The 144,179-nt window shown below is 41.4% G+C and overlaps 5 protein-coding genes across 6 annotated transcripts in view; 2 read left to right on the forward strand and 3 right to left on the reverse strand.

The window, feature by feature from the left end:
* Window positions 1-22,506: 22,506 nt before the first annotated feature.
* Window positions 22,507-99,240, reverse strand: si:ch73-22o12.1 (nectin-2). 2 transcript variants are annotated; one of them, XM_053326443.1, is made up of 10 exons: window positions 98,816-99,240; window positions 70,034-70,143; window positions 68,901-69,150; window positions 66,974-67,267; window positions 66,693-66,810; window positions 65,856-66,004; window positions 26,174-26,309; window positions 25,932-25,989; window positions 25,689-25,772; window positions 22,507-24,221 (listed from the first exon to the last, which is right to left on the reverse strand). In XM_053326443.1, the coding sequence occupies exons 1-10, from the start codon at window positions 98,901-98,903 to the stop codon at window positions 24,009-24,011; spliced, it is 1,500 nt and encodes a 499-aa protein (XP_053182418.1). In that variant the 5' UTR covers window positions 98,904-99,240; the 3' UTR covers window positions 22,507-24,008. The 2 variants fall into 2 exon arrangements, with proteins under 2 accessions (XP_053182418.1, XP_053182417.1); XM_053326442.1 differs by lacking the exons at window positions 22,507-24,221; window positions 25,689-25,772; window positions 25,932-25,989; window positions 26,174-26,309 and adding an exon at window positions 53,792-57,522.
* A 2,705-nt stretch (window positions 99,241-101,945) lies between these two features.
* g6fl (g6f-like) lies at window positions 101,946-113,098 on the forward strand. The gene is made up of 11 exons (XM_053326445.1): window positions 101,946-102,018; window positions 102,335-102,670; window positions 103,364-103,630; window positions 103,924-103,959; window positions 104,313-104,645; window positions 106,780-107,051; window positions 110,003-110,117; window positions 110,307-110,380; window positions 111,371-111,397; window positions 111,764-111,810; window positions 112,747-113,098. Exons 1-11 carry the CDS (start codon window positions 101,946-101,948, stop codon window positions 112,766-112,768), a joined length of 1,602 nt encoding a protein of 533 aa, XP_053182420.1. The 3' UTR covers window positions 112,769-113,098.
* A 2,866-nt stretch (window positions 113,099-115,964) lies between these two features.
* abhd16a (abhydrolase domain containing 16A, phospholipase) lies at window positions 115,965-123,609 on the forward strand. The gene is made up of 20 exons (XM_053326441.1): window positions 115,965-116,075; window positions 116,583-116,639; window positions 117,235-117,301; window positions 118,204-118,290; window positions 118,538-118,623; window positions 118,811-118,884; window positions 119,055-119,162; window positions 119,335-119,449; window positions 119,550-119,651; window positions 119,775-119,838; window positions 119,977-120,026; window positions 120,335-120,458; window positions 120,582-120,686; window positions 120,774-120,837; window positions 120,990-121,046; window positions 121,678-121,740; window positions 121,842-121,918; window positions 122,070-122,168; window positions 122,279-122,325; window positions 122,911-123,609. Exons 1-20 carry the CDS (start codon window positions 115,974-115,976, stop codon window positions 122,992-122,994), a joined length of 1,632 nt encoding a protein of 543 aa, XP_053182416.1. The 5' UTR covers window positions 115,965-115,973; the 3' UTR covers window positions 122,995-123,609.
* A 52-nt stretch (window positions 123,610-123,661) lies between these two features.
* Window positions 123,662-135,807, reverse strand: vars1 (valyl-tRNA synthetase 1). The gene is made up of 29 exons (XM_053326395.1): window positions 135,740-135,807; window positions 134,623-134,978; window positions 134,279-134,422; window positions 133,957-134,164; window positions 133,757-133,872; window positions 133,588-133,663; window positions 133,024-133,124; window positions 132,795-132,922; window positions 132,493-132,657; window positions 132,324-132,405; window positions 132,113-132,232; window positions 131,447-131,555; window positions 131,165-131,344; window positions 130,888-131,012; window positions 130,659-130,762; window positions 130,391-130,549; window positions 129,559-129,649; window positions 129,332-129,437; window positions 129,103-129,173; window positions 128,728-128,853; window positions 128,517-128,621; window positions 127,970-128,117; window positions 127,605-127,732; window positions 127,189-127,344; window positions 126,829-127,053; window positions 126,509-126,620; window positions 125,382-125,557; window positions 123,957-124,106; window positions 123,662-123,864 (listed from the first exon to the last, which is right to left on the reverse strand). Exons 2-29 carry the CDS (start codon window positions 134,974-134,976, stop codon window positions 123,796-123,798), a joined length of 3,834 nt encoding a protein of 1,277 aa, XP_053182370.1. The 5' UTR covers window positions 134,977-134,978; window positions 135,740-135,807; the 3' UTR covers window positions 123,662-123,795.
* Window positions 135,808-142,157: 6,350 nt separating this feature from the next.
* Window positions 142,158-144,179, reverse strand: part of ino80e (INO80 complex subunit E) — a 3,556-nt gene continuing 1,534 nt past the window's right edge. The window contains exons 6-8 of the mRNA XM_053326510.1: window positions 143,805-143,922; window positions 143,394-143,492; window positions 142,158-142,994 (exon numbers count right to left, since the gene is read on the reverse strand). Of these exons, the coding sequence (XP_053182485.1) occupies window positions 142,788-142,994; window positions 143,394-143,492; window positions 143,805-143,922 (424 nt within the window). The 3' untranslated portion in view covers window positions 142,158-142,787. The remainder of the gene's footprint in view (window positions 142,995-143,393; window positions 143,493-143,804; window positions 143,923-144,179) is intronic.

The raw sequence follows: 144,179 nt of genomic DNA on the forward strand, positions 1-144,179 counted from the left end.
TGATACTTGCGGTGAAAGACCGGCGAAACTAACGAGCCGCACTGCTGCCTTTTCAGCACTTGGTCTCCCTCCGCGGCTGAGTCGGCTACCGCAGTACTCCGTTTCTCTAGCCCCACCACTCCGCCAGTAGAAGAAGCCCCGCTCAAGCAAATGGATGAAGCGGGGGACAATTAGTCCCGCCCACCTTGCACGAATTGGCCAATCATAATTCGGAGCGTCTCATCGGTGATGGGATCACTAACCAATTGGTTTCATCTCAGCCTTAAAGCGGGCCAATAGAAGGCCAATTCTGCCCCTCCCGCTTTACTGCAGAATTCCGAGGCTTGCAGCCAGCAGCATCGCGAGTGTCTATGCTGAAATTTTGTGTAAATGGACGCACAAGGTTAGATTCTAGTTGTCGTGATTGTGTTTGTTCTTCATGTAATGTATTTATGTAACATAGGATAGTGGATTTGTGTGCATTATTGCATGTTATAAGCACCCTTAGATGTCTCATCGTGGGTCGTGGTGGTCCTGTCATGAGCATGTTGTGCACATCCATATGTCACTTCAGTAACGGGCCTGGGAGCAGCAGACAGATGAGACAGCACTACAGTCATAGTGTGTGTGTGTGTGTGTGTGTGTGTGTGTGTGTGAGAGAGAGAGAGTGGGGAATGCAGACAAAAGGAAAAAAAACAGGGTGTAGTGAGAATCACATATGATCCTATTGCTTCAACTCAATCATCAATGTCTCACTGGACATTAGGGGCATGGAGAGCGGCAGAAATCAGCCTGCAACCTGACTGCCTATGCATCAGCAGGTGTGCAGTTTTGACAAAGCAAAGTCAGCACTTTTAGCTGAGGTGGAGAGACTTGCACTCAGTGACAAAGGTAAAATACTGACATGGGTGCACATGTAGTAAAGTAAAGAATCTGACTTGTGCAAGACAAGACAGGAAATTCACGGGTCTATGCAGCTGCAGGTCTGCTAGACCTTTTACGAGGACAGTTTAAACATTTTTTTTTTACTTTTGGCATGTTGGCTTGAGTAACCAGACACTGAACTTGTCTGAAAAAAAAATCAAACTGCATTCTTAATGCAGGAGAAGCCTATGCCAAGGACAAGGGCAGCTTGGATAGAAAGAACAAAATATGAGGAACAGGAAATAAAACGCATAGATGGACAGATTGTGCATTTTTATGTAACGGTGCCAAAGAGAATGAGAGACAAAAGCATGAAGGAGGAACAGACAGAGGACATGCCTGAGCGAGAGGAAATAGGTCCATATGCAGCAATGAGTGGCTGTTGCAGGCCTTGAGTCACGTTTTTTCTTAGCGCTTTTCACTGAAGAGACAATGCAGCAGTAAGAGCACACACGCAAACTCACTGAGTTGCATACCCACACATATGCACATATGCACAGCAATGGCTGATTTGCAAGGGAAAGCTGAGAGTCACGCCTGTTGTCCCTGGAGCAGATTGTTGCCATGCCTCACTGGCTTCCTTGCTCTGAGCCCAGACAATGACCACGCAGCACCAAGAGACAGCAGAGCATCAGAACAGGGTTAGCACACGGTTAGAGGGCAGTCAGCTACAAATGTCTTCAAATATTCTGCTATGGTGCAGTTGATTTTGTTATTAAAGCTATCTGGAATACATTTAGGAAACAACAAATTACAGGGAAATTTAATTTGGAGTGAGTGAATCATGTTAAATGTTTTGGTAACCTTTTTGAACGACCAGATAGGTGGGATAAAGTTTCAAGTACAAAAAAAATCCCACCCATACAGCATTTACAGTGTTTACTGACATTTAGGGCTGGGCAGCATATCGATATTATACACACACATTACTGATGATTATTTATCAAAAATCTCATCTTGTGTACATTTTTTGTGTAAGCACCAAGTGATATCATCCCTAGCGATATCACAATAGTGATATTGAGGTATTTGGTCAAAGGTAGCATGATTTGATTTTGTCCACATCACCCTGCTCAACTTAAATTACTGTTTAGACCCAGGTCTGGTTTCCACAGGACAGTTTCATTATCAACTTTCTTGGCCAAGTATGTTTACGCATACAAGTAATTTGACTCCAGTTTAGTGTCTCTCAATGTATTCACACACAGCACAACACAGCAATCTTCAGGTTTACACAGTTTCTATGAATGACTGGTTAATACATTAAGATTAATGCCAGTTGGTAACCTTTTACCACTTACTATGTAAAATGTTCTCTACTCGTGCATGAAAAGCAAAGTAATATGAGTGTGTAATGTATTTATCAATCGATCAGACCCTTTTCTTTTCAGTTATTAAAACATTATCCAGGTGCGATGCACAGCAGAGAAAACACAGCTGAAACCAGAAAACAATGGTGCCTCCTTTAATTCAAAGCAGTTTGGCATTACAACTGAGTTATGAAATCTTTAAAAAATAATGTCCAAATTCACTGGAAGGTTCTTAATAGTCTGTAGGTTTCAATTTGTCTGAAAATAGTGTGTTTGGTAATGGTGTAATTAAGCCATAGAGTGGGTGTACAAAATAGCAGAAACACATTAGAATACAATAGCCTTGCAGTGAAAACAGCAAGGTGGAGTTCATAATTCTTTGAGGGTTTTCTGTAGTTTAAACAAATATCCCATTGTATAGATAGATAGATAGATAGATTGTTTATTTGTCCTTTCGGAAAATTGTTCTGTGCCGTTTTCAGTGCATCTGATACAAGTACAAAGACATTACAATAAACAAGAACACAATAGACAACCCATACACCCACCCTCCCAGGACAAAAAGACAAGTTGACAATAGGACAAAAAACCCAACTTAAATACAGTACAATACTAAAGTGCAGTTATTCAGTACTAAAGTGCAATGTGCTATTCAGTCTTAGTTGTCTTATTTAACATGGATATGCTGGTAGGTATGAATGATCTGCGGGCTCTGTTTGTCTGGAATGATGGATTGCACTGTATTGTCAAGTGTTTATATAATGTTGTCCATTTTGTTTGTTTTTGACTGTTTTGCTGTAAGTCTCAACTCATTTCTTTAATGTGTGTCCATTTAACTTTACAAAATGCCTGCACTATAGCTGTATTGAGACATGTGCACAGTGAGGATAGATAGAAATTGATCCTGAAGCCCACTGTGCTGCCTATGAGTGTGACTTTGTCACTGTGGTGCTGCTAATAAAGTTATTTCCATTCTCATTTCAACCAAAATGGCTGCCAGTAGTATCCTTTCTTAACCTTTGTCATACCTTCATGTTTCTCCCTCCCTCCTGCTCCTCCATCCCAGCCCACCCTACACCTCCTCGCCTTGCAGTACAAGAAAGGAGGGGGAGGGAAAAATCCCCAATTCTCGGTCTCCACAGCAACAGCAGTCAGATGACCTTGTCTCCGACTTGTTCTGCTGAGTCAGAAATTGAGGGATGGGTGAGGGGGATGTGGGGAGAAAAGAATAGGTTGGAGAAAGAAAGAACGAAAGAAGAAGACAGCGAGAGATGACACAGAGAGAAAGCTCTGCTTATTGTTAATTTAACTGATTTTGGCTTGTGGATGTTTATATAGACAGTGCGTCATACTAATTTACAAGAGGCAGGTTTTTGGTTTTGTTTTGAAGAATAGCCATCCACACAGGCCAAGTGAGACAGACAGCTACAAGCATGCATGATACTATGCATAGACAGTGTTTTTGGAAAGTATGACGCTAAGGTGGACTGTATGCGTCATGGCTGCAGATGAATACTGTATGTCATGAGGTTTTAATGTCATAAACCATGTGTGAACCGTTTAGGAAAATATGTGTGAGCAAGACTCAAATAGGGTGTGCGTGCAGTATGTGTCAGTGTGTCTATATATACCGCATAGCAAAAAGTCTATATAAATCCACATCCAGGCAAATTATTCAGGTGCAAGACAAAAAATATTTCATTGCAGGGTACAAAGGAGTGAGGTCTGCACTATTGTTTCAATCGGTAGGAGCTTCCTCAAGCACTTGAACATTACACCCGTATGTGACTGTGGAGCAACTCATTCTAAAATGGGCATTAATATGCTCCTGTAACAGCCTCATCTTCTCTGGATAGGCTTTTCATCAGATATTTTTTGTATTTTATCCACAAGAGCACTAGTGAAGTCAGGCTCCGGTATCTCAGTGGTGCAGGATGTGGTTGAGGTCAGGGCTCTGTGCAGGCCAGTGAAAACAAACAAGGGGAAACATGTATTTATGTCACTTTAAACAGAATAGGGTCCACCCCAAACTGTTACTACAATGGAGGTGACCAAAATATCATTATAGACTGTAGTATTAACATTTCCCTAAATTGGAGCTAAGGGTTTTAGATCAAACTGCAAGTTCACAGAAGTATATTAACAATAGTCACATACTGTACTTTTGGGCAAATAGTGTTTGTATGGGGGTGTAGGGAGTCAATTGTATGTGTATTTGCGTGTGTGTGTGTGTGTGTGTGTGTGTGAAGGTGATCCTAGCTAATCCGGTTTTATAAATGTCTGACATAATCTGTGTTCCACTCACAGTGTCCAGAACAGGGAGAAGGTAGGAAAAGAGGTAGAGACAGAGGAGAAGAGAGGTAAAGTGAGAAAAACAAGAACAAACAGAAGAGAAGACTGAGATCATAGGGGACAGTTGGGGTGAAGGAGGAGGACAGAAATGAGTCGTGAGAAGGGAGGAAACAGGATGAAAAGGGCGAAAATTAAGTAAGACATGAGTTGAAGGAGGAAAGAGCCAGGTGGGTGGTGGAAAATTCCTCTGGGATTTAGTGTGGGAACAGGACAGTCAAATAGAGTTTATTTGTAAGGGAAGGGTTGAGGAAAGACAGACAAAGACAAAAGAGGGGGATAGGCCAGAGACTGTCTACAGAAATTTGATAAGGAATGCAAAAAAACATGGAACGCATTAAAATCTGTCAGTATATTGGAATGTGCAGAGAAAATATGGAAGAAAAAAGGAAAAAAAAGTTTGAGGCTCACAAGTCAAAGCTACATTGCCCACTACACACACACACTCAGATGTCTGACTGAACCAAGATCAATTCTAGGTCTAATCTTGATATAAAAGTGCAATGCTAAATTGGTTGAGTACTCTTTTATGAGACTCAAACTCATAACCTTGGTATTTTAAAATCCTGGCAACAGACCTCAGTTTGAATGGACATTAGTCACATCTGACATTTTAACTGGTCATAGCAGAAAAGGCACAGGTGTTACTAATATCATTAATGATGACTACATGTCATTTGAGTGTCCCAGTAAGCCAGGACATCAAGACAGCATGCACAATGCAAGGGCCATGAACCTGAGACACCTAATGACACATGTCATTAATCATATTATTAATTACACCTGTTTATTCTCCTACAGGGAAAAGTCCAAATGTCTGTCATGACAAAAGAAGAAATTGAAACAGGATTGAAGATAAGAACTGAGGAAACTATAAATATAAAGGAGTCAGCAAGGATAAGTAGTTGAGGAGGGGCTGAATGACATTGAAAAACTCACAGAACTTAAAGAATACTCTCTGTACATCCAAGATTTGTGCACACATACATGAACATATCAGCCTATTCACCAATGCAGGAGTTAATCAACCAAAATGCACACATTATACTATTTGAAATAACTTCCAGTCAGCTCCTCTTGCTCTCCATCTGTTAAACTGTACATCTGGTTACAAAGCATTTTCTCCTTCTCTCTCTCTGTCCCCACTGACCCCTCCTTTCCTTTCTCTGGTAGCTGTCCTTTCAGCACCACCGCCACTGCAGCAAAATCCTGCTCCACTCTATACGTTTAACACTATAGGGTTTTATGACTGACTACATTCACATCTTTGCCATACAGTACAAAGTGCCAGATACATGCCTGTTTTAGACATCTCTGAAGACAGCAGACAAAAAAATGCTGCTAATGTGAAGTTGCTGCTTATAAAATCTGCCATTGAACTGTCTGTGTCTTTCATAAACATCCATATCACCTGATGTGGGTGGATTTAATTGTTGAGATCATCATTGCTTGCAGGTGGTTTTACTAATGCATTTCCCCCGAATATCATCAGCTGTTAATATCTTGTACTCCTGTCAGTGGTTTCAATGTAACATCATTTTATGAGCACAGAATAATGATGTAATGAAAGACCTAGGAGTACATCTAAACAGTTTCTAATGAAGTCTCTCAGTCTACAAGGCCATTAGAAACCAAACATCCATTTCCACAGGGGATTTCAGAAATAACTTTAAGGCTTCTGTTTTCACTGAGGCATTTCAGTCAGGGAATGAGCATTTGAGTAAATCCTCAAGGTTATTAGTCAAATGTTGGGTGTTCATTATTTTCAAAGAAGCTGAAATAAAATGTTTTGGAGGAGGTTTTCGTCCAATGGACTGTGTGAGGATTTTTCAATATTTGTTCACTTGCTGCCTTTTCAACACCTTATTTTCACAGTAAAATCTTCTGAACAATTAATTAAAGGCCTACCAGCATCACATGATGTCATCAAACTGTACTAACATAACTTATGTATGGTGGTATGTTCTCCTGCCATTAACAGGTGAAACATAATCAACACACAATACTAATGAGGAAAACATGGATGAAAACATCTGTATGGGTGCAAATGCAAATGCTTATTTGTTTTCTTAGAGTGTTAGACAAGAAGACAGAGCACCAGCAACCAGTTAGCTTATCTTAGCATGAACACAGGAAACAGGATGAAACTGCTAACTTGGCTCAGTATGTGGGTGACAAAATCTGCTTACAACACCTCACTAACTGAAACTCACTAACTGACAGGTTAAAAATACATAAATTGTGGTTTCCCAAGGAAGTGGAACAGCCTCACTGTGTTGACAAGATTCTTGAAAGTCACTGCATGCAACCAGAATCTAATGTGACACATAAAACCACAACACACTGCTTTTACACCTCTATTTGTGTATGAATTCAACAAATGAAATGGAATGTGTTTGGGTTGACCTTGGGCAAGACACCAAACCCCAAATTGCTGTAATTAGTTTGAGTGTGTGGACGCATGAATGAGAGGTAAAAACTGTAAAGTGCTTTAGACAAAGGCACTACATAAACAAAGCAGACAAAGCTAGCTGTGCACACTCTTATCCTAGGCTAACTGGTTGCTGGCTGTAGTTTTACAATTACTGAACAGATCATTCTTATCTATTTCTCTGAGTATTTTCCCCAAAATGCTGAACTATTGCTCTAAAAGATGAATTCTGGATCTGCTGTATTGTGACAGTTATCAAGGTGTCTTTGTAGACACAATAGCATAAATTAAACATATATGTCAAATAAACAGTCCAAATAGGCCAAACTTCAAGGTTTCATTCATCAGGCTGTCACTGTAAATAATACACTGTTCTTAATGTCTTGCTTTGTAAAATAATGGTAAAATAACATTTTAAAAATAAATAAAAATCAGTATTACAGCTACAGGAGTCGTTTAGCTGCATACACATTCGAGGTGTTTTCTAGTGAGATTTCTGTGTTTGGCTAAGTTGCTCTTCAACAAATTTTGCTCATAATGAGATGAGATTCTTGAACAAAGCACAGTCATTCATATTTAATGCTCAAATGTCAACTTGCTTTGTAAATGAGGTCACTAGCACGAGGGAAAATGGCTTTCGGGTGCTATTATTATTCAGCAGATTAGCACATGAGCATTTCACCTAAGATGGGAGCTGATGGACTGTAAAACCTCTTAAATGGTGCACTCAGATTTTAGAAGTATTTCAGAATACTCTTATGTTTTATCCATCTCCTTTAAATCCCCTCTCCCTCCCAGACAGCATGTTTGGCTAAATTTGCTCACTGTGGTGGCCATTTTGCTGACTATCTATCTGCTTTTCAGGTCTGCTGAGCTTGTAGTGTCTCACGCTTTACTTATCGTAAAGAAAAAGGTGTGCTTGGTTCAGATTATGCTGGTTTTCTGTAAGCATGGGTTAGTGTTTTCCTTTCCTAGCCTGTGAGCCTCTGCAGATTTTGCAGGCAAGCATCTTTTGTCTCTCTGATAAGTGACCTGTCATATGTGGAGAACAGCAAGCAGCAGCCCCCAACCTACTTTAACAGACAGAGCAGTCTATGTATGTGAGTGTGTCAGATATTTTTTCAGCATCGTGTGTTGGCTGAGTGTGTCTTTGTATTCGCTGCTGCATGTACATGTGAGCCGGTATTTGCGTGTAGATGTGTGTGGCAGTACAGTAAGCAGCTTCAGGAGTGATGGGAAAGATGACAGTGTCGTAGCCGAGCTGGAGCCAGGCCATTTGCTCGGCAGGGGGAACTGGCCCTTTAATACCTATCAGCCAATCACGCAGGGGATGCTGGGAGCAGACTGTCCTTGGGAACGACCTTGCAGGGGGGCCGAGGGATGGAGAGGGACGGAAGTGCACAGAGAAGGGGCAGATAAAGGAGGAGGAAAAAAGGGGTTGGTACAGAGACTGCAGGGAGTATGGAGGGTGTATGAAGCAGAGAAGGGGAGACAATTCACAGCAAGAAAGGGGTAAAAATGCAGCAACCTCTACCATAATGGTGCTTTACTATTACATGAAACAGACATGAAATAGATAAAATAAACAGATAGAACAGACACAGATAGAAGGCAGAGGAATGAGAGATATAGATAGTTGAGGACACTAAGAGGATTAAAAGTTCATCTGCGTAGTTCTGCCTCACTCCACCTCTCTGTCTCTTTCCCTCAGTGACAGACATGGACGTCATCCCCATCCAGATTAAATTGACAGCATGCCACACTCTTACATTGCATAAGAATTTCTCTGAAATGGACGAAAGAGAGTTAAGAATAGGACTAAGATTTAGAAGTAGTAATAATGTGAGCAGAAATTGCGGCTTAACCCCCGTATTTTGATTTTTAAAAATCCGTGTTTGGGGTCCCCCACACACCCCAATTATGTATGTGTAAAAACTGAAATTAAATGTTTAAAAAAAAATAAAAGTATTGAAGTGATGACCTTTCTCTTTTCAACAAACTGGGTTTGCACATTTGATGAAGATTAACCGCTATATTTGTTTTGACATTTCATGAACACACTGTTATAAAACTCCAAAGACATAAACCCTGATACTGTAGACTAACTTGGGATATGGGAGGGGTACTAACACCAGTCCAAAATGATGTCTATGAACAATTTTCATAAAATTAGGAAAAGCCATGGAGTGTCAAGGTGAGAAAAAAAAGATTGAGTGTGTTTTTGACCTGTTTGTCCTTCAGTGTTTAACTCTAGTTGATTATAAACTAGTTAATCTCGACAAAAACCTAATGATATGTTCACTTGCTGAGTGCCATGTGAGGTTTCCAGGACCTCTCCATATGTGCTGTCAGCAGAGGTGTGGCCCCACCAGATGCGTTGCCTCGTGTGTGGCCCCATTCTGTTCCAGATGATAGAGTGAGAATATGTTTGTGTGTTTGCATGTGTGGATGTGTGTGTGAGAGAGAGAGTAAGAGAGAGATGATACCAAAGAAACACAGACTGCAGCGTGTTTGAATATTTTGCTTTCCTATGTGCATCAGCATATCCGTGCATGCGCTATGTGCGTCAGTATGTGTTCCCTAGCTTTGGGACTAGTCGTATGCATGTGTGTTTGTGTGCCCCCCTCCCTTCTCTCTCTCTCTGTGTATGAGTATGTGTGTGTGTGTGTGTGTGTGTATGCGTGCCTGACTTGGGGCCTGCTTCTGTGCCCAATGACTCATTGTGATGGAGTGCTAGCCTGGTGCTATGCTAGCTTGGCAACCTCAGCAATCTTTTCATTATCGCTGCACCCAGTCACCTCAGACATGGGACCCCACCCTGTTCCAGAGCATTACAGTCTCTCTCTATTTTACCACGGAGGTGACAAACACAACACACCCACACACACACACTCACAAACACACACACACATACTGCATAACTAAAAATCAACAATGCAAGATTAAAATATGTGTTTGCATCACTAATTTCGGCAGTCATTTTGTCTTCTGAGTGCGTGCGAACTGTGTATGCATAAATTGCTTTGTGTGTCCATAGTGTGCATGTGTGTGTGCATATTTCTATGTCTCTTGTCCCCTAGGCTAGTCTGCTGGATGTGTATGTGTGCCCTTATCCCTAGCTCTGTTCTGACAGAAGGAGGCTGCTGTGTGCTCGTTACTGTAAGACTCTCGCAGACATTGTTCCCTCAGTGGGAGGAGTGGAGTGTGTGTAAGTGACTGGGTAATTGGCTCTCCACTGGCCTGCGCTTTGTACCCTATGTGTGCACTCACACATACAGTTATAGGCTGCAGCCCAAATGTAAGCTGATGGTCTGTGAGAGCTGTGTCATCTGTATGACAGGTGCTGTACATACGACATTGATTGTGACCGAAACACTCGACATTCAACAGATACAGAAGGTGCTGTATTGAATAGTAAAGGGAACACTGGCTGTCAGAGTCACCCAAGTCAAATAACCCTAGAGACTGGAGGAAGTCGCCCTGGCAACTACCAGCCCTGCTCCTTCCCATCCCCCTTTCAATTCACTCATCACATTACTCATCTGTCATGTAGGCTGCACACACACACGCACACACGCACACGCACATGCACACACACACACGCACGCACAAAGATGTTCAGTATGCAGTGACATAACATACAGTAATATAAGATACAAATCGTTAATATAAATTGAGTGAAACGGACATCTTAGAGCCAAAATTAGACTCCATGATGAAACCAATTACAAGAGAGAAAGATAGGAAAAAGTTGAATGTGATCATGCATGCAAACTTCAAACATTTCTGTACAACCTTGTTCTTTCATCTCAAGAACATTGCCAAACTACATCGCATTTTATTCCTTCCTGATGCAGCAAAGCTGTTCCATTCATCTCCTCAAGGCTGGACTACTGCAATGTACTATACCTTTCCTGGATTCCTGCCAGAAGCCTCAAGTCTGCTGCTCGGATACTAATGAGAGTGTGGTTGCAACACCAATTCACACCGGCTATCTGTCTCCTTCAGGACAGGAGAGTGTAATTCTTCTCTGACCAATGACTTTATCTATAGAAATACACGTGCCTGAAAAAAAACAACGAAACCTTCAAATCATCAAAAATCATCAAATGACCTTTTTTCACCCAATTGATCACACTCTGTAATCACCCCTTAAGCTGCATCTCAGCCTCTGAAATGTCCTTCGTCACATCTAGAATTTATTTTTAAAAACAGGGCTTAATTATTATTATTGTCATTATAGGCAGTCAAAATGACAACTGGTCAGAATGGTTCAAAGACTAGAAATGCTAATGAAAAAGCTTGAGTTGCAACTCTGCATTTCTTTCCCCTATACAGTATGTCACCCCATCTTGTGTCCTCTACAGGCTTCTGCTGCCTCTTTCACTCCTCACCTCTCCCACACTCACTCCTCCACTCTTCTTCCCTTTCCTTCTTTCTTTCGTCCTCCCTTGTGAGTGGACTCATGGTGAATCTAATTTTAGCTGTACCGCGTCAGTTGCACTCCACTTGTATTGCTCTAGATATTTGCTTCTTACATGTACATTTTCACATTGAACATCTTGAGCGGATGTGTGTGTGTGTGTGTGTGTGTGTGTGTGCCTGCCGCATGTGTGAACAGATGAGTAATGTGATGAAGAGAAAGATGAAAGGGGTGGGATTGGAAGCAGCGAATCTCCAGGGTTATTTGACTGGGGTGACCCTAATGGCTGATTGGCTAATTCCCTGTCCTCTGAGCCATCCCATGATGCTTAGAGGAAGGATAGCTCCCAAGGTTATGTATGCTAACACATGGGGGAACATGCAGCATGCAACACAAATGCACACACACACACGCACAGATGAGTGAAGCAGAACCTTATCATTGGCAAAGCCGGGGGGATTGTCACATTTCCATTTAAAGCGGTACAGACATCTTATAGCAGTAAATCACAGGTCATTCAGTTCCTCAGTAGAGCAAGGTGAGAGACAGACGGAGGACAGTGTGGCTAAACTATAAACAGATTCTCTTTGAAGCAATCCTGCTGTTTCCTCTTGAACAAAAATAGCACTGAAAGATGAAGTTGGTTGACTGACTACTCAGTTAACAGAAAATTGATTAAATAATAATGTGGCTGGAACCATTTATCAATAAAAAATGTAATTAATTGTCTGGCATACGCTTCTTTGGGTTTTAGAGTCTTGGTTGCACATTTTTATGCTTTATAGGAATTTGTGATTAATAAACCATCTTCTGATATTTTGTACATTCATCTATTATAACTGATTTTTTAAAGGATAGTGTAACATGCTGGATAATTGGAAGATTCAGCTCTTAACAAAAATAAGTGCATTAGATTACATTCTAAGCTATAGTTTAATGTTCAAATTTAAAAAAAATATGATAATCGTTAAAATTCTGTCTTGAGCTTTGAAATAATAGTTTGATCTGTGGAGCTTTCAGCAGCACCTCACAACCTTAATTTTGCTTGGTTATCATGGAGATGGGTCCGTGGTCATCACATGGCAGCTGAGACAATTGACAACAGAAGCCACCGCCATAACAACTAAGCAAACTCCCTCCACTGATGACCATGAAAGGACATTGAAAGCACTGGACAAGAAGGCAAGTAAATGTACCTTCAGTTGCATGGTCAAAGATTAGTTGATATTTTAATCTATGGAACAATTCATTCAGTTCTTAATGCCTTGCAAAAACTTTCTTCAGCCAGGCAATCCAACACTACTTGTTAGCTGCATCCAGCTGTTTAACCAACACTAATGTATTAGCCACATTATTCAGCCTGAGGACACTGGCAGTGGCAGAGGTCAATTAGGATTAAGGTCTGCCATATTACATAGACCTACAGTGGACCACTAATGTTAAAAGGTCAAACTCAATCTGCCTGACAATAGAAGTGAGGAGCACACATGAATATAATTAGGACAGATGTCTTTGTGTCCTTGTGACATCTGCTGACTGCGCGTGTAGATTTCATTCATAGATTCAAACCTCGTCAGGCTGTATTCTTGAGGATTATGGAGAACTGTGATTGTTGCTGCAGGCCTGATCAAATTGAAACCAACATCTGGACACAGTGTAGCATGCTTACAGGCAGGGACACACACATACACATAAGCACACACACACCTCATTAATTTGAGTAGCTCTAACCCACAAAATAAGTCATGACTCATTAAATTATGCCATGTTTGCTAGCACATGCTAACATTTCTTGCTACTAAATCAAGGCTTGTTTACTCTGACTGAATGATGAGTCGGGCCATTCATCACTCAGTGAAAACATCTTGATATTCAAGTGTTTCCCTGGCATCCATTTGAATGTATTGGTGTGTTTGTGGCAGTGTGTGTTTATGTGCGAAATAGCAAGGTTGCACGTGTGCCCAGAAATGTGATTTTGGATTGAATGAAATGAGGGATGATGAAAGGGAGGGAGTTTGGATGAGTACCCAAGAGGCACTCAGTCGTTCAAATGTTGTGTCATCACTGGTGATTAAAACATCTGGCACTGCAGCGGTGTGTTGGCCTTGACTAGCTGGTTTTGCCCATTTACTCAGTCAGTCACAAACACTCAAAGTCTTTGTCTCTTAGTGCAGGGGTAGTTCTACTGGAAATAGTCCTAATTAGACAAATGCTCAACTACTAGGACAATCCACATGTTTGTGTTAATCTAGTGGAATTAGTGTTTGTTTATCAACTGAACCAACAGGCAGGTGACATATTAAAGGATGAATTATGAATTATTTAATCAACACATGCAGTCAATTCTATGCACTAATAATGATGTGAATTATACAGTGCATTCAGAAAGTATTCAGACTTATTCACATTTTCACATTTTGTTACATTGCAACCTAATGCTAAAATCATTTAAATGATTTTTCCCCCATAATCTACACTCAGTACCCCAAAATGACAAAGCTAAGACAGAACTTCAGAGATGTTCAGTTGGGTTCAACTCCTGTCTGTGTAGGGTCATTGTCCTGTTGGAAGGTGAACCTTGGGCCCAGTCTGAGGTCCTGGTGTTCGCTTTAAGACTATCTTTGTACTTTGCTTTGTTCAGCTTTCCCTGACCAGTCTCTCAGGATCTGATGCCACCACTAATACTGAGATGGTATTGGGCAGGTGATGAGTTATGCCTAGTTTCTTCCAGGCATGTTCCTTAGAAATGAGGCCAAACAGTTCAGATTTTGTGTCATCAGAGGAGGGAATCTTTTTTCTCACAGTCTGAGAAACCTTAAGTTGCTTTTTTCCTTCACTGAGGAGAGGCCTCCGTCTGGACAATCTGCCATGAAGCCCAGCTTGGTGTGTTGCAAACAGGACCTCTGGATCTCAGCCAGAGTGACCATCCGGTTCATGGTCACCTCTCTTACCAAGGTCCTTCTCCCACAAGTTGTCAGTGTGGTTGAGCAGCCAGCTCTAGGAAGACTTCTAAACTTCTTCTATTTAAGAATTATGGAGGCCACTGTGCTCTTAGGAACCTTAAATGCATTTTTGTAGCCTTCCCCAGATTTGTGCCTTGAAACAATCCTGTCTCTGAGCTCTACAGGCAGTTCCTTCGCACTCAATGTTTGGTTTTTACTCTGATATGCATTGTGAGACCTTGACAGGTGTGTGCCTTTCCAAATCCTGTCCAATCAATCGAATATCTACCACATGTGGACTCAAATCAAGGTGTAGAAACATCTCAAAATGATCAAGGGAGATGGAAGGCACTGGAGCTAAATTTCAAGTGTAAAAGCAGAGGGTATGAAAACGTATGCCAATATGATATTTCAGTTTTTCCTTTTAAATAAATTGACATTTTTCTAAAATTCTGTTTTTGCTTTGCCGTTATGGTATATTGAGTGTAGATTGGTAAAGAAAAAATGAATATACATGATTTTTGTATGAGACTGCAACATAACAAAATGTGAAAAAACTAATCCTAATACTGAATGCACTGTGAGCTATGGCCCTCACAGTCACTAGGTCTCAAACCAGCCAAACGCTTATGGGAGATTTTGAACCAACAAGTTAGATTTTACTCTATAACATCATTAAAACCTCAAATGAAAGGTGAATGATGTTCATTCCTCCAGTAGCGATCCAGACATTTGAATAATCTATGCTAAGGAACACTGAGGCTTTTCTGGCAACTTCTGGTGGTTGCAACATCTTAGTAAGACACTAAGAAACTCGTCTGTTTGTCTCTCACCCAAATAATAACTATATTGTTGTTTGCTATACTATTATTATAAGAATAGTGTATACTGATTGAGGGAAACTGACCACTAAACTGAAGGTCCCAGTAAATGGGACCAGTAAATGTTGAGAAACAGAGATGAAACTGCCTTTATAACTAAATTTAACAATTAAACTGTTTTGCACTGAAGCTGAGCACATTAAGAATGTGTAACATTTACAACCAGAAATTTGATGGATTATTGTACATTATTATTATCAGCTGTAGATTTGATGGCTGAGAAAAAAAGTGAGAAATATATGAGCATTTATTAATGGCTTACCAACATTTATAACTTCATTGCTACCAAATAAAGCATTATTAAATTGGTTATTAACTATTTATAAGGTCATTAGCTACATATAAACCCTTTATAAAGGGTGCCATATATGAAAGTGGCACCTTTTTTAAAAACACTTTGATTCATACTGGATGCTATGATTCATGCTAGATCAGTCCTGCAGTGTTTATGGCGTGTGTGACAGATTTTATGGCATATGACTTAACATCATCACACAAGGATAACTTACAACCAAGAATAATGTGAAATACTAAAGGCCAGTTTTATGACACCATCATTTGCCACCGCATCCTGCTGATTGAAGCATATTTCTCTTTTGCTGTTAACAAATTCACGTGTCCTGTGAGTGACCCTCTCTCCTTTCTGCCTCGGTCTCATCCTGTCCAGGTGGAGCACCTGCTTAACAAAGTAACAAGAACATCCACATCTGTGCACACCATCCCACTGACAGCATCTGCAGTGCAGGCCTAATGGCTGTGATTGGAGGAGAGAGGAGATGCACCGCTGTTTGATTGGACAAGAGCACAGGCTCAGCATAACGTGACTGGAGTAAGAGGACTCTCATGTTGCTGGGCTTGTTGAAAATTACCACTGCTTCTGTTCACAAAAGCTTGAGAAAATAAAGAGAAAATAAAGATGAAAAAGAGAGGAGGAGGAAGAAAATAAATATATTGTGCGAGAGGTGGAAAAAAAGGAAGAGAGAGCAGGTACAGGATATTGTAGATTGGCAGAGGAGTGTGTTGAAGAATGTCTCTCTCGCTGTCACACTATCTTCTCACACACTTACATTTCAACACATAAAGAATCATGTCCTGCACGAGTCACCCACTGCTGATAAAAACTAGGCGATTACAATTGAGGATTAGTTCATTTTTGAGTAAGTGGTGAGCACAGGGAGATTTGAGCTCAGCCAGGAAGACATTTAAAGGGCATGTTGGACATCCCATCCCTTTAAATGAGAAAATGTGGAGATAGTTAAAGGGGGTCACTCAGCAGGTACGGAGGAATGATGCAACCTGAGCTGATAGCATTAAATATTAACAATCATTTTAAACCAGCTGGCATCACGACTGCCGTGGGGAAATAAATGGCAAATGTCACACACACACACACACACACACACACACACACACACACACACACACACACACACCATTGACTTACAATAGAAAATACAGTGCATTACTTTTCCCCCTCACTATATGTAGTGTATATCTATTGCAGTGCATCTCAGCATTGATACCTGGGATCAAGTGTTATTCTTTTATACTACATATTTTACTTTATATTATAATATATTTATAAAGAATTTCAGCATCCAGCACGTTTTATTTCTTTTAATTGAAAATAAATTTGATTTTAAAGCATCGCTAATTAATGTTTTAAAAGAAGACATATCACATTCTTTCTCTCTCATAAGAAATAAAATACACCATTGCTCATTTCAATATGTTCAGGGTCTAGTATGAGCAGTAGCGTAGGATGTTAATGTTAGCAAACTTTAGATAGATATTGATGTCACTGACATCACTGATTATTAACAGTATGAGTCATCTCTACTTGTGCTACTACTACACTGCATTTTGGCATTTACTATTATCTCAGTTGTTTCAGCAAGTTCTCCAAGAGACATCTTTAAGTTCACGTGACAGACGCCTTCTATCTATTCTATCTAGTAGTTGTAGTAATTAAGATGTGAGCGAAGGAGGAAATGAGGTGATGTTATTATAGAGCATCAGAAGGACGTTGAAGTTGGATGGATGGATCAACTCAACACTGCACTGCAGCAAACATGAGTCAACATTAACGCACGCTGTTCCGTCTACGGGACGGGGCGGATGTTAGGAGGTAGCCACAAGTTCTTCTGGATGTTTTAAACACCAACCCTTAAACATATATACTCATGCCGTACATCGTTGGAAAGCTTAGATTCTCCTGATTCATACGACTTATATGGTTGCTCACAGCCGTAATAGTATTAGAGATTAGCTCGGCTAGCCACTCAGCTAAGTGACAAAAGCTATAATGCTACATACCTTCAAAGTCTTCCCTTTATCCACAACGATCATCTTATGACTCAGGACTTTCTGTACAGCTCGCCAAATATCCATTCTTGTGAAATATGAAATCCGTTTCCATAAAACCGAAATACTTTCCTCAATATGTCCATGTATTTAGTCCAACACGTAACCTAATAACACAAATAACAAACCATATACGGTCCGTTTACGTCATTTCCTGACCTGTACGTCCATCTCAGAGTACACGTGACTAGATGTTTACGACCGTGAGCCTCTTCTGCTTCTGACGACACCACACACAAGCCAATCGGTGCTTAGGATTAGGCAGTACACGCAAAGTCCTTCTATTTATTTATAATTTCTTATTATAATGTCTCTGGTACACGTCTCCAAAGCCAATGAGGACATGTGACCGACAACAATGACGACATGGCTTTGATTGACAGCTGTTCTAGCCTATGGAAATATTCGGTGAAATGAAGTTGATAACCTTTTAGTCTGAGGTTTCCAACGGTGTATGACACTAAACTATTACGTTTGGCTGTCCATAAACAAACTCCAAGCATAACCGGCGTGCGCCCTGTGCGTAAAAGAGTTGAACCATATCTCATTACGCACACGGCATTTTGGTACACGGTTGGTTCTTCTTCGACTTGACATATGACATATAGCAAAATAAACAGATATATAGATAGATAGATAGATAGATAGATAGATAGATAGATATGGCCAAACAAAAACATATGGTTATATGTAATAATAATAATAATAATAATATTAATAATAATAATAATAATAATAATAATAATATTAATAATAATAATATTAATATGGCGTCAGCTTTCATTAGAGACCAAGATTTTGATTGTAGGCAAAGGGGATGTGAAGTTATAGGTGTTTGATTGCGGTTATACAGCTTTGGTAACCAAGTGTCCATTTGGAGTCTCCAAAAAGGACCTAAGGAAAACGCATGGACATACCTGTTGAAAAATAATTCTGAAAAATTCATCTTTTGGTCTTTTGACTCCAAATTTGGACTGCATGAAGCCAAGACATGTGGCTGTGGCCTCAGTGTGTCTATATCCTGCTGAGAGGTCCCTGAATGTCTGTACACATGTCATTGTAAAGGCAAACCTATGACCAAGTAAACAACCCCATCATTGTAACCTCTGCCACTCTTTGTCAGTAAGTCACAGAATCACACAGACACTTTTACAAGAATCCTGAGAGTGTTTCCTTTCCACTGCTCACAACTTGGGCATGTCGTTTAGGCTAACAGCATAAAAAACAGGGGCGTGTGTTAAGTGGTTAACCTAACCAAGTCTTTTTTGTGCCTTACACCTAACCAGACCTTAGTATCATCAAAGTATTGTTACATCATAAAACATATGCATTTCCAAAAGTTATTTGTAGCTGTACAGGAAGTCAAAGACAACATCACTGCAGATAGTGGCGTCAGATCAGAAAATGCAACCGAAATAAACATAAAGTGTAACATATTTGTTTGCTCAACCGCATCGTTAGTCTATCATTTCAAAGTTGTCTATTTAATTTTCAAAATCCTCTTTTCTTTATATTTCAGAGACATGATAATGGCAAACAAAATTTCAAGTGCGGACATCACCACCAATTATGTTCATAATTATTCTTTCATGACAGCTACACAGGCATCACACTTTCCTTACACAAATGTATTTGGATGAAAAGTTGAAAACCTTTCCTTTAATAACAAATTACATACACATTAGATAATTACATCATGTTGTAGAGAAATGCATAGTGGAGCTATGTTCACTGTGTGTCAGCGCTCAGGCCTCAGGCCACGCAGATACCAAAGTACTGTAATATTGAACGCCACTGTAGGACCATTATGTGATCAGTCTGCCCGCTGGATGACACTGTTTGTTCGGGTTGTTTGTTTCAGTCATAGTATGCTAATTGTGTGATGTTCAAATATTGAGTTTTGCAGCTGCAAGATAACTGTAACTGAACAAGAACTATAATATCACAATTGTGTCAAGATGGTTTAAAAAATATAAAAATAAAATAACAGCCTTGTGTTGTCACATTAAAGAGGGCTGTTGCTTTTTCTAATACAAAGCATGTGTGGAAAAGCATGACTGGCCAATCAGATGGTTTGGTCTCTAACTCCTACAATCCTTTGACAGATATTTATAGCCTTACTTGATTCTACTTTTAAATGTGTCACGCTGCATTGCTTATGAATACATTTTCTTAGAAATTAGATTACATGATTGTTTATTTTCGCTTGGGTTTCATGCATTTATATTTTCATAACATAGTATGTAACTAACAAATTTAAAAGCACCACTATATAAGTTTTCAAAGTGAGAGCATCAGGAGGCAAGTAACATACACATATGGACCAATCTGAGCTGTGCCAGGCTTCTCCCAGCTGTCCATTGGCCTTGCCTGCCCTCCACCTTCAGCTTCTCTTTAATCCCCAAAGCTCCTCTCTCTCTCTCTTCCTCTTTCACAGCCTGTGCCCCTTATCTACTCCAACCGCTCTATCAGTTTCTCCCTCTTTCCATTCCTCTCCAGACTCACATGCCTTTCCTACTGCGAGGGCGTCTCGACAGTGTCACTCACCATGGTGCCAGCGTTCGCGCCTCCGTCGTCCTCTTGCTCTCCTCTCATATAATGTGTCCTTCTGGCCTGGTGTTTACAGAAATAGCCCCGTTGATGGCAGAAGGGAGTGAAAAAATAAAAATAAAAGTGAGGGATGGAGAATGAACAGGTGAGGAGTTTTCAGGGGATTTTACACCTCCAGTTAGTCTCTTGAGTGGAAAGAAAAGGCCACAACTGGGTAGATACATTTTAATCCACTTAAACTGTTTGCTTACACAGTCTTTATTTTTTTCCAGCACCCACACACAAACCTACAAACACCCACATGCTGTATCCATGGGGGTTCAGTAACGTATTTATTATCTCCTCTTATAAGCTGTTAAAGGTTAAAAGGACAACTCCAATGCTGAACCAAATTTCTTTATTCTCTTTTGAAAGACTATGATCCAAGTATGTGAAACTGCTGCTTAAATATTACGGTTAGCTATAATTTAGTTTTCTTTTGAACTCTTCAAATTGATATTCAAGGTCATTCAAGGTGTCTTTAGCCTTGTCAGACTTAACCAGGCCTGTATTCATAAATGTGTGTGTGTCTTTATACTCACCAACCAAGCCAACAGCATACAGCCAAACATGCTCATCATAGTCATACACATGATGAGCCTATGGGCAGAGTTTGTCCATCAGGTGGGGTAGGTGGTGGCTCAAAGAGCAGTCAAGATCTTCATGGATGCTTGATGCATGTTTCTTTGTGTGCCTCTAACATGAGTTGGCTCACATTTGTTCTATTGGCAGTCAAGGTCACCTGTTAAATCCCTGCTCACCTACTTTACTGCAAGTCAAATCAGTCGTTTCTTCCATCCCCCATCTTTTCTGTCCACCCCGATTCTCTCAATCCCTCCTCTTCTGCCTCTATTTTTAAACAGCTTAGCAGCACTGAAGGCATGAGAGGTTTATTCTCTGCCTTCTCCTTCACTCATTACCTGGCTGCAGATTCACAAAGTCTGTTAATCCCATAATGCCCCTACTGCATGGATCACTGCAAGTTTACAGAAAAGTAACCGACTAGGGCTTGAGAACACTTTCTCTTCAAGAATTTGGTCAATTCTGGTACATTCAACTCTATTTGACCCCCAAGACATACTCTGGATTAGTTTATTGAATCTTCTTGTCTCCTGTTTGTCCACAGTATGTGCATTCCCAACATACCATAGGAACACTCCTTCAATCAATACACACAGAGCCATTAGAGAGTTACAACTCCTGCTCGATTCCCTGGTCATATTTATTGATCCAGACGTTTATATAGTAGGTAACTTAGTGTACACTGCAATGTCAGCATACAGTGGGGTACTGCAGCGCAACTAAAATGAGAAAGAATACAAATAATGATTTTCACAGAAGCCATCTTTAAGTTTAGGTAAAACACATAATGCAAGTCAGAGTTTTCCATGCCAGCTGCAGATCAACTGACCTTGGCATTAAGTCTTACATTGCAAAACATTCTGTCAGCAATAAACCCCTTACACATTCAGTACTTCCTAGAATACCCATCTACCTGTGTGACAAGAATACAGGCAGAGAAACAGACTGCAGAGTCATGTTGGGCTGCTAGTCAGACCTCACCTTCATCTGCAGTACCACAGGCTAATCTGCACCAACCCTGGCTCATTCAGGACACTGCTGCATTCTGTGCCAATTAATATGGATAAGCTGCAAGACACAAGGGATTTAAACATGTGAGTCAGTGGTGCAGGAGAGTTATGTATGTAATCTTTATATACTGCATTTACAGGGGTGGACATTTTGGTTCTTTTTGGTGCAGTCTCGAAGCTGGGAATGAATCACACTGATCTAAAAATGGTTCTCTTTTCATGGACTGTGAGTACGGGATTGCAGGATATGCAGCTTAAGATAGAAAGAGATGACTCAGACAAGAGCAGAGGAAGCAGAGAACCAAGTGCCTGCCACTGTATCAGGTGTGCAAAAGCCTCCTGCATTTTCAGCTTTTTTTCCTTTTTAAAAAAAATCTAGAGCCCTCACATGGACATCCGCTGGTATTGCAGCTGCAGTGTGCAATTTTGTGCTAAAATGCTCCCTTGTCATTTGCTAACAAATAGCACTGAGTGAAATCAATTGATATCAAATGAAAATGTATCAATACTTAAAGCAATCATTTTCTTCCTCTATAATATTTTAAATTAATATATTTTCTGCATTCAACACGAGCAAGTAAAAGTCAGGGCTGCAGCTTTGTCAGTTGTGCTAATCTCTCCTATATTTTCAGTCTATACTGCTACCACATGGTGAAAAACTGCAATTACAACTGAAGTGAAAAATAGTTGCAGCAATGAATAAGGACATGACAACTCATGATAAATCATTTAAACAGAATTTAAATGTTTTATTGAATCAGTAACTATTTAGATGACTGTTAAAATACAATCCATGAAGAATCAAATACAAATAACAAAAGGACAAAACAGATCATTCTTCTTAAAAGGCAATTTGATAAAATTGGCACTAAAAAACAAAGACAAAAAAAATTACCTTCAACTCAGTGACCCGTCTATCCTTTGACCCTGATCATGGATGGAGACATCAATATACTAGCAGGCTCTGTGTCAACCCCCGATTTGAACTCCATAAAGAACTATTTAATCCTCCACTAGAGAGATGAGTTGCAACAGATTTCATGGACATAATCCAGATTTATCCTAATCCATCTGAGCACGCTAGTAGACAAACTGAATTATAAAAAATATCAAAAAAACGTTATAGTTTTTTTAAAGTAACAGATATCCCCCCCCCCCCCCCCCCCAAAAAAAAAAGGCTGTGGCAACTCACTGTTTGAGCAAATGAGTGCCGTGTTACTATGGCTTTATGGATGGATGCAAGTAAAAAAATACAGTAAAATGGATAAAGTAAAAAATATTACAATTTAAAAAACAAAACAAAAAAGGACAGGCCTGTACATCCATGCTCAACCAGTCACTAGCTCTTTAGTTTTGTCTAAGCTGAGTGTCATTAAATTTTTACAAGGAAGCAAAGACCAGATGCTTAAGACATAAAATCAATAACTAATCAAATCAAACTGAAACATCAACACATATATAGTATTGCTCTAGCCGTCACCCCCCTCGTCCCCCACAGCCCTTTACACACCCCGATTTCGTCACGGTGTGTGAGTCTCGTCTCGGTCCTGGCAGATTAATTGCAGCTAATAGCTTCTCCATAGGGCGCCTGTTTTACACCAGCTGGGTTTGGGAACCAACAACACAGACAGATAAGACTAGACAGAGGTAACATGTAATACCCACATATTGTGCTTGTGCTAACCAAGCTGTGTCAGTGACCATAATGTGTACGACAGCTCCACAGTCAATAATGCAAGGCAGTTTAGTGTAGAGACCTCCATCTGTTACAGGCTCTTGCAATGCATTAGTGTACTTCCAAATGTGTTCTGACTTTTATGTAACATTCAGCAGTAAAAGGTATTTAAAACATTGTCTTTGTCTTATCTACAATTGATAATAATTTCATCATACTCTTTTAAAGCTGTCTGTAACAGATGTGCATACACTAAAAACATTTTGCATCTTGCTGGCTCAAGCGGATCAGCTGAATGCACAGCTGAACCTGATTACTTCAAAATAAAGAGTACTGGTAACATGATCCCATATAAATATCTTTCAGAAAAAACAACTGATTTTAAAATGGAAAGCAATCAAATGTTCACATTCACAAGTCATCACAGAGCTAAAAAAATGTCTCATTTAAGCCTGCAGAAAATGTTCATCGAGCCAATCAGACATACACACACACACATATTTACACACACAAGCACACAACCATGTCTCCTCACACCCCCTTTTACCCTCACACAAACATGGCGGGTGAGACAAAGCTGTCCCCGCGGTTGACATTGGGGCCCTGATCATAGTCCTGGGGGTCACGGTCTGTGCGCATGTAGAAAGGCGGGACCTCATTGTTTCCGGGATCATCCCAGCCAGAGGGGGCAGCAGAGTAGTAATGCTCCCTGTCCTCTTCACCGTAACCATCATCATCATCATCATGGTGGGCATCCAGGTCCTGCAAAGGTAAAATACGTCCTCCATGATTAATAATAATACATTTTGTAATAAAAAGATGCTTTACATAAATACACATATACAAAAAGAAGTTCCACACCACAACAGCAACAAAACAGTGGGAAAGATTCAGTGTTAAAAGAAGAAAACCAATGTAGTAAAAGGGAATAAAGACAAAAAAGATATAGACATAATCATGAAGTCTTTGTCTGGGTGAATCAGTATCAATCTCTGTGCCACTTTGTTTTAGTAATAAGGATTTAATGGTGCACTCCTCTAGCTTCTATCCCACATTATATTTATGTATATTAGTCTGGGTATGATTGCAAACTCATCCAGTAGTAATAATCTTAATCTCAGGGATGGAATAATAAATGGTAATATAAAATAGATCAAAGACACAATATAAATTCTCATCCATGCATTTACATGTATGAATTCATTTTGAAACAATAAAATGTACTATTATTTGAAAGAAGCCATATAATTATTTAAATTTTGATATGATACGTAATTTATATTATTATTATTATTCATGGTTTATGGAAATAATAGCACAACAATGTTAGACGTAAAATCACTTATTTTCAGCATCCACTCAAGATGTTAATCCCAAAGATCCCTTAAAGAAGCTTCAAGTTGCAAATTTAAATTTTCGATGTTTGCTTTTCAATCTAACAATATCTGAGGTCTTCATTTTTGGAACAGTATTGTATTATATTATTATAAGCTGTTGTCTGAATAATGCATCAATAATAACTAAATCATGTTTTTTGTAAAAAATAAAATAAAATACATTTTTAAAAGTTTATGGAAATGTTAGACTCTGAATCAAGATGTGTTCATTTATTCATGATATAATAAAGACTTTTAAAATGTACAATCAGGCTGGATTCTTTTTAGACTGCAAACCAATAACATGGACTTACAATCTTTTTTGCCTTCTTATTCAACTACTCGCCCTATTCTTGAAGAGCATCTAATTTCTTATTTAAACATTACCAACACTATTGTTGTTGACCCAGTGCAGCACATCTTATTTTTTAATTAAGACTTTTAGTAATGCAGTGCTTTGGTAGTGGAGTGGTTACAGTGCATGCCATGTAATCGCAGCTTTCCTGGTTCGACTCTGGCAATGGACCCTTGCTGCACATCATTCCCCTCTCTCTCCCTGTTTCCTGTCGGCCTCTATGCCATTTACTTACAAATAAAGACCACAAAAATGCCCAAAAATAAATTTTAAAAAGAAGAAGAAAAAAAAAGGGTTATCGTAATGTTTTGTATATTTATTGTAATCTATAAGGCACAAAACTAATCAATGGACTATATGTAAGGAAACTGGAAACAGCTTGGAAACAACCACTGAAGAAGGCAACAGAGCTAAAAATGTTACTGCATATCAGTGTGTGAATTTCAAACTTAAAAACACATCACTTATATACATTTAAGTTACAACACACACTCTTACCGTGACTGGCTCATCACTCTGGATATTGTAGGACTGGTTCTGCAGAGGTCTGTCCTCAGCCACTGGAGCAGAATTTGTGATCGTCTGCTGAGGACACACACGTCAATCCATATTTATCAGGAATTAATAAATACCAAATTTGATAGCTTTGCTCACAGCTATCCCTCTGGGTACAAAAGCCTGACACAATTGTCTTATTAATTATAATGTTGTTCTCACAAGCTTTTATCAACAGTGACTCACCCTGTTAGCGGAGCTGTTTGTCTTCTTAGGTGGAGGGGGCTTGTACTTGGGTGGACCACTGAAACACAAAGACACACAGCTGTCGTGTTTACTAAATTGCAAAAATATGAGACATGCTGCGTGGCATTTCATCTAATGGACCAATTTGCCAATAGCACACAGAATAAACACCAGGACATGAAAAAAATAACATTGAAGTGAACTGAGGTTATCCACACATATTTAGTCACACAGATACTCACTCTCCATTAAGCTTGTTGTTACGGTGTTTGCGGTACATGGCTATGGCTGTTCCAATGATGGCCAAGATTATTATGACCCCGATGATGGCTCCTACGATGCTGCCTGTGGTGGCACCTTTCATTGGAAGACGGGTACCTGTGAAAAGAGAAAAAATACAATAAGAAAAAATCAAAGAATGGATGTAGATTCCCAATTTAGCCAGGGGGCACAGCTAATGTAATTTAAAATACAGCTTTACTTAAATGCAGTTTTACAACAGTTTGTCCCAACCTTTCTGTCTTGTAACCTTTAAAGCTATGTCTATTTAGCCCCATATGTCAGTGTGTCATGAGTAGTTTCATCAGTGAATGTTTCATTTGCCCGATGAGATATAGGCCTAACAATCCAGTATTTCACAGGAAGAGAGCAATAATTAAAAGGAATAGTTTGACATTTTGGGAAATATACTTCTTCACTTTCTGGTGTCAAATTGATATACACAGCCAGCAGCTGGTTAGCTTAGCTTAGCATAGAGCTAGCCTGGCTCTGTCTGAAGGTAACAAAATCTGCCTCCCTGCATCTCTATCTAAAGTTCCCTAAACAACACATTACAGCTTGTGTTTTAAATGTTTACAAGAAACGATGAGCCAAACTATTTATTTCCTGGCAACTTCTCAGAGCCAAGAAACAGATATGTGAGTGATTTTGATCTTCTCTTCTCGCTCTCTGCCAGATAACATACTTCCCAAAATGCCAAACTATTTCTATAAACCTGCATTAAATTTCTTGATCCATGCTGCACTATGTTCAACAATTAGTCACTAACTCTGTCTGTTTGCTGGCTATTTTATATATTGTTATTATGGAAAATATTGATTATAGTCGCTTTAAAGAAGAAGAAGGAGGCAGCCATAGGATGCGTTGTAAGCTTCGGGCCTTCAAATGATAGAAAGTCAGATATTTGAAGTTGTAGCACTGTAAGACCCATGACTAAGGCTGGCCTAATAAGGAAAAAAGGGACTAACAGTAATGAGTATATTGGGGGGTGGGGGGAGGGGGGGGTGTTGCATGTGTGTGTGTGTGTGTGTGTTCACGTGCTGGTGAAGTACAGAAGGGAGCTTGATTAGGTCCTTCTTAGTCACATGGGTGATTAAGAAGAACCAGAAGAATCATGCAGAGGTTCCACTAATGAACCATGACCACACTGAACATGAACCATGACACACACACGCACGCACGCACACTCCGTGTGTTTACTGAAGGTGCAACCAGGCTCATTATCCGCCGGTATTCCCAGGGGATTATGCTGATGAGGGGGCGGTAAAGGGCAGAGAGGATCTGAAGCTCATTTGATGAGAACAAACTCTGGTCCTGGTAATTGGATGGGTCATGATTAAATGTTTTTAGTCCGCTAATTATATTTCTCCTCTAACAATAGACTACTTTGAATATCGCCTAAAATAATTTCCATTCTTTGGCATATACAGGTGTCTTAATGATCACCTCTTTCTCTACTCGTCATTACAACCCATGACATCATCTCTTACCTCTGACCCTACATACTGTCTTTTCTTGTCCTTTCTCTTTTATCCGTTTTATTGTGAGTCAGTTATAAAGCATTTATCTTAAACATGAATTCTCTGTCATGTTATTGTTATGATTTGGGGATTTAGTTGTACTTGACTAAATGACAAAATGAAAGACAAGAAATAAAAAAAAAGCACAGCATGCACGTTAATCTGCAGAATAACAACAATAATCGCTAAGCTTTCCGGCTCTTTAAAGATGAAATAAAAAGGTTTCCTGGTTACTGTCAAATTTTATGGACTTAAAAAAATACAAAGTTTTACATACTGTATCTGCGAGTAAGTTTCACATAGTTTTTTCCTGCAGTGCAGAAACTTATATTGCACCTATCTTGGGATCAAAACCAACATGTGGTGCCCTCATTGCATCTAAAGTAGTTTTCTGTTTCTGGAGGGGGGACACGCTGCCACGGCACTCATACGTCATTCTCAAGATTCAAATCAAACATGAATTATACATTTCCTTTGAGTACCTTCCCAATAGCATATCTGTCAGCTGAGACGCTATAATCGGATTAATAAAAAGAAATCAGCTCATCTAAATGTTTTGGATTTAAATAACAATATATGATGTAAAGGAACTGTATTTTTCTTTCAATATATTACAAATACTACGGTATACTTATCATAAAAATGCATAAAAATGAATATAACCACAGGAAAAAATCAAGTTTTATATAATATTAGAATATATAATATATTATGTAATATTAATTGTACTGTGATATAAGACAAGATATTTTCTGGGATACTGGTTGGTACAATATCTTGATATTACTAACATATTTCTCTTTGCAGAAGTTATGAAATGAAACTATTCTGTGATCTCAGTCTCTTCAATAATGATTACTAATGAATCACTTCCCAGCAACAGCAATCTCCAAAATATCAAAAAAAATAATAGTATTGAATTCTTTGGACAATAATAGATTTTGTTTGGTTAGCATCCCCCAACACTGGATTTACAGCCAAGAGGTTATTAAAGGTTTTCAGCTGTTCTGTAATAAAGTGACTAGAACACGCCGCTCTTATGCTGGAGAGGATATTCAGAATGGCGGCTGCCTGAAATGAAAACTAATTATTCATGTAACTGTCTGAATCTTAAAAAGTGTCTAACAGTGAGCTTGTAAAACATACTTTGTTTCAGCTCAGCAATAAAAAAAAGACTTTGGGTTATAAAAGAACAAGAACTTTAAAATGAACAATGATAAATAATTAGTCAGTTTTTACAAGGACAGTCATGAGGGAGTGTGGAGAACATTTTACTGCGGCATTTCAAAGTCATGACGGTGTTTAATGGGGATGAGGATTTGATTTTACGAAGACCCAATCCAACGACACGGACTGGACACAAAGTACTGGCAGACGTTCAGGCTCTATTCAATTTACCAACTGTTGCAATTATTTGGCATTAAATGCTTCATCACATAAAAATCATTTTGACGCAGTACAATCCATCTGCCACATGGTGGTGCTCTGTCTCTATAAAATCAAACCCCTGAACAGCCACAGGGCATTTTCATTCTGAACCTCAAACCTGCCTTGTCTTTTGAGTATTTTTGTGTTACTGCTTCCTCATTCCAGCACCGTGCCTGTTTATCATCACACCACCCTCCTCCATTTTGCCTCCCGGGATTTTTAAAAAAACTCTATAGAGGCCCCCCCCCTTTTGCCTGCCTTATCTTACGGTGTCATTATCCAACAAATGCCATTTCCATTCAGCAGGTTTCAGGTAGAAAGCTGTTCCTTCCACTCAGATAACCTCTGATAGAGAAGAGAGAGCTGCAGGAAAGGAGGCCAATTTTAAGTATTGAGGTGTGATGCATCTGTGTGAATGACTTGACTCGAGACCGTGCCCTCTGTGTTGGCCCTGGACACCACCCATGTCTTGCACTAATGAAATATCCCAGACTAAGACGTGTATGTGTGCGTGTGCATGTGCGTGTGTGTGTATACTGTACGTGCACTGTACATCTGCTGGGCCTGTTTAAATCCCTGCAGCTCTTTGCCAAGGACATACAATCAGACATGCACTTACCCACACATAGAGTACATTAATACCAAACACACACATGCACACACGCTCAAACACAAAAAACACACACCTACACCCACACAGCATTGTATTAAGAGGCAGATGGCATCCTGTATCGTATCCTCATCACTCAGTCTGACATATTTACACCAACATGCTGGTCTGCAGCGTGCCCCCGTGCCCTGCTGCCTTTCCTTTCCAGACCAGCACCACATGCATACAAAAAGACACATCTACATAGATATTTAAGCATCCAAGCAACAGTCAAAAACACCCAACGCTCAGTGGAGAGGAGCCCTAAGGCAGACAGCAGCTGCATCTCCAACTGAATCAAGTGGTGTTTTGCTTTACTGTGAATGGAGAAGTCGTCCACAGTTGAAACTCAGTTAAAGGTCAGCTCCCTCCCTCTGAGCAGATCAATGCAGGGGCCATCCAGTCACATACACGCCTATCTCTTCCTATATGTGAGCCCTCCTTCGTTCACACTTGCCTTCCTGGCCAGCCAGTCAACCATAGACCACCACTCTCCCAAGAGGCACCGAGGAGGAGGGAGTGAAGGGAGAGGAGATGAGGCTGGATGGTTGGCTGAAATTATCACAGACCCACTTCAGCAAGTTGAAAATACCACCAGAATCTCTGGAGCTTTTGAGATGCATGGCTGAATTCCAGCTGCACTTCTGCAGCCATCAGCACAAGTTTTTTCAGTTTTGCCTCTTCTCTTAATTTCTGTCTAAAAAATACTTACATTGGAAAAAAAAAATCAGTAGACAGTTCCTTAAAAACTAGGTGCATGACTCACTGAAGGAAAAGCTTAAACGAGGTTGGAGTGCTTTGTGAAAGAGGATTCATCGAGAGATGAGTCAAGGAGGGCAATAGGGTCCAAACAGCAGTGGTTGGGAGGGTGACATTAAGGAGAGAGGAGGTGAGAAGAGAGGAATCAAAAGAGAGGAGGAAGAGCCAAGTGAGATGAAGGCTGTGATTAACAGGCTGGCTTCAGATAAGTACAGAGGGATTTCCCAGCAGCTGCCTGCAACTGACTGATCACATGCTGAGGGGATGAAGGACAGAGCGGGAAGACAAAGATCTCACATCCCTCTCTTTTCCACTCAATCTCTTGTTCTCTCTTCCTGTGTGTTTACGGCTCTCCCCAAAGGGATTAAGGTTAACATCGCTGGCCTATTCTCAGCTCCCCGTACAGGCCTGGCTTTTGCTGCATTTATCTCTGCCTCCTCCCCTCTCCTTCTATCCATCCCTCCTTCATTCCCATCATCCCTCTTTCCTGTCATCCTGCTCCATCACCGGTGTAATTTGGGATTCGCTTGTCTGGCCTGGTAATACGACAGCACAAATCTGCAGCTTCTCCCTATGCATCTCTTATCTCCTGTGCCTAACGAGTAGAGATAAGCCTGTTTTTATTACCCTCTCTGACCTCTTCCACAAATCTGTGCAGACACACACACGGCATGTCACAGAAAGCCCACTAACAAACCTTAAACTCAGATATTTACATCCTGTAGAGTCCTGTAGATGCAGTAGAGAAAAAGGTTCAGATATAGGTGAGATTGGTCTTGGCTTAAAAGATTAGTTGGTCACTGGAAAAACAATCCTTCTCTAGTTGAGATGAAATTCATTCCTAATGGGTTAGCTTCACTTAAAAAAGAACAGTTGACCAAAATATCCAAAGCCTGAGGCGTCCTGTTGGCTCAGTGGGTTGCAGCCTTAGCCATGTGGCGGTTACGTTGTGGGATTGTCTCACTTGTGAATTGTGCCGTGTGTCATCGTTCCCTCTTTTCCTCCCTCATATCTTTTAAGTTGCTCTCAAGTATGCTTTTCAGCAAAATGAAAAATGTCTATTTAATTATATAAATCCACAACGTTTGATCACTCCACCACCATAATGTCTTTGAAGGAGCAAACATTTTTTTTAAATTTAATATTCCCTTTTAATGGCGGCAAGTTTTTCTTTGTTGTTTTTGAGATGTCAGTCGAAACTTAAAGTCTTCCCTTAAGTTTGAAATGTAACGAGACAAACCAGTTTCAGTTGAAACTCAAGCCTTTTAGTGTCTTTTACAGAGAACTAAGCTGAGAAACAGGCTACAGAGCTATCTGGCATAGAAAAAAACACAAGGCTACCCGGTCACAGCAGAAAGCCTGGAGATGAGATTAGGACAGAATGAATTGATGGCCTCTGAAAGAGATTAAGATAAAGAACAGTACATGTAATCTCATTGCTCACTAAAAGAAAAGAAAAATCCTAGCCTTTAAATTTCTGAGGTTAAATTGGTAAAATATACACCGCTATCCATCTATTGATGCATTCACTAAGGTTGAGCTGTGTTGACACCTGCATACCACCCTGGTAATACAGTAACCTAATAATCAACTGCATAGATAACTACATATAATAGAGTGAGGAAAATAAGGGAGGAAGAGGAGGAACAGAGAAAAAAAGGAGAAAGAAAGAGAAAAAAAGAGAAAAAAAGGACAAAAAGAACAAAGTAAAGCTTGTGGCCACACTGACAGGATACGTACATGAGTTGCAGGCTGGCCACACACACATCTACACCTCACGAACACACACTTAAATTATTCACAATCAATGCAAGTGCTACAGTGTTGAGTGGTGCAGCTACTTCTGACATTAATTTTATGGCAGTTGAAGACCTGCTACACCCTCTACCACAATCACCGCCACCATCACTGCCATTTACTATTCACTGCGCTCATGATGCCATTACAATTCATTTCAGCACGGAGCAAATCAGATCAAATTGATTGTGCTTGTTCGGACAACACGACTGGTTGAACAGCTCCGGGAGGACAGACTCTACCAATCTGAATCTGAATGCTGACTGAATTTTATGTATTTGTGTGTGTGTGTGTGTGTGTGTGTGTGTGTGTGTGTGTGAGAGTGAGTGAGAGCGAGCTTTTGGTTTGGGCAGATCAGTGATGCCAGTCATATCTAATCTACTGTGATTCCAGAGCTTTACCTCATGTATTTTAACCATTTTAGGATTAAATTCATGTCACCACCACTGTGACTGGGTGTACATACAGTATTGCTAGTGTGCATATGCGTTATAGGTTGAGCCAGGAAACACTTAAGTCATATCTCGTATTACAATATCCAAAATCTAAGATGGTATCTAGTCTCCCGGGCACATAATTAGCAGCAGCCAACAGCCAAATGCTGGTAAAATATGCAAGTGGCTGCTGGATTTGCTTCACTCACTAGCCAAAAAGACAACGGTAATCTATAAAGTGGCTTGTAAAATTAGAACATTCATTAGCCATTTGGCCGGTGGACAAAAAAATGAATTATGCACCATGCTAGTCTATCACAATATCGATATCATATTGATATATTGCCCAGCCCTGGTGCGAGTGTAGGCAAGTGTGTGCGTTTTGACATTATAAGAAGCTGTGTGGTATATTAAAACTCTGCATGGTGTGTGTGTGTGTGTGTGTGTGTGTGTGTGTGTGTGTGTGTGTGTGTGTGTGTGTGTGTGTGTGTGTGTGTGTGTGTGTGTGAGTGAGGCGCTGCTCTCCCTCTCCCTCTCTGGGGAGACAGTGTGTTCCCTGCCACAGTGCATCAAAGCACACTCAGTTGCCTTGGGAGAAAGCAGAAACTCTCTCTCCTTCTCTCTCTCCCTCTCTCTTTATCTCTCCCCTTCCTCCTCCTCTCTTTCTCTCTGCTCCATCATTCCCTCCCCTCCATCTCCCTCTCTCTTTCTTTCCCTCTCTGACAAGGTCGCTGTTCGGCTCTTGCTGTCTCCCTGTCAATATTTACAGTCCACTTTACACTGGCACTGAGGTGGTCGGCTGCAGCCAGCAGAGAAAGAGAACTTGCATTAGCCAAATGTAGCTGTCCACTCAGGACATGAATGATCTGGTGTACTACAAGGACTCTGTTTCTGTCTGTCTGTCTGTCTGTCTGTCTGTCTGTCTGTCTGTCTGTCTGTCTGTCTGTCTAAGTCTGTGTGTCTTTCTGTCTGTGTGTGTGTGTGTGTGTCTGTCTGTCTGTCTGTCTGTGTCTGTCTGAGTCTGTCTGTCTCTCTCAAAAAGCACAGGTCAGATTGTTCTCACATCCATGGAAGCACATTAAATTCTGAATCGATTTTAGCACTTCTAAATATCAAACACATTAAACTAATTATAAATTCCAGTACTGTATCAAAACTGAAGTGGGGATTTCAAAATGCAACATGTGTGCTGCATCTATATTTAGGGCCCGAGGACTGACCAGCACGAAGCCCTATTGTATCTGTAATTTATGTTATGTTTGTTCTAAATCCTGTAATTAGGGTTCAATAATGATTGATTATACTATATTATACTATTTTCTGTTCAGACAAATAGATTATTTCAAGGAATACATTCAAGATGCAATCTGTGATCTAAATGTAAACAACTTCAGGATTTGGACTACAGCTATCATTTAAGTTATGACAAATATACAAAATGTAGTTTAATACAAAGCCTTCAGTTAGAGCTGGATATGATATGATATCATGATATATCAAATGCACGCAAAAATGACATGAATTAACTATTTGATGTCAAGAGTAATTAACGATGTTATGCTGTTAACCATTATATCAGAGAAAACTTTTAAATAATTGATTTTGTTACTTTCTTATTATAGTTTGCTCGGAATCATTTGGAACAATCCCATAAAACAATATCACAAAATGAAATAATACTACTCAGTGGAAAGTCAATTAATCATAGGATTACATTTTCGCCCATCCCTCAAACAAATCAAAGTTGGGAGGAATGGTTTGACATTTTTAAAATACACTTATTGACTTTCTTGCCAAGAGTTACATGAGAAGACTGATAACACTGTGTGTCATGTCTGTGTGTTCAGTATGGAGTTGGAGCTGGGAGATCAGCGGCTTTGCTTAGGATAAACCCTGGAAACAGGGGCAAAGTTAGCTTGTCTCTGTCCAAAGTCTCTAAAGCTCTTTGGTTAACATCCTTGTGTTTAATTGGTACAAAAACAGACATTAAAAAAGATGTAAATTAGTAAATTAGTAGATGTAATGTGGATTATACCATGTAACTGACAAGAAATAAAAATAAACCAACAAATGTCATTTTTATGCTTGTGTTTGTGTACTGATTTAATAAACATAATAAAACATGTTAATAATTGAGATGTAGATACATGGGTAAGCAGTTTTTTGAAGTTTGGAGCCAGGTTAGGAGTTCCCTGTTACTTCCCAATGCTAAGCGAAGCACTTTCTAGATATAAAGCTCCGTACTTAATGCACAAATTTGAGATCTTTTCATTTAATTCCAAGTAAGAAAACGAATTAGATCATGTCCCAAAAAGTCTAACTATTCATGTAAGAGGGAAAATTAGAAACTAGAAAGGTTTTTCATATAACAGCAGGTGTCCTTCATGTCTATTACATGTGACACAAGAAAATGCCTGTAAACCTGAAAGTAATCAGGTAACCGCAGCAATTTCCTGAATCTTATGACTGATTATAATTTAAAATGAGGTAACTATCTGCTGTCATGGAAACGGGCTTTAAAGGTAACCTCATCACCCCGGGTTAATATTGTAACTTACAGTAAATGTTGTAATCTGAGAATATCCAGCTGCCTATTTTACCTCATGATGCCCTTAGGCCTCCCATCCATCTTGTTGCCCTGCTTTTTTCCACTCTCCTCACCACCCCGCCACCACTCTCTCCTCCACTACCAGTGTCACCGCGGCCTTGAGGCCAGGCAGGCAGGAGCAGCTGGTATGTTTACCTGCCCTCCTAACCACTGCTAACCTCTGGCTAGAAGGGACTCTCACCTCATTACCCACCACTTGGCGACACATAAAACCCCTAACTCTGCTATCCTCTAGATTTCTTCCCTACAGCCAGGATGCTACACTGTAATAGCCTCTGTGTACTGCAATTCATTCAGCAGCCTGCTGTGCAGAAATGTTAAGATAGGAGGGGGTGAAAAAAAAAGTGTAGGACTTGGCTACCGCTCCTTCCCTCCCTCTTTCTCTAAAGCGTGGAGAGTCAGTGAGTTCCTTTTCTTTCAACGCTCGCCGACTCACATGAGAGTGCTCTTCATGTCGCCCTCCTACCAAGTTCCTCACACAGACTGCCAGAGAGGAAACAACGCACAGAGGAAGAGACAGAGATGGAGAAGGAGGGGAGAGAGAGTGTACAACATATAGGAAAGAAGTAACAGAATAGAAGATTCAAGCTGGAGGGTGGAGAAGTAGAAGATATGTAGAAGGAAAAGCAATTGAAGAAAATGAGGAACCGAGATGGGTGGGTGGCACAAGAAAAGCTAAAAATGTCACATGCTGTCAGCTTGATAACAAGAAACTAATGATTTGCATGCAGAATTTGTTGGGGGTTTTTTTTAGTGTGGGATAATGATTTCCTTTCAAGCGCTGTTTATAGTGTTTGTACCTATTGTATTGTTTGACCGCAGAGTAGGCAGTCTAAAAGAGCCTCGTGGAGTCCTGAGAGTGCCATCGCTGTAATAGGGCCCATCTCTCCCTCAAACTGCCTCTCATCAGCCACTGATTAATGACACACAGAGCCATAATGGCCCTGCGTGCCCTCAACATTCATTCACTCTCCTCTTCATCCCATGCCCCTGGAGAGAAACCACAACAATATGAGCTGTCGAGACACCCAAAAACTATGCTCTCGCCGAACTCGAATTCCAATGCTCATTAAGAAAGACGTTTCCTCCATTCCCATTCAGTTATGCACTGCCAGCGGGAGCGGGTGGACTCAGAGACAATAGAACACAGAAGAGATGGGAAGGTGGAGAAGAAAGCATTCAGAGTTCAATTTATCTGTATTGGAATAAAGAATGATTTCATTAGTGTTTAAGTGTGGTTGATTGGCTGCTTGGCATAGAGTGCTGATGATTTATGCATTGGTAGAGAGGCTGCAACTTATATTCTGGCACATTTTGTAAGCACACACACTCACTACACATAAAATCTGTGCTTCTGTATATAAATCTGAGGATAAAAAAAACTATTTTGGAAACCAGACGTGTGTACCTCCTTTGATTTCTGCAACTGTTGTGAATGTGTCAGAATTCTCGAAGGTCGTCATTGTTTCTGAATGTGTGCAGCTCTGTCAATTATACATCACACTACAGTGCTGCTCTAACTCACCGGCCGGCCCCTTCAATTTACAGACACGGAGATGTCAGCATGCATGCTAGCAGGCACACACGTGTCAAGGCCTTGCACAAGCACAAAAACACAAGTGCACACAGGAATCAACATCCAAACTGACATGGTTGCTAATGCATGCACACAGATGCAAATATACACATTTATGGACACGCTTTAACCCTCACATGTCACGGATGAAAGACATAAAACTGCCATACATACATCAAACAGAATTACACCAAGTAGCCGGCGTTAAAAACCCTTGCAGCATCAATAATGAATAAATCTACATTCTCATCCTCCGCCTTGTACTGAATGCACTGAAGGCAATGCCACTGATCTCATTGTTCCAAACCAAAAATGGTTGCAGGCGCAGGTTAGTTATTGGAAATGCTCTTTTATGCACTATTCATCTGAATATGCATGCATTACCAAACTCCTCAATCTCCTCCACCTCTCATTTTTGCCTGTTAAGATCCTCCTGCCCTCCCCTCTATGTGGGGGCGTCTGTTTATCAATGCATGTTCTAGTCTGTGTGTGTTTCACAGCAGCAGTATTTATGTTCTGTATTTGAGAGTGTGTGGGGTAATCAATAATGTTTCAGTGAAGGACACTTAGGTGCAGATTGAAGCCCAAATCCAAGCCAGCATGAAAGACAACATGACAGCAAGACTTGCTGCTCAGCCTGAAGGGGCTAAGTGTGACATCTACCCTGGCTATTGTTGAGATCGCACACACACGTGCACACGCATACGTACACACACACGCCTGTGCACCCGTAAGAATGTCTTCAAATACGTTTAAAAAACATTTACACACTGCTACATCAAAGCGGGCAAACTAATGAGTTATTGACCGATGAGTCCACACACACACACACACACACACACACACACACACACACACAAGCTTTTGCTCATAGTATTGCAACCATTCCATGAATAACGGACGTGACCAGCGTCCTTGTCACAACTGAGCAGTTGTGTGCTATAATGTGTGTGTACACACATGCACGTCTGCCTGTGTGTGTGTGTCTTGTGTGTGCGTGCATGGCAGCGCTGGGTTGACTGTGTGTACACAAGTCATTATTAGAGGTTTAGTGTGTGCTCACCAGTCAGTCAGGCTCCAGTCAGAGGAGTCAGCTTAAGGGCTCATAGCAGCTCCCTGAGGAGACACTGAATACCATCAGCCGTTTAAATCCATCCATGACCATTTTAAATATGCAGCACACACTCACTCCATTTTTAATAAGGGCTCTAAGCAAGACAGAGGGAAAAAAGGAGAGAGAAGAGACTGAGACAGACAGAGAGAGAGAGAGAAAGAGGGGGCAGACTGGGGAGCAGGGAGAGGGACAATGTAAGGGGGAAAGAAGGAGAGCAGAGTCTGTTGCATTGATTTCTTGGCAGTTTGGCACCGGCCATGATTCGCCTGGAAAAGCCACAGATGTGTCAGAGCCAGTTAGGCATGCAAGAAGAGAGGGAACACTCACACACACCCAACGCAGTCACATACATGTACACACACAGAGCACATGTGTAGACAACACTTACACACATATTCAACAGTATGCTCACAAAAAGAGACAAGATACAGTGTACAGTCAAAGCGCCTGCAAGTGTGTGTGGATTACAAAAACACCTGTGCAAAAGGAGCGGGTAACAGCCGGGGATGATGCAAGGGGGTTTTGCTGCCGTTCTGAGGAAAACCAGGCATTTCTCTCTAAAGGCAGAGACAAAAATAGATACTATTACACACACCTGGGCAGTAAATTTCTCCTTAATCCCTGGCTTAACTTAGCTCAAAAAGCTGTCTGCTCTGCTCAGCTTTCAAAGCACACCTGACTGTGTGCGGGTGCATGCACAGCCCAGCGGAACAGCAGGGAAGAGTCGGATGTACATTTTGATCTGAGGGTGGATGAGACATTAGGATCAAAGTCAGGGACTGGGGAGAATCAACTGATCTTAGCTTTGAATCTATGAGCAACCTCCAGACAGACTACCTGATTAGCAAAGCCTTTGTGGCCTATATCTAGCATAAAAAGTTAAGGAAATATTGATGATAAACCCTGAGGCAGAATTGTATCTAGGTCCTCTTATAGCTCAGGATGAGATTTTCTAACATCAGGTCTAAGAGTCTGATTCCCATTGGGGCCACCTACACAAAACTGCAATGAACTTTAATACACAAGTCAAATATTAACACTGAAGAGAAATATTTGCAAGTAGATGATATTTTCTATAGTTTGTTAATAAAATGAGGACTATATTTTGTTTGTAGAATTGTTTATATGAATAAATACTAACGCAAACAGTATTTTAATTAATTAATTTACAACTTTACTTGTTAATCAAAAAAAAAAAACTACACAACCTAAATAAGGTGAAAAGTCTTTGATAAATTTGGTTCTGTGCGTTTTAAGCAATTTTCACAGGAAACAGTCAAAATGAAGGTTGCAAATAAATTATTTCATTATGGATTACCCTACCCGTTATTTTCTCTATTAATCAATGATGTTTTGATCCGTAAAATGTCAAAACTATATTAAAAATGCCAATCATATACCAAAACTGCTTATTTTGTTGGACTAACAACCCAGACAGTTAATTATCACATAAGAAGAAGAAAATCACCAAATTCTTCCAAATTTTAAGACTGGAACTAGGTAACTTCTTAGTTGTTGTTTTTTTCTTCTTTTCTTTTAACGACTCAAAATAGGTTTTGATCAATTTCAATTGTATGTAGATTGGCAAATCCATTGATCACTTCATCTTTAATAACAATAGTAACACAGTTTACATAGTTTTTTAAAGCACTTCTCAGTTATACATTTAGATGCCACAGTTCAAATAGATATTTTATACCTACATCTATGTTCCATATACATTCATTACTGTCTACATGTTTCTTTGTCGCCAGTTAAATTAATGATGGAAATGGCAGGTGCAAGTTGCACGTGTGTGCATAGCACTTACCACCTTTTCAGCAAATCCCACACGTCAACAGTGTTCACTCAGCAGGAATGATGTCATTCTCAGCATAATAGAGTAGCAGCTTTTTCCTAACACCATTTCCTGCCACACACACACACACACACACACACACACACAGACACACACACACACAGACACACACACACACACACACACACTTGCAGGATCAGTCTCTCTTGCTCCAGGTGACAGGTGTGTCACAGCAGCATGGCAGAAACCTGGCGATCCCACCTGACAGACTGAATGACCGGTTAGTCAGCTTGCCGGCTGACTCACTGACCGAGAGGATAAGAGCTCACTCACCGCCATGCCAGCTGCATTGTGTAAACGTGGGGCTATTATCAAAAGAAGAAAAGGGTGAATGTGTCACACTTAGTTTACACAGAGATACGTGTGCAGACGCCCTGACACACAGACACACCCCTGCGCCCTAGATGTAGATTAGACATGGTATGTTATTACCCTCTGTGGCATCTACGAAACCAGTCCCGAGACCTCCGTTCATTTGGCTGTCAGTAAAGACACAATAAGACAGTCACACTTTCTTTGACGTGCCACTGTGGAATGTTAATCACCACAGAAACCCATTATCTTCACATCCTCTCATTCCCTCCCTCCATTTGTCTTCCTCTCCTTTTAAAACCTGACAAACTCATTGCTCGTTACTAGAAAGCACCATTGTTTCATTGAGCGCACATGTAGAGGGGAGACAGAGACATGAGGCACAGGAGATAAGAAGAGAGGAAGCAGAGAGGGGAGGTCTGCCTGACTGCTGACATAAATTGGGGATCATAAAAAGTGTCGTCCTGGAATTAATCTACGAAGAATGAATAAAGTGAAGTACCGCAGGGAGAGGTGTGTGTGTGTGAGAAAAAGGAGTTCTTTCTGAATCCATAATGAGGACACAAGAATGAAAAGAAACGTGAAATACATTACTTTCAAATGTATTCATAAAGCTTGATGATGACTGTTCGTATGCGTGGACTTTTATTTATGTGTGTGTGTGTGTGTATGTGTGTGTGTGTGTCTGTGTCTGTGTCTGTGTGTCTGTGTCTGTGTGTGTGTGTGTGTGTGTGTGTGTGTGTCTGTGTGTGTGTGTGGGAGGGGGTATATTATTCTTTATGTGTGTAAGTGGGGAGATGTGTGTGTCCGTGCCTCAGCTGTGACAAACTCCTTGCCTCTCTTTCACTGCAGCGCCTACAGGAACTGCCACATACATCATGAATTTTATGCATAAGGCTGAATGTCAACATTGATGCATAATTTTTGCAGTAAAATGCTAAATGTCACCAAACACCAGGCTCTGTTTTCGACTGACGTCTGGGCTCGCTTCACCAGAGGACGTGCTTGCAGCCAGCAGTCGCCACGCCAGCCGTCACACCAGCACCGAAAGGCTACGACTGTACTATACGCGGTTGTGGCAGGAGTGGCAGAGTAGGCGAAAAGGGAGATTGGGGGACAAGGAGGGTAATGAAAGCAGATATGAAGAAAAAGGGAGCGAGGGAACATCAACTTTTTTTCCCCCTACAGAGATGCGTTTTTGATAGAACCAAAAGAGAACTGCTATTTCTTCCTAACGCATGATGTAGGAAAAAAATTATCTTATTGAAACTATATGATGTTTATAATCAAATTAAACATTCATACACAAGGCTCAATGTTTTCTATGGCTTCACAATTCCATCACCTGAAAATGCTCTTGATTTCCTGTACATCATTTGATTAACATTCTCACAAACTTCCGACTGACACATTTAGTCACTTAGGAACTGCACTAGAATTTCATATTATGTTCTGAGAGTTCAAGGTTTGTTTGGGTGCACAGCATGAGCTTATAATGACTGACCCACTGTTGGGACAGCAGCAACAAGACATTAAGTATTTAAGACTTGGTTCACCCAACTTATGAAAAAACATGTTGTTCCACTAACCACGCAGAGAGTTTGTGAAATTTATGACATTCATCTCCAGACTTCTGCCACCACTCCATAACACTTCAGGTGAAAAGAAACAAACATTGAAAAGAAAAATTAAACATATATTGATATTTTCGCAAAAGCAGTGTCCCTGTTACTTAGGTTCATCTACTGTACAGTCCTCACTGTGAATAGTTGTCATGGCGACTATTTATTCAATGAAGAGTAGTTCTATTAAAATCTGTGGATCCCAGAACCTGGACAAATAAATCAAAATTATCTGCATACCACTAGAGGTAAACAAGAAAATGTTTCTTTAGTCATGCTGTTGGCATGGATCTGAGAATGCCAATGTCAGTGTGTTGGTCCAAGCTGAAATACACAAACAACTTTTGGATGCATAGATGAATCCAAATTACTTTTATTTTCTCTGACATTTCCTCCAGCGCCATCAACAGGTTTTCTGAGTGATATGTCTCCACAACTATTGGAGGTGTTGCCATGACATTTGGTACAATCACTCATGTCTCTCATTAGAATTAATTGCAGTAACTTTGGTGATCCACAGACTTTCAAGTATTGTCATCATCAGGTCATAATTTTAAATTTGTCTAATATTTTGGTTTAAATTAATGGTTCCCATCAGTCTTAGCTGTACTTTGTGTTTGGTATTAATTAGCCAATGTTAACATGATGGCACCCTAAACTAAAATGGTGAACATTATGTAACATTATTATATACAGCATTAACTTTGGCAGTGCTGATGTTAGAATTTAGCTTTAAAAAAGCATTGCTGTAGCCTCTCAGTCTCATGGCTAGTGGAGTGAATCAACCATTCAGCATTGTCTAATGTGTCTTTCATTGTCCTTACTACTATCCTATAGTCATTCCACCCACAGCCACACACCCACACGAGATGTGAGGACAAGAGGAACAGGGGATAGCGAGAGAATAAGTAGCCAGTGATGCAGATATATGGCTTAAACTCTTCCTCCAAGGCAGGAGACCACCAGCTGTGCTCCCCAAATGAAAAACCACATTATTAATATGTATGTGGGTAGCTGGCATCTCGTATTTTCAACAACAACATGTGTATGGAGACACACAAAAACATGGGGGATGTGCATGCATGCGCACACACAAAAAACTCACACGCTCCACCAATAACAGGCAGCAACAGTTATGTAAAGAAGTTTGATATTCTTGAATTTTAAAGTGCCGGGTTCATGCTTGTGACCTTTAAGGTTGAAGGGGTGAGTAATGAGGAGCGGGGCGACTCAGCCAGGCCTGCCTGAGAGGCTGCCGAATGAAGGATAGGAATCGAGGGATGGGTGAGAGAGAAAGAGAAGGAGAGAGAAAGGAAGTAAGAAAGAAAGAAGAAATATGAAGGCACTGTCATCTCCTTTCTCCTCCCTCCGGCTCCCCCAGCTGTTGTTCTCTCACTCCCTCTCTCGATCACTTTTCATTGTCACTCATCCCTCCAATCAACCCTAACCACTCGTGCTGCCCTCCTCTCCGCTGCCCTCCCCTAACTCCCTCCCTCCCTCCCTCCCTCCCTCCTTCCCTCCCTCGTGTGTGCTTTCTTTCTCTCATCTTCTTTCCCTCTCTTTCTCCATCCACACAAATGACTCAGTGAAACAGGTCAAGTGTTACAAAATTCCCCCTGCAGCTCAACCTGCCTAATACAAGGCCTGGCTCATTGCACCAAGACAAGTAATGCGCTGCCTACTCACTGAAAGGGGGACTCACACACATATACACATACACAGGCTACCACCAACACACAGTGATTACAAGTTCATAAAATGCCAAAATAATTAGCAAATATATCCCGTAAACACATGCACACCAGTTCTAACCAATAAACATCAAAAGTAATTGAACTATAACCATATTAGCTATAGCCATACATAACATTTATTTACTTTTATTCAATATGTTAAGAGCTGCTTAACAGTTAATCGATTAATTGATTTGATTAGTAACTATTCTGACAATTGAATAATCATTTCAGTAATTAAAGCAAACATTTTCTGCTTCCAGCTTCTCATATGTGACAATTTGTAGTTTTTCTTTGCCATATATGACAATGAATTGAATAATTGAATATTATAAGGTTCTGTTTTTTTGGGGGGGGGGGGGGGGGGGGTTGCATTTAAATCTACATGGAAAAACATCACATGTGCATGAATGTGTGCCACAAAAATATTATTGTGCTTTCCTTGCTGCACAAGAAGAAAAACAGTAAACGCCAGTGTAAAAATTAAACACAAACACCGCCTCAATCTCTTTTTACCGCTACCACCTACCCACACTAATGAATAATAGGCGACAAAAAACCCTGAAGCACCAGAGCAAAAGTGGTATTAAGAGGAGGACAGCAGAGTAAAGGGCCTTAAAATAGGATAAATGACCAGGAAAAAAACTAACTCATACACACACACACAGACACACACACAAACACAAACACATACCCTTTCACGCAGCCAGACACACACCATGACAAACCAGCTGCACAGTTTGCAAGTGTGTTTGTTCTGCAGGCAGTGTGTTGTGATACAGAAATGTAACAGCTCCATATATCAGGATAGTAGGAAGCTATGTAGGATAAACGACCTGCGGGTAGTACCTGGACAGTGTGTGTAATACACAGATAAATAACTCGCCACTGAACTGGGGGCCATGTGATGACATGCAGACCCCCGCAGAGAGCATGTATAGCACCACACCAAGTCAACAAACAGAACGAGAGACATGAAGACCAGAGCACGCAAGAGTTTTGTTTGTCTGACTCTTCTGGGAATGATGGTCGTTTGGGAGGGTAATGACTTGGGAAATCTGAAATGTACTGGAACATAAATTAATCAAAATCTGAGTCCTGCATTCACGCACGCTGTGAATGCTCAATGCCATCTATTTTGCAGCTTATACCCTGTTAGCACACAACAAAGAAGTTCCAGCTATTACACACACTGTACAGAGCATAATTCTCCGCTGAGGTTTCCGCCTGTTGAAGGCAGGCTGGTCAGATCGGAGGTTTGAGGGATAAACTAGTTACTGTTGTCACCACAACCACGTTTGTGAAGGTGATAATCATTTTGTATTTATAAGCATTTCACGTTGGGCTTATGCAATATCAAAAGCCTAATTTTAATACGATTTAATTTCCTCCTCTTAGATAAGACCTTTTGTCCGTTCAAGACTATTTTATTCTATCACAGCCCCAAGCTGACAGTTAAACGGACAGGGGATGGTGCAGTGTAGCTGTGCTTTGCATGGCAATGCTGGGCTATTTTCCAAACTCTCTCTCCCGTTCACACATTATACACTGAAGTACACTTCAACTCTGAATCTGGGCCGTTACCCATGATGCCTCTGCTGTGGGCTTGAGTGGCAGGCGACACTGCTGAAATCACTGGGGACCCTGGAGAAGAAGAGGGGTTAACAAGGGGCCAAAGACATACAGTGGACACCCAGCAGGTGCTACACTGTGGTCACTGATCACCACAGCAGCTACACATGTGGCACATATTGTAACACACATATATAAACGCATTTAAACAAACATGGACACCAGTAAAGGACAGTGTCAGGCAGCCATCACTATATGAAAGCCTTAACAGCTTGGAGCAGTTTGACAGCATGCATACAGATTTCTGTTTCTTGAAGCAATAATTAATGGATTAAATCAATAATGTATTTCCCTGTTAAAACGACGCCTCTGGGTTCAATCACAAGTGATTGGGGATGTGTTGCAAATGAGAAAAGAGGAAGTGCAATGATGAGAGAAGATTTTACATCCCCACTGTTGGATGCAGAAACACAAAGACAGAGCTGGTGACATACACATGCACACACACACGCACTCTTCTTTAACAGATTCACAATGTTCCAACATGTCGGCCACAGCAGACGATAAGAAGATACGAACAGCAGAGAAGAAGATGGGGCAGAAGAAGTGATTACAGGAAAAGAGATGTCTAGATTAGATTACAGACAGTTGAATGGAGAGACAGTCTGTAGATATAAAGGAGGAGCTGACACATTCACATGAGCAGACAAAGACACACACACATACACACACAACTTTGTGAAGTTGTGACAGACACTGCATTGTTATTTAGCGTCAAACTAAAAAGACAGAGAAGACTTGAACCCTACAGGGGAGCTGGCCAGTGCAGATAACATCACTCTGGACTGCTGATGAAGGCACAAGATCCAGTCTACTCCATCACTACACCAAACTGTGCATACCAACAGGAGCAGGAAAACCCATAAAGGCCCATACAGCTGGATGAGGATTCAATATTATCATTTAGCGACATTTTGTGGAACCTTAATGGCATTTCACAAAATTAGTTTTTCCACATTAACAAACTATTGCACTGTGAAGATGGGAAATGATACTGTTTAAATTATACTCATTAAACTGTAACATGGTAAAATAGACTGTACAGTTTATTCATTGTTACTATAGCTCACACTTAAAAAAATAAATAATAAAATATACATCATTATACATTTAAAGTATAATATATGGTGTTATACAGGATATATATTCAACAAACATGAAATACAAACTATTCAGTGATACTACAATGCTATGAAATATATAATAGAAATGGAAGAGAATACTATGATTTAATATATAAAAAATACAACAACAATAAAGCAGTAATACAGTATTGGTATGTAATATAAAGCAATGAGTAATGATATATGTTACTATAACTCATATTACTATATATATATATATATAAATTTCATGCAGGATGAATTAAGTTCTATCTTATAACAAACTTTGTGACAAAAGTAGTTTTGTCTTGCAAAACAGCAAAAAAATAGTTCAACATATTAAACATATTAATTTTCCTTATACGTATATTTTGAATATACGTACCAACATCAGAAAATACTCTTATTAATATTATGAATCTGATTTCAGCTATTTCACCCTCAATACATACATGATGGGAGTGACTGCACAGACTAATTTAATTTAATAGTCTGGGTTATGATATAATGACATTCTGATGCGATTTCACAATATCTAGTGAGGAAAACACCCAGTATTAGAAACATTAGCTGTTCAGCAGCACTAAGGAAACATTTGCTATACACAGAAAAAACTATACATTTGCATGCACATTCTACACTGTCAGGCAGGCAAACATTTGCACAGCACTTAAATGCACAAATGAACATAAACACAATCATCCACAATTTATTACGGACTTGGAAATCCCCAGAAGAATATCTACAGTCCCTTAGACCAAATATTTGTCGACTTATTTCATTTTTATCTCCATATTCATCTTTCATTCTGTATGTTTTTATCTGAGTGTATGCAGATGTGCATGTGCCAGTGCGTGCATGTACTTTGTAAGAGCTGCCTGTTGAGATGGTGAATTAAACAGCAAGTGCATTTGATCTGCAAAGCACTCCAGGGCAAATACACATAAAATGACACACACACACACACACACACACACACACACACACACAGCATCAAAATCATTTTCGTCACAGAATCTATTCTTAGGAGCAGCAACAAACCATTTTTTCCCTGATATAAATCTCTTTTATTCATACCCACACAGTCATGCACATACACATGCATGTACACACATGCACACTTCGCTCAAAGCTACGCTCCCTGGTGGTCATACTGCATTCACATAATGTTCTTTGTTTTGTTTTTTTATTTTCTAGAACAGAATTTGTTCCAGGTAAGTCACAGCATGAAGACCTTTTGGGGCTTATTTAACTGAAAAACACACGTGCACACACTCTGCATCTTTCATCTGGTGATAGAGGGGGTTTGTGCAGGTGTGTCAAGCTCAGCGGCGTTCTGAAGATGTCAAAGATTTTCTCACTCACACTCACACATACACAAACACACACACGCACGCACACACGCACGCACGCACGCACGCACACACACACACAATTTGATCAGTAAGAAGCTAAATCAACACAGCTGCAACAACTCAGCCCTCATCATCTTCCTCCCTTCACTCAGCCATCTCCGCTGTCTTTAATCAGGCCTCTCCTCCCTTCCTCTGTTCTCCATTTTGCCCTTTTGCTCACTCTGTCATTCTCAACTCTGTGACTCCTCCTTTCTTCTCTTCTTTCCTTTTATTCAATCTTTCAGTAGGCACTGTTAAATTTTACACACTGGCTTGCTCTCTGTAGCTTTTGCCGATACAGAAGACTTCATATCCCACCACTCCTGAACTCCATCTATCTCTAACTCTCCTCACACCATCATGCCCTTTTTGCCCTGCCTCCATGCAACCTCTCTCCTCCTCTCTCCCTGCCCTTCTCTGCCCTCCCAGCAGTTGGCCAAACATGTGCTACCCCAAGGGAGACGTGCCTCATCCGCCCAACACTGCACGGCAACCACCCTGTTACCTTTAGCCCTGTCAGCACGGGACAGGAAGAGTAAACGCCCAGGGGCCTCCAGGGGAAACAGGAGCATCCACTTCCCCCTGTCTGCCTGCCTGTGTATTTATTAGTGTGTGTGTGTGTGTGTGTGTGTGTGTGTGTGTGTGTGTGTGTGTTTAAACAAAGCTGAATGACCAGAAGCCAGAAGAACTCATGTTATCGCTTAACGCTTGAGGAAGAGGAATGATATGATTTCCAATTTCCTGCGATTATTTACAAACTTCCTCTACATGCTGCGTTCACCTTGTTCAACATGATAACACCTTGCTAGAAGAAATACTTCTACCCTACAAATACTTTTAAATCCTCTTCACTTCAAGCCAGCCAACCTTTCTTTGGCACAGTTTTTTGGCCATACTAGAGATACAGTTGGTGTGAACATGATAAACATTATACCTGCTAAACATCAAAATGCAATGTGCATCACTGTCATTGTGAATATGTTAACTTGCTGATGTCAGCATGTGGCTCAAACCACCGCTGAGCCTGAGCACAGAAGAAACTTCTAGGATAGACTCTTGTTTAGTCTCACTTGTATATATTAAGGTGCAGAAGAACTATTACTTTCATTTGCATTTGATATACACCGCAGGTATTATGGTAATCCCAGTCTCCAGAGTAAATAGTGGATGTGTGGCTGTTGCCTAAAGCTACTGCCTTCCTAGAATCCATGCAAAACAAACTCCACAAATGTAACTACATGAAGAGGCGGCAGTAGATTATACAGTAGATACTCCAAAGATCCTTATGTAAACAAATATGTTACATTCATCTGTGCCACTGAAAAGTATCCAAAACCCAATTTAGGATTCTCAAACCACCATGGTCAGAAAACAAATTGGTCCTTTACAAACTGACCAAATTGTCAACAAGTCCAATTTGTCACAAACTGACTCAGACAGTGTGAAATTACGGACTCCACTTTTTTTAAAACAATTTTTTTTTCTCCCCACTTTGTTTTAGTACAACAACAACAGTGTAGGAGTGAGCGATAGCAGTAAGAGAAACAGTAGTCTGAAAGTGTTATGACCATTGACTGTATATGACAATCACTGTGACACATTTTTCCATGTTTAGACTTCGTGCGATGACTATAAAAGGTTAAACTGTTGAGTCACATCTTTAATTCCATTGTGCTTACACCCACATCAGGTGAGCAATTCATCGACTGTAGAGATTTTCACACAGTATGCAATGGAGAGAAAGATCTTGAAACTCAACATGTTCAATACTGGGCTGTAAATGATTTGAAATCATTATGTGTCTATAGTCTCTGACACCTTGTGATGCTCTGCCAGACCTCTGCTGCAGCCATCGTCTGTACAGTTTGCTTTGCTTGCCTCAAGGGCTTTTCTCTTTCACTTTAGTCCTCGGCAAAAGAAACAGATGCTTAGTTGGACAAGGTCGGATGACTGACTTGGCTGGTGAAGAAAATGAATGTGAACGCCCCCAGTCAGCACTTCAACCTCATATCTATGGTGTTATTTCAAAACGAATGTGGTGTCGTACAGAGCCAAACACTGTCAGTTGAAAAGATGCAGTGTTTGATACAAATAATCCACTAACAGTAATTCAGACATTGATGATTCACTACAGGCAAGAAAGAGAAAGGGAGTCTCTTTAAAGCCAATAAAAATATGCAGAACGTACTTTCATAATTGAGGTCAGAAGCAGACACTTGATTTAATCCCTGTGAAGGCCCAGGTCACCACATCCATCACTCAGACATCCATGCAACAGGCCTGGCCACTCATCACTCACTCTGGGATTTATTAGTCAAGAGCCAGGGGGTGAGAGGTTAAATGAGGAGCATTGTGTTAGCAGTTATCAGCAGAGAGACCAAAGTGGGTCTGTGTGCTAATCCACACACACAAACACACACACACACACACACTGAACATCAGATGTTCAATCAACGCTGCAGCTGTCAGAGCTGAAAGGTAAATATACAGTCATGCACGTATGTGTGAAACAGTACACACACATGCTCATCACATGGTTGCCCTCTCTTTCTCTCTCTCTTTCTCTCTCTCTGTCTCTCTCACACTCACACACACACACACACCAGACAATCTGATAACATTCAAGTCCATAAACACTGTGACAGACAAACATCCTGTGGAAATCAAATCTGTCTGCAACCCAGCAAACTGGAGCCTGACCAATACTGGATTTTTGAGGCCAATGTTAGGGAGTACAAAAAAATCTGATATAACATAACTCATGATAATCTTAACTATATACAGGATATATACATAAATATATATACATAATCCCTCAAATGTGTTTATAAAACATTTTAAAATGACATGTGGACTGAAACAGTAAACTGGGAATTTAATAATTAACAATAAATTAAAAAAACAACATATGTTAAACTTGAAGAAAAGAGATGCCTATATAACTTAAAAAAAATTATAAAATATAAATTGGTGTATAAAAGACAATATATACACGGATACTGATGTATCTTTGATAGGCTAATATTGGCTGACCAATATATCGGTTGGGCTCTACAGCAAACCACTCAATGGGTGCCTAAACACATAAACAAACCTCTTTAGCAGGGTGTATGACCACTCATATACTCAGTCTCTATCTAATACACACAACAACACATGCACACATACAACACACAAAACGTGGTATAGACAGGACCACTACCAGCAAGCTGGATTGCCGAAGGGCACTGCACCATGTCTCATCACTGTAAGCTAATGTTGAACACAGTGGTAGCGCTTGGCGTAGCTGCTGTCACTTTGGCTTCAGATCCAGGTTATTTGCTCTGAGCTCAAATAGGCCAGGTTCTACGTTACGGGGTCACTGCTTTCACATGAGATGCGTACCTTTTCCTGTGACAAACAGACAAAAATGCAAGTGTAGCATGGAGCTTTTATTCCGAGCTGCAGCTTAAAAGCCTCTCTGCTGTGCTTGAGTCTTTTACATTCAGCTAGAAAACCAAAGGAGTCAGAGTGTGTCTGTGTGTGTAAGTGCTCTCTATCTCGCCAGCCTCAAATCCAAAGCAATTAGAGGGGCCAGATGGTGGGCTGGACTCACAGTAAATAGCTGTGCATTGACAGAAGAAGCCTGCAACAAAAATTAACTGTGACAAGGAGCCAGGATGACACACAGAAACATGACGGCATCAAAGCATCAGGCAAAACATTGACGACACGCTGCCATAACCGCCATAAACCGTCAACATTGTGGGGAGACATTAACAGTAGAACTTCATTGTATCGTGGTGGGGACACAGGAGTTAAGCAGGTGCACATGCACAGAGCAATGAGTACACACAAGCAGCTACATGCCAGCACATTCATACACAGACATGTACACAGTCGGATAACCCTCTACTTGATCTTCTGTTAAAATTTGACCAAACCAGTTTGGTTTAGTCAGAGTTCAAACAATGCAGCCTTTGAGAGGCGCTCCATTCAGAGTTTCAGCTTGGCCTGCACATTCCCCAACTGAAAACACAAACTGCCTCCCTGCAGGAAAACCACTGAACCTTCAACACCACATTCCTCAACTCTATCATTTTCTCTGTGTGTGTACGTACAGTATTTGCCCGAGAGGTGTTGCTTCCCTACTGTTTTGAATAAGAGTGCATGTGCGCTTTGTATCCTCACTCTTCATTATCCACATGCTCAGGTGATAGAAAAATGTGCCTGTTAAACAACTACAGAAATCTCCCACATACCTGTTTCCAAGGCAGCAAGTTTATTTCACCCAACACATATACAAATCAGAGAACCTGGAGGGAGGTGGAAATTTGAGTAAAGGACCATTGTAATCCATAAAATGGCTTCTCCTTTTCCTGTGCTCAGTTTCCCATAAGCCTGTTATCACACCTTTGTTGACACACAAACATAGATTTATCTAAACTGAAACGAGACAAACAGCCAGACCAGGAAATGAGAGTGAAAAAAAAAGGGGGTGGTGTGTCTGGAGTGTAAAGGATGGGTGACAAGAGACAGAGAGGCCACTTCATATCCTGATCAATTAATCTATAAATCTAATCAGTGAGAATCAATGACTGGTGCTTGTATTCAATCTGGTTCCTTAGTCATTCAGCTAACCTCAAGTGTTATAGAGAGAGGGAAGAAAGAGGAGAAACAGACACCACACTGCAAACGCGTGAACATTTCAAAAATCAAGAAGTCTTTAATAGCAACGAATACGAAAAAATATAAAGACATGACAAAATGGTGACGACAATTCTAATTCAGTTTTTCTTTTCAAAGACCAAAATAAGTTTAAAATTAAAAAATACAAAAAAGAAAAAGAAAAACTTATACAGAGCAGTCAATAAAAACCACATTTGGGGGTTTTGTTGTGTGTACAGTTCATTTGTATAGAAGAAGCACATTTGCCAGTTTTGGCAGCAATCACAGCGCAGCAGTCAAGAATAAAGCACTCAGAAAACATAAATTATAAAGCACTGCAAAATAACAGAAAAGAGGAGCAATTGTAAGAGGAGAAAATAAATCCTTCATGCTTGCTGTCACTGAGAAATACACAAACGTGACACCATAAATTAGTAATTCTTTTTCTCTGCTACATATTTATATATTTATACTATGTACAAGGGAAGGTTTTTTTCTTTGTTTTCCTTTTATGCGAGTGAGATGGGAGATGTTAAGGCTTTGATTAGTCATCAGATGTTTGGAGCCAAAGAAATAGCAACAGTATGTGGCTTTCTGGAAAAAGAAAAAACAATATTGCAGATTTTCACCTAACCTTGTGCTAAACCTGGGCCAGGATCGGAGATTTCTCTAAAAGAATTTTGTCTGACAAGCCTTACTTGGGTGTTGTGGTGGGTGGCAACTGTGTGTGTATCTGTGGAGGCGGTATGGTGGCGGAGGTGGCTGAAGTGAGAGTCCAAAAAAGTAAAAAAAAAACAAAAAAAACAGCATTTTAGAGATGAGTAGGAAGTTGTGATTCTCTAAAAGCATTTGAAGGGATCTGGGAGGGGGGAGGGGGAGGAGGTCAGGGCAGTGGCATTTCATGAAAGTTATATTTCTCGTGTAGAACAAAAGTGAACTGGACAAACAGTATCCTAAAAAGCCTGTTCCTTTGACACTAGGTGAAAGGTGTGTGTCCCTGGATGTGTAGTTGCCTCTGTTCTACATGGTCACTGATTCGGGAACAGGTCGGACTATTTGTGGGATGGGAAGCAGTGGAGCAGGGGACACATCATGCTGCGGCTCGCTCCACGATAGCAGGACACAGTACATGTCCTGACAGAGCCACTGAGCAAGAAGAGGAGAAAGAAGAAGTGTTTTTGTGCGTGTGTTTTTTGTGTGCAGCTATGCGAGCATATTTGTGTGGGCTTATGTCAGGAGATGGCAGAGTTGTCAGGTATGAGGTGTCTTTTGCACAGTTTGACTGTGGGAGTGAGCATAATGAGAGTGACTGAGGGGTGTTTGTGTGTGGGCGAATGTTTCTCTGCATTGTGTGTGTGTGTGTGTGTGTGTGTATATTATATATATACACACACACACACACACATACATATGTGTGTGTGTGTTTGTGAGAGAGCGAGTGTGACTTCAACGTTCACAATATCTTCAGTTTGCCAGTTTTCCATGGTGACAAAATGGAGGCTACTCAGGTTACAGCCCCAATGGCAATGAAAGATGTCCTGAAGCCCCCAAGCATCACTTAAAATACACACTGACACAACCTAAAACACACAGACACAAGCGCACACACAGAGCTGACTCAGATGTAACACAGACATGTGAGGTTACGGTCTACCTGATAAATTATGAGTATTTATGAGTATTGTGTGTATTTTTGTATTGTGCGGAGTGGAGAAAAGCCAATTGTGCAAAAAATGTATGTGCTTATTGTGTGAAAATGCAGGCAATGCTAACTTGAACAAAAACCCAAACAACCGAGGTATTCATTAGATTAAAAATTACATTCTCATTGACCTCTGAGACATCTGAACTTTAGGCTTAACCAATGCAGAACACTTTCTTCTGTTTAGTTCCACAACACTGGTAAACACTGGCTCTGTCGATCTGATATTTACATTTTCATAAATATCCACATTTTCACAAGAAAATAAAGATACTTACATATATAGTACACAGATACCTCACACCAAAATGTACATACAGTACAGAACAGTTTGTTCCTTGTCACTATTTTGACCCCAAAAACCACAAATTACACTAATTTTCCTTCTTTGTAGCCGTGACACACACACACAAACACACAAGTGCAAAAATAAGTTATACATTTTTATGTTGAGTGATTGTGACAAATCAACTGTGTTTTGTAAATTTACTGTACCCCAGGTTGACAAGAGTTGCATTTATGTATAAACTAAGGCCATTAGACGATAATCCTATTGAACACACTGGCTCACAATATGCCAGATGGTGCTCAAACACTGAACACAGTCTTTTTTGTCATCTGCCTCTTATGTTTCTCTCCTGTTCTCTCTCTCTCTGCCTCTTTGAAGGTTAACAGCCATCACAATGGCAAGCAATGACTGCCTCTACCCTATATGGAAATCTGTATATGAGTGTTTGTCTGTACAGAACATATCCATAGATCAAGGTTAAAACAGCCATGATAAGAAATATGTCCAAGTACAGTCATCCTTGCCCTTGGCAATGGGTCACCCAGTGTTTGACCTCATGACCTGCAGCATGCTGCAACCCAGATCTCAGCTGGCTCTTACGGGAGGTAGATACAGTCACCGAGACCGCACTCACCAGATTCCCAGTGGGTCAAAAGGGAGTTGATTAGAGGGCCAGGAAAAAGCATGATTAGAGGAGCTACAGTAGGGCTTCTCCCAAAGATTGTCCGTCACAGTCATCCAGTGGCTACATAGATACAGTGACTCATGCAAATGTACACACTAAGCCTCAAAGACAGAGTGTACAGTAGCCATGGAGTAATGTTCGCCTGAGCGGGCCTCCGGTGGCTCGTTAGAAGGATAAATTAACAGTCAGGAGACAATAACCCCTGAAGCTGCATCATAAAGGGCTGTTTCATTACTTGTTGCCTGTTAGTCAATATGACTCCCATAGCTTCACTGTGGACACAACCTTTTATGTCTCCCAATCAATTCACTACATTTAACCGCTAATGGAAAGAAATATTACACGATCTCATTGAAAATCTATCGAAACTAATACTGTCGTACTTTAGAGGTGAGGTTCTGTTACATCCGGTCATTTATTAAAATATAGGAGGAGGCAGTAATGACAGTGAAGACACTGTCAGTGCAGTGGAGTGAATGTGGCCACTTCAGGTGGATTAGTCAGTCCTGGTATGTCAGGACAAGACCGGGCAGGAATAGAGTAAGTGGGGCGTTTGACACATCAGGAGCAGTAAAATACTCTCCTGCTCTCTGTAGCCCTGACCCCGACACTGCCCTGGATAAATCATAAATTCCCCATAAACACTGGGAGAGAGGGATGGAGAGAGGGATGGAGAGAGAGGTGGAGGGATGATAGAGAGATAGACATGGGAGGGGGGAGGATTCGCCACGTCATAAACGATAAGTGGTGGCAATCTGTTGGTCCCGGCTAAACGAGCGACTTCACGGCTCATTACCAATCAAGCTCCTCCTGTCAGGAGCGCTCTGAAGAGACAGAGATGAGGAGGAAGAGAAAGGAAGAGACGTGCTCCCTTCTAGTCCTCCTGCATCCCTCTCCCGATCCTTTGACCCTGTCAGATCGGCTACACCTCATTCCCTTGTCTCTTGTTTACCGTCTTTTACCTCCAGGCACAGTACAAAAGTTTGCATGAATACCTTGTTAAGAACTTGGTTCAAACTCAAGCTCTGCAAACTTACTTTGTTAAATCCAGCTGCTCTTGTATTTGTGTAGCACATAAGGACCTATTGTTCTCTTTAATTTTTAGTAAATTCAACAGTGTCTGCTGTCAGCGATAGTTTGCAGAGTAGATTTTTCATGTTTGAGAGGAAGGCAGAGAGTGTAAAACAGAACTCACCAGTGTACCTGGTGCGGCAGACATGAGCAAATACAAAGTTTCCTTCTGCAAATCACCTGATAGTTACTGTCTTTACCTTCAAATGTTTCTCCCCCCCAGCCCATCACTACCTACTAACCACCTACCCAGCTGTCACATCACAATGCATTACCAAAACAAAGGTTTCCCATAGGAGGACTGAGAATAGCAGGCAGCACATAACTGCTTGACAACCCCTTCCACTTCTACTGTTCTGGTGAAGATAAGAGTGAATATGCAAGTGAGATGCATCCTCTATAGCCAAGCTTGTATCATGATGCCATTATCCTCCTCCCATACTACATAGTTTTTCTCTTTTAGTCTGTCTGTCTGTCAGGAGTCCTTGTCAGGGTCCCAGTGATAGCAGTAGCATGAGCAGAAGCAGTGGGAGACAGGTTGTTTCTTCTCTGTTTGATTTTCAGTTTTAAGGGACCAGATAACAGCGATGCTCCTTTCAGATTATCCTACCACACCCTCCTGTTCATTCGGTCCATTCTGGGGCTGCACTGTGATTAATAATAGACTATATTTAAAATCAATTTTCAAAAATAAAAGTGGTATTATTTTCTCTTTTGCTATCAGACAGGGATGAGACCCTGGAGCCACAAAATCCTCAAGAGTAATCCTCCATCCCCCCTTTTTCTCCTTCTCTATACGTAGACAGCAGTCCGTGAGATGACAGAGCCATCCCGCTGGGACTCCATGTCATCATCCAGGTAATCTCCAATAATATCGTCCTGGTCATGAGGTGGGCGAAGCTGAAGGATGGGGGCACCTCCGGTGAAGTGGTCATACCTCTCGTCCTCCTCAAGCTCATCAAACTTCCTCCTCTCTGCGTCATCCAGCTCATTGCTTAGCAGGATGTCTTGGGCAGTGGGTGTAGTGGCTACGCCTTCGGGCCGGCCCCCAATGGTGAGCGGCTGGTGGTGGTTGTTTTTCTCGCCAAGGCCCTGGTGGGAGGAACTCTCGTTGTAAACATAGATGGGGCCGTTGTTGTTACCGCCTCCAACGCCACCGCTGCCTGCGCCTCCACCTGTGCCGTTCTTGCTGGCCTTCTTACCGCCACCAAATATGCGTGTCTTCATGTCACTGCCGCCTTTGGCTCGGTAACCCTGCTGTTGCCTGCGGCTACGGGTGACAAACACGGCGATGAGAGCGGCGACCAAAAGGAGGACCAGTAGGGAGACAATCACAACCGCCGCCACCACGCGGGCATTGGATGGGTTCACTGAGGGCTCTGTGGGAGGTAGGAAAGGCAGGGAGGGAGAGAAAAGGGAAGAAAGGAATATGGTTGAGAAAGGGGAAAAAAAGAGAACAGTGTGAAATGTGCAGAGAGGGAAAAGAAGAACAATTAGAGACAGCATAAAAAAAGGAGAGGCAGGAAAGGACGATGTCGAAGGAAACGGAAAAAAGAGAAGAGGAACACAGAAAGAAGGCAGGGATTGGATGATGTTCAGTGGGATGGTTTGAACTGTTTTCAGTGAAGTGTGTAAAAGTGCTGAGGTGTCAGTACAGTAAAGTGTGTGTGTGTGTGTGTGTGTGTGTGTGTGTGTGTGTGTGTGTGTGTGTTTTGTGCGTGTGTTTTGTGCGTGTGTTTTGTGCGTGTGCATGTGCTGAGCTTGTTGCTACACTGACATTTCCTCCTCTCCCTCAGAGCTGCTCCTGTCCCCATTCCCACAGCCACGTCACAACAACGTCTCAGCCTCGTTTTCCCCCTGTGTTGCCCTTCAACGGCCAGGGTCTGTCCAAGGCTCTCACTGCTCACCACAAATCACAAGGCAAGGCAGGAGGGGAGAGAGGGGGGAGGAAAGTGCAAGCAACACACGCTCTTTCTTAAGGAGCGGCGAATGGCATTTGTGTGGCAGAACAGGTGGAGGCCATGCAGGGAAGCATAATGATGGATGGAAGAGTTGAGGGGTGGGAATTAGAGGAAGAAGAGGAGGCGGAGGAAGGGTTGGCGCAGTGAGTGAGTGACAAAGTGATACAGCGGAATGACAACTCCTCCTGGAAGCCATGAACGTGGAGCAGGGGACAGATTGGCACCCCTCTCCACTTCTGAAAACCACAGGCACTGCTTGAGTGCTTGTCGGTTCTGTACGCATGTCCATTTTCACTCCAGCACTACTGGTTAAGTCACGACTGCCATTTTGCATGCACATACACATTAAAAGAAGCCATTTTAAGTTTATATCAAAATAGATGAAGCCTTTTGTAGAGTGCCAACGGGGTAAAGGAGGGTAGAAGAAAAACTAGTACTCTGCCATTCAATACACAGTAGTTCTGTTTGCATGTTTGTGTGCATGGAAACTCCAAGGAGAAGCAGTGGTATCTAAATCAGGGTTGTGAAGGTGGCCCGTGTGACTTTTCAACCATATACTGCTCTCTCTCTGACCTCACGCTCTTCCCCAACATCCCTCTGCAGTAATAGCAGTGCAACTTAAGCTTGACCACCAAAAGATACAACTGCTTTCGATGGCTGGGTATTGTTTGAAAATGTACAGTACACGAGCTTGCAATATAGAAGGTAAATTATATATTTTTGACTCCTTATCTTGAGGAATACAAACATTAGTATGATCTTTTTTTCCCATTGATAAAAAAAAAGCTTTTTTATAAGTAGAAAAGTTTGCAGCCGTACAGGTTAAATACTGCTTAAATACAAACTAAATTCTGATTTTAATCAGAAAATATCTGATAGAAAAATAAGCAAATGAGGCCAACAATCTCCAGATTTTGATACTACTAACTATAGAGATTTGATACCAGGTCTAGTTAAATCACTACCAGTGAGTTACTTGAAACACCATTGAAAAAAACAGTGCTACTGGCTTTTCAAGGCCAAGAGTTCAGGTCTCTAAGTGCTTTCTGGGACTCTGACAACTCCCCACAGGCAGACCCTATGACCATCTTCCCAATGTGGTCATCATCTATAACTCAGTGGGCAGGGAATATGGCAATAACACTGCCAGTGTTAAGAGTCGACTCCTCCCATGTTGACTACATTCACTGCACTGTGAAGCACTTGAATAAAAATGTCCTCCAAATGACATGGGTTATGTTACAAGGAAACAAGGCAACATAATAATTGTATTGAGTAGAGAGGAGGAGCACTTGAGACGGATATGATATTATTCCCTAAGATGATGTTTGTGCAACAACATGCCATCTGTAGAGCTTACAGGAGTAAGCATATGTTGACTAGGAGCGGAAATTAACCCCTAAATGTCTTTAATTTCCACTTTTAAAGCAATCAATGCATTAAAGTTTGGGACTTATTGTATATTTTGAGTACATGTATTCTTTAAACATTCAGTTCAGGTAATTTTTCATCTAGTTTGGGTAATTTTATACACGTCTGAATGCCCCAAATGCAATAACAAGGAAGGTTTCATGTTATTATCATGTAGCTTCTAAATGAGGCAGGTAGAAAACTTGGAAAAAGAGTAATTCTACTCTGATTATCTGTCTTTCTAAGTAACTCCCACTTAATAAACTACACAATGAAACCAAATAACTCTGAGAAAATGAAATGAGTTTTTAATTTTAGGCTCTGGTTGAAAGTGATCAAGAACCCTTAGCTAAAGCTGTTGCTCTAGCTCTGCACCTTCCACAGCCGCTGCAGAGGATTAACCAGTAGACGCTGCTGTGAAAATCCCTGCCTAAATTTGAAAGTAGCAAATCAGCCCCATTCTTATTGTCATTCTCATTTGAAATCCAAAAGAAGCCAGCCCTCTTGTTAAATGTACAGAGAGCTGACAGAATTACTCTTGTAACACTGATTCTTGTCAAGAAAGAAAGTAGTTATGCTATTGCGGTCTACACCTGTGCTCCACTCTTCTCTCCCACCTTTCCTCTCCTCCAAAGCCATTTTCCTTGCCATCTCTACAATTTTACGTTTGTATTTCTGTCATAAGTTACAGTACTTCTCCTTTCTTTTCTCATTTCCTTTCTTATTCTTTCCCCCACTATGTTTCACTTTCAACATATGCAGAGGGGGAAAAATAATAACTTCATATGGGTATATTTTCCTCTTTCTTTCTTTCAATTTCTCCCACCAGCCTCCCCAAGCACACAGTCTTTCTCTCCCCAGCTATTCTCCCCCTAGCAGTGCTAAACATTCCTGTTCACACACACGAGAGTGAGAGCTAGCCCTCAGTGTCCACTTGAAACAGGAACACAAGAAATGCATTATCACCTCGGGCTCCATGGAGCTCCGGCACATGCTACGTGGCAACAATCTCTGAAAAAACTTGGGAGTGGATACTGCCACACATTGCAGTCACATCAAAGGGAATTACACTAAAATTTAAATGCAAATTCTCCCTAAATTCCACTCATCCAATTATTTTTAATGCGTCGCTCAAGTGTCTCTCTCGAAGTCTATGCTGGCAAATCCTTTTGTGGATGATGATTCATGTTTTATTCTACCCTTCTGGAGACAACACTTAAAAGATTCAAGACAGAGATGTAAAAGAGCCACCCCAGGCTCCCAGTACAGGCCCACTACAGACCTAAAGACAACCTAGTAAAGCATCAATGGAATTTTTGACACATGCTGTTGAATGAGCCAGCAGAAAACCTGCAATATGCATGCTGTATGAATAACAAGGAGGGTAAAAAAAGAAAGAAAAATAAACAGGCAAACATGCATAACTGTAGTAATTACTGCCGACCCCAACACACGCACACCATACTGTGGAAGCCAAAAAACTGCATGCCTCTTATGAAGTCACATCCAGCATGACCGTAAGCTAACCGCAAGTAATGAGGGAGATGGAGTGGAAGTAACCTCTACTGCAGCCCCCCAAAAACATGCATGGACATATATGCACATACTCGCACTCATCAACATACACACCATTATGGTCGTCATTGGCCTGATGTTGGGTTGAGCTGCACCTAAAGCATAGCTTAGTAGTATTCTCTGTCAGCATAATAAGTTATTGAACAGGAGTGTGTGTATGTGTGAGCATACAGCAGTGTGTATGCCAGGGTGTTTGCTAATGAGGGGTGGGCAGGGGGCCAGTAGCAGGCTGGAGGGAGACTTGGCTCCATCAGACCTGTTCTCTGGCTATTTTCGCATGGCCAGAGACGCACACTGACAGACACAAACAGATGCAGACAGACACACACATGCACCCTCAAACCCATTGAGGAAAATGGCCAAGGCCCTTGCCCTTGAACTGTCTCCTTGGAGGACTTTGAAAATGGGAGAGAATGCAAGGAATTGAGAGGAAATCTCTTTTCTGTTGAACTGAAGAGCCCTTCAGGCCATGTGGAGGATTCAATCGGGGGCATTTAAGTTTTTGAGGTTCAGCTGAGCCACCACTGTGAGGAGCGATGGGGGAAAAACAAGATAGTAGATGGGAGAGAATCTGGGTTAGCCACACAAGAACCCCCCCGAGAGGAGACTGGAATGCAGGGATGGATGGAGGGATGGAGACTACTAAGCTGTGATTAAGGAAGAGCTACTGGTATTTAAGAGTTAAGCTTGGAGAGAGGAAAATAGCAATGGCATGAGAGGAGGAGAGAGAGAGAGAGAACGCTGGGGGCAGAAGTCTCTTCTCTGAGCAGGGAGATCAGCGGCAGACTTGCGGAGGCTGAAAGACAACCTGAGAGAGATAAGGAGGATGAGGAGAGAGCATATGCTAACTGAGAGGATGAGAGATGCGATGAAAAGAGCAAACTGCAGCGAAAGAGATAGCGAGGGTGAGATAAATCGAAAAAAAGAGGAGGGGAGAGCAGGGAAGGATACATATGTGTGTGTGACTAAGCAGCAGGATCGAAGATGAGAGGAGGAGAGGCAAGGAGAAGAGAGGGCATCCATCCCTCTCTCTGCCTCCAGGTGCACAGGACAAGACTGAGGGCGCAGGCAGACACCCACCCACACAAACATAAACACCCGCGCACACACACTGGCATGTAGATTTATGTGTGTGTGTGTGTCTGTGTGTGTGTGTGTGTGTGTGTGTGTGTGTCTGTGTGTGTGTGTGTGTGTGTCATGCAGCTGTGGGGGAGAGAGGAGTGGGGGACCTGCTATGTAGCAGGTGCTGGCCATTTCACGCCTATCGGCCCCTCTTAGCCCTGTTTGTCTACACTCATTCACATTAGCCTCCAGGTTTGCATCACACCCCCATCTGGAGTCATTCCACATCTTTTTCTTGCTCTGTTTTCGACCATCATCCACTTTCTAATTTCACTTCAGCCAATACAGACTGAATCTTTCTGTCTGAACACTTATCTTCGCGTCTCTGCCTTCTACAAACCTCCTTCACTCTGATACTTGCTGGCTGCCTCAGTTACCCCTTAACTGCCGGCAATTTTAGCTCACATCTTATCCTCCTCCTCCTCTGCCAGTGAGTAAGAGAGGAGTGAGAAGGAGGGAGGAGGTGGTCGGCCACAAGAGAACAAGAAGAGACGGAGGAGGGAGATGACAGGACAAGAAAACTGTGGGAAGTTCAACACAGGAGGAAGCCAGAGAGAAAAGAATGACAGAGGAGATAGGAAGAGAGAAAAAAAAGGAGAAAGTGGGATGAAGAATTGGAGAGAAGTGGAAATGTGGGATAAAAGACAGAGTGAGAGAGGAACGGATGGTGGAACGATGAGAGAAGCAGCCAGGAGCTGAAGCAGCAAAGGGTGACTGATCCGCTCTGAGAGGCTTGAGAGACACACACACACACACACACACACACTATGGCGAGAGATAGTGGAGGCCAGTAGCAGTGGAGATAGGATGCAGTGGCACAAGATTCCCATGGGAGTTTTAAATGCCGTCAGCATCCGCTCTCTCCCTCCATCCCTCATGCTCTCTTCCTCTCTGAGTGTGAGGATTGTATGCTGGCACTGATTTATCCTGCTGCATGTTCCCTGGCTTCTTAGTCTAAAAGAAGCAAACTCCATCTTCCTCCCTCTGCTTTATAGATCGTTGTACCTTCCTTGCTTGTTGCTTGTAATACACAGCAGGAGATGGTGACATCCTTTGTGCAGTTACAATACTATGCAGCAGTACAGAATGGCCCCAGAGGAGCAGTGACGCATACTATGGCACCATAAGGAGCCAAGGGACTTGGAGAAAGATGGGGGGCTGAGACAGAAAGAATGAAAATAAGGAGAGACTAAGCAGAGAACAAGAAAAAAAAAAGAAAAGAAAGAAAACGAGGGCATGGAGCTGGATGGCTCTTAAGATGTAGCCACAAGAGAAATGCACTTTTTCCCCCATTAGGGGCCAGGTTTCCCCCATGTCAGCAGAAAATAACTTCCGGTTAAGTGCAGACAGGCGGCAGAAGAGTAGAGGAGGATGTATTTTGTATGAGGCAAAATGCAGGAGTCAACCCTGGATAGGTGCAACTAAAACTTTGAGGAACTGAGGAATGGGAGTATAGACTAGTCTCCAACTTAAAGCTAGAGTCAGCGATTCTAACCCAATATACTTTCTGTCAAATTCAGCATATATCTCCTCATGGTCCGCTAGCTGTCTGATCTGTACGTCTGCTGAAAAAATATCCAGTGTTCATACACAGCACTGGCTCTGTAAATGGGCATGTACACGCAGTGACTTGGCGCGAGCCACACACCACCATTCCAGCCAAACAGCAGCAGGAAGCGTTTGTGCTTGTGCACGAAACAGGGAGAAATCATCATAGCAGTTGTCTCTGTGACGACGTGACAGTTCCCCTTCTCCAGCACTCATTGAATAGTGGGGGAGGGCTGACAAACTGGAGAGAGAGGCTGTGACCAATTCACATAGAAAGTGTTTTCTCCCAGAAGAGATACACTTCAAGTTTATTACATTTATCAATCCACACTGAATCCGAGACAGTCTCACAGAGACCCCCTACGTCTTTTGTACACTCTGAGCCCATTTCTGACGCGGTCAGTAAAGCGTAATCTAAGCAGGAGGCCATTTATATCAGACAAATATCCTGCTGTATATGTGGTTTGAACTTATTATCCGTATCAATGAATCAATACATACAAATGCTATCGATTTCTTCCTGTGGAGCCGACATGCAAACTGTTTTGGTTCAATACATTTCTGCTGTCAGTGAGCCCGGTGCAAGCAGTTTATCTGGCCGCTGTCCCCTTAGCTGCCCAGGAGCTGCAGCTGACAGACAGCTGTTTCTATGGACAGAGATGCTGAATGCAAGTTGAGAGAAGTGAGGAGACCGCAGAGAGGCGGAAAGTTCATGCTACAGCTGATGCATTGCTCTATATTCATAATTGTCTTTTGATTGTTGCCATGGCAATGTGTGTCTATAAATTTGGGGGGCGGAGCGTCTAAAGGAACACAAAATCAAGAGGTGTATTTGTTTGTGTGTTTGGTTCAAATATCAACAATTTTTCTCCAGAATGACTGACTCGACCTTTAACTGGCACTGCTCCTTCTGATTTAACTCACTGGAACGTACTACAAGACCAGAGGTGATACAACAAACTACAGACATAGTGTATCAGTGCAAGCCTAGTCTCAGCTAAACCCAAGGCAACCCTAAAATCTAATTCATTTCAAAGTCAACAGCATCACTGGGCATCAAATGTATCATTATTGGTGATTGTAGCCTTATCTTTAAGACGTTGACTCTAATGAATATTACTTACATGCTTTGCTTTAGTCTCTCTGTCATTAGCGATGGCCAAGGGTACTACTGAGGAGCTACACAGTCTCTTTTGTGATTGTGACTTTAGGGAGTGAACTGCTTGCTCTCATTAAAAAAAAGACAAAAAGCAAAATATCTGTGAGAAGGACTATCTTGTATATGTGCACTGCTCATAATATGAACTACAACTAAAAACCTTGTGAAAAGCCACTTTGCAAATGCTGTTTGATGTACAAAGCAGATACAGACCTTGGGTACCATTGAGGCATAGACACTTTGATAATACAGTGTTATTGAGCACATGCAAAGCGAAATGGAAAAGTGACATGCATTCATAATAAGACACAGAGAACACCACGGACAGAGCAGCTGGACCCTCTAACCCTACACTGCACACCCAAGACAGTCCTCAGCACAGAGAATGTGGGTGTGTGTGTTTGTGTGTTTGTGTGACATGTGAGATGGAACAAGGTGAATCCTTAGGGAAGACATGAGAGCACAGAATACCAGGAATGTGTGGCATGTGTGATGAAAGTGCACTTGGTTCCAGTTCATCGGATCAGAGGATAGAAATGTTTTCATATACAAGCCAGGGAAAGGTTTAGATGATGAACGTCCCAAGTGAGCCCCAAGCATGTTTTTCATTTCACTTCTGAAATGTTCACTGCTTTACTGTCGCATTTATACTTGGTGTACAATTCATCAGTGTGTGGGGACATTTGCAAGTTAGTATTGGTTTTAACCTATTTAGAGCAGCCGATGTGTGTGTGGATTTGTGATGACAGGAACAATTCAAATGCTAATTCATCATATTATGCAAAAGTGTATAAAAAGGACACTGCTGCGTGACTGCCACTACACATGTTGTATTCCAAGCAGGTTAAAAAATATCTTTAAAAATTTGAAATGTAATCTGAGCTATGTGCTGTCTGTCATTTTTTTTTCATGTGCATGTTTGTGTCCTTCAACTCACCCCTGACCATGGCTGTGACCTGATCCTTGCCGGTTCCGATGCGGTTCTTGACCTCACAGACAAAAGTGGTGTTGACGGCATCATCCACCTTCAGTACCTTCAGCTGGTTATCTTTAATCTGGACCGTGTCTGGCATCTCTCCAGTCATACTGCAGAGACATGAGCACATCAGCATAAAAAAAAGGAAAGGAATAAGACCAAAACAAGCAAAAAAAAAAAAAAAAAAATCAGAGTAGGATTGTGGCTTGCTTGACTTTGGGCACAATGTGAGCATTATAACAGATGTACCATTTACAGAAATGTGCTGTATTGTGCAAGGTCATCAAATTCCACTAATCTTGATCGGCAGTGTAAAACCAATCAGTTTCCCCCTTCCTCAAAAGGAAATCCATTATCACACAGTGGGAAATATGATGGGGACAGGACAAGAATCAGAACAGTTGGATCCAAAATCTCATCTCTTCCATTTTTAAGTTCCTGACTTTCAGTTTTTCTATTCAAATTCTGTCACACTTATATTAATAGCTGATATTACGAAAAAAAAAGGGATAGAAGGAGTCATATTGTGTTTCTCATTATGCGAGGGTTAAATCTCGAGTCACAGAGTCCATTATGAGAAATTATACGGCTATCTCCATAATCAGAGTGCAGGGCTGTAGTGGCAATAATAAAAGCGCTGATTACAGCTCTGTGAGGATTGTGGACCTGAGGACGAATGGGTAAAGGAAGAGAAAATGAGAGAAAAAGAAACAAGGAAAAGAGAAGGCAAGAGATGTTGTTGGGAAAGAGATACAGACAAAGAGTCAACAATACAAAAAAAGATGTTCTGGTACTCACGTCTTCCACTGGACAGACAATGGGACGGGGTTTCCGGTAGCCTGGCAGGTGAGCACCACATTTGTACGGCCCACGTACCAATTATTGTCATAACCAATTATTGACACCTGAGGGGCATCTGGAGGAAGGACAGATAAATGACAGAGGAGGAGAAAAAGTAACACAGAGCATTGAGTTCAGCTAATCACTCGTACTGTATGTTTGAAACGAGCAAAATCATATTAGAGCATGAACAGTAAAAGAATGCATGAAATAAGTGTTGGGTTGTGTATGTATCTTACACTGAATGACCAGTTTCAATGGATGGCTGTCTGATTTGACCTGGGTCCTGTGTGACACCACGCAGCTGATGTCTTTTCCGTTGTCTGCCGCTGTAGGAACCATGATGTACTCGCTGGTAACAGTCATAGTGTTGTCTGTACCTGCCTTAGACACTGTTGTTGCGTTGCCATTGGCTGTGGTCACCCAAGAGATCTGGGCAGGGGGCCGGCCATCCTTAGACTCACATCGTGCCACAACGACGGGCTTAGTGCCTGCGTCCACTGTTACGATGGTGGCCGAGTTCTGAGGCTTAGCTGATGGTTGGATGGATTGGTGCAAGAATGGACAGTGGAGAGGAAGAGACACAGAGTAGCAGAGAGAAGATTAAAGGATATAGAGATAAAATGGAAATAAGACAGCTGAGGGAAAAGATAATGTGCACCATTATTGATAAACAATTTGAGTCACAAGCCAGGCAAAAGCAAATCCAAAACCTCCATCTCCCAACATCCTCTGTCTCCCTCTCTCCCTACTGTCTCTTTTCTCTCTGGAACCTAGATTGATAAACAATTACGAGCAGCAGCGTAAACACACCCCAACCCTAAGCCATCTTTCACTCACGCTTCATTTCTTTTAATCTATTCCTTCTCTATTCCCATCACCCGCCATTGATAAACAATTTCCCTGACTGGTCAAGTGCATTTCCATACACAAAATCTAAATCACTACATGATCTCTGTCAGTCCCCATCCTGATCCTCACTCCTCATAGCTCCTAACTTGCTCTCTTTGATATTAGTGTGGGATCAGAGGAGAGCAGGCAGGACAGGAGCTGACAGCAGGCATGACAAGCAACCAGATCAATATGCTGCCTGAGGGGAGTTAGGGAGGCATGACGCGTTGGAGAGAGAAGAGAGCGCAGCAGAGGCACTGGTGCTGGGCCAAGGTTAGACCAATGGTTCCACTGCATTAACAAGAACACAATTGATCTGACAATACCACTTATAATAGCAATTAAGCCTAGCTGGACATGCTTTTAACCTGCATGCTACCTTTGAGGGAGTGATTGAGCAAGAGAGACAGAGAGAGAGAGGTAGGCAGAGAATACTTTGCATACATATATATGCACTGAAAAAAATGTGAATAATATGCCATAGCCTTTGCAGTTACCTGATGTCAATACAACTGTTATCCATAGGAGATTTGGGACTCAAATAAGTTATTTTTTGGACTCATGTGATTTGCATCTTTGCCATCTTTGCGTCAAGAAACACAGTGGGAATAGGTCTGGGACTTTACCACATCATCCTTGAAATCTTCCTAGTTGTGTGTGATATTTTGTCCTCCCTCTTATTGTGTAAAATAATAACTCTTTCAAAAATGTATTCCCTCATTTAGTGTTTGGAGGGCGCTGTTCAACATATATAGGTAGTGTTTCTCCAAAAAAGGGCAGGTCATTGTTCCAGTCAGAGGTATTGTCATCATTTGGAAGTAATAAATGCCAACACCCACGGCTCTCAACTTCATGTATACAACTTTATTTCCTTACAACCTTTTGTGCTACTGTTCTATTGTGTTGTTCTATCTTACGGGCTGCTAAGGCCTCTGACGTCAGCAGCCTAATTTATGCAATCAGCTGGCACACCTGGGATTTAATAGCTGTTGTTTTCCCCGATGCCTCTACCTGCTCCTGGTGATGGTTTCAAGGTAAAACTGAAAGCTGGAGACTGGAACAATTCCTCTTACATGTGGTAAATACCAGTGGATCTCCTGTTTGCTATCTAACATTTGAGTCCCATATCTCCCATGGATGATCAGTTGTATTGACATCAGGTGACTGCGAAGGCTATGGCATATTATTCACTTTTTTTCAGTTTTTCATGTTTTTTCCCTGAATTTCTCACTTGTTTTTATTATAAACAGTAAGTAGATTGTGTTAGTGACTTACCGAGCATGACCAAGTTGGTGATGCCCTGCTCGTTGCCACTGGGGTAGGTAGCGTATTCGCAGATGTATCTTCCCTCGTCTGTCATCTTAACGTTGCTTATCTGGATGGAAGGACTGGTCAGGCTGGGGGGACTGGGTGAGAAGCTGACTCTACCCTTCACAGGTGAATCCGGGTAGTTGGGATCAAAGTTTGGGTGAAACACGGCTATATTGAGCCTTTCTCCTTCCTTTGGCTCATAGATCCATGTGACCTGTGGTGGAATGTGGAGGGACAGGGTCGGTGGTTAAGATAAACAAAGTGACTGTGAAAAACAACAGGCCTCATTTATCATGGCACTGATAAGCGGCGCTTGAGAGCATTTTACAGCATTTTTTCTGTGAACTCCACGGGGCAGCATACAGAGCATCACAGTCAAACAACTTGAGCAGGTATGAATATGGATGTGAGCTTTTCAGGAGCTGTACTCTCTCTCTCTCTCGGCTGCTTTTAGCGGAACCAAGCAGAGTTGGGTGCACTTCCCACTTCATTGAGATGCGACTAAGAAGTGTTGCCATTACCATATTCAATCCCCTAAAGCAAAATGAAGCTTAGTATTGTTTGTTTGGAGTAATAAAACATTAAGCCTAAATGTGATAAAAACCTATTACTAGCCTTAGGATTATTTCTTTAGGCAATGATTTGTTAGATTAATATTTAATGTGCTAGATAAACAAGGCACATGGACCTGCATTATCATTTTATGTTTTGTTGGATTGCAATGGATTGCTCTCATCCACCTGTGTGACTACGATTCACACACCTGCAGAATCCGGTTTATGCATAATTGACTAATACTTCGTATTACAGGAAAAAAGCCATATGTTTTAGTCAAATATTAAATTGTGACTTCATGTAATGGCCAATGTCTGTTTGCTTCAATTGTGGAAAGCAAATTAGAGTCCCGAGCAATTTCAACAAAATTGTATTGTGTCAAGTCAGCACAATAGACTGCAATTTCAGGATGAAACAGACAGTCATAAGAATTTCATACCACAAACCCAGTTTAGAGCCAATATGAGTGTTGTGGTATAAAGAAGCAATCAAATACTAACAGAAAAAGAAAAACAATTGCATCATGGCTGTGTGTATCTGACCATTGTGAGCTGAATCCCAGTGGCATCAGTGAAGGCACAGCGCAGGTTGACTGTCTGACCGGGATACGACGACACCTCTGGCTCCACCTTGACCCTCTGACCCGACGCCCCTAAAAGAGAAACAAACAAAGAGACGGAGAAACATTAATCCCTGTTGTTCCTTTCCTTCCCAAACAAGAAAATGAGACAAGGCAAGGGAGAACAGGAATAGTATTGGTACAAAGTCTTCTGATGATAAATGAGGACAGCGTGGAAGTGTCTGCTACAACAGAGGAAAGCATTATATGAACCCAAGCAAGTAGGCCAAGAGTCTACTATCTCTCCGTGACTGTGCGTGTGCAGATGAAGTGTCCAAGACAAAAAAGGGGATGTGTGCTGGAAAAGAGAGGAAAGCCAGTTCTCTATTGCACATAGGTTGTAAATCATCTGGATGGGTTATGCTTTTCTAGCCTGCCATTTGCTGCGCCGACACATTCCGGTGTAACAGCAAAGAGTCAAAATAAATATGCTTTTCTTGGTGTGTTGATGTCAGTGGGTGTGTGAGAAACACAAAGCAGGAGGGAGCTTTAGAAAGACTATCTGTCCATGTATATTTGTGTGTGTGTGTGTGTGCGTGTGTGTGTGTATGTAATCCAGGGCTCTGTGAAAATGTAATTACTTGTATGAGTAAGCGCGCATTAGTGTATGTCAGCAAGATGGCACCTGTTTTAAGTAAGAGTGGATTACCTGCGGATACACAACTTTAAATGTCTGCAACCAGGTCTGGATGTACGAAGGTGTGTGTGCTCATAAAGTGTTTACTAGCAAGCTACACACACACAACAGCACCTGTGAAACACAATTTCCCCTAAAGACAAACAATTACTTGCGGAACTAGTTCTACCAGTTTGTGCTGAGCTAAAGCTGTTGTGTTGAAACTAATATGATCTGTAGGGCTGATGTAACAAACACACACACACATGCACACACACACACACACACATGAAACCCATAGGCTGAAAGATAAGAGGAAAGGGCAATGCTGTCTTTTTCTTTTGACGAGCAATAAACACTACACCTTCTCTTCTCTGGGGAGATCTGAGATATCAATACAGAAGAAGAGAAGAAGGAGGAATGAGCAAAACACTGAGTGGGAAAGTGGAGGAAAACAAGCCGTTCCTAGAATAACACCAGCTCTCCCAGGACCAGCCCAATTTACAACCACAAAACAACCCCCTTGTAACCACAGAGGAACCTCTGGACAACCACTAAGCAGCCCGTGGGAGCAGCAGAGAGCCTTACAGGGCCGCTCACTGCTTTCTTTCTCCCTTGGACACACATACACCAGCATGTCTGCGCAAGGAGAAACATACATACACACAACCCTGACACAAATGCATCTCGTGACAGCTTTATTGTCAAGCTCTGGGCTTGTGATAATCTTTCCAATTGTCTGAGGCGTTTAGTGGAGATCAAGCTACAACCCTTTGTCAAGTTACCTGAACTAGTCTGACTAATTACAGATGCTTTGGGAATGGGAGATGTACTCTGGTTACCAAAGGAAACAACAGAGAAAGAAAAGAGGGCATGATGGGTTATTGAAACCCTTGATTACTTGCTTTGATTGGGGTGCAATGGACAGAGTCACCCTAACAGGTCAAAGGTCATAACATAGCATGGCACTGATGATAGGTTACATTTGGCTTGTGTGCATGAGAAAATTCTCATAAAAAAACACATGCACACACACAGACATCCACATTATGTGTGGACACACAATGCCAAACCAGGCTTGTTGTCTGTCATTGAGAGGCAATAAGGAGAGCCAACATAGGTCAAGTCCTGCCAGAGCGCAGATGAGAAAAAGGCTGGCCTTATGCGACTCCATACAGCCCTAGGGAAATGAATATTACACACAAGACATACAAAGACTTGCACGCCCTCATCCTCCTTGATAGTCCCAAATCCTTGGTCTCATCACTGGCAGACACAGAGAGAAAAACTCAGCGTGTGCACGGGTGTGCACATACATGGACACTTCAGACTTTTGGAAATTCTAAGGCAAAGCAGCATTTGAAATAGTAATTGTCAGTGTAAATATTTAGAGAGCATTGGTCATATTAAACAGAAGATGGAGACAAGAGGCAGAGGGAGACAGGAACTAAGGGAATTGGAAAATAAAAGACGGTTCAAGGGTAAGACAGAAGAAAGGAGGAGCAATGGAGGGAGAGAGAAACGGAGGGAGAGAAAGAGTGGGTTGGAGGGGAGGAGAGTGAGAACAGAAGACTTGTGTCACTGCTGCTCTACTTTACAGTAGCTTTGCTTCCTTCAGGTGACACACAAGAAACGCCACCAAATGCACACAAACATACAAATGCACACACATGCAAACTGCCCTCTTCAACATCCCTAAATAGTCAGAAGCCACAGAGTACTGTCACCCATCATCATGTCTTTAACACCCACATGATGTGCATGCACACACACACATTATGCTGATGGTGCTACGACAGCCCTGCCATATTAACACCGTCCTCTCTGATCCCCTGCCTGGTCACGCTGACATTTACATATTTCCCACCATTCGTCTGTGAAGAGGAAAATGAATCAGGAAGGAAGGAGGAGAGGAAGTGTGCTAGGAGGATGGAAGGATGAAAGGAGGAGACGAAAGACAGCCTGGGAATGGAGGATGAGAAGGGGAGGGGGGGGGGTAAGGAAAGTGGGGATGAAAGGGTGTGAAGAGAAAACGGTGCCAGGAATAGAGACTGAAAGAGGGAGCAAAAAGAGAACGTGGTGAGAGAAGAAGAGAGAGGAGGATCTAGAAGGGGAGACAGGGAGAGCTATAAACAAGGTTAATAGGAGACAGCTGAGGGACACAAGAGAGATACATGTAGGAGAAAGAAATAAGGGAAGTGAGAGAGGACGTAGGTGAAAAACAGACCAAGAGACATGCGGTGGGAGAAACTAAAAATGGAGAGGTGGTAGGTGGCACGGGGAGAGAGAAACAGAGCGAGGAGAGGCACATGAGAGGAGAAGAGCGGGAGGTGCGGAGCAGTGAGAGGCAGGATAGACTCCACACCTGACCTTGTGAAAACCACTGTGGCTGTGAACAGAAAAAAATGAGTGAAACGGCTTGAATGGGAGAGAGGAAGCTGGAGAGCAAAAAAAAAAATTCTCAAAACCCTAATTTTCTCTGCAGTCCATTTGAGCCAGCAGTGGCTTATAAAACGAACATACAGTTATCAGCCAGTGTCCGCCTGCCTCGCTGCCTGGTTGGCTGACTCTGACGCCTAATGGCATTCATGTCCTCCGCCTGATCCCCACTATAGTGGAGAAAAGCACAACGTCAGGGGGACAGGAAGAGCAGGCCATCACCTAAAATATCTAATGGCCTTCAGAGCTCACTGACTCTCCACCATTTCATCAAGCTAGTGGCTATGCACTGTCGGGTGGGTGAGAATAAAGCTTCCCCACTCGCCATGTTCTTGAAGATTGCTTCCTAGCAATCCATTGTATATGTGTGTCTGAGTGGGTTAGAGAGTGCAAAAGACAAAGAAGGTGTGGGTGTGTTTTCCTTTGGCCTCTCCAGCGCGCCCACTGTCTCAATAACCTTTCATTATTCTTGCAGGTCTGTGCAAATTTCCATTATTCTCTTGTTGTTGTTATTGTTGTGCCCATCCTCTCCACTCCTGAGGAATAATAGCTTTGATACAGTCGGTATAGAGTGCAGGGTGGGGCGACACTATTCTGTCCTTCTCTCTCTCTCTCTCTAAAACATAATCTTCTTCTTACAGGGGAATTAGATTGATTCCCAGTGCGCCTTTCAAACTTGATGACTTGACAACCTCGGTTTTCAACCCAAAAGGTTGGCACTTGTGATGTAATGAAATGAATTTATTCTGCTATTCTGGTCCAACTTCACAATACAAAGAGTGTCTGAGTATAATCACCTCTACAGTTGTGGTGGCTTAATGATTGCTTGCCATTGACCAAAAACACCACTTACACTTAAGCAGCTCCAATCCGCTTTGGGCTGATGCAAAAGCAGAAATCATCTTTGTGCTCTATTCTTCATAAATACATTTCCATTTCAGTACAGTCATGTTTAGATCTAGTGTTTAAAAAGGCTGTTTTACGTGACTTATTAATGAAGGCATCGCTTTCTATATGGAGGCCTTGTCATCCTGATTTTACAGCACAGGCCGTGCCTTGGACTGCAGGATGACATCAAATTCCTTACTCATAATAAATGCATGTTGAGTGTCCACGTTAATACATCACCACTATGACTAACAGTCACCAGCAGACACTGTGAGTTCAGAGCATTATCAAACTTCCTCCAAACAAGAGCTTGAGTGTTGGAAAATGACTATTCATCAGATCATAATACTTTTTTTGGTGTTCATGGGCCTGGATTTTATTTCTTTCAAATGAAAGCTCCGCCAAATACCAGCTTTGTAATGCTCCCAGTGTGCAATTTGGGGTTGTTGTTTTTTTTTGTTTTTTTTGAAACATTGGCACAGTGTAGCAAGTTCAATTCTGAAATGATTACTAGGGATATAGTTTTGTACATTGTTGCTTGTAAGTATTGAGACAGTGACACATTGTGTGTTGTTTTGGCTCTGTGCAAATGGCAAATGGACTTAATGGAATAAATCTCCCTCAACTCTGTTATTCACATTTAAAGCCAGTTTTACAAACTAATAGGCCGTAATAGTCTGTGGACACCTGCTATTTGACATTCTGCATGAAAAGACCTTCCTGAAATGACCCACAGTGTAGATGCCTTTATAACTGTGGGTTCAGTGCAATGTTACCATTATTGAGTCCCAAATCAAAATGGTGACACTGCTGTGGCTGCACGTCATGTCCAAACTGCTGCTGGTCCGTACTAATAGCCGTTATCAGCTGGAGTCTGGAACAGCACCAACCTGAACCTGCTGTCTGCTGCTGCTGCTGTTACCCGACACTGTTGCAGCACTAGCTCCTCTGACCTTCACATACACATATACACACACACATACACGAACGGATGTGAGCACACATACAGCCACACAAACCTACAATGAAGGTGCATACACACACACATTTGGATGTGGATACTTTGGTATGCAGGGAGCAGAGTGGGAATGCAGCTTAGCTTTGACAGGCGAGGCAGTTTGACAAGCCAAGAATAAAACTAGTAAATGAAGACTTGAGATGTGTCTCATCTTCTCATTGACCTTTCCAGTGGACTTTCTATAAGAGGCCAATCAATAGAACATGGTCAAGCAACATTTAGAAGTAGCCACTGCGCATTATGTACTTCTCCGATCATATTATAATCCATTCATGCTGTAAGCTTTACTAGTGGGAGCTTGGGTCAAAAGCACCTTGGTTGTTCATTTCAAGGATTTTAAGGCCATTACATGAGATCTACACTCAGAAATAACCACAAATGTTCAATCAACTTGGAAATGTAACAAAGGAACAGTTGTAAAAAAAAAAAAAAAAAAAAAAAGGGGGTTTGGTGTTACAGAGAGGTTGCATGCAAGAGACAGGAGGTAAAAACCAACCCCTGTGATGCAACAGGAGCAATGGAAAAAAAGGTGCGAGGAGAACGGAGTGCTATATTTCACTTTGTTCACAGTGACATGATGAAATATTTGATAACCTACTCTGAACACAGAAGAGAAGTGGGAATCAGACACACAGAAAGAAATGAGGAAGGGAGGCAGAAATGCATGAAATGTAACAGAAGGGGAGTGAAGGAGAAATAGGGGTTTGGAGGGAGGGACACAGGGAGACACGAACAGGCTTCAAAGTGCCAAGGAGAAATGAACAGCTGGAGGAGAAATCTGCACAGGGAGGTGTTGTGTGTGTGTGTGTGTGTGTGTGTGTGTGTTTGATGAGTATGTGTATACACATGCATCTGTATACTAATGCATATTCCTATTTAGTTGCCTGTTTATAATAAACATGCCCTAGGAAAAGAGTGAATATTATTTACAAAAATAAGCATTTGCCAATTCAATTAAGTGCATCATCTTAATGAAAAAGACCCAACAGGGAAGTTTAGAAGCCCTTAAAAACCATTTCGTACTCTCAAAAATTGTGTACACTTTAGCTTGAAATGCCAAAGCATCCTGCATCCAAAGCTGGACCATGACCTTAAGTCTTGCTTTGAGAATAAGTCTATACAGTATGCATGAGTTTGAGACTAAGGGGAAACTGGCAAAGCACAAGAATTCACAATGGGATCTCACAGCCATTTAACTACAGTGGCACTGACATGAAATTACATACACAATAGCCTATACACACACACACACACACACATCTCTCAGTGGACCTCTCTCATGCTCTCATGCTCTCATCCTCTTCCATTCCATCCATCTTCCATTCTGTTATCTACAAACCAAAAACTAAACATTTGCATGTTGGTCAGACAGGTCTTAAATGAGAATCATGTTTATCTGAATGAAATCAGAAAAACTGGAGGTATCCATCAAACATAAATGGTGATTTGCTTTTGTTTTACGGCAGAGTATTACACTTCGCAACAGGATGAATCTAACAGCTAACAACATACACAACACGCTTAATCATTTAACACCTGCCAGGCTTAGGGAAAACCATGCATAAGAGATAAAAATGACTCGCAAAGTAGTCAAAATAGTGTGTGTATGGTAAAGGTGAGACAAAACACATTTCCATACGTACAGCTGCTAGGTAACGCATAACCACATCTAGACAGGCAGTCACAGAAACACACGATCGTACACGCACACGCACACACACACACACACACACACACACACACACACGGAGAAGCACTCTTCTCTACTGGGTGAATAATTTATCCCTGGGTAAGAACGAAAGCAGTGTGCTCTCCTCCTCCTCCTCTCATCTCTTCATTATTGATAAACACCAACATCTACACTGTACCTGACCCATGAGAGTGGGGAAAGCTAGCGAGAGATGTGAGGGAAGGAAGGAGATGGTCAAAGAAAAAAGACAGAGATACAGGACTCTAGAGTTGTGAAGAAATTCAGTAACTGTGTAAAGGAGTGGTGTATAAAGTATAAAACACACAAAAAAAGAAACTGACCAAGCCAAGGAGCGAGGTTTTATGGTATTGCATGTTTTCTTCTGGCGATGGGCTATTTTACGATAAGTCTATCCTCACTTGTAAATGGGAGTTTACTGAGGACAGACAACAAGTCTCCTGAGCTAAACAAATAACTGCTCCTTCTATACTGCCTTGCTACTGCTATTGCTCCAACCCAATGAATAAGTCTAGTGACTGAATAACTTACTGGCTGGATGGCTGACAGACACCCAGCTCCCCTGCGGCTTCTGGCTCTGCTTTGTTGGGCCCTGCACATCATTCTACCTCCACCGCTCTCGCCTTCTCTCAGCATCGCTCACTTTCTTTTTTTTCCCCTCTGTGCCATAGCCTGTCCTGTCTTTTCATTTCGGAATAAATCCTTTTTATCCCTCTGGCTCATTCTGCTCTTCCTTGACTACTTTTTTTTTTTCTTAGCCTGCTAGTTCTTTTTCTGTCTTACTTCTTCATTTCAGCCCTGTGTGCCATCGCTCCTCATGGTAATTGTGCCGGGCATGTTATTTTAGCCCTGTATGTAATATTGGGTTTTACTGCAGGGTGACCGGAGTGACAGATCTGCAGCCAGTGTGCAACGATAAAATGTAAAACCAAGGGTTTGGGAAAACATTTTTTAGACAGGTCTAGGGTCAGTATTTTGATCTATTACCCATTATGCATGCTGAGGCTTGGCACCTCTTTACCAGGTCTAGCATTGAGCTTGCCAATAAAATCTTTCACTTTCTGAATGACTCTGGAAGAGTGTGTGCGTGTGTGTGTGAATGCACATCCAAAGTCTGGCATCATCCCACTTCTGAAATAGCCATGAATTAGAGGATCAGGCAAAGTCATAAGTGCACAGCTGGAGGAGAAGTGCCAGGTACTTCTGCAAATGCCCAAGGCTATATGTGTGTGTCTGTGTGTGTGCTTATCTCTTCATCCATCGTGTGCACATGTGTATACATCCCTCCCTTGGTATGTCAGTTGTTAACATAATGTGATTATGCGTCCTATTTTCGCCTCCCTAACAACACTTGGATGTGAGAGTCTACTGAGGTGTCAAAGAGGATATTTCAGGCTGGGTGTGATCCTTTTCCCGAATTAAAACTGAGCTGCCTGTTAAAGTGAGAGGAATTCCATGACAACCCCGCCTCTGGATCAAAACACAGCTGTGTTTCCAGGTTTTTCATCGTCAACGTTCACCTTTACCTCACCTTGTGGGGGCTTCATTTTCCCAGCTGCTCTTCCCACAGTGTCAGAGCTGTCACTCAGTCCACTACTGATGAGCCCATTGGTCAACAACACTGTCAATATGCAGCTCATTCATACTTGAAGGGGTGAGAGACCAATCCAATTTATGCAGCACATTAAAGGATTAAAATGCAGTACTGTGATATGAAGAGGACGGCTATTAGCACAGTCAATCTGTCAAGAGGATCACACAGCATGTTACCAAATCAATGCTGGCCATATGGAAGACAGAGGGTCAGACACCACAAGCAAACAAACAAGGAAGAGCGTACCAATATTATGATAAACTAATGACAACAGCCAGCAACAACCAGCTAGATTGAATTACTGATAGCAAGTGTGTGTAGGAGCATGGAAAAGAAGTTTTTAAAGAAAAGGAAAATTCAAGGAGGACAGCCAAGTTATGTTCCAAAATGTGACACCCACACTTGAAAAATATGTCCTCGTGAAAAAACTGTTGCTAATAGTTGAGTTCACCTTATGATCTATAATAATTACTATTCAATTTATTGGAACACTGCAGTATATTCCTTAAATGTCAGACATATGGGTAGCTAATATATTCAACTGCATTTTTCAAAATATAGCAAGTGCCATCTTTTGAATCTGATGTTTTTTACAAATGAAGACAAATGAAAGATGTAATGAGTTTGGAAGATGGCAACAATGAGTCAACACAAGGTAGGTAGGATGAAGGAAAACAGAACAAAAAGATAGGTGTGGAAGACAATAGATAACTGAAGCAATTAAAGAAAGAATGCATTGTTTACTGGAATAGCAGCATTGTATGCGTCTTAGTTTCCTTCCCGCAGGTCTGCAGTGAGCAGTGAGGGCGGAGGTGAATGGCCCATTGTCCTGAGACTCAATTGCAGGCAGGTAAGATGAAACTCTGTACTTAAACACATATCTCCTATCAGTTCTCTCACAATAAAGGAATAGGGGAAAGGTGATACCAAGGAGGGAGGGGGTGAAACAGAGGCAGAGAGCAGAAAAGAAAAGAAGGTCTGAACTGTAGTTTCTGTCAGGTGCATGAACCAGAAGAGTAGCAAACAGCAGGGAGATGTGAAGAGGTTGTGCTCAGGGTTGTACGCCTTCTCTGGCCCTCCTTCGATCCCTTCCCTTTGTACTGAATGTTGAGATCAACTTTGATTATTCTCTGAAGGACAGTCACTATGACAACTTGCCTAGGGAACACGGTGTATTGTTTTGATGTTGACGACTGGATGGATGAATGGACGAACAACTAATAGAAAGACAGACAGATCAAAAGGGGAGGGGCACATAACCTGATATTTCCTGTCAAGTTAGTCTGTTAAATTAAATTAAACAAAATACACTGGAAAGATGTGGCTGGCTGGCACTCACAGTAATAGAATAACAGAGGATATCTCCGAGTATGTCAAAAATAATTGTCTTTGTTTCGTATTGCAAAAAACAAAACAACTTAATTGATACCTAAAAAGGTAATCATGTATGACAATTCAAACACCTACGTACATCAACTTAACTACTCATAAAAAAGGAAAACAGTAAAGACACAGTTAAAAGCTTTGCAATAAATACATGCACAAAACTAAATACTATTAAATAGCCAGAGGAGATTAAAGAACTTAGAGGAAAAACCTGATAAGCAGGTAAAACGTGACAATGCCTTGATGACAGCAGCAAAATTGCTCTCTCAACCGTGCTCAAGGTAACTCTGTGTGCACATGATTTCCTTTACAATTTTCTGGTCAAAAGGAATCCAAGTCCCTATGTTTCATTCCAATAAACTTCAAAAGAGGTGTGAACAATATTGTTAAAGCTGAATCTGTCCTTTGGTGATAAGCTATGAAAGCAGCAGATACAGTACAGGAGAAGGTCAAAGGATACCTACATAAAAGATTGCTAAAAGTGACTAAGAATAAATGAACTGACTGAAAAAGACTTACGTTTTCAATAAAGACACTCACTGTGTTACCTTAATTGATAGTCAAACACTTTACTGAACTCATTTGTTGACTAGTTTAACGTTCTTAGTCTGTATCTACTATGTTATGCTTCATTTTATTTTTGCCAGATCTAAAATCAGTTCTTCAGATAGATTAGTAGCACTGAAAAGGTTTGTTGATTAGTTAGTTGATTAACAACCTATTAATAAAATAGTTATTTTATTACTGGTTCTAGCTTCAACAATGTCAAGATTTGCTGCATTTCTTTGTTCCAAGTAATTATAAATTAAACACCTTTATGTTTTGTACTGACAGTCTGACAGAAAATGCAATTTGAAGATGTTTTTGATTATTGTGACATCATCATTATGATTGTATTTTCTACTATTTTCTTGCTCTTTGTAGCCTGAATGATGAATTAATTAGGAGAAAAACAGATTAAAAATTGATAATGAAAATAATCTAGCCCTATAGATTATGACAACAACATCTACAGCAACCAAGGTCCTGTTCTGTACCTTGAACAACAATGCAGTATTGACCAAAGAAATAACATCTTCAGCAGGTGTGAGTTATGAAAAGTAAAAGGTCAACAAGTCCAATGCCATTAAAAGAAAACTTCTGCTTTCTGTCACTGAAAATAAAAAAATAGATTCATGAAACAATGAGGTTAACAAACGAGGTTAATTAAAATCAAAAACCAATCGTTTTATTTAAAGACATGGTTATTAAGGGCAAAGTCTGCGATTAGTAACCTAACATGGGACTTGATGTTAGTATTAAGGATAAACAGCTTGGCACACTGGACACCTTTACCTTAACCAGTGGATCAAGCTTCTCCTCAATAAAAGGATGAACCCAGGTTTTACACTGTAATGGCTCAGCAGTCACAATGATGCTACAATTGATCTGAGCCTTAGAAGACTGAAGCCACTTCCCAGAGATCATATAGACACACACACACACACACACACACACACACACACACACACACACACACAAGTACATGGGGTTGGAGTTGCCTTTGTTTACCTTCTATCCCCCTTTATTGCGAGTGAGTGACAGATAGAGGATTGGGAAGTGAGAGATAGATAGATGAGGGTATGAGCAGACAGAGATGGCCCTGCCATGCTCCAGTGGCCAGCTTCAAGGACAGACTGGCTCTTCAATATCACAGCCTCTGTGTAATTAGACAGTGTTCTGTCACGCGCCAAAGAATTGCTCCTATTTGTGTCATATTAAATGCAGCATGGATATCCCCTACTGCGTTTTGCCACTGAGACCAAATGCAAAAAGGGGAGCAAAGGGGGATTTGTACAAATTTAATTACATTCATAATTCTCCCATCTTTGGCTGTAATCACTTGGGGTTAAGTTAAGTAAATCCACTTCTCAGCGAGCCACCCACGCCCTGTGTTGCTTTAGTAAGCAGTCTAACATCTGCCTTTCCCAGCAAATTTCATTGACACACTGAAACTCTCTAAGTGAAAGTAAACATAGTTCCTGGTATGCAGTGGTGAAACATTAACAGCTATACTGTTTCTACTGAACTGCTTCATGCTTTAGTTTGGAGCACTGCAGCTCACGTGTGTTTGTGTGTGGCTTTTCTGGTATATGATACTGTGTCTCTGAGGCCACCTGCAGTGTCTCCGAGAGGCAGGGAAGAATCTGCCGCTGTGTACACCTTTGTGGGTCTGTTTTTTGAGTCTTTGCATGTCTGCTTGTGTGTATTCGCCTTTGGTGCACTTCACAGCCAAATTGCAGCACAAGCAGGCAGCCTTTTCAACAGAGAGGGAGAGGAGTGAAGCAGATCAAACACAAGCCAACTAATCACAGACGCCGGCTAATTAGCGCAGTCCTCAAAGGGGAACCAGGAATGAGTGATGATTCCCCCCTATGAATTTCCCAGTGATGCTGTGCCGTATGCCACCACGAATGCTCTCCGGGTCATAGAGAGCGAGGACCAGAGAGGGTAAAGTGCAAAGAGAGCCACCAGTGATGTGGCCTTGTTGTAATCTTATCATCTCAGAGCACAGGGGCAAAGTGGCACTCAATACCTCTTATCAGTGTTTCGGTTCATGTGAACAGAACACACAAACACTATTGCTGTCACAACCTCAAGCACACACACACAAAAAGTTTTATCTCACCATCCTCAAATTAGACTGCATGTAACGTTTCCCATTAAGGGATTTCTGGAGCGATTAAATCCTGGTTGTGGTGATATTCCAGCCTCCAAAGCAGTGCACAGGTTGACATTCCTGAGCACAGAGTTAGAAAGCTGATTAACAGGCAGATCTGCCCCGCTGATCCCAGATTTCCAAAAGATCAGAGGCCGAGCTGTGAGGTATGGTGGCAGCTGCGGCAACCAATTACAGATGTGACACGCACACGCAAGCTTATGCACACAATCATACATGCATCCCCTGCCACACAGACGTGACCACATGCCTGTCCAGAAACACATTTCTCCAGGCTGAAGTCATTGAAGTGACGTGAACACCCCCCCACCCCCCTCCCGCTGTCCCCCAACCCCTCTTTTCTTCTAATCTCAGACGAGAGGGCACCTGTCAGAGAATGCTCAGTTCACCAGCCAGCGAAGCCTCACAGAGAGACAAGGAGAGAACAAATGAACTCAGAGAGAGCCAATAAAGATTCTAATAAGTCTCTCCAAAGGAGCTCGGACCACTGATGGGACTTTGTTAATATAAAAAACACTTCATCATTTTCCAACTGTCCAAGTCCCATTTTGTCTCCATATATCTCAACATCAGGCTAAACATAGATATTCTAATTCTAGCTCTGGGCCTGCCTTTGCACAACACTCTGTCATTGGGAGGATAAACACAACAACACAAACACACATTTGCGCTGACAAACACAGAATCATTCACATTTTCCTCATTTTGCCAGATTTATGAAGGAACAATACCCTCCCTCTGCCCTCTGCAAAGCTGCCATCAATGGCCAGCATTTGTTTCACATGATTACAGTGTGACAGTTGGCATTCATGAGGCAGACAAACACACAGAGATTCCAGACTTATTGTTATGACAAAAGTCCTAATATGCTTTGAATGTTAACAGCTGCATCAGGAGGCTGGAAAGTGAAACGAATTGGTGGGGCTAGTCACAGAAGACAAAAGAGATCTGAGAGTAAAATGAAAACTCGCCAATTTACAGTTGAGCAACGGCGTAGCGGGGAACAAAAAGACATGTAGATAAATAGGAACATAAGAGACATTGGAGGGGAGGTAGAGACAGATATGGAGAGATGGCGGGGGGGGGATGCTGCAGAGCAACAGCTGCTGAGCATCACATCTGCTCCAAGTGGAGTCATCAGCAAACAGACAGACTGGAACCGACCCACTGAGGCAAGCCCCAGGGAGAGCCAGGGATGGACAGAGGAAGAGTGGAGAGGAGGGGGTGGGGGTTAAGGCGAGGCATGCGAAGGATGAGATGAGGAGGATACAATTAAAGAGACAGAGGGTGAAAACGATGGAAAAAGGACATGACAGTGCACAGACGCAGGAGAGCTTCTACAACCTGTTACTCTTTACCCAAAATGGCGGTGATGGAGTAGGGGTGGGGCAGGCTGGTCGATGGTTTTGCGTGCAACAGGAAACTCAAATCACTTGTTGTCCTTCTCGCCATTTACCCGCCCTCCTCTTACCCATCCTTGACATCCTTCCTCTATCTCTCTCTCGCCTTCTTTCTCTTGAGCGAGACTGACAGAACAAGAGAAGCCTGTGAGAGTAAAGATGAAAGGCCGGAGAGGGAGGTGTGTGAGTGTGAGTGTGTGTGTGTGTGTGTGTGTGTTGTATAAGATCAATGAATGACCCCTCTTATCCCGCAACCCCCACTGGGGCGGCCCTGCCTTAACACAATAGCAAAACAAATACATACAACACATAGGCAGCAACTAGGAGGTCGCACTGCGGCATGCATGTTCGGCATGTATGCGTGGTTCACGTGTTCTCTCTTACTCACACCAGGTTCCTACTGTTGAAAATGAGACACACATGAAACATTGCTCTAACAAGGCTGCCTCAGCATGAATATCATCTCATGCCCAGCTTCATATCCTGTAGTGTACACCTTCAGCCTGTGGAGAGGCACCCTGAGGAGAGGTATGGACCCGGACATGTACATATTGTTCATCCATGATAGCAACCACTGGCAGCGCAGGCAACTCCATAGCAGAGTAAGCGATGTCATTTGGCAGCAAATGAAGGGGAAAAAGCAAAGTAGTTTACACTAGTGTCTATCTGAGGTCTCACAGCTAGCTCTAACATCAAGTTAGCCTGGGCACAGGACAAAGCTCAGATTGTGTTCACATCTCTGCGTGGTGGAATAAACATAGCTGCTGCTTCACAGTTTCCTTGACTTGGCTATCTTCCTTTCCCTCCTCCATTGTCACCCCCCACTGCCTAAAAGAACAATCTACCACGCAGCATGCCCCTCCAAAATATTTACTCACTCAGTCTTGGCTGAATACAAAGGCCATTCCCTTATTCTCTCTGATGTCTAACAAATCATGCACTCACATGCACCTGTGCCGGATCACACGATACACATCCGTTTATACATATACACACACACACACACACACACGTTTCCTGCAGTAAAAAAAATCCATCTGGTTTGTGGCATTGTCTCAATCTCTAAATTGGCCAAGAAAAACAAGTATTGCAGTCACTCCACCTTGCCTGCGGCAGGAAGTGTGTATCTTCGGCTCACATCCTTACACACACCTCTCTGATTCAATACCCCTGACAATGTATTAACACCTTTCCCAGTGCAGCTTGTGCCCTTCTTTCCTCTTTTACCTCTGTTTCTTTCTCTCTCCTATCTCAATCTGTCACCTTACTTTCTCCCCTCTGTCCTCTTTAATCTTTTTCTCATTGCATCCTTTCTGCTAACCGATTTTTGAAGTAGCTTTTACGACTAATCCAACAGCTTCTGTTTTTAGCAAGCAAACCAAATATAAGTTCATTAACAATCAAGTACTGAAATCAGTTGCTGGAGCTTTGCATACTGTAGCTTGCTTTTCCTGGCTTCTCATTCATTAGCATATGTTTGAAAAACCAAGTCTAAATGAAATGATCAGAGATGATGAGGAACAAACGAAGACCCAGAATTATTTCCATGATGTGGCTGTATGTCATGCTTGTTTTTAATGTGTTGCACTTTTTTAACAAGGCGCTCAAAATAGATCCAAATGAATGGAGAGTCAGAAAAAGCCTCAGCGCCCAGGGTACTGACACATCCCCAGGGTACCTACTGTTTTCGGGTGATTGTGGAAGAACTCTTATGGGGGTGTGCATGCTCATAAGTAATGATGTTCAATCAATGTTGAACTGCATTGAGTCGTGTTTCTCTACAGTATTTTTTGCCTAGTTTCTACCCTTGTAGTCGGCCTCTCCTTCTCTGACAGGGGATGTAGTTCCACGAGCTGCACCTGTGTCTCATTACCGCCACTGATGGTTCAGTAACAGGCTCCCCTCTCTCCACTCACCATTGTGCTCTCACTCTTTCCCTCCCTTTAGCTACTGCCAACATACATTTACCTCTAACAGCGTGGCCTGCACTCGCCTCTTCCCCTTGCTCATCCCACAGCATGCCATTCACATGATCTCTACAGCCCCTTTTTTCCTGTCAGTTCTGCCGTTACAGAGTCAGCACAAATAGGGTTTGTCAACTGTTAGGTGATCTAATGATTTTGTGCTAGACTGACCAATACCTTCAATTTGTCAACAGGTCCTCCAAGCAGCCTTTCACTTGAACAGGAAATGTCCACTTTTTAACACACACGCCCAAATCAATACTCTGTACCCCTTGTATCTACAGTTAGATGTATCCCTTACTTTCACAGCAAAAACAATATGTTTAACACATACTGTACACTGTGCTATGTCACCAAGATATTATACAGTTCAGTGCATAGCTGGTGGTATTACCTCCTCGATGTGGCTACAGCTTCTTCACAAAAATAAGCTGGGAATTGTGCTTATTGCCACCACTTTACTGAAGATTAGGGCTTCAGTTTCATTGGCTCAAACTGGGGTAACCATGCATGAAGAATACTGTGGCAAAGTAAAATAGCACTCAAGTTAGAGTTCACTCTTTGGACAGCACCTCATCAAGAGAACTGCTGTGATATTTCAACCTGTAAGGTCCATGCTTCTCAAGCTTACTATGCTGACCTGTGCTTGGTGTGATTGATACAGTATTTGGCACAGCAGGTAGCTGCACTGCTGGGCTCCAACTCCACTGTCTTCATTTTTACTGTTCTCGAATGCTACCAGCTACATTTATTTCAAACTGAAAAGAAAAGCTCTGATGTATAGCTGTTCCTCATTTATATCCTATTTTTCATGAAATGTATCTCCATCTCCATCCAACTTGAGTGGAAAAGTCTCTGAAATAACATTTAAACGCATTATAACAAGACTAAGAGTCTATAGCCATCCTAGCAGCTCTATGGGGGTGCAGTTCGGCAGTGGAATATCAGCATGCCCACAATGACTATGCTAAAACGTGGATACTCAGCAGGTATAATGTCTGCCATGTTGACCATCTTAGTTTGGCTTTAAGCATGTTATCACCGGCTGAAGCTGGTGGGTGTATTATTACTTACTTTTCATAATAAAAAACTGACCATTTAAGCTGATGTTGGTGCTAGGTAAAAGGTCAGGGAATCAAAGTTATTAAAATTCATCATCTGGGGACAATAAATGTCTGTACCAAAGTTCACAGCAATCCATCCAACGGCTGTCAAGTTCGTTTTTAATGGCATAAAAAGAGAAAGAGAAAAGAAATGAGTGCATCACCTGGGAACCATAAATGTCTGTGCAAAATTTTGTGCCAAGCCATTTAGTCAATGCTGAGATCTAGCAAATGCCAATCCATGCAATAGTTGACAAGATATTTCACATGATATCTTACAATCATATTTTTCATACATGTTTACAATCCATGTAATTTTGTCATCCTGATTTCCATATAGTCATTCTTTTTTTTGGTCTATTCTGTACACATGACATCTATTGCACATCCATGTAGGAAGATGGATCCCTCCTCTGTTGCTCTTCTTAATGTTTCTTTCATTTGTCCCCAGTTAAAAAGGGTTTTTGGGGGAGTTTTTCCTTTGATTCGATTTGAGGGTCTAATGATAGAGGGAATTGTATGTTCATCCTCTTTGACCATGATGTCTGTACAAATTTACATGCAAATCCCTAGTCGTCAATGTTTCCATCTGGACCACAGTTGTCAACTAACCAACCATCACTGCCCCAGAGCCATGCCTCTAGCATTGCGTAAAAATTGTGTGTTTAGATGGACTCCAATCAACATGTGTCACATTAAGATCAATTCAGGTTTCAATCTTCCATAGGCATATGGTCTCATATTGAATTATGCATTAAATATGTAATCAGACTGGCCTAACTATGATATCATAGCCGCTATCTGATTCTTTTAAGGCCAATTAACCCCAGTGTCAGCATTAAATGGCCAAGTAAAAGCTCAAGTGCATTCATTATACTTGACAAATGAATGCAATACTGATGCAGATTACATGAGTCCTAAAACCAGCTACTATGGAAAAAAGGCAGTCTGACATTACCCTTGATGGCTTCTGAGATAACTTGCTCCAGAATGTGATGGCTTTCCAAGATGAGCGGAGGGAATTGAGTGGCTATAAGCATTAGAAGATCGTGGACAGGCTCCCTCCTACACTGTGCATATTAATTCTTCTAATGTAGCTAAGCTCAGCTTGTCACACGTTGACACTGCATAATTATGTCATCTACTAGGGACGAGCTTTTTAAAGGGCAAACATGTGGTGCAGCAAAGTGTCTCTGTTGACGGAGAGGTTCTATGTTCTAAAATGTCAATACACGTCTAACGAATGGTTTACTTTTAGCTCGTTAGGACCTTTAAGGCTGCATTATGGAAATAATGTTAGATCTATGGCAACCAAAAGGACATCAGTGGAGAGTGGAATGAGCACTCTGAGGTGAGTGTCTTAATATAGCTGGAAAGTCTACCTCAAGAAGCCCTTTTTACAATAACGAACCAGCCAATTCTTTAATATCCTGACTGACAGGAGCGTCCATCAAACGCCCAGATCCCCTCACCCATGCCCTCTCACGTCATCCATCAATCCATCCTGACAGCCCTACCTCCATCTTTCACTATGTAAATAAACAACTGAAAGAGGAGGGGAGGAGCAAAGAGCAATGGGGCTGGGGGAGAAATCAAAGTAGGGCACCTCAACCTGAGATAAGCAGGCCCAAGTCGGGTTCAGAGAGGAAAAGGCAGAGTGGCGCATGTGGGGCGAACAAAAAAGGGGGGAGGGGGGGGGCATACCGTTAAGTGAAGGCAGGAAGGAAAGCAACAATGGGTCGAGATGTGCAGGATAGAGACAGGAGAGAGAAAGTCATCTGGAAGGAATGGGGGTCGGCGGGAGAAATTGAAAGAGAGGAAGGCAATGACAGCCAAATGAGCAGACACACAGGGGGGAGTCATGTGAAAGAATGCAGAGGAGAAGGGTAGAAGAGGGCAACTCAAGAGAGAAAAGCATCTATGGAGGACATCAATAATCTATGCCAGATAAAGCAATTCTGTGTCAAAAGTAAAGAATGAAAAGAAGAGGGAGAATGTGGATGTGAGCCAGAGAAAGAGACAGACACAAATGAACAAGAGAAAGTTGGTAGGTGGAGCCTGAGGGACTTCTATTTAAAACCAGGACAATTGCAAACACTTGTTTTAGTTTACACAAGCAGAGGAACCACATCCTCTTCCTCACCTCACCCCCCATTTCCCCAGTCAGTGTCTATTTAAATGTGTGTTTAAACGGCGAGTGCTACAGCTCTAATCACGGCTGGCATCACAGCACATTCCCTCTCTGCTTCTCCCTCCCTACCTTCTCCCCCCCCAGCATGCAGCCTTCTTCTGTCGCTCAGACCGCACACACACTCGAGATGCGCACACTCATGCGTGCACCCTGCATGACTGTACTGTGCCAGAGATAAATTCATGAATCACTGGTGCACAAATCAGCCGCGAGCTTGTTGCGAGAGGACGAAAGTGGGAAGAGAGGAAAAGGACACAAGTAAGCGATTAAAGCGTTTCCTTTAAAAGCTTTTAAAAAAGGAGGAGGAATCAGGAGATGGCTCCCAGCAACCTGAGGGAGAGAGCACATACCCAGAGGGTCTTAGTGACAAGTACAAGTCAGCAGAGAAGGTACTTTTCTTTCTCCTCTCTCCCGGCTCTTCCTAAAGGGGCCAAGATAGAAAGCCAAAACAGCGAGGAGCCAAGTAACGAGCATGTGTATGTGAAATGACAAATATTTGACTTTCTGCACACAAATGCACTTTGTGGAACGAATCAAGGTCTTGTGTACTAAGAAAACCTCTTAAAAAAAAAGGCTCCACAGTGGTCCTCCACACAACAAAACAAAAAAAAACCAACAACCTCCATCAGCCTCCATTTCAAAAGAAACTACCCAATCATCTCTTGTTACAAAGCTACTTTCCCTCTAGGGGCACTACTCAAAGGCAGGTCTGTCCGCTGATACAGGTGTGGCGCAGGGGAGAAAGGGAAGGGGAGGGAGGACAAAGGATGGCCTTTTCAGTGGTCTCCCTCAGCTCACCTGGATTAGGGGGGAATGGAGGGGTTAGAGTCAGAGGGGAGGAAGGAGGAGGCGGGTCTCTAAGCTTGGACTGAGAACAATAGTGTCTCTGTTTTCAGTAACACCGAGTGCATCATTCTGTCTAGCAGCAGACTAAAAACAACATCTCAAGGTTGCTGCTGTTGAATGCTGAATTTCTTGTGCAAATATTTGTTTAACATAAAAGTTAAATATTTATGATGACAGGTTTAACAAAGACTTCCACCTCAAAATAATATCCTGTTTGTCCACTATTAGCAAACAAGGAACATGCTGTCAGATTTACTGATAGCAAAAACTTGAAACAATAACTTCAGATTTTAAGGCTGTAACTAACAATTTTTTAGTCAATTAGTCAATGCCAATTTTTTTTTCATTTTGTCTTGTTGAAAAAACAATTGCCCAGAGCCCCACGGTGAAGTCTTTAAATTGTTACTCAACAGTCCAAAACCCAAAGATTCAAATGATTTAAAATGATGTAAAAAATTAAAAAATTAAAAAAATTAAAAGCACAAAGTATACAAGTAAAGGAACTGGTGCAAGCAAATGTTAGACGTTGTTTAGAAAATGTCTCAAAATAAAACTGATGGTCAAAATAGTTGATTAAATTACAAATATGAACAGTTTCAACTCTTCTATATTTTGAACAGAAAAGTTAAATTAATGTCTGCTGTAAATGTCTGACTGCATTTAGAGTCATAATCTACATTATAGAGCAACAACTGTTATAGATGTTGTTCTTTGTGATTAAGAAAAGTACACTTTTAGTGATACTATGCTCACAATTATCTGTCTATATTCAAATAGATTTGTGCGGTGTCTCTCAAACACAGTCTCAGCAAAAAGTGAACATTAAGCTTCATAAAGCTGCTTTTTCGGTTACACCGCTGGATTGTATTACATTGTACTTTGTGAATTAACTCTTCAAAAGTAATCCCATTTCTACTTCAGTGTGAGATTCTTGTTAGATGAGTCAAGCTATATTACTGGACTAGTGACTGCCTGCGGGGGAGACGAGTGTGTGACAGCATCTAGCAGCAGGGGAGTGGACATTGTCAGCCTGATCCCAGCACTGCACGACAAGTTAGCTCTGCTGAAAATGAAATAAATCCAGCATCTGTTTCCATTTGCCTGTCTTACCTCCCCTGCTTAGCTCACACGCTTACTTGCCTTTGCTCTGTCACTTCCCCTTGCACTCCTCTGTACAGTAATCAAGTGACTCAACCATCAACTCAGCCCCGAAAATCCCTGAGAATTGTGTGCATGTTTCCACAATTTATGTACCGTTTGTGCTGTACGTGTGTGTTTGTGGCAGGCGTGTAAGGAGGTGGTGGTGATGAGGGAGACAGAGGGAGAATAGGGTGAGATAATTGTGGGGAGGGGTGTGGTGGAGTGAAACACTGTAAAAGTGTCACAGCAACTTAACCTTCAAAAAATGCCCACCAGGGTTGAGTGGGAGGAGGTGTTCTTTGCCATTAGAGGAGAAGGAGGGAGAGGAGGAAAAGTGTACGAGAGAGAGAGAGAAAGAGAGAGAGAGAGAGAATGATTGATGTGTAGAAGAAAAAAGAAACAGAAGACCTCGTTAAGGGAGGTAGGAAGGTAGGGATGCCTTCAATACAAATGTCTGTGGGCAAGACTGGGTCTGTTCAGGAAGTATGAGAGGAGAAAAGTAGAGCGAGAGACCGAGCAAGCAAATGAGAGTAGGAGAGGGAAAGTAGCATAGGCAGTTTGGATAGGCTTAAGGAGAAACTCCAAGGCTGACATAGGTAGAAGAGACAACTGAGGAATTGGACGGTGGGACAGGGAGGAGAAGAAGAAAGCTGCACAACAGAAGAAGAGAGATTAAGGGGAAAGGGAGAGTAAGAGGATAGAGGAAAGCAACAGACATTCCAATTACAGAAGCAGAAACGAGGGATTGATGACGAAGAACAGAGGGGGGAAGGAGAACAAAGAACAGGAGGAAAAGAAATACAGTAAGAGACAGCAATTTACTGAGCGGATGGATCAATTATGCAGACCAAATTACAGAGAGGAGGAAGTTGGAGCATTACAGAAGGACGTAAACAGGGAAAGACGGAGAGAGGAAAGAGGAAGAATGAATCAAGCTGGAGAAGTCGAAGTAAAAAGGCACAAATGTGACAGGGAGAGAGTGACAGATTAAAGAACAGGCAATCAGCTGAGCAGATATGAGACAAATTGCTTCAAACGAAGGAGGGCCAGCTCTCCCTAAGGAGCCACACCAAACAAACCCTGACACACCCCTGTTGACAAAACACAGCACTGATAACTGAATAAACCTGCTGCCTCCGTTTGACCTTAATGTGGTGTTTGCTTCAGGGGAGGATTTAAATGCTCCTGCCATTTCAAGGCTCTGGGGACTAATGACGACTGTGCTGCTTCTTTATCAGAGCAGCATGGCGACATATTTTTAAAACAACAAATGAAACAATAGCGCTGATATCAGTCGCGACATAGAGTCGTAGCAGCGGGGCTTGTTTTGTGAAACACAAGAATACTCTCCACATGCTCCCATGAAAAATAAACCTGCTCTGCATTATCTCAGCGATGGCGTAGTCTGTTTCCTTATCTCATATTTCTCAAAAGATGATATCTGTGTAAGGATACTACATTTTCTTTATATTGCAGTGTGTAATTTTACCCTGTTGCACAGATAAGTCTCCTTCGATCATGGGGAAAGCTGACTGAATTGAAAACAGCCGGTGCGCAGAAGGTTTTTTGGGGAGCACGACTCTATATCCAGCTCCCGTGGACCTGACAAGGCCCTGTCATACCAAATTCAATTTTCTCCTCTAGCCAGCCTGTCCACTGGCTCTGGTGATAAGTGTGAATTTGACATGACCTTGTCAAAGTCAGATGTGATGAAGATGCAGCACGTTTGTGTTTGTGTTTGTGTGTGTGTGTGTGTATATTAATAGTAGAGCAAAGGTGTACAGATAGGTAACAAAAACAGACAAGACCGGCTGGGATGTTGTCGTTAACACATGTTGATCAAAAGGAGTAAAATGCGTGAGATGGGACATAGAACATAGGTAGAAAGAGCTCGCCATTTCACGAACTAGGGGCAGAGAGGACACAGGGAGGGATTAGCAGAGGAGGAGGGGAGAGAGAGAGATGTTTCATAGCGCTGTCAACCCGATAGAGCGAGCCCTAATGTTTTCAATATCACATAAGGGCACTGCATCATCCACCATTCAATACCGGATCAATAACGCAAACCACCTTCCACCTCGCAAACTACATTTAGACACATTAAGGTGACTGCTAATGAGTATATGTGTGTGTGTGTGTATATGGAAGGGACACGCCGAGGACACCGTCAAGGGCCTCAGTGCTTAGTTCCACAAAGATCTGCTGAGCGCACTAAAGGGAGGATTTCAGAAATAAAAGAATGTGACAAAGACAGAGGAAAGAGGAGAAAGATGACAGAGAGCGAATACAGGTCAGGTTGTAATAATAAAAAGAGAAAGGTTAGTGCAAGCAGACCCTCACAATCCACAATATTATTTCCAAAAGATATTCTGGATGATTTGAATGGTGTGCTGCCCTATGTGTGGTGTGTGTGTACTTTTTGCTGCAAGAGACAAATTTCCATTGAGGTATACAACAAAGTTAATCAATAGATTATTCAACGGAGGGCTGTTTCACTGATAAATTTGTCTCTCCTGCTTTAAAAGAAGAAGGGAGGGAGGTACGACTAGATTAAAATGAGCTGATAATTCTTGGCCTCACTGGTTCACTCATTTACACCGTTTTTCGAAATCCTCCTTCCCCCTCCTGCCAAGAAGCTGTGCTATGGAATTTGAAAATGTCGACATCCTCAACCCCCAACTACTCTGCTCCTCCTTCGCTGCTCCCCCCCTCAGTGCTTCTACTACAGCGGGGGTCATGCAGAAACCCATAACCCAAGCATAGTTAATTAAGGATATTTCATTTTAAAGGAGTTTGGCTGCTTTTCAATGGATCTTCACGTGGAATTTCTGCTCATTCTCCACATTGGTGAAGCTGTAATAGGTTTGACCTGCATCTCCCTAAATTCCATCTAGCGTTTGTTAGACATAGATGCAGATTTGGCAGGTGGTGTCTAAATTAATGGTGTGAAAATGTGTGTGTGACCAAAAAATGAAGTGAGCCACATGCTTTAAAGCATTTCATACAGGATAAGCTGCTGGGATGCTATTACAGCAAATAGTACAGTCTTAAAACTCTCTATTATCTAGAAACATGTGGGTGGTTGGAGTTCATTATAGAATGATTTCCACAGATACCAGTGTGTGAGCTAATGCACACAGATCTGACATAGATAGCAGTTTAACCCAACATCTCTGCCAAGAACATCATCGAATGCAGTGCAGTTGTGTTTTTGGAAACCCCTCAGCTGCTCTATTCATATTAATGATATTTGGCATTCCTTCTAAGATGAGGATTTTTGCTCATTTTCCTTTGGATCAGATGTGACTGACTCCAGCAGTCTGGCAACACTTAGAGCCAAACACAAACATCCCTGTGGGGGCTCTCGGTGTGACTGCAGGGTGCCACCATCCACCCTGCATGTACATGTAGGCGGAGGGCAATAGAGGGGACTTCCGACATGGAGACGCCGCCCGCCGTCACACAGCTATTGGTTTTGGCTCTCTTGTTACAGGAAAGCCACTATCATTACTTACAAGTTAAAGAAAAAGTATCCTCAAAGAGTCAGTTAAATGAGCAGGGAGAGATAAAAAGGGATGTCCTCAGATCTGATGTCTGTGCAAGATAACAGGGTTGCTGATGAGGATGATACAAACCAATTTTAGAAAGAAACACTAACGCACACATGCACTGTCATCCTGCAATGTGACAGCTCCTCCCTATTATTGGAATGTCATCTGACTTACGGCGCAGCCTCAGGTTACGGACATTATTCATCACCAGCTGTATGTGTGTGTGTGTGTGTGTGTGTGTGTGTGTGTGGGTGTACTCTATTGTCTTTTGTGGTCCAATACCGCAGCCTAAAATGCAACAAGAAGTGACAAGATCGACTTCCCTTTCTTCAGATCTATCCATTCTGTCTAATAATATTTGTCAAGTCAACAATAAACCTGATGGATCATGTGTGTTTCTGGTTATTGGTAATGAAAACTCTTTTTTTTTCTCCACTGAAACTCCTTTATCAAAATATCTGTAATATCTAAAACCCTGTAAGATGTCGAGGATCAACATCATTTAAATCAATATAACATCCATATAAAAAGGTTTTTAAAAATGAAAAGCGCCTGTTGCTCAAATGTTTTCAATACATCTATTAAAGAGCTTTCCATTCATCGCTGGTGTATTGTTGGATAAGAGGTACTCCATTTCTAGGCAGCCATTAAACATTGACTCTAAGAGGGGATCTTTTTTTTTTCTTTTTATCACATACCTGCAGAAATAAAAAGTAATAATAGGAAGCTGTCAAAATCATTAGGCTCATTTGGTAAAATGCCAAATGTTTTCTTCAATCATTGTATAAGTTAGTTATTCAAAATTAATGGGGCCACACAGTGTCCATTTACACATACACACACACTTACTTGGTATCACTCTCACGTCTGCATGAAGCCATTAAGTAAATTCAAGCACACTTTTATGTCTGAATCAACAAACTCTTAATGGTGATTATAAAAGTGGGAGTGGGGGGTTACAGATGTGTCATTTAAACAGGAAGGGTCCTTAGTAAATGTGTATGTACATACTAGCACATGTCACAGCCACAGCGAGACTTTCTTACACACATAAAAGACACACACACACACACACACACACACACACACACACACACACACACACACACACACACACACACACACACACACACACACACACACACACACACACACACACACACACACACCTGACCTTTTCAAAATCCTTGTGACATTTACAGGGCCGGTGCGAAGGGGCAAGGACAGCTCATTTACATAATGATAGGAACTAACCACTACAGTCATTAACACAAAAACCAAACTGAGACCGAAGACTCTCGCTCCACAGGGACTAATGAGATACTAAGGACGTACTTTTTCCTTCTTTTATTATTAGGTGCAAAAAAAAAAACCTCCTCATGATCCATGACTTACAATACCTCCTTCTTAATAAACAGAGTGTAATGCTCATTCCTTTTGTCATGATGAATGGTCCCTGGCTTGGCACAACCAGTGTTCACACAAGAATCTCTCCATGTGTAAGCAAATAGTTAGAGCTAATAGTTTGAGCTATTGCACAAGCGAGACTGCCAGCAAAAAAACAGAACTACATCAGAGTCATTGAGTGTCTAAGTGTGTGTGTGTGTGTTTGTGGCAGGGAAGGGCACAGTGTTGTGAAAATGCTGGAAACTACCCTGCATAATGATTTTGCAATATGAACACAATTTCAACACGGCCCATACAGCTTTGCCTGAGAAGAAATCCTACAGCCATGGTGACAGACTGTGCTGAGGTCACATGTGTTTTATTTTCCTGTCTGTCTGCATGTTGTTCCTGTCATAAACAGCATGGCCTTGAGTCCACAGAGAGGCAGGGAGACGGGGGAGGGAGGCCATTTGAATAAAGCAATGACTACTGTCAGTCAAACAAAAGCACTGGACAGGAGAGAATGAAAGATAGCTGAAAATAAACAGAGACAAGAACAAGGCCCCTGTATGTACTTGACGGCAGAGGTGGGGGAGGGAGCGAGGGATGGCGGGAGAGAGAGAGGTTTCAAGTAGCGGGTGGGAAAGAGGGGAGGTGGGGCATCGCCTGTCTTAATCAGTTGCTACCCGGCTTCTATTCCAGCCAATCCTGAAACTCAGGCACAAACCCCGCGCACTGCAACAGCAAGCACCCAAAAAGCCACCTGTTCCCTCAAAACTGAAGAGAGCCGTCAAGAGTAGCTGTGCATCTGAAGTAGCTTTGCTGGATGTCTTCCAGCACATAAAAAAAAATAAGAACTGATTCTTTTTTTGTGAGCAGAGAACCAAGCAGCATCCTCCCCCGGCCCTGACCCCGCGTGCCCACCAGTTTCTCAGGAAGCCAGCCAGCCAGCCACCCCCTGCACGCATGCAGCTTACTCAGCCATAAAGACAATGCTGTGTAGCCTCATATCCCCCACCCTAAACTCCCCCTCACATAAGCCCACCCCTCTTCTAATAAAAACATCTCCATGGTAATGGGCCAAGCCTTTCTGACCCACATCCGTAGTCCCTCCACAAACTTGACTGGGGAGTGGGGGGTTGGTATTATAATGCAATTTCAGAACTTAAACTGGACCCCCACCTGCCAGCTTTTATTAAAGGTAAATATGTGTGTGTAACTACAGAAACCTACCTTCATTAAAAATCCATCACACTCAATAGTGGATTTTTACATTAAAGCAAGGTCGTTTTAACTGAAAATGTTGCAGAGAATTAAACCACTTCTCTGACTAGCAGGATAAAAGTGGAGGTATGTGGTTGCTGTCAAATCTGAGAGGTACTGGGAAACTAAAAATGCAAAGTAGACAACTGAAAAGTTTGAGTTTAAGTAGCATAGCTTAACTATTACCCAAAAGGAGGTCAGAGGTTCATTTTAGGAGAAGTAAATGACTCAAATGAAAGAAAACTGAGAAGCAATGTGTTTGCTTCTTCTGGTTAAGCATGCTTTTTTTTCTCCAATGCTCATAAATATGTAAAAACCTTTTGTTTGGTTTTCCCCCCACTTCCCTCCATCCCCTAAGAGCACTTCATGTTCTGTACAATGAAACTGTACAAAAAACAGTCCACTGCATGCATGAATAAGTCAAAAGAGTTACTGTGCTTATGAGTTGTGATTAAAACAACTCCGAGATCCACAACATTACTGTACACTTCTGAAAATGTATACTGTAGCTGTGCCAGGATGTTAGATCCAGCCCTACATATTTGCCCTAATTACAACACAAAACAAATAGCTGGCCCAGCGAGGAACCAAAGAAAATGTTGAACTGGTTTCATGCCCCCCCCCATCCACATAGACACATTCATATGTTAATAGGTTAACCGCATGCCATGAATGTTTTCTCTCATATCTGGGCCTACTCGCAGTGACTGGTGTACCATAGGCTACCTGATCTCTAGTGGAGTGAAAAACACCTGAATAATTAACCTGTATAAAAGAGGTTGTCAAGGAAGCAGCAGGTGTAGTCTAGTTTAAAGTAATAATAGCCCTACTTAATTTTAAATGCAGTCCTACATGGGAGTGGTTCACTAAAATTAAGTTACAAGTGAAGAAGGAAGCTAGTATAGGTTAAAAGACTCAATATCTCTTTATGTACATTAAGAGCTGTTTCCTATCTCCATTTTTCTCAACTGAACTGTAACTAATAAATGGTGATGTGTGGGGGTAGAAAAGGAGCAGGGGGATGTTGTGGAGGAAAAGACTGCCTTTAGGGCAAGAGTATAGGCTATATATACCAAGAACAGACTGAAGCAGTGGCTCATCTGGAACCGGAGATGAAGGTACCGGAAAGCACCTGCGACTCCACTGAGCCACACCTAGAAAACTAAATATGGCGTGAGTCACCGACCGAAACTCGGGTCAAAGAGCGACACAGATTGTCTATGTCAAGAATTTGGTTACATTGAAGTATCACGTTCAAATCTTTCATTTTATGTCAGGGTAAGCACAACTCTTGAGATATCTATGGGTTAAAGCTCAAAAACAGTAAAATACAGCGAGCGAGAAAAGCACCTGTCTGTCACCGCCCTGACAGGTGGGGGTCAGGTTTAAATTTATCTCCTGTTAATTGTTTCAAAGCTCAGAAAAAAGGAAATGAAAGGTGGAGTGTGGTTAATAATCAGCTGGAAGTTCAAAAAAAAGTGTCCATTTCTTACCTTGTAGTAAAAGTATCGACGCGACCAAGAAGAACAGTCTGGTCACTTTAACGCAGTCATGCCAATTTCGGGCGTCATGTCTCGCCATGGTTGATTACGCTCCTCTTTATGAAACCAGGCGCGCTGTCTCTCCGAAATATATGCAAAAGGTTGGATTCAGTCTCTGGGTAAATTCTCACTCATTCAAGGCGGAAAAAAACTTGTCTGGATACAGGACAGATCAGTGGGTCCGACAGAGATTACTATTTCAAGTGTCACTCACTGCGCCTTTAAGACTGAGTCTGATGAAAATTAATGAAAATCCCTCTGAGTTCGTCCTGGCGGCGCACAGGTAAATATTTCCTCCAGCTGGTGGTCTGGGTGTAATGAACTGCTGCTGCTGTTGCCGTGCTCTCTGCTCCAACAACTATCCTCTGAGTCTGAGCGCACCGCGGTCCAACTGTGTGACTGACTGGATGATGTCATCAGCCTGAGAGGCGTCACAGCCCTGCTTCCTAAAAACCAATTAGGACCGGTGATAGCAGGAGGGGCACCTCTGGGTACAACTTGTTGAAATAGCCAAAAAGCAGTCCCCCCGCCCCCCCTCCTTAGAAAACAGAACGTGCAACTAAATCTAACATCTTGACACCACAGCGGATTTTTCTTTTGCTGGAGATTCCTGCATTTAGTAGAAACCACATTCACGTTATTTAAAAGCATGGTAGACTGCATATCCACATATGTATAGTAGCTTACATGTGAAGCCCTATGTTTAAGATTCAATTGTTGAATAGCATAATTTACAACCAATACTGAATACTTAGTCATTTTTGATTCATTTGCAGCCACCGCTCCACATGTGTATAATTAAATCACTAGCAATTAATGTAAATATTATCTACAGAAAAGCAGAAGTCAGTCTAAAACATAATGAAGTTACTACACAATCAATCTAAGGGAGTCTGTTGTGTTGTATAGTGGCGAGGCACGTGGAAACAGATGATTCTTACGCCCTCTGCTGTTTGTTTCTGCACACACAATTGAGATTGGCTGCTGTATTCCGTAAACTCCAGAACAACGGATGCCAAAATCAATAAACCTTCATTAATGAACGGCAAAAACAAATCCAGTGGCAGTCAGCGAAATCACATCAAGAGGAAACAGCTTCTCATGTATCTATTTGCAGACTCCCTGTTGATGAGATTTTTTTTTCTTCCACAAAATAACTTCCAATTCATTTTGTCCTATTTTCCTCTGAAGCAGGGTGCATACTAGCATAGCAAAGGCATTATCTGGTTTAGGTCTAATCCCTATACCCAAGTGGTTTACAGCCAATGTAATTACATCTCCATAAGTCCCACAGTTTAAACTGTGCTGCTCAGTTCCTTCCGTTCTTTTCCATTTCCAAATTCCCCACCAGTGTCATCTTCTTATTTTCAGACTGTACTACTGAGGTGCAGATTTTGAAGGTGTTGATACTGATCAGAGGTCAAACAATGTTCTGCACCTCACAGAAATAAGTGAACAATTGAAATGCGTTCTTCCTTTTTTAAGTTTTAAGCCTTCAAAAGAGAAAAGAGTATTTTCTTTCCACTCCTTGCCTACTGTAAATCCAGAGACTGTGAAAGCATCAGCCGTGCCAACAAAGCAACTGTGGCTTTAAATGCCAACAGAACTTTTTGTCGCCACATTTTAATTGGCAGCCGTCTGTAGCTGAGTGTTTCAGCACCAACATGCTCAGAGAAACTATCCCCTAGTTCCCACAAAGCAGGGACGACCCGCATGACCACAACCACTTCTAAATCTTTGCATTCATGCTGGCTTTAATAAAAGCCCTCACCCAATAGAGGATTTTATTCCTTTTCCTTCCCATACTCATCAATTTTTCATACCAAATCGACCTTCACACCTTCCACTTTCCAGCTACCACCCACTTTACTTATACCTCATCTACACCCTCGGTTCGTTTACACTTTCCTCCCTTTTTCCTCATTTCTCCATCCTCCTCATTCCTCCCTCCCTCCCTCCCTTCTCTCCCTCTTCCCGTGTCATTCGATTTCCTTTGTCCACTCGTCCTTCACTCCTTGTAGCCATCCTCTCTCCTCATGCTCTCCGGGGGTCTGTGGCAGTGATAATGAAGTGCATAGTTAACAGATATTAGCTCATTGGCAGTGGATTCATTAGACAGAGCCAAGGCTTATGGTGATTATTTACCCACAGAGGAGGGGCCACAGGATCAGTAGCATGCTCTGTGTCAGCAGCCACAGGCTTCTTTGAAGTCACACTGTCTCTGTTCCCTTTGCAACATTCACACTTCTCTCCGTGGGTTTTCTCATTCTGTCTGAGCACCTCTCCTTACACATTTCTCCCATCTTGCTGTCCTCACCTTTTTGTCTCTTTCCCTGTCATTAGACACCCACAATACATATCTGCTTTCTCTCTTTCTCTCTTTCTCTCTCCCTCTCTCTCTCTCTCTCTCTCTCTCTCTCTCTCTCTCTCTCTCTCTCTCCCTCTCTCTCTCCCTCTCTCTCTCTCTCCACCGCCCCCATTCACCCAATGGTAATTATAGAAAAATCTGTAATAGTGCTCAGAGGAACTGATAATACCTTTAGCTTAATTAAGGACATTTATGGGATGTAAAGACATGTAGCCTCGGGGTTGCCATGCACCCACACTAACCCAAACTCTTTCTTTCTCACTTTTTCATCGCCCTCAATCCCTCCCTTTCTGCTGTTTTTATCATTTTCTCTGTTTCACACAAACGTTGTCATGAACACAGAAGGTACATGCTCATTTCTTTTGTCAGACTGAATGTTAGGGTCAGAAATTCTGCTACTGAAGTTCAGCTCTGAAATGCTGTAAAACATCGAAGGGTGACATTTTGGTGCAATGCTTGTGTTAATGCCAGTATATGTCGTTTATCAGGCTCACACACACATATATATGACTGCAAGAATGACAGCGGTTTCCTGTTGATTATCCAAGTGTTGGTCCTGTAACATCCTGTTGGGCATAGAAACTTGTTAACATGTCAATCAGAGATGCCAGAAATACTGCAGGGAAGTAAATGATATTCAGTGTTCAGGAGGGTGCTTAGTGTTGGAGAGACAGTTGATACAGTGACAGTGTTTTACTTTTCTTCAAACGTGTGATGGAGTCTGCTTTTCTCACCTTTATTCTTGTTATTTCTTTTGCAGTGTTTCCCTCTCAGTCTAGCTTCACAGGTATAGTATACTTTCTTTGATTTTTAGTACTGTAATTTTATTGTACCTGCTGGGTGTATTTCCCAGACAATGTAGAGTGTAAACATGAATTAACCTGTTTCCTTGAAGGTAAATGGTGAGTTATGCATAAACAGCTCCTTCATCTCTCAAGGGGTCAGTTGGAATCCAAGGATAACTTGTGATTTCTCATTATTTCTCCCTGGCACTGGTTTTGATCTGTAGGTTAAACAACGGACATCACAGCTGTTGTAGGACAGCAGAACTGCATTAATATGCACTTTTGTTCATGCTGAACATTTCTTCCCTTTTCCCTCAGATTGGGACGATGTTGAACTTGTGGTGGCAAAAACGGGTACAACTATCACTTTGGTCTGTGTTGATACAACACTGAGGGGTGATATAAACATGAACTGGAGGGTGAAGTCACTTAATGACGATAATTGGAAACTACTTCTCACAGCCAGTGAAAGGGAAGGGTTCTCCGGTGGTGCCTCAAAGTTATCCATGCGCTTGATTGACCCTAACTTTCAAGTCAGCGGGAATTTCTCTCTGTCCTTTATTCCCACAACGGAGGACTTTGGTCTCTACTCGTGCTTGATAAGACATCAAAAAGGAGAGATGGAGAAGATTATCCTCTTGGCTATCCTTACAGGTATCAACAGGTTTACCCTATAGAAATGTCTTGACTACATGTAACAACACAGACTATATCTGTTTGAATTTAGCAACACAACCATTTACTTCCTTTTGATTTTATTGTTGTGTTTCTATATTTGAAATTTCTTTTTCTTTCACATCTTTACATTCTTTAAAATCTTTAAAGTCGTTTTATATGCTTCCTGTTTGTGTAATCTTACATAAGTGACAACAGATTATTTGCATGATTGCTAAATTAATGAGAACCTACAAGATTATATTTCCCACAGCCACACTGCATTTATATTTCCTGCAGTGCTGCAAAGAAAAAGTTACTGTACAGCCCATGAGTACAATTTTTAGGCAGGCAACATGTATGACTTTTATTACTGGAGCATTTCAACACTGACTGCATTTCAGAGAGAAATATTGTACTTTATTATTGATTGCACTCCACTACATTTATTTCAAGTTACTAGTTACTCTTCAGAATCGCATGATCATCTTCAAAAAATATATTCACGATTTTAAGATTAAACAACACAATATATAATATGTCATTTTAAATTCCAAACATCCATAATTTAATTAATTATAACAATCTAATAATAGCTTTAATAATATGACACTAAATGAGTACTTTTTACTTAATTTATACATTTAAATACTTATTCCATCATTGATTTCCTGTGTCCTTCCTTATTTGCAGTAACCATCGTCCCCGCTGCACCTATTCCTCAGCAGAGCACCCTGCGTCTGTTTGCTAGTGTTAATCCCGACAATGCCATCAGCAAGATCACCTGGGCAGCACCAGGTGACATTTTCATGAAAAGTGAGAAAAAGTCAAGAGAAGGAACGGTGGCTAAACTGCCACAGGTCCAGACCAGTGACAACGGGCCCTATGTCTGTATGGTTCACCCTCAGGGTAGCAGCAGTAAACCTCTTTTCGCCTTCAATGTGGACGTGACTGTTGATGGTGAGTCTGAAGAGAAAAGCGGAAGCTTAGAGGAATAAAATACATTTTGTTGTTGCTTTTGTTGATGGTGTGAGTGAGCCTCATCGCAAGAAACTCCATCAGCAGCATTATTTATTTAAGAAGCTACAGTGCTTCAAAGCATTTACTTTTATAGACATTTCAAAAGTCTACTGTTGATCCACACTAAAATTCAGCCAGTCCTCCTGTGAATATTATAGTTGCTACATTTATGTATTATTCAATATTTGCCCCTCCCTCCCCCCACCCCTTTCTTGCTTCCTTTCTCTCCACAGCTGACAAAGTGGTCTCATTCACCGATATAACACATGGTGAGTGACTTTGTAACACAAGCAGTCTGAAAGTCCTGTGTCAGCAGCTTGCTAATCAGGCAGAGCAGAATGCAAGACAAACTGAAGAAAATTCTCTGCATATAAGAGCCTAATCCCTATTGTTGTTAGAGAATGTTTCCCCTATCATTTCCCTGCTCTCTTACTTTTCTGTTTACTCTCTGTGGCTGCACCTCACTCTTTATTCACCCTCTTTTTATTCTGTTTCTTCTGAATTCCCTGTAGATATGTCCCCTACACTGTTATGTCTTCATATCTATCTCTGCTGCATCTTGTACTATCTGTCTCCTCACTGGGTTTCACTTATCTTCCTTCCTCCTTCCTTCCTTCCGCAGGCCCACTGATCTCCACAGCAACCCAGGCTGAGACACTCTTCCACCTGACCTGTCCTAGTGTCCAGGGGGACTACGTCATAATACACTGGCAACCTCCAGACACTAAAAGGCAGAGTATGAAGCTGGTGTTCCAGTATGATCGCTGGAGGGGTTCCACCTTGTCAACCGGACAAAGCAAGAAGTTCCAGCTGGCTGGCCTACCATACAATGCAGAGGAAGGGAGCTTCTCCTTTTCTATAACACCTGGATTAAAAGATGGTGGGCTCTACATCTGTGATGTGTACCTCAATGACAACACTATCAGCCAGAGGACCGAGCTCAGCGTGCTGAAAGGTACAGAACGGGGTCAGGAGAAGGAGAAAGACATGTAGGAGGATGTAAATTAAGCAGAATATAAAAAGGGGAGGGGATTTATGAGACAAGTGATGTCACTTTTATGATAACCTCGTGACATTGGGTGATTGCTGTCATGTCAATAACATGTGATGAATGGTTAATATTTTACATAAGAACTTTGTGCAGCATATTTTTATTTGACATACTTTTTACAGAGGGATGATAAATTAAAGGGAAAACTAAGGTGTGTTAGTAAGGTGTTGGGCCACCACAAGCAGCCAGAACAACCTCAGAACGTGGTTTCTTGAGCTCTGTTGGAGGGATGAGCATCATTCTTTTGAAGAAGAAGATGATTGATGATAGCAGTGGCAACACTGCATAACACTTTGATATAAAATCCCACTCAGGTGTTCAACTGCATTGAGATCTGGTGACTGCAAACCAGCAGCTATAAAGCTTAATAATTACATAATAATCATTAAGCTTTGACTATAAGCTTTGACTACATAATGCTGTCTCATCTGTTTAATCCATACACAAACAGACATTTTAAAGCCGATGCGCCTGCCTGTTATTCACCAAGAAATGGCCCAAATCCCCTTAAAGCCACAACTTGCTGTTTTTACTTTTCTGTCTGTGTATGGATTAAAGAAACACGATATAATGTGTTAATTGGTGAGCTCTAGAAGTGCTGATAGGACTATCTGTTTTCACTTTGGACAGAGCCAGACTAGCTGTTTGCCTACGCTTTCAGTTTTTGTGCTAAACTAAGATAATCTGCTCCTGGCTCAAGCTCAATACTTAATGCAGACATGGCAGTGATATTGATCTTCTCATTTAACTCTTCGCTACAAGGTGAATACACATATTTCCCTAAATGTTGAACTATATCTAAATTGTCCACAAGACAGTAGCAAAATAAGCACAGGTAAAGGAATTCTCATTTTTCTGGAGGGATTTTGGCAAGCGTCTGCTCCACTGACGTGCACTTGTGCAAAACATTGAATTCTTGACAGCTCTCTCCAAACCTGTGCTGGACATATGCAAAAATTCTGACAGCCATTCGCAAAATGTTGCATTATTGAATGAATAAATTTACAATATTTTTCATGAAAGGGGATATTTGCTAGATTCATAGAGTTAAAGAGGGACAGAATTAAGGAGAACACCTGTTGATTTTTATGAGTAAGCCTTAGGGAGGTTTCACCCTTTGCAGAAATACGCAGAGTACATTTGCACCCATGTGCACAGACCTCCCTCCCTCACACATACACACACATACACACACACAGACACACACACACACGCTCACACATACATATACAATACCCTGTCATGGCGGCCTTGGAAAGCTTTACTAATCACAGTCCCACTGGCATCCATCACAGCTGCCCAGACATGACCAGCCGATCAGTCACTGTCACTGTCACCCTGCTGCACACATCTGCATTGCTTACACACACACACACACACACACACACACACACACACACACACACACAAAACACACTCTCTCTCTTTCTCTCTCTCTCCCTCTCCCACACACCAGTCATGTGATGCATATATTTTTACCCCACCTCATTATGAGTATCATTATGTATGATTATACCTGCAGCCCTCCCACCAAGGCTGTAGGTGGCCCATACTGATCACACTAATCAAGGCTGAAATGTGTGTGTTTTTATGTGTGTGTGTGTGTGTGTGTGTGTGTGTGTGTCTGTGTCTGTGTGTCTGTGTGTGGGTCTGCAGAGCTTGATTACACCCAGATGGATTCTCATTTCAGTTTGATGAGACACTAAGCATCAGTCACAGGCAACCAATGCATTAGCAGCAAATCACTTTAATGAATATATATTATTTTGACCCCTCTCTGAATTGGTCTTTGTTTTTCTTATCAATTTCTCTTTACCCCATTACTCTCTATCTGTCCTTGGCCTTTTCTATATTCACACACTACCCTTTAACTCACTTTCTCAACCTTTCTAGCTCCTTTATTTCTCTTCCTGCCTGCATTTTACACTTACTCATCCTTCCCTCTGATTTTTCTTTAAATTCCCTTTTAACATTTTCCATCCCTTGTCCTCCCATACTCCCCTCCCTTCCCTCTCACTGCTGTGCATGACATCCACAGTTAAAACCAGCCAAAGCACCTCGAAGCTGGAGTTGATGTGCCTCTACTCACAGCGGTCCCAGGTCAAAAGGGCCATTTGGAAATACCAGAATGAGAGTCACCAGCTGCGCTTGTTAAGCAAAGGCCCTGGCAGCATTAGCGCCATCCTGCCCTTACCCATCACCTCTGACACAGCCGGCAACTACACCTGCACCCTGCAGCTGAAAAATGGGCAGACATTCCAGGCAACGCAAGCTGTAACATTGCCCTCTGAAGGTGGGAGGGAAGGTATGGTATCACTAAGACTAGTCTGTTTTCTGATTTCATCGACAGTTAATTATATTACTAACACAAGAGTCCTGGCAGACTTCCTGTCAACCCAGTGGAAATAATGAAGTATGAAAGTGGATGATTCTCGGATATGTGCTCTGTGAAGCGTTCTACAGTGCATTCAAGCCAAGGTCAGGTCAATTTGTCTGCTAGAAAACCCATGGTTTTCAGAGGAGAAAGCTCAGATGCCATATGTTATACTTTCTTAATGTACTTACAGAGGTCACAGGTCAAGACTTCTGTGCGATTTGCAGATCATATCAAGCAGAATAACTCATCCGTTTACGTGCCAATTAAAAATTTACCACAGTCCTAAAACTCTGCTTAGCTTCATCTTCTATAAAATATAGAATATAAAGGCTATCATTTATTCTCCTCACACTTACCCAGCTGATGCGCGAATATAAGGAGACAGGACCTTAGGACATCTCTTCCTGAAAAAAGTAAATTATTCAGGCTTATTGTATTGGTGGCTGTGGGGGAGCACAGGAGGATGTGACAGTTGAATGGATCCTTTAGCAGAGACGAGTTCATTCCTCGTACCCCAATACATCACTTGGGCTGAGAGGCCCAGAGCTCATCATGATGCACACTGATGGTATAGCTGCAAGAGTAATGGACATGGAGGAAACAGACCGGTGATAAAGACAGGGAGCAGGAGAGATGCAGCAAGATTTTTGACTGATTGGAGAGGTTAGATTAGACAACATTATATGTGCAATACAGTGAGTGACAAGTGTTGCTTTTCTCATGAGGAGAGTCATGAGGAATTTAGATTTAGCAGAATGAGCAGTTCAAATAATATGAATTTTGGATGACCTACATTTACACTGTTTTATAGTGTCAAGTTGCACAAACAATGCAATAGAGCAAGATAGCACAAAAATCATTGGTTAATAATGAATGGTATGACAATAAGCAGTGACAGTTAGAGGTTTATAAATAGTTGTGCCGGGTGGTAACGAGGCATCCAGAGATAGTGGGACAGAGAGACTTTTTAGCTCACTGAAAATAACCAAATAAGCAATACAACAAGGCATTTGTATAATATTGGGATTCTGTAAATGTTCTGTAAACCACATCTCAAAGTATAGTGCCAGTTGAATAAGTTAAAACAACACTGCATAATAGAATTCCTTTCTTTCAGTTCAGAGAGTGCAAAAAGCAATCATTCTGCACCAAATACTTCAAATGTCAGGGATGTTCTGCAATCATTTTCTATCCTGAGTTGGCCCATCATCTGCAAAGATTCGAGCACTTCTTTGGGCTGTCACCTATCAGCCACTCTCCTCTACAATCACACTGATACAAATCACTCCCTACCTCATTTGCAATGAAATAGACGAGGGAAGGAGGAAGTGGAAATGAAAGAGGAAACGAAAAGGTGAGATAGTGGGAGATGAGCGAGGGGTGAAGAAAGAGAGAGGGAGAGACAGAGAGAGAGAGAGAGAGAGAGAGAGAGAGAGAGAGAGAGAGAGAGAGAGAGAGAGAGAGAGAGAGAGAAAGAAGAGACGTGGTAGTGAGAAACTGGGGGCATTTTGGCCTCACTTCACTGCACTCAATTACCATAATTCATGCGTTAAAGCTGGCATGGAGAACAGTGCAGGTCAGTCTTGGGGTCAGCACTCACCACAATATTCCATTAGCAACCACTACACATACTCACCAATCAATTACACCTCACACAGCACATAATGATTGATTATTTTGAAGCCAGCTAAAAGCTGTGACACCAGGGCGAAGGTGAAGCCCGAGGTCCAATCCTTTTACAAACAAAACTTGTGGAAAGTTAATGAAATATCTGAATGGACTTCACTTTTCCAAGGTTTCTGTCCATAAGATTAAGTTGTATGTATATTGTGTATTAATTATAATACAATAAAAGTTTTTCTAGTAATATTTTGTTTATTAGACTATTTTTTAATCCAGAAGATGTCTGATACATCTGATTGCTTTGTGCTCTACGAACAGTGAGGAGGCAGCGACAGAGCTCTTGTTCAGGTACACAAAATTACAGCAGTCTCTGTGGAAACAAGCGCCTCCCTCCTGCTCCCCGTGCGTGTCGCCCCATGGCTGTATTTTGCAAGACTGATGTCATCCTCATTATGCAAATAAACCTGACAGGTTTCATCTCACGCGTGTGTCCTTCCCACAAAATTTGACTACTTGTACAGTGAGCTAATGCTTTGCTTATGACATGTGTAGAATAAAAATGCCTACGCTTTGCATCCACATGATTTCCAATGCTAGACGGGGGTTGACTGAAATATTGCTGTTTACATGGTTTTGCTAGATGTCGAGAGAGTGTGCAAGGAAACCTCTCTCCTGACTTTATCTACACTACATACATATTTAGATAATCGAATAGTAGCATAAATAATTAGGATTTGCAAAAACTTCAATGTAACTATTCTGTTTGGGAGTGGGATTTGCAGAGGCTTCCTGTAATGATCTGACAGCATCTGGTCTCTTTGATACTGGTGCTTTTCTTCTTGTTGTTGTCCACATTTCAAATTGACAGTGTTTACTGTCCAGACTCAGAGTCTGTCAGATCGATGTCTACAGAGCTGGCATACAGACTGTATTCACTCTGTCTGACAGTGCCTGGATTTCCTCGCTTTCTTCCACTGCACCCATTGTCTGTGACTGACAGCAGCATGATGCAAATTCACGTAATACTATGTTGAGGAAATCTTAACTGCAACATGTCTCAAAGCCATGGTTTGAAGTGCTCACGTAAAGAAAAAGGTTGCCCCCTCTTGATTTGAACAAAAGAGAAAACTGGAGAACAAACAGCAATAACTTCTCTGTCATTCAACAACACGTACTCATAGCTCTACGACTTTTATACTGGCACTGTTCTTAGAAATACTGGAGCTTTTCTCTTTCACTTTTTTTTTCTCCTTTTGTAGAGATTGACACTACCCCCCCTCCGCACCCGTGTCTCTCTGCTTTATTACTCCTGGTGCCCCTGGTTGCTGTGGCTGTTGGTGTGTTGCTATGGAGACGGAAACACATTTCTGATCGCAGTGAGTCTTCGAGCATTTTCTTTTCTTTTTTTTTTTTTGACAGCTTTCTGTGCTCCTTCCATCTTAGGCCCCCGTTGCCACTAAGTGACGTGGGCCGTGACATCCTCCGGGGTTGTTGTAATGAATCTGCCCCCCAACCTCCCTCTCTCCCTAGTCTATGTGTGACTGTAACTCTCTTTCTGTTCTTAGGTATTGATAGGTCCCTGTCTGTTCACTCAAGTGAAGCAGAGAACATCTACGAGAATCCTGAAGATGTCAGACAGGTGATGAATTAACAAATATTCAATAACTAAATGTCCTCTAATGAATTTCCCTCCTCAATGTGCCCTCATCTCTCCCCCCGCTTCTCAGATCTGGTAGTCAACACTCTTTCAATTCAATTCACTGCAATTCAATAGACTTTATTATGACATTTGATATGTATTGCCAAACCACAATTATGAAAGACAATATTAAGGAATGAAATTAATAATAATAATGTGAATAACAATATTTATTAATAGAAATCAATAAGATATATACAAGTAATATAAGTAATCAAGTTAGTATTGGTACAATTTCAGTGCGACTTTAACAATGCATTAAAAGTATACAGCCATTAGTCTATAAATAACATAGACAAAAACAACAGGAGATGGTGGTGTTAAGTATAATATGATAAGTACGAGTATATTTATAAATGCCTGTCTTTATGTCTATGCTCCACTGGTTGTCTCTTCTGTTGTGGCAGGAAGTGACATATTTAGCAGCCAACACTGCACATTCTTTCTTTTCCCCGACAATGAGGAGTAATTTCTCTCTTTCTGTCAGACTTCAGAATTTGGGGCAACTTTTTTTCCAGATTTCCCTAGTATTTGTACAGTTTTGACATTCTGTTAGAAAGTGTAATTCTGTCTGTACAGCTCCCTTATCACAATGACAACACAGCCTGTCCTCTCTATGCAGCAAGGTCTGCCTGTGTTTGCCCTTCTCTAGTGCGAGACTATGGCCACTCAGTCACTCAGTCTGTGCACTGTCAATGTCTGTCTCTGGTTCTTATCATTTACTGTGGTTAAGTAGTCTGCTGCAAGGTACTGTCTCCTTTGCCTTTGTTTTTCTCCCCCTCCCCTTTTCTGTCTCATCTCTATTACACACGTTTTATTCTTTTTGCTTTTCTTCCCTGCTTCTGTTTTTCCTCTGATTTCCACTGTCCCTCCCTCTGTCACTTGTTGTTCATTAAACCTGTTTTCTCTGCTCTCCTCTCCTCCCAACAGGCCCCTCCTCAGGGTTCAGTCTACATGGTGAGTTATTGCATTGTCCCCTGTGCACACACAGAGGCATGGTGCATGTGTGTGAGGAGTTGTGTATGACACACACATCGGGCAATGCATACAGACAGTCATTCTCCCTTCTTCCTTCCCAAAGCTGTCAGCAGATATGTCTTCTCTCACACTCGCAGTCCTCTCCTGCAATCTGTCTGCCCTCTCTTAGATAAACCCATTGCCTATCAACTGTCACCCTCACATTAGTGGTATTAACAAATCAATCTCATTACGCACTAGAGGGACATAAATCTGGCCTCAGTACCACAGATCTCTCTCTTTATCCTCTTCTTCACTGTCCCACTCTTTTCCCTGCCTCCCTCCTCCCTTTCTTTTTTATGGCAGGATTTAAAGCCAAGAGGAGAGGATGATGTCTATAAGGAACTGGAGCGGTAAGCAAAAATCATGCGTCATCTGTGTGCTTGTGTGTGTGTACATGCATGGTTTTGTTACCTCTTGGGGACCTTTTCCAGTATAGACACCAGCCTTGTTAGGACCAGTAGTCCTCATGGGGTCCAAAGCCCAGTCCCAATGGGGCAAAAGGTCATTTTTGAGGTTCTGGTAAAGGTTGAGGTAAGGTATGAATTGAGGTTAAGGTTTGAGTTACGTTTGAATTGAGGTTATGGCTATGGTTCAGGTCAGGGTTTGGGTTGGGCTGTCCACAATGAATGGAGGTCTATGCAATGACCTAACAAGGATAGGATAGGATAGGATAGGTGTGTGTGTGTGTGTGTGTGTGTGTGTGTGTGTGTGTGTGTGTGTGTGTGTGTGTGTGTGTGTGTGAGGGAGGGAGGTCTGTGCACATGGGTGCAAATGTACTCTGCATATTTCTGTGTGTGAAAACCATTATTGTGAGGATATTCCAGTGTTGTGAGGACATTTGGCCAGCCATCACAACTTTAAAGGGCAATTTGAGCCTTATATTTGATTTTAAGGTAGAGGTTAGAATTGGGTTTAGGTTCAGTTTGGGGTTATGGTTGCATTTAGGTATTTAGTTGTGGTGGTCAAGGTTAGGGTAAGGAGCTAAGGAATGTATTATGTCAATCAGTGTCCTCACAGGGATATAAAGTCAAACGTGTGTGTGTGTGTGTGTTTGTTTGCACTGTCACTCATCTGCTCCTCAAATTCTTCTCACACTCACCAATCATGTTGGCCTGAACATCACTCTGACACTGTGGCATAATATCACGCCATGTGCTGACAGGCAGCGCTCCTTCGCCTGTGTGTTGTTGTTGCGTGGGCTGTCTGTGTTTGTGTTTAAGGAGGAATAAAAGAGACCGGGGGACGGGAGATTTTTGTGCAAGTTTGTCTTTGTGCTCTGTTTTCAGATACGAGCAGTGTCAGAGCTGATCACCTACCCACATCTCATCCTCATCCAGCTGTCACATCCACTCAGTTCCCAGCTGCAGCAGAAGGCCTTTATAAACAAATGTAACAATTGAATGTCATAGTTGAGTCTTGAAAAAAAAAGTTTTTTTAATGCTTCAGGGAAATGATATGGTATTATTAAATGATGTTGTTTTCTTATTGCTCTTTATAAGTATTACTGATTTGCTTTGATGTCATGGTTTGGGGCCATTTGGACGCAGCACTCTGACGCTTGATTCGCATTAATATGGTTTTGGGGCAGCACATGGAAGAGAAGGAGACAGAACGTGTGTCCCAAATATGAGCAATTAAACAAATGTTATTATGTATTTTTTTTGTGTGACTAATTTTTTTATTTCATTTTCCAAGTGGGGGCTATACATGAAACACAAGGCAACCAGACAGTACACTCACAACAAGCATAAGTGATAAAGTCAATAAAGTAAAAATGTACATATGATTGAATACATGTGTTGCAGCCACAAACCACTAAAAACTATTAACAATCCCCACAACTATCCCATAGGTCCTCACCAATATACATCATCATCCCCCCCCCCCCCCCCCAAAAAAAACATCTTATGAACTTTGTCATAATAGTACTGAATCAATATTGAATCACAAATGTGCAAAATATATTAATAAGTGCAAGTGTAATTACTTAAAGTTTGTTTAAATGACAAATGTTAATGTGTTATGTTCAGGCTTGGGGTGTAATGGCATACATGTAACGTCGTTAATTAGGATACAAAAAAGGTAACTATTCCATTACAGTCTGCACTACCATGCACTGTAATGTGAGAGCAGCAGAAACGAGAGGGCAAATTATCTCTGACTGATCCACACATGTTTGAGGATGATACCGCATGACGCATGCATACACACACTTCACACACACATTGACGTTAGCAGGGATATTTGTTACACACTGTGGCAGTCCCAAATTACGGCCAAATTAGATAAAAGATAGTTTGAGTTGATGACAGCTAGTAGCATTACTTCTCTCCGCTGATATGACTGTGAGCGTAACGTGTTGACCAGACAGTGGGTCACTGGTCGCTGAACACGTTCAATACTGAATGAGTTAAAGAAAACTTGATTGTAATAAAGTAGAATTTATGGATGAACCCTGAGCTCCATCAGAGCTGTCAGGACATTTTCATTTTTAAGTAGCTCAAATTATTTTAAGTAGCCCAGTGTCTGACTGAAGATTTCACCTTTGATATCATTAAATATCAATTCGATATCATTCAAGCAGAGAGAGAGAGGGAGAGAGCGAGACAGAGACAGAGACAGAGAGAGAGAGAGAGAGAGAGAGAGAGAGAGAGAGAGACCAATAACTGTCCTTGTTGCACATTTGGTATTGAGTAATCCTAAAGTAACAGAAGGTAATCAAGTTACATACCTTTAATATTGAGGTACTTGGATTACGTTAGTGACTACAGTTTTTAACCTCTTAACGCACGCTGTTCCATCTACGGGACGGGACGGATATTAGGAGGTAGCCATACGTTCTTCTGAATGTTTTAAACACTAACCCTTAAACATATATATTCATGCCGTACATCGTTGGAAAGCTTAGATTGTCCTGATTCATTCAAGACCAATCACGACTTATATGGTTGCTCACAGCCGTAATAGTATTAGCGATTAGCACGGCTAGCCACTCAGCTAAGTGAGAAAAGCTATAATGCTACATACCTTCAAAGTCTTCCCTTTATCCACAACGTTCATCTTATGACTCAGGACTTTTTGTACAGCTCGCCAAGTATCCATTCTTGTGAAATATGAAATCCGTTTCCATAAAACCGGAATACTTTCCTCAATATGTCAACATGTATTTAGTCCAACACGTAACGTGATAACACAAATAACAAACCATATACGGTCCGTTTACGTCATTTCCTGACCTGCACGTCCATCTCAGAGTACACGTGACTAGATGTTTACGACCGTGAGCCTCTCCTGCTTCTGACGACACCACACACAAGCCAATCGGTGCGTTGGATTAGGCAGTACATGTCTCCAAAGCCAATGAGGACATGTGACCGACGACAATGATGACATGGCTTTGATTGACAGCTGTTGTAGCCTATGGAAATATTCGGTGAAATGAAGTTGATAACCTTTTAATCTGAGGTTTCCAACGGTGTATGACACTAAACTATTAAATTTGACTGTCCATAAACAAACTCCAAGCGTAACCGACGTGCGCCCGGTGCGTAAAAGAGTTGAACCATATATCATTACGCACTCGGCATTTTGGTACACGGTTGGTTCTTCTTCGACTTGACATATGACTTATAGCAAAATAAACAGATAGATAGATAGATAGATAGATAGATAGATAGATAGATAGATAGATAGATAGATATGGCCAAACAAAAAAAATATGGTTATATGTAATAATAATAATAATACTATGGTGTCAGCTTTCATTAGAGACCAATATTTTGATTGTAGGCAAAGGGGTTGTGAAGTTATAGGTGTTTGACTGCGGTTATACAGCTTTAGTAACCAAGTGTCCATTTGGAGTCTCCAAAAAGGACCTAAGGAAAACGCATGGACATACCTGTTGAAAAATAACTCTGAAAAATTCATCTTTTGGTCTTTTGACTCCAAATTTGGACTGCATGAAGCCAAGACATGTGGCTGTGGCCTCATTGTGTCTATATCTCGCTGAGAGGTCCCTGAATGTCTGTACACATGTCTTTGTAAAGGCAAACCTATGGGCGAGTAAACAACCCCATCATTGTAACCTCTGCCACTCTTTGTCAGTAAGTCACAGAATCACACAGACACTTTTACAAGAATCCTGAGAGTGTTTCCTTTCCAATGATACCAGACACATCTCTGAGTCTCAAACTATGTGGGATCTGTGCTGCTCACAACTTGAGCATGTCGTTTAGGCTAACAGCATAAAAAACAGGGGCGTGTATTAAGTGGATAACCCTCGACACCCTGGTCATGTTGTCTTTTTCATTTCTTTCATTGGACTTTTTTTTTTTTTTTTTTTTTTTTTTTTACATGCATCTGGTATTCTAACAGTTGTCTTTTTTGCCTTTCTAAATAAAAAATTTTCTGCTTGATATTTTTCCTGTATCCAATATATTACACCAATTCCTAAACGCTTTCGCTTTTAGGATTATGGGTCAGTGCAGGCTTCCGTAGTCATCTTGGTGGAAGAATGGCCGGCTGGATGTGGCTGCGTTGTGTTTTAGGGCCTCATCTACACAGAATTCACCATCCTCCGGACCAGTCTCGACTTGAAGGCAGGGCAGGGAGGAGGGTATGAACATTTTCAGTTTCATACATGTGTTTGAGAACAGCCGACTGCTAAAACGGAGCGTAATTTCATCTCTTAGCGTCGATGTAGCTACGGCTGCGGCCCGGAAGTATAATTTGTTATTGAAACCCTGCTGTCACTGCGGTGATAAGAGTTTGTTAATTAATTCAGTGACAAGCCCACATACATAATTAATTATAACAAGTGAAATTAATGTCCTGTTTTCACAGCCAGGCTAACCGTATCTTCATAAACTTGTTTTCCTCAATGACATTAAAGCTGGTCATGCTAACGTTAGCTTAGGAAGCTGATGTGAGGAAATATTGCCAAGTCGAGAAAAGTAAAGACAGAAAATGAGAATAGGACTTAAAATATATGTATACAGACTTAACGGTTAGACTGTATCTTTGCATGAGTACAGTAGTGATATTAACCCATTTATCTATCTGGAGGACAGTCTTTAGCAGCAGTACTCATAGTTATATTAACATTTTCTTCCTCTGTTAGCAGGGATGGAGCTACCAACCTAGAACTCTGGAAAAACACACTGACAGCATCCTCGGTTGGGTCAGTATGGCTGCATGATTTATTATTTGGAAAGTAATGGAAAGTTCACTTACATTACAACATCAGTCAGTTGTCCATATGAATATTGATAGAGGTTTGACTCACTTAAATCATTCCTCCTGTTCATACTAGCCTTTAAAAAAAATCCCCTTTAAACGGTGTCATTTTGTGCTGAAATGCATTTAAAAGTCTCTGAAGCTTATATGTGGCTTCAGCAGTCTGAGTTAGTTATATCAAGTGGATATCTGCCACATTTACAGTCTTTTTCCCTCTTTGTGTTTCCCTGTTGAGCTGCAGTGGAAGAATAGTAGCAAAAAAAGACTAACATTTGTGATTTGACTCGTTTGTGCTGAAGCTTCGTATTAGCTTCAGATAAACTTTATGAATACATTTTTGTCTAGAAGGAGGCTTATGGATTTTGGTCCCCATCACTTACATTCCAAGTGTATTATGAAGGTATCTTATAATGGCCAGTATGAACGTGAGGAATGATAATAAGAAATAATTGTTTTACACTGAAATAAAATAAACAGCTAAACAGACTTGGAAAAACTGTGAACCAGTCCTTTAAGTAATGTGTGACCTCTCCCTCCAGGCTTCAGCACTGTGGTCCCTGTCCTACTACAGCTCTCCCCTGCTGCTCTGCTATCTGTACAGAAAAGGTAGGATGTTTGAGTAATGTTTAGTAAGATACAGAGGGAGACATATTACTTCTCCATTATTTAACACAGTTGTGACTCGAGCTGAAGTCCTTTTGATTTGTGGCTTAATTATCAAGTGACTTACCAAGCCCAACTTCAATGCAGCTTCTCCACTTTTGCTGCTTCTCTCTATTTCATAATATCTTTGGGGAAATGGCTGTTTGTCACATTAACTTTGGCTTTGGGAAACTGTGATAGATGGTTTTCACTGTTTACTGATTTTATTTAACCAAAAGGCTATGTGATTCTTTTGGGGGGGGGGGGGGGTGGTCTTACTAATCAACAAGGAAAATACTTTTAGTGGTTGCCTTAGTTATGACATATAATCATATTAGATGAGTTTCAAAAGAGGGACATATTTGTACAAAGGGAGGCGATCTCCATGCAGGGCTTGGTGATCGTTCACTATTACAATTTATTGGATTTCTACAAAGTAATATTGACGATGTAATGATGTGAAGTTATCTTTCCACAAAATGTAATAGTAGAAAATTCTGAGCATTAGTTTATTATATATCATTTTCACTTTTCATACCGGTGTCATAATGATATAAATCCACTGTAAACTTCCAGATTAATGTGTTCTTCCACAAGTGGACTTCATATAAAATTAAACTACTGAATCATTCAGTAAGACTGCATGTCTGTGGAAATTCATTGCTTGAGGTTTTGTGCTACTGCTTAGTGTATTATTGAACATGTGATATTGATTTTTGCACATGGTTGTGGGGTAATTGTCAGACTTTAAATCTGAGAATTGGTGCTTGTTAGTGAGGCACAAATTTAGCAAATACGGGAGGGGGCGGGGGGCTGTTTGTGGTTTTGTGTATGTTTTTTCTCACTGTCAGTTTGTGTATTTTTAGGCTACATCTGCAGCACTAAGTTGGTTCCTGTGAGTCAGTATTTGGGAACCGTGCTGGTGTGTCTCCTAGGAGTGGCCTGTCTTAGAGGTGAGGCAACTGATTTCAACTGACGGGCAGGCCAAAACTCATTCAGTTCATTCATCTTTAGATATCACAACATATGCCGCATGCCAATAAGATTCCATTAACATTGAGATGCACAAGGTCTCCTCCCAGTAAGCATACTAAACACACCCTTGAGGTTGTGCTGCAAAAACATTTTTTTTGTCTCGTGAGCTTCACGTAGGCCTTTCTCTGTTTTTTATTTCCTTTTTGGTTTGTTTTTGTCCACAAGGGTATGGAAGATGGAAGAACTCTGATTATCTTCAGTTCATCTCTATTCTCGAAGAGACAAAGAAGAATCACTCACCAGCAAACAAGGTGAGATCATGATCATGACAACTTCAGGCAGACACTGTGCAAAAGGATTTGCTATTTATATACGTACTGCAGTGTCTGGGGAATAAGGAGAGAAATGAATAATTACACATTTGTAAGTATCTAAACAAATGGATCAGAATTTAATCAAGGGAAAACATCTTTATTTTGTTTCCTGCTTTCCATGTAGAAAAAACTGAGGTGCTACGACTTTGACTTCTCATCCTGGCCTCCAGATTTCAGCTGGACAGAAGTCAGCAACCCGTAAGTTCTTATTTTCATATTTTTATTGCCATTTGAAATGCATGTGTTCCCTGCACTTCATTTTATATGCATGAGTTCAAACACTGTGATCTACTTTGGACAAATGCATCCAGTAAATGTCAAATCTGTTATGGCTTATCTGTGTGAGCTTTTAACTTAATGTGTGACAGGAAACAATCCAAGGCTGGTGTTTCTCTGCTGAAGCCAGAGCCCAGACTAAGAGGAACAGCTGACAGCGTCCTCCACTCTGTGCGCACTCTGCCATGCCACGTCGTCAGGTAAATACACTTTATGCATCACTGCAGGACGACACTTCAGATTGGTTTTTAGTGTAACTATAGCAGTATGTTACAGTATTAAACTTTATAGACTTTATAGATTGCATTTTATTTCAACCCTATTTCCCAAGTGTAACATGTGGTCAACATATCTCCTTTTCTTCCTCTCCAGTTTTCTTATTGCTCACTCCTTTGGGAGGAGGATGCTTTACCCCGGCTCTGTGGGTTTACTTCAGAAAGCCATGAGGCCCATGCTCCAGCAAGGCCAGGCTAGGCTAATAGAAGAGGTTAAAAAAACACACGCGCACACACACTCTGTAAACACATATCTTCATCTTAATAAAGAGTTATCATCTTGAGTCACTTTCCTCCCAAATTATGTCGCAGTTTGATGGCCAGAGGAACAAGTTAGTGGCCTGTGATGGTAATGAAATCGACACCATGTTTGTGGATCGCAGGAGAGACGGAGGACAGAATGGCCAGACTCTGGTAAATGCCTGCAATCATTTGTTGTGTTTGTGCCTTGGGCTTTATTTTTTCCAGGGTCCAACAAAAACCCTGTCACATCATTCACATTATAGTGGCTCTAGAAATGTATGAATTCTGCTACAGGTCATCTGCTGTGAGGGGAACGCAGGCTTTTATGAGGTGGGATGCATGAACACACCACTGGAAGGTGAGAAATACTCTACTTGTCAAAATCTTTTACAATTCCATTTAATGTTTAGTGGAGAAGCAATGCTTTAACACAATCCGAATAATCATATAGTCATATGTCTTTTACAGTTAATTCTTATGTTGATGTGCATTATAGGTGGATACTCTGTGCTAGGCTGGAACCACCCAGGCTTCGGAGGCAGTACGGTAAGTAGATTTTATACCATACCAGTAGTCAGTGTACAATGTATGCCTGTTTTTAATATAGTCCCAACGGTAAGGTGCAGTGGAAAACTATGGCATGTTGAAATTCTAGTTTCAGTTGGGCAGTATTGCACAAGAGGCTAAGTACACTCCCATGTTTTATAGTATTAGTGGAGTGGAATAAAAGATTTTAAATCCATCAACTCTTAAGTAATGCATGATTTTGTGGTTTTGTTTTTGGGTTTGAGTGTTATCACTCTCGTTAATAATGCATGAATACTGGAGTTTTTTCAACTTTTGTTTTTCTACAGGGTGTGCCATTTCCCCAGAACGAGGCCAATGCCATGGATGTAGTGATCCAGTATGCAATACACAAACTAGGCTTCCAGCTCAACGACATTGTTGTATATGCCTGGTCCATAGGAGGATTCACAGGTACACAAAGACAAGAACAATTTATCATAAACACTTTTAATTCTACAATTGTGAATCTTTCCTTTCCTCTTCGCTCTTCCTGGCCTATAAAATGAACTTTCTTTCACCCCATTTTTTTCTCAGCAAGTTGGGCAGTGATGTCATACCCAGAGATCCAGTCATTGGTGCTTGATGCCTCCTTCGATGACCTTCTGCCTCTGGCCCTCAAGGTCATGCCCGACAGCTGGAGTGAGTCCTTGGACTTAAAGGTCATAATCTGATTTCTGTAGTTTATAGTGTTGTTACAGCAACTAAAGTATCTTTGTTCTCTCTCAGGACCGTTAGTGCAGCACACAGTCAGGCAGTACATGAACCTCAACAATGCAGATCAGCTTCTCAAGTGAGTGGGACATTTTTTATTTAATGACACTAATCATGAAAGTCAAAGTCTGCATCATTACACAATATACAGACGTCTCATTGTGAAACTAGATTTTTTTCTTTGGCTCAGAGTGTAAGTGGTGATTAATGTAACTCCCTCTGTCTCTCCAGATACCAAGGACCAGTCCTGCTGATCAGGAGAACCAGAGATGAGATCATTACTACAACGTGAGTTTGAAAATGTCTCAATATATAATATTGCTTTACAACAGATTTACATGCGCATAATGTAAGCAAGGAACCATTGGAACAACCATGATTTCAGTTAAAATGTGAACAATAGTCAATATTTCTTGTACCTGACTAAGGTAAAATTCTCAAATTATGTTTTTTTTCTCTTTTGATGGAAAACATTTTCCATCTCAAAGGGAAGATGCACCACTGATATGTCATTAAGTTATAATTATTATTTTGTCAAGTGGTTTAATTATGAATATAATGGAAGAAAATGTATGTCTTTTAATTGTTGGGCATTTGATGTTAAGAAGGTGTCAGTCATTCATTAAGTGTGCACAAACATAACTTATGTATACAGTGGCATGCCATTTTCTGTATTTTCTGCCTACATATTTACATTATACCCTCAAATAATTAAGACATCACTCCATCAAACTACGCAGCACATTAAATCATCCACTGTTTACAACGCAGTAATTGTCAGTAAGCTGACAGTTAAGTACCTTTCTTGTTGATGGAGAGGCACTTTACAGACCCAGTGCTATAAAGTGCTTTACATACAAACAAACAAACAAACATTCTATATTTACTGTATGATATTAAGTTATCCTCTGTTTCACAGGGGTCCAGAGGACATCATGTCCAACAGAGGCAATGACCTCCTGCTCAAACTGCTACAGTTCAGGTTGGCCTCATCATTCTCGAGACATCCAATGTCATTATTCTCACTTCTGCATCTACTTGTTGAGTGTTTCATGTATGTGTGTTGATGTCTTTCCTGCCCAGGTATCCCAAAATAATGACAGACGAAGGGATCAGAGTCGTCAGACAATGGCTGGGAGCCTCCAATCCTATGGAGGAAGGTGAGTGTGACACAGTATAATTTAACTGTGTGGGACACTTCCTTTTAAACTAAGATTAAATAATTAATACATTTATTTAAAATATAATTAAATGTGGTGGTGCAGTTATAAAAGCTGTCTGTAATACCAGTTTACTCTTGTGGTTCTGCAGCATCTGTGTACAGTGGCTACGAGGTAGATGACGACTGGTGTGTGTCTGTGCTGCAGTCATATCAGGCAGACAGAGATGTTTTGTTTCCATGGAGCGTTGGTAAGTTGTCATATTTATGAAGCAAATAAACTGCAGATAACACTCCCCTCATATATGCATCTTTCACCTCTGAGTGATTGTACATACTGTGACACACTCTTTGTTCCTAGGTGAGGATATGACTCTTGAGGGGAGACGGCAGCTGGCTCTTTTCTTGGTAAGAAATGAATCCTATTGTTTCCCATGTATTCTCATCATGTACAGATGTCCCTCCTGTTGGTTTAAAAGGGCAGCCACCTGTTGTCTGTTCTCCTTCTCTCATCTCTCCGAGGTTTTTACATATTCTGTTTCCGCTATTTTCAAATAAAGTCCCAATTTCCTTTTTCTCCAATTAGCCTGATTTTCTTGTTAAAGATTGCTGTACCTCCCCAAAAAGAAAAAAAGGCTCACCGCTATTCAGACATCATTACCGCAGAGGAACACTTTTCTGGTTGCCATAGTAACCAGCTCACCTGTGCTCTCAGGTTGACTGGTGTAATATATTTCACCACGCTCAGCTTATTGAAGTCATTTAACATCAAACAAGAGGAGTGCCATCAATTACAGCTAATGCTATGCTTTCCCTCCCCTGGTAATTCCTTCTGAATTAGGCTTTATTCACCTCCCGTGTAAACCCTTAAGAGATGGGAGATTGGGAGGCACTGAGCCAGAAAGACTGAATCTAATATAATCAAGTTTTCCTCTTTTTGTTCATTGCCCTCCATTCCTCCTCCATCCCCGCTGTCTGTTCTCTCTCTCTAAGGCACGGAAGTACATGCGAAACTTTGAAACAACACACTGCACTCCTCTCCCCGCCTCCGAGTTTCACTCACCCTGGAGACTGTAAGGAAAGAGGAGGAGAGGAATGAATGAATGAGAAGAAATGAGCAGCGGAGGATTTGGATGGCCTGTGGTCAGAACGTGTTCCTGGCATGGTGTGAATGTATTACTGTGTTTTTGTTGGTTTTTTTTCCAAGACAGATGTGTTTTCATGTATAGCATTGCTGTGGTGGCATCTGTAACGATATGGTATACTATTGACCCCCACAGCCAGAAACCTGTAAGATATGATACATCTACATTTTTTTTAGGTTAGAGCACAGTCATACTTTTCAATGTTCTTTTTCTTATTAAAAAAAAAAAAGAGGATGCATTTTAATTAAATGCACAAGCCATCTCTCACTCCTTCCATTGTTCCCTTTTTGACTGTATTTGTAAAGATATTGCTACGGTTGAAATAACATTAGACATATTGATTTCAACAGATCAGACCAATTTGAATCTTTAAAAATGCAGCCAAAGGGTTTAAGCTTTTCAGTTTCTTTCCCCCCCTTGTCATTATGAACAAAGCTGTATCTTAAAGTTATGCTCTTAAATGTTCTATTAAACATGCTGAATAAAATGTTTGACATAAGGGACTTCACCCATTTGTATACTTGATATTATACAAGTGTTTAACAAATTGCACAAGAGACGTCGATGAATAGACCGCCTCAGAACAATACACTTGTGAATACAATTGTCATAAGAGTTTTATTCAGTTCCTTCCACACTACAATCAACTTCGAAAATGAATATGAAAATTAATACACTGACATGGGGAAAAAATGGAAATAAATCCTGATTTACATAATGCTAAAGGGGAAAGTTACATCATTTTCCTGAAGTTGTCCGTGGCTTCTTTTACTTTCTCGAGTTCGGTCTGGCTCTGTCGTAGCTGTGGAGAAAAGGAAGTCATTATTTATCAGGAATTCACAAGTCAACACCTGAGAGGAAAAAAAACCTTCCGATTTGATTTCTTTTTCCCACCTTCTCAGCATCCTGCTCCTGCACCTTCACTGGCACCTTCTCTTTGTAGTCGTTCTTTGCCATCTTCTCTCTCAGTTTCTCCATCTGTTTCTCCAAGTCACCTTTCTTTGTCATCAGCTTCCCCATCTCCTTCTCTACGTCAATGAGACCCTGTGGGAATAAAAAGGTAAATGGAAGACAAGGATGAGAGTTGTAACTTACGATCTTCCAGTATAGGAAAAACAGCGGATTCAAGTGGAGCAGACACAGTTTTAAGTATTCCCAGCATGTTTACCTGCCTTGATTAGAAAGCAGCTGAGGTGTATTCATGCTCCAAGATTATTCAGCAGTAATTAAGCAAATATACTCAAGTACAAATTTAAAAAGGTATCGAGTGTTATGGTGTTTTGCAGCTTCACACTTGAACCCCATTATATTTGACAGCTTTAATGAATTTGCTGATTCACATTTTACATACGAAACATGTTCAGTTAATAGAATTTGAAAGGAGACTGAACAGTCCAACAGTATATAAAGTAGTAGTAGCGTCACCTCCACATGAGGAGCCCATCTGCATTATGAAGTACATCTTGATGTTAATACTTGATCATGTTTTTCCACCTATTCAAACAATAGTCAGGTGCCCACATGAACACTTAAATGTTTTTGTTTGCTGTAATCATTCCTCCTGCTCATCGTGGCCCTGAAGACATTTCTTCTCAAAGCAATTAAAATCTAAGATGGGTGACAATCAAGTCATGATTCTGTGCAAAAAAACATATTAAAATTTAACGAAGCTGATGTGAGGCTTATACAGTGAGAATTAATCAAATCATATGGGTATCTCTAACAGTTACGGTCTTTGTAGTGCAAAATTTCCTCTTCCTGTTATTATCCCACCACTGTGGCTCATTACAGAAACACAAAGAGTGAATTTGGTACTAAAAGTACTATGTTTAGAGGATATCCACTTAATATGTCTAACTCTAACTGCTGAAGCCTTTACGAGAATAAATTCATAATATTACAAGAAAAAAGTCATAATACTACGAGAATAACGATAACGATTGTGCAAACGACTGTGTCTATTTTGAAGAAAGAACCACACGGACTTGGAAGAAATTGCTTCTTTTGTGGAAGAGGAGCTGTCTGGTGGTGGTGCAAGGCTTTCTGTGGTAGCGACATTAACTTTAATATTTAACATTAATTTGACATTTAAAATACAAACCTATTATGCGCTTCAACCATTTGAGTGAATGATGCCAAACGTAATGTTACAACTTTATTCTCGTAGACCTAATATTATGACTTCATTCTTGTAATTTCAAAAAAAAAAAAAAAAAAAGTTCTCTTAGTCTGACCCTAATACTCCATCGTACACATGTGAAGTTAGCAGAGGAGGGATTGTAGGACTTAAACTAAATTGGGCAGATTACCGGCTCTCACCTTGAGCATGAGGTTGATAGTACATCTGTCAGAGGCGATGGCCACAGCGCAGCCCTCTGGAACAGGCTGATTGGCAATCAGAGGGATGATTGCCTGTGAGTACGACAAGGTCTGAATCTGCAGACTGTACTTCTGCACCAGGGACACAGTAGCAGAGTCTATGCACTGGAGGTAGCCTGTGAGAGAAATTGATGTACAAAAGGTCAGGCATCAAGAGAATAACTTATTGACAAGATTCACTCAGGACTCAATACAGACTGTCCCTGGTATGTTATGGCAGTGTGGAAAGAAAAATATGTCCTTTGTCAACCTGGCTGTTCTTGTATTTTTGTCAGTTATATTCAGGGCAAGGAGGGTGAGCCTTCCAAAATCTCTTGAAAAAAGGTGGCAGGCTTTTATGAACAGTCTTGATAATGTACAAAAAATTAAATAATAACACCCAGGTGGCTGATTACTTGAAATTGTTTCAGCACATTCACTGAATTGTAACAAAGGTTTGCAGCACTGCAACTTATGTTCAATTCAGAAGTCTGTCACTTTATATTTTTTTAAACATTTAAATCTCTACAGGTCTTCATTCATATGCTACCAACATTGAAAGAGACATACAGATGGGCTACAGATATCAAGAGTTTCATATGTTGTTCAGATCAGGGAAACCGTTCACAGTGATATTCAATAGCCAAATTGTTTGACAACACACCTGAAACCAGCAGCATGGTGTGTTATTTTCATAGCTTTCTCTCCAGTATTTTGATGTTTTAAGTTTAAACAGACAAAAATACTATGACTATGACACATATGATGCATCAAGTTGTAAGAAGGTCTGTAGTAACCATGTTTCTCTGGTGGTGTCACCATCTCTGTCGTTACAAAGGTCCAGGGTTGAAAACTCCAGGCGCCCTATTCAAACTTGCCAACCATGTGGCAATTTATGCATGTGGCATGTTTTTAAAATTCTTCTGAAGGTCATATTAAGTTGAAGTCTTCATTGCCGCTTGCAGCTTTATTTTTAAAGTTAACTTATTTGAAAATGAATTAATTTCAACATTTTGGAATTGTGAAGATCTCTAGATGTATTAAATATCATTGGCCTTGAACACGTTAGTTTGTGTGTGTCATCTTACAGTCAGCCCGGGTCTTGGTCAGGTTGTAGTCTGCCCTCAGTGACCGGATCGTCTTGACAACAGTCATTACAAACTCCATGTCACGGTCGACCTCCTCGCTGTGCCAGCAGAACTAAAACAAATCACATAAAACATATTGCTCACAAAGACAGAAAGGGAACATCACCAAAAAAATTGCTGCTGTGACTATTATTTCACCCTGTCAAACAATGAGGAACGCTGCCACTTTATACAAACTACTGCATCAGTTGTCACCTGCTGAGTCATCTGCGCATCAGTGACATTTTGAACAACAATATTTTCCCCTTTCCTTATCTCACCTCTTCAGTGTCAGGGTAGGATGTGACACAGATGCTTGGGGAATCAGTCTGAGGTCGTCGTCGTGGTAACCTCTGGTAGAGTTCCTCAGTGACGAAGGGCATCATGGGAGACAGAAGGCGCAGACCGACCTCCAGACAAGTGTAAAGGGTCTGTCTGCACACCAGTGCTTGTCTTTGGCTGGTGCTGTCTGCCTCTGCTTTGCTGAACACTGGTTTCACACTTTCCTGGAGAGTTGGAGAAGTGGATGAGAGAAAGCAGTGGAATGTGGTTTGGTCCACATAAAGTCAATATCAAGGGACCACAGTCTCCCCTCTGCAAAAAATGTATTAAAGATGCTCAGTGGCCACAAACTGTCTTACCAGGTAGACATCGCAGAGCTCATAGAGCCAGAAGTTGTAGATGGCGGTGGTGATGGATGGGAAGTCATAGGCCTTGAAGCCAGTGTCACAGAGACAAACTGCAGCACTCAGCCTAGACAGAATCCACCTGTCTGATGCGCTTTCCTCTCCACACAACTGAAAGTATCGAATGATGTGTAAAGAAAAAAGATTTATTCAGTAAACAACTCCTGTGCTGAGTACCTTCTCTCAAATGTCAGAGTGGGCAAGGTTATGAATACAATGCAGGATTATTTTGAAAGACAGCATATGGGCAAAGTAAATCCCCCAAAACAAAACAAAAAACTGCTTTAGAAAACATTTACATGGTCAAAGTAGGGTACGTGTGTCACTGAATGAATATAAATATGTAAACATATTTTTTCTCTAGGTCTCACCTGGGCTTTCTCAGATGGTACAAAGTTGTCTCCCAGTGTCTTCATGGCAAACTTCACAGCGTTCCACAGCTTGTTGCAGAAGTGACGGTAACCCAGAATACGGTTGACATCCAGATTGATATCCCTGCCTGAGAAAGACACTCACAGGAATGAAAATGTCTGCATAAATGAAATCAATACTTAAATATCTAACATGTAACATTGCTTTTTTGATTTTTAAACAACTGGCCTTGTACTGACAAGACTGTCAATGCCTTTATCCACCATTCAGACATATTTTAGGAAGTCTGGGTTGAGATGCAGTTTTATCAAGGCCGTTGGCCAATGGAGGCCTTACGGGGGGAAAAGAAGACAAATGAGTTCACCTTGGCCAGTGTAGGCGCACAGAGCAAACCGCAGAGCATCTGTGCCGCATTCTGGGATGCCATTTGGATAGTCTGACTTCTGGCCCTGCTTTGCCTTCTCAACCTCCAGTGGATCCAAGTTACTGTCCGTCAACTGGGCATGTAGACCCTAGAGGGAAAAGGACAAGGTATAAGGAGGGATGTCACCACTGAAAACAAAAACAATGTGTTCATGTCTTCGCATCTTGAAAATAAGGGCTCTCCCTCCGCCTTAATTGGGTGGACAGGCAAGCATATTTGAGGAGGCTTTTAGGTTAAAGTGCAGTTTACTACAAGTCCTTCAGTGCCCTCTAGAGGACAGGTCTGACTGAGCAGTTTCCTTCCAGCTGGTAAAGAGATTGATGGCATCAATAAAAGCTTGTTGGAGGCAGAAAAAAAGTGCTTAATAAAGCTTACATAAGAAAATGAGCCTCAGGGGTGCAATGAGCATGTGATGACCATGTAAAAGACAGTGTTTGTGTGTACGTGTGAGTGTCAGAACATGCATCAAAGTGTGATTAGGATTTACCTCTAGGGAGATTCCAGTAATGACATCAAGAGGGTCAATTACGTTGCCTAAAGATTTGCTCATCTTTCTTCCGTGGGCGTCCCTCACCACCGCATGCAGATAAACCTGAAAAAAAGCAAAATCATCATTACTTAATCATGTCCGGCTAACAACACTAATATGATTTCCTGTTTTTTTTTATTGTTTTCTGGGCAGTTGTTTTTGTTCTCACCTCTTTGAAGGGCAGCTTGCCGGTCAGTTTGAGGCCCATCATCACCATACGAGCGACCCAGAAGAACAGGATGTCATGACCTGTCTCCAGCAAGGTGCCAGGGTAGAACACATTCAGGTCCTGGGTCTAAAAAACAAACAAACATTAATGTTGGAAATACATAAACACAGAAGGAAAATACAGCCACATGAAATTATTACATATATTCATGATAGCAGATTTTGGTGGCAGCATTTAAAGTTTAAACGTTCTTCTTTATCACATAATCTGCTGTTTTTGAAAAGAGTTTCTACTGCAACTGATATCCATAAATATCTTTAGCATAAAAAGGCGCCATTAATGTCAGTATATGGTTGGTTGACCTCAGTCTTTTACCTCATTAGGCCACCCGAAGATGGAGAATGGGAAAATGCCAGACGAGAACCAAGTGTCCAGAACATCCTCATCTGAAATACGGGAACAAAAGTTATCAAATCTGTATGAATATGGAGTAGAATTAATTCAATTAGGTGAATCTGTGCAGCGGCATAACATGAACAGATTAGATAACCTTAAAAATGACTGTGGTAATGAGACAGCTAAATTAAAAACTATTAAATCTTACCCTGTCTGAGGGTGATTTTGTCAGCTGACACATTGAAGCGTTTTGCTGCCTTCTCTCTGGCCTCTTCCTCCGATCTCCCACTCACCCAGTAATGACCATCCATGTCCTAAAAACAGAGAAAATAAATAAAGGAAATAGATAAAGAAATGCACAATAATTACGCAAATAGCTTTTATATGTCATCTGAAAACCTCTAGAATCGACAGTAGTGATTGGTGTCTTCTTACCTCGCCTGCTTTAACAGAAGGATCGTTGATAGTGACGAAGTATGCGGGAATGCGGTGACCCCACCACAGCTGACGAGAGATACACCAGTCCCTGAGAGGAAGACGGACTGATCAAATCTGGAACAAGACTCACTACACACTTGATTGATCTTAATAATTTATTGGCTAGAGCTCTAAAGTGAATAATCTGCTAGATCAATCAATCAACATCAACTATCTTTTTTATCTTTTGATCATCAGTTACTAATTTATGCAGTTTTTCAAACATATATTTCCAAATGTTCTCTGGTTCCAGCTTCGCAATTATGAGGATTGGCCACTTTTCTTTGATGAGACAAAACAAGCATTTTGAAGACATAGCCTTCGGGTTCACCTTGGGAGAAATTGTAATGGATATTTTTTACTATTTTCTGACATTTTAGAAACTAATTGCTTTGTCTAAGATGTGAGAAAATTGTGAAAAGGTTTACATCTTTAAATTTCTTTTGTCTGAAACCCAAATCACACCAAGTTTACTATCATGTATAACAAAGAAAAGCTTTCAATCATCAGATTTGAGAAGGTAATTGCAGCAACATTTTTTGGCATATCTGCTTCAAAACAACAATGACTCAAACATTTCTGCTGATCATCTAATCGATTAATAATCAGTAGCTGCGTTGTACTTCTGTCAAGACTTCAGTGTAATAGCTCATAAGTGCACTTATTGTAAATATCAAAGTCCTAGACTAATAATTGTTATTACTATAAAATGGATCACACCTATTTCAAAATATTCAACATCATACATAAAACAAAAGAAACATGTTTAAAATCAAGAAGAGTTAATCACCTAATGTTGTCCATCCAGTTGAACCAGGTCTTGAGGTGGTGATCAGGGATGATTTTGAGCTGTCCCTCTCTGACGGCGTCGGCGGCCTGCTTGCCCATGTCTGTGCAATTCACATACCACTGTGGCTTCAGCAGCGGCTCCACGATGTCCTTGGAACGACTGATACACAAGAAGATGCTCAGTAAGGCTTAAAAAGACGTGAAGAATGAATAGATCTCAACCAACAATGATTTGTGCTCCACACATGCAGACATGAACCCAATCTCACCTGCAGACTGGTACAACCATAGGGTTGTCTTTGATCTCTTTAAACTGCCCTCTGTCTTTGAGAGCCTGAAGCACTGCCTTCCTAGCCTCAAAACGCTTCATACCCTGGAGGGCCAGAAAGAATAGTTAAAATTGAAACTTCTTTACCAAGCAAACTAGGATCATTTCTGACTTTTAGTGTCACAGTGGAAACACATTGCAGGGGGAAAGACGATAATGAGACACTATACCAGGAAGGGAGGAGGAACGTTAATGAGCAGGCCGTTCTCATCCAAGATGTTGATGAAGGCCAGATTGTGTCTCTCTCCAACCTCGTAGTCATTATGGTCATGAGCGGGGGTGATTTTGACAGCGCCTGAACAGAAAATGGTGCAGAGGGACAGATGAGAAGGAGAGAGGAGGGAAAAAAAGAGAACAGCCCTAATGAGGAAAAGTGGCTATCTTAACGAGTTGTTATGCTTACTTATCCTCAGCACACTGTTTCTCTGTTCCAGTGGTTGTGCCTACCTGTTCCAAAGTTCATGTCCACAAAGTCATCAAAGACAATCGGCATCTTGCGATCACAGAAGGGATGCAGTACCATTTTCCCCTTCAGATGCTGATATCTGGAGTCGGCGGGGTGCACAGCTACAGCCGTGTCTCCCAGCATAGTCTCAATACGAGTTGTGGCCACAATCACTTCCTCATCTAAAGAACAGAAAGAGAAGGTGTGAATGTGAAGAAAAGTATTACTAAAGTGGCACAGAGCGTCTCAGTTTAAAATAATCTGCTCTCAATCAGCTCACATACCTGACCCGTCGACCTTGTAGGCGAAAGATACCAACACTCCAAACTCGACTTTCTCTTTGTAACCAGGCACAGGTAGCAGAGTTCTGCCAGTGAGCTCCTTCTTATCCACCTGAAAACCAACCAGAAAAGGTCATCAATAGAGCACATCATGTGCAGCAATGGCAAAACAGTTGACATAACAGTCATATTACAAGGTTAATAAAGCAGGGCTGGGTACGGATCATTTGCTGTGAACACCAAAATATTCACAGCAGAACAGTATAATCACATTGTTACTCCATTATAAAAATAAATCTTTGCCCCTGAGCCACTATGATGTCCCCAAAATCTAACAAATTCATCTGGACTTCCCAAATGCATGTTTAAATTTTTAGATAAACACAAACAGCCACAGAAGAACTAAACATCAGGATATATCAGATTAAACAACAAGCAAATACAAGACAACTTTCAATTCTGAAGTTTTCAAAATGTATTGGTGTTTGATATTCATCAGCAAGCTACATATAGATATACTATATAATGCTTTGAGGCTTATTAACCAACAGTTTTAGTATTTTTGGCTAATTCAAACCATGACAGTAAGATCCTATAATTTGAGTATAAAAAGTAAGAAAACAGCAGACTGAGGTGCACTTTTTGACATTTGAACACATTGTAACTTGCCTCAATGTCAGAGATGGCAGAGTTTAGTGTGCAGGACCAGTTGACCAGCCTCTTGCTCCTGTAGATCACTCCCTCTTCATGCATTCGAATAAACGCCTCTTGAACTGCATAGGAAAGTTTCTGGACAGAGAGAACAGTATAGACTATAAATGAGGAGTATTTCTTCACGTTCTGTGAAATTTAACTGAGTTGAGGTATTTCAGATGCTTACAGGGTCCATGGTGAAGCAGGCTCTCTCCCAGTCCAGAGAGGAGCCCAGCTTCTTCAGCTGGTGGTAGATGCGATCTCCCTTTCTAAAAAGGCAAAAAGAGGCTTTATTTAAGCATTTCTCCTACTTCAAATCTTTTACATCTCTTTTTTCTACCACTTCTTTCACTCACTCATTTTTCCATTTCCAGACTTCTTGGATGAAGTTTTCCCTGCCCAGGTCGTGGCGGCTCATGCCCTTCTCTCTCATCAGCTTCTTTTCCACCACCACTTGTGTGGCAATACCAGCATGATCACAGCCTGGGTTCCACAGAGTGGTCTCACCGCGCATCCTGTGCCTGGACAGAGTGAAAAGAAAATAACAACATGGTTACAGTATGACAAGAAGTGAGAACTTACGAGTCTCATCAAGAGTACGACAATGAATTTTCAGTATTTTAATCTCAATAGCAGAAGTAGTAATTTCTGTAGTTACCATCTGGTCAGACTGTCCTGAATGGCATTGGTAAGGGCGTGACCCAGGTGAAGTGATCCGGTCACATTAGGTGGAGGGATACACATCATGAAGACGCCACGAGGATTCGGCTCACTAATACTCTTTCTCTGCAGAGTGTAGAGAGGGAAAGACACATTATTACTACTGGCTGCACTAACTGAAATGAAAAGTATGTGGTATTATAGTCCGAGTCAAAGGACTTTCATACTCCAAACTCAGGCTTGAAATATCCCTGCTTCTCCCACCATGGATACCAGGCAGCTTCAACATACTGAGGGCTGTAGGAGTCAGGAAGTGGACTGATGGTATCTGACACCAGAGGAAAGAAAGAACACGTTCAGATAAGAAGCTAAAAATGAAACTAAAATACCCTGCTATGAACGGAGAGAGCTGCTGTAACTGGAGCATTTAAAAGTGAAGTAAAACTAACAATGATCCAAACTAGGCTTAAACTTGAGGAAGTAACTGAACTGAATACTGAACTGAAGCTTTAACAATTATCCTATTTTAAAGCATGATTTATCCTGTTGTATACATTTAATCAGGTGTTTCATTTAGAAAACAGTCTGCTTGGTAAGTTAACATTATACAGACCAATAGAAGGTACTGTGTAACGATGCTTGCCTCTCTTTAGCCTTTGGTCCATAAAATCTCCAAATTCTTGCTAAATCTGTTTGTGCGATCAGCTGCTTCTGTCAACTTCACTGTGCATTAATGTTAAGTGCATACCCTCTTCTATATACAGTCCCAACCACCCATACTAATTAATCACCTTTTTTCTCTCCAGCAGGAGTAGGGGCGTTGTACGCGATCACTCCCAGCTCCTTCTTCTCGGGTTTAGCCTTTTTCTGAAACAGAAAGAGGTAGAATTATGGGTTTTTTTTAAGTGACAACAATGTTTTACAAAGTGTTATTTATAAGAAGTTGCAAAGTATAAATACCTCTGCCGGTGGCTGAGTCTTTTTCTTCGCCTCCATTTCCTTCTTCTGTTGGAACTTTTCCAGCTTTTCTCTCTTCTTAGCCTCCTTCTTCAGCTGGGCTTCTGTCTTTGGTGGGCCTGTGAGAGGAAACAAAAAAGATCTGAATACAAATTACACAAAAAAATAAATATATTCATGAACTATTAATGGGACTTCCTGACCATTAGCTGTGGCTCCAGCAGAGTCAGCAGCAGGACTGGCATTGGCAGCTTTGGCATTTTCAGCAGCATTGGTCTTCGGTGTAACCGGCACCATCTTCTCACACAGAGTGATCTTCCCCAGCACCTTCAGGAACTGTGGCTGATTAATGCAGGTTGTGAACCACCTTGTAACATTCGCCAAGACCTTCCTGTCCGACGGCTCCAACACCTACAAAAGAGAAAGAATAACAAATCAGGCTGAGAGGCTGTACTTATGTCACAGATAAAAATCAACTGAATGGATAAACCTGTAAGACAACTCAGTGTTGCATGACATACGTACATATTTGAAAGGTAGAAGGACAGCTGCAGCTACAGCCATATCAGCCAGGGTGATGCTCTCTCCCACTAGGAAGGTTCTTGGTTCAAGTGTTCGATCGAGAGCCTTTAGTACACGCAACAACTCTGTACGGGAACTCTGCTGGAGCTGAGAAAACACAAGTCATTGGATTCATTTCCCTGTGGAATGTGTACACGGAAATTGGATTGTATCTTGTTTAAGAATCATATCTTGGACTGAAACTGTGCCGTGACATAGCAGAACACATAAAAGAATAAGTGAAAAACGAAACCTCACAAGTGTAACTCATAAAGACGTCCAACTAAACATGTGGATACTCTTCTCACCTTCTTATCCACTCCTATCATCCCCATCAGTGGGAAGACCACAGCGCAGGACACCGGGGTGAGCTCGTTGTCTGCAAAGCTGATCCACTGCCACACCTGGCTCTGCTGCTTTGCATCCACACCAGCCCTCTTTCCCTGAGAAGCCAAGTACCAGGCCACAGCACTGGCCCCACTCAGGACGGAGTCATCGTCCGCAGCAGCCAGCACAAGGGTCGGTCTGGAGCGGGCATTCAGAGACGCAGGAGGGTCCTCTGTGATGGTCCGTGGGCGCGAGGACGAACAAAACTCTGCAGCAACAAGGGCCAGAAGGCTCCTGAAGTCATCAGGGTGAGGAGACACGTAGAGAGTGGCCATCCCTGGAGGAAACACAGAAATAATGTACATTGCGAACTTGGGTTTACTTGTGCACATTTAGATCATTTTTGCTGTTAGTGAATGGCCTGACAACATGTTTGCCATTTAGTTTAGCTAGTTAGTTATTCTATACCTGACTGATAATAGTGGTGTGTGTGTGTGTGTGTGTGTGGGGTCTGTCATAGGCTATTTTTAGGGGAATATTTCAGACTTGGGATCAATGAATTGGGGGCGGCTTGTCCAATCAAAGACAAAAGCCATGTCCACACTTGGGGGAAAGCTGATTTTAGGGTCAATGGTTGAGATTAGGGTTATGTTAAGATGAGGTTAAGTCTCCAGTAAATTAATACAAGTCTGAGTGTGAACCATGAGTGTGAGCAATACATGTGTGAGTTTCTCATATTAGTCGTGACAAACTCGGTGATATCTTTAGGTTGCTTCTTAGTAAACAATCCAGTTATTATATTGGCTTCGTTGGTTCATAGTGTCAGAACAATAAGCTGGTTATGTAACTAACTTATCTGACTCCTATTCTGTGAAGCGGATCTCTGCCACCTGTCAAATGCTGACGAAAAGTCTTGCCAAGCAGGCTACCTTGGTTAGCTTTAGCTAAACACCGGCAAACTAAACCCGGAGTTTCAATGCCTGCATACTGCTCAATGTTTTACTCAGGAAGACAGTAGTTGTTCAAGAGTGGCTCCAAGGATAGTGTTAAAGAAAGACATTACTTATAATTGAACATGTTCATGAAAATAGTCCCTACCTTTGATTGAAACAGAAAGAGACGTCAGCTTAAGTTAGCATAAACAGCAGACCCACATGAGTCCTCTCCGCCTCTCTGCCGTCTGATGCAACTACAGCCAACCATGCGTTCCGGGGTCCATGTTTTTTCCTAGGATGGCGAAGTCATTCTCACTCTAAGCCTAACCAATCCGTATCCTCATCATTAATCCTGGCCAACCCAGCCAACGAGTACTAGCCAATCAGAGGCACAGTAGCGTGGTCATACCTTTGCCATCCTAGGTCAAAATTGGCTTCCGGTTTTGATCAGCCGCTTCCGCTACAAAAGATCTTCATATAAAAAAAATTGAACCTTAAAAACACAATGGTAGAATAACCACTAGTGTCCCTTACTTAAGTAAAAGTTATCATTATGCAGAATGGCTCCTTGAGTATTATACTGTTATGGTGTTATAATACTTTATGTATATTTTTATTTCAGTGGCATGCCAAACATTTGGCCCATCCCACATGAGAAGACACCACTATTTTACAAAACATGCATCATCTGGTAATACTTATACAAAGCAAGGAAACAAACAAAAATACAAAACAACACCCCAAATGAACTGTTTATTGAAAACAAATGTAACATATCTACAGATTATTTCAATAAAGGGCTTTTTTCTGTTCTCCTAGGCTTTTTCCAGATAACTGGCTGATGTGTATGTGATCTTTGTGCATCATTCAGATTTACAAAATCAATATCTATTTTTATCTTACTAAACAAGTTATTGCTAGCCCGGGTAAACCCATGCTCTCTTTCCAGCAACAGTCCACTTCACTCAGAAAGTTACCTCACTTGTGGTAGGGGCTAAGTCATTGCACAGTTACCACTAAAAAGGACAGTAGAACGAAAAATAATACTGTTTTTTGTATAATTTAGACAGCACATTAGACTCAACAGTCAGTGTTAAAATCCCAGATATCAGCTGGGGCACATAGAGATCTTTGCTTTTTAGACAAATTATATACAACATAATTCTCAGTGCTGTATTCAGTTTTTTATCATTGTGAATATTTACAGTTTTGGTGTAGTCCACATATCCTCAGCCCACTGCTCTTTGTTCTGGGTATAGTCTCATCTATAGCATCTATGTGTCATGTCTCATAAGATGATCAAATGTTTTGCATATAAACATTATTGGATTATGATCATTAACGCATAAGCAGTAATGTCATGGCTGGTAAAGGGTGAGTTCATTTTGACTACTATTTATATAGTTGATTGATACTATACATAAGGTATAAATTGTAGTGGAGGAAAATAAGAAGGGAAAATATGATTGAAATATTTAAGTAAAGTGCAAGTTCAGTGCTATCTATTACGCATGTTTTATATTTATACTTTAAATTTGGATGGTTAATACATATAAACATGATGTAGACATAGTCATCATTATATTATTGTGTGTTACCATGAGCAATGGCATAAAAGGACATAACAATTAGCCTTGTTTTGATGGAGGGAAACATTATACACAGAAGGAAACTGTAAAATAAGCGATCATTCTCTTTTATTCAAATGTACATGTAAGCAAACATTTATCATAACAATTAGAGTATTTTACATGAGTTGTCCTGAACAATTACATCCAAACGCCTTGTTGTGCACAGTGTTTTTTAAATCACAGTTCGGTCAGCTATCCCAGCTCTCAAATACAGCAGATTATGTGGGCACAGTGAAGTGTAAGACCTATAAGAAATCTGTATTTCACTAAATTTGAAACATTTTAAAACATGTAGCAATCCTTCCAAAGAAAAAAAAGGCATATAAATGGCATCACATTCAAATAGCGTGCCCCTTTTCCACACATCATTGTGCTAAAGAAATTTACAAACCAAAACTGCAGAAAATATTTGACAATGTTTGTTCCTGATATTCGTCATCTGGAGTCTGGACTCCTTCACTCTGACTCCTGCCCAAAAGCCATTCTCACTGGGCCAGTAACTGTATCCACCATCCCCATTATTAAACTCCCTCCCAGCCTAAACACATTGCCCACCCCGTTTCCACTTCTCCATGCCAGCTTCCCCAACCCTCCACCTACAGTTTTTGCTTGACCCCCCATCTCTGTCATAACTGTTCCTACATAGCCCTCGCTCTGCTCCCACAGACGCCCTCCAAAGAACTTAGTCACCCACCAGGCATTATCCAGCGAGTCAACAAATATCCCCACTGTGTCCCCTGCCAGTGTGCCCATGCCAGTTACCCCAGTTTGACAGCTGCTTAGAAGAGCCTCCAGGATGGAGGAGGAGCAGAAGTAGCCACTAGAGAGGCAGTTCTGACCGATACCCAGCAGCATTTCTGCAGCTGAGCCCGTCCAGGAAAACAGGTCAGAGATCAAGAGGTGGAACACGGAGAAGGTATCACCAGGCAGGGCGAACAGAACTCCAAGGTCCTCCTGAAGAACATATGTCACCTGAATAAAGATAAAGACAAACACAACACCTTTTAAAAATGAGTTGAAAAGGTGTGAACTGAGGTGACAAAGACCTGAGGGCATGTACTGAACTCATACCTAAAGCTGGCCACACCTCATTCCTGTCTCTGGGAGGAGTAGCGTGGAACGAAGACATTTATTAAAGGACGCATTGTCACATTGAAATACGATTGTGTCTCTGCAAACTGGCTACATAATTGAATATAATCAAACATCTCAGTGTTTAATGTTATGGTCTCTTGCATTTTCTCATTGCTTTGAATGGAGTCCTTATGGGGTGTTCTGTTTTTTTCTGTTGCTGCTTGCTAACTTCTTAAACTTTTCTGCTGTTTTTTTAATATATATTGTAATCAATCATATATATACTACATTATACATGATTATTGTTATCATTATTATTATTAGAAGTTGATATTGTTGAGAGAGACTGCAACTAACAATTATTTTTATTATCTGCAGATTATTTTCTCAATTTATTGATTAATCATTTAGTTAGCTAAATGTTTAAAAAGATATTCAATTTAGTGTCCTGTATGATAACAAAATATCACATATAAAAGGCTAGAAGCACATCATTTGTGACTTTTGAGGAGCTTTCTAAAGTCTGACAACCCTGATAATATCTATCTCAGCTTCGGCTTGGAAACTGCAAATATATTAAAGTGACCTGAAAAGTGAAGGATCCAGTATATTTTGGGCTTAACCCATAATAGAAACTCAAAGTTAGGAATCCAGCCTGTCTCTGTCTCTGTCTCTTGTGATTCACTCAACCAATATGACTATGTACTAATAAATTGCTGGTGTATAAATGCTTCGGTCACAAATTTCACCTGTCCAGGTAACTGTGTAATTGTGGAGACCACAGGCCACAGTGGAGCTTTAAGGATGGACAAGGTGGTGGAGAGGATGTAGACCACAGTGCTGCTGGAATTTGTGTCTTCCTCCGGTTTCTCCACGGTATCATAGGCATTGCTGCTATCTGATGTCACTGCTTGTGTTGAAGTTTCCTGTGTCACATCAGCAACATCATCAGCTGCATCTGGCTGAGCATCACCAGTAGCCATATGTTTCTCTTGACTTTCCTGGATGTCTTCATTTGAATCTTGGCCAGTGGTATCTAAACCTGCGTCTTCTCTTATAGCATTTTGATCAGTAGTATCTGAATCCAACTTTTCTATATTTCCAGGGTGCGCCTCATTGTTAAGACCCACTGTGGTTCCAATAGCCTCCCCATCTGCTTCTCCACAGCCTTCAGAGAACAGCTCTGCCACTCCTAGCATCTCCTCTAGCTCCTTCACACTTACTTCCCTCACCTCTTCCCCTGTCTCTCTGATTAACCCCACACTAATGCCTCTGTTCCCCTCCGGGATAGAGCAGCACACTGCAGCCCACAATGGCTTCATCTGACACTCCTCATCTTCATCCTCTTCCATCCCGAGTCTTCCCGCCCCAATCAGGATGAAGAGATCACCCCCTAATATGCTGCATTGGGGAGTGATGCCTGACTGGACCATTGTTGTGATTGTTGAGTCCCAGTGTTGAAGAGGGGAGTCTGTGGGCGAAACAGGACGAGATGGATCTCCTCTGAGAAGACCCGGCACTATAATGTTTTCCTCCTCCTCTGTCTGAAAGAAAAAATAAACACAAATGTTAAGATATGAGGGCACTATGAAAGTATACTCGAGCTGTACCCAGCTGTTCTAACTTAAGTTAATATCTTCATATATGAATCAGTACGTTTTATTTAATTATGCCATATTAAATCTTCATAAGTTTTTGGGGTCATGACAAATGTTTCCATACAACACACAGTAAAAGTTACATGTGAAAAACATACTATGAATGTTTCACTGCCTGCAGCAGTCTTTGAGGCTGAAAGATTACATTTTGATAAAGTTCACTTCTTTTGTTGATTGTTTACACAAGCTCTTGTCTGTTCTTATTATGTCTGTGTTTCATTTTCAACTGCAGGGACTTGCAGTTAAATACCGGAGTTGATTGTTTACAACTTGCATCCTGGATCACAAATATGTGATGTCATGCTATACGTCTTTTTCAAATGCCATAAGTCAAAAGCAGATAGTATCTATATTAACAACATGATAGATGTGTCCTTACCACAAGCCCTTCCCCCTCCTGTCCCTCTCTCTCTGTCCATCCATGGCTGAGATGGAAGGCGAAGTAGACAGCTGTGTCACAGGTTGGTTTGTGCAGAGTGGCAAACGCCTGTCCCCCAGGCAGGCTGTGACAGAGTGGATGCAGCAGCGGCCCTGCAGAGGCTTCCTGAGGAGGTGTCTGTCTGTAGAAGCAGTGGCTGCAGTGGGTGAAGCTTGACTCTGAGCTATCCTCAGCTGGAAGAGACAGGCCTGGGCCCAGCACTGCCAGCAGCCAAACAGCCGCAGCAGCTGTACTGACAGCAGCAGGACACAGCATGGTGGTGGTGAGCTCAGCAAATCCCCCCTCTCTCTGTCTCACACACACATACAGAGCGAGAGGAAGAGGCTTATAAATTATCCAGTGGTTTCCGTATATAGATGGAAACGATAAGGTGGCCAAGGTTGGCAAGCTCTGCTGGTGGTTTGTTGTTTTTCTCACTCGTTCCTTCTTCTCTCCTCCAGTTTGTCTCCAACCATGTCTGTCTTCTTTTACTGTCAGCTGTTCTCTGAGAGAGTGAGTCTGGTGTTGCAGGCACAATCTTGCTTACTCCTTCATTTCCCTTTCCCTGACAACCTCGCCCCCTCTGTCAGTTCCACCCTCTTTGACTCTCCCTCAGGCTGCACCTCCACTTCACCCCTCCCTCTTATCCTCTCTATGGTTACACCTTCAACTCTCATTGCTGTTAAGTACACAAACCAAGCCCACACCCAAAATATGTGAATTACCTGTATGTCTGCATTCCCAAACAATGGTCGCACTGCATGGGGTTAGTCACTTGATTGACACTCTGTTGTTGTCCATTTTTCCTGAAAGTGCTGACTCTGTATCAAGTCAGTTTCTTTGAAATACCTCCAAATCAAGCAGGACTCCTCACCGGAAACTCAAATATGATACTCATATGCGAATTCTAAATTTAACAAGGTCTCTTCATGAAATCCTCATTAAAGCTTTATCCTGACAGTGTCACAGTCGGGGGTCATTGTTTCACCCACAGTGCAGTGGATCTTGAAATCTCACTTCCCAGGAAAAATATACTCCCTTTTATGGCTTGCAGATTGCAGCTTGCCTTCATAGAAATTAGAAGCATGCCCGTTGAGACATGATGTTGGCACAGAGAGTTTATGACAAAATCATTATGTAGAAAATATGCAATGTCATGTCATAATCCAGTACTGTGCATGTGTAAGAGACAACATTGAAATATCTTGCCCTCTTCTTGACATCTAGAAGAATCAGGCTGCCTTCACGTTGCTTAAGCGTTATGACCAACATGAGTCAAATGTACCCCTGGGCTTCTGTCTAGAGTGATATCGAATTCCTTTGCGGAGGTCAAATAAGCAGACGAATGTGCACTAAAAAACATGTACCAAGTCTGAACTAGCCTTTCTTGATCATAGTTTTAGAATAGTGTGTTTGGACATGTCCTGCATATAATAACGTTTTCACAAAGATTATCATACCTCCATGACTGACTTTAAATCTGGAACAAGCTTTAGGGTGTGATGTTTTGGGTGGGGCATCACATCATACTAAAAGATGTGTTTAGCACTGCTGTTATGTAAAATAATGCATATTTTTAGACTAACATACAACTCTAATCACATGTTTTAGGTTAAATGGCCTCTCTAGTATGTTGGATGTCAAATCTATGAATGAAACCCGAAAACACCATTTCACTTTAAAATTAAAAACTTTAGTTGATTGAAATTGACAGTTTAATCTGACATGCACAATTGGACAGGTGCAAAAACAATATATTTCCATTCATTTGTAGAAGCTTTGATATTTGTTTTAAAAAAAAAAACCATATCAACATAGTTTAAGTACAAATGGCAAAAGGTGTCAAATGTGTCTGTAACAAAGACGACTTAACATTTGAAACCTCCAAACATCTATATCACACTAAGACAAATTCATCGGATTACAGTTATTTTAAGATACTAGATGGTGGTTAAACAATTCAAAGCAAAAAACAAGTACATCTGCGTGGAGGACACACCTAGCTGAAGTCACAGTTTGAGCATTGTTAGTCAGTTTCAACAAAAAAAGGTGATCAGCAGGAAGCTTGAAACTGTGTTTGAAATAAAGTATCCAATCCTCACAGCGACAGTGAAGCTTTCTTAAAAGCTTTCAAACTGTACCTTTGTCACAGATAAAATTCCTAACATAATATTTGAAAACCACATTTCTCTGGGAAATTGTTTTGACAGTGATACTGCAGTTTAACAAATGTCCATTGGGGGGAGCTTTGCCACCTTCTCAGATTGAAGAATGGACTGGTCAACACAAAAATACATTAGTCAGGTTCTGTCTTTCATTCTTTCTCTCCCACACCCACCCACACACACACACACACACACACACACACACACACACACACAGCTCCTGCATCTTCTGCGTATAAATACATCTAAACACACACACTCATGTTCACTCATTAGGGATATCAATGACTAGTTCAGCCTCGTCTCCCTCCCCTCTGTCTTCATCTCCTCTGTCGCTGTCGCCGTCACTTTCCCCCTCCTCCTCAGCAGCGTCTCCACTGAGCATCTGTCTGGGAACCCAGCTGAAGGGGCCACTGGCTCCCGGAGGAGCCGTAGGAGCTGATGGGTAATTAGCCGTCATTGGGGCAACAACCTGAGGGGAGGTCAGGATGAAGCAAAAATGTTAGAAATGAAAGAGAGAGATGGAAATATGATGCAAAAACGAGGAGTATGGATGGATGGCTGCATCACAGATATACAGAGTAAATCAGGACAGAGCGTGCTGCATGTACACAGACTAAAGGATTTACTGACTGCAGTCACTTGAGTATAGTGCTGAACTGAAAACAGCATAGGGGGACTGAATTAATGCGCTGAAATGTCATTATTACACATTAAATTAAGTTAAGATCAGAAAAAACACTGATCGGAAACTCCAATACATGAATTCCTGAGACATATACTGTAAATGGCACATTCATACATAGGACTTGTCCATAAGTCTCCATTATATTCTTTTAAAATATCTAATTTTCCCCTTTTCCTCTCTCACCTTCCCCGTAGTCTCTTTCTTGTTTTTTGTCGTCTTTGTTTTTCTCTCTTTCTTCATTCGTTCAGCTGGGGGAGCCAAATACTCGGGTGGGAAGGGCATCTGCCCAACACACACGTAGGCCCCAGTTTGTAAAATGACCACACGAACACACATGCACACAAGCATATGCAGTTTACAAGACACACACACAAAAAAACAAAAACATACACAGAAGAATGAACAATGCAATATAAACTTTTAAAAAAAAGACAAAAGAAAGAGATAAAACAGACTAATGAATAAGATGGTAAAATGATCAAATTATAGAAATAATGCCAAATCAAAACAGTTTGCTGATGAGAAGCTGACACTAGATGCAATGTTACTGTTGCTGGAAAAACAAAGACAAAAGAAAATGAAGTGAGAACTCACAGTGTTGAGGTAGGGTCCTGAGCCTGATGACTGCAGGGGATTTACACCTGGACGGGACAGCAGGGAGAGATGAGGCGACGATGATGAAGGAAGACATGCCCCAGGACTACTCCTTCGCCTGAAACAAAGCAAATGAAAAACTGAGACAAACTCAGAGTGTGTTGGATATGACGCCAAGAGAATTCAACTCTGGCACATTAAGTTCAGGTTTGAATAAATGAAGTATGTCCATGCATTTTAGGGTGAACAAGGAAGACCAAGCTTTAATTATCTAATTGACTTCTGTCGATTTAAGTCTCAATCCCACACAGGTAACTTTTATCTCCTTATGAGATGGGTGACAACAGACCCTTCTACCTTCCTCTCAAAAATAAT

The sequence above is a fragment of the Scomber japonicus genome, chromosome 10 (assembly GCF_027409825.1).
Source record: "Scomber japonicus isolate fScoJap1 chromosome 10, fScoJap1.pri, whole genome shotgun sequence".
Classification (NCBI taxonomy): Eukaryota; Metazoa; Chordata; class Actinopteri; order Scombriformes; family Scombridae; genus Scomber; species Scomber japonicus.

Bases quoted from the DNA above. Each gene is read 5' to 3' on its own strand.
- si:ch73-22o12.1 (XM_053326442.1), bottom strand. From the start codon at position 98,903: ATGGCGAGACATGACGCCCGAAATTGGCATGACTGCGTTAAAGTGACC. The intron at 69,151-70,033 runs GTCAGATACACA...ATTCCACCACAG, and splicing joins CTGGGATTCAGCTCACAATG to GTCACATGGATCTATGAGCC. The intron at 67,268-68,900 runs GTAAGTCACTAA...TCCAACCATCAG, and splicing joins CACCAACTTGGTCATGCTCG to CTAAGCCTCAGAACTCGGCC.
- g6fl (XM_053326445.1), top strand. From the start codon at position 101,946: ATGGAGTCTGCTTTTCTCACCTTTATTCTTGTTATTTCTTTTGCAGTG. The intron at 104,646-106,779 runs GTACAGAACGGG...TGACATCCACAG, and splicing joins CGAGCTCAGCGTGCTGAAAG to TTAAAACCAGCCAAAGCACC. The intron at 107,052-110,002 runs GTATCACTAAGA...CCTTTTGTAGAG, and splicing joins AAGGTGGGAGGGAAGGTATG to ATTGACACTACCCCCCCTCC.
- abhd16a (XM_053326441.1), top strand. From the start codon at position 115,974: ATGGCCGGCTGGATGTGGCTGCGTTGTGTTTTAGGGCCTCATCTACAC. The intron at 119,163-119,334 runs GTAAATACACTT...CTTCCTCTCCAG, and splicing joins CTGCCATGCCACGTCGTCAG to TTTTCTTATTGCTCACTCCT. The intron at 121,741-121,841 runs GTTGGCCTCATC...TTTCCTGCCCAG, and splicing joins CTCAAACTGCTACAGTTCAG to GTATCCCAAAATAATGACAG.
- vars1 (XM_053326395.1), bottom strand. From the start codon at position 134,976: ATGGCCACTCTCTACGTGTCTCCTCACCCTGATGACTTCAGGAGCCTT. The intron at 132,233-132,323 runs GTAAGCATCTGA...CTCTCTGTCCAG, and splicing joins CCTGCTTCACCATGGACCCT to AAACTTTCCTATGCAGTTCA. The intron at 131,013-131,164 runs GTAGGCACAACC...TTTTCTGTTCAG, and splicing joins GGACATGAACTTTGGAACAG to GCGCTGTCAAAATCACCCCC.